The 144179-nt window shown below is 40.8% G+C and overlaps 2 pseudogenes; both read right to left on the bottom strand.

Annotated features, from left to right (window-relative positions):
* Window positions 1-68681: 68681 nt before the first annotated feature.
* On the bottom strand, window positions 68682-130812 carry LOC136313669 (mpv17-like protein 2; annotated as a pseudogene).
* LOC136313717 (U2 spliceosomal RNA) lies at window positions 108813-108983 on the bottom strand (annotated as a pseudogene).
* Window positions 130813-144179: the final 13367 nt, after the last annotated feature.

Raw genomic sequence — 144179 nt, 5'->3', positions numbered from 1 at the left:
AGGCTTACCTGCAAGTCAAGTAGGAAGCACCTCACACACCTTGTTGATGTCACGTGATCCATTCGGTTTGATAAAGCCTAGGAAACTGGAAAGGAGTGCGTGGGGTATGCGGACCTGGAGCAGAGCTTTGAGGAGTGAATAAGAGTTTGTCAGGGTAAGAAAGAGACACCCTCTTGTCAGACTGTTGGCAGCCAGGTGTCTTTGAAACTAAGTCTCCCATCCATTGGGTGGGACTAAGCCCTCTTGTGACCCCAGATGGTCCCAGAGAGAAAATGGCAGTCACCAACACCAAATGCTATGCAATCTACGGTCAGGGGCATTTGGGTGTTTGTGTGGCAAGCTCCAAGATTGGAACTCTGTGTCCTGCACTCAGCCTGTTCCCCACAAGGAAACATTTCTCATGAATCTGGCCAAACTGGAATTGGTGTTGGAGACACTGAGACCTCCCCAGCCTGGCAGGCCCCTCTGCCCAAGCAGAACGCTCCCCAAGTGAAGCCCATCAATGACTCCTGCCTTCATCTGCTTTTCATCACCCATTCTCCAAGGTACAGCCCCTCATGTTCACAAAACATCCTTGTAATCGCCAGCTGCTCGCTGCTGGGTCAGGGAGATCACCTTCACGCGGGAGGTTTGACGGGTGAAGCACTTTGAGTGGGCACTTCAGTAAATCATGGTTTATCTAGGTCTGGGGGTGCCGTCTGGGGCTGGCGCCCTGTGCCATGTCTCAGGTTCCCTGAGCAATCTGGTCTGTGTCAGCCAAGCGTTCCCCAGGCCACAGCTGGCTGCAGGATGCTCTCTGGCAGAGGTCTGAGTTCTAACGAGGCTGTTTGTCTACAGATCGCATTTTGGAACCCACTAGGGAGATTGCTAACAGAATCAAGGAGCATCCGGGATCCTTTATCCTACAGTTTCTTAAGTTGCTGTCAATAGGCTTTGGCTAAACCTGTTCCTCATCTCTCCAAATCAGTTACAGCAAGAGCAGTTTTCTGTGCCATCACACATGTCAGCAATCACTGACGGCCCCGGGAGGCCCCACATCCCTGGCTGAGGATGTTGCTGGGGAGTTGGTGTTGTTTGAAGCCAGGATCTCAAAAGCATTAAGATGTGTTGGAAGGAGAAATTCTGACACCATATCTCCATTGCGGAGTTAGTATAACCTAAGGGGCTTTCCAATAAAGGGGGACGTAGGCAGGAAAACATTGCCCTGGGTGGCTGATGCTGATTCCCTTCCCTCCCCCCATAGAGATAATGGCAAGGATGCTCAGGCACCTGGGAGAGCACTTGGAAATGTGCCCATTTTTGTTCTGAACTTCCCTACTGTTTGTGTGTTGTAGGAATTTGTATGATGATTCCCATAAGAACATGCTGAGGTGTGTTCTTTTACATGCACTGTGGCTACCAAGGACCAGCTGAAGGTGCCTACCACAGGTACAGGTTCAAAAGCGACATCACTTTCTTGAAACACCTGAGAGAAAGCTGCAGCTAGATCCCACAGAGGCTGAGCTGATTCCTGTGGTCTTCAGGCTTAAGGTCCAAGACTGTGCCTCATAGGGACATGAGCATGGGGGGTGGGGTGGAGTGGGCCCATGTTGTTGAAGCTTTACAACACCCAATTCTGCATCCATAGAAGGGCTCGCTAAAAACCAGCGGAAACACCTCTGTGACTGGAGGTGTAGGAGGGCAGGGAGACAGTTTCATGAATGGTGCTCAATCCTTATAAAGCTAGTATTTGATTGTGCCCTTTCACACAGTGTCTCTGGCTGTTCAACCTTCCTTCAAGCCATTGTGCAGTGAAGAGAGCAGAAGCAGCCTGGAGAAAGCACCCCCAACCTCCCCCCGCTGCCCATGCAGGTGCCCCGGCACCTGGGGAAGACAGGAACCCTTGCAAAGGGAAAGCCCTCTAATCAATAAAGGAGCATAAATAGCTGACAGGCAGATGTGACCCTGAGTCAGTTGAAAAATAATAAATACTGAGTGGCTGAAAGAGACACTCGGGCAAGCAAGGGGCAGAGGAGTCTAGACAACCAGTACAGGTGCAGTCAAATGAGTTTTTGAGTCATAGGTGTTCTCATTAAGCTCACTTCCTGTGGCAGGTTACCACATGGCCACAATGCTCACAGCTCTTCTCATCCAGCGCTGGAGTCTTCCCTAAACCCCTTGAATCTGGGCTGGCCTTGCAATTTGCTTTAGCCAATGGAATTGTAACACACGTGACACAAGGAGGGACTTGCTTGTTCATTAGGGCTTCCCCTCTTGCTGCTCTTGGAACCCTAATGCCATGCGATTAAGTCTTGGGAAGTTGTGAATAATGAGAGACATGGAGCCAATCATTCCTCTCTCCTTCTGCTCCTTCTTCCTCACCTTTAAAATGTACGTTAAATATCCCTTTCTCCAAGAAACCTTTTATAGCCCACCAGATGAATAAAAAACCCTCCTTTGGGTTTTGGTAAAGGGAAAATTACCATCCCATGTGGTAATTTGGGATATATCTATTACCCATACTAGAATATATATTAGCATCTCAAAGTGTTGGATGTGCTCATTGGGCTTTGAAGTTCATGCCTCTAGCATGAAGCTGATACATACACAGTAAGCTTTACTACACATTTGTGGAAGGAAGGAAGGGAGGGAGGCCACTGGGTTAGTAATTGAAATAGTGTGGACAGGACTTCTTTGATTTAATATAAAATCATAGAATCTCAACCTCAGAATTCTTGACATTATTAGCTACTGTTTCTTAATTACATTTTCTTTCTAATTCTCATAACAATATTGTGAAGCAGGCATAAAAGACAATTTCTATCTTAAGATATTCTTTGTTCTATTTATATCTCTTAAATTTCACTCCTATCTCAAACAGAGAAGTTAAATGGCTTGCTCAGCATTATAATGCTAGTAAGTGTTAATGGCAGGACTCAAGCCAGGGCTACCGACTTCAAATAGCCAATGTCATCCTATCCAGAGGTCATCTAAGCCAATGCATCCCATACTTCAGCTATACAATTGATGCTTTCAAAACTTTTGCCATATCCACGTACCATTTGTCATCAATATTTTAATTACTTTTTTCTTCAAATGGACTCATTTTAACTTTAGTACAGTATCTTTTCTTCTGATAAGTGTATATGACATAAAATTGTGATTTTAATTTGTATTTTCCTAATGGATAATGATGTGAATGAACATCTCTTCACGTTCCAGTTTTACATCTATAAATTCTCCTTGGTGAACTGTCACTTTATGTCTTTTGTCCATTTACTAATTGGATATTTTGATGTTTTATTGTTGAGTTTTGAAAGTTCTTTATATGTCTTAGATACTAGTTCTTTGTTAGGTATGTGGTTTGTAAATATTTTCTCCCAGTCTAGAACTTATTTTTTTATCCTCTTAACAGGCCTTTTGTGGAGCAAAAGTTTTTATATTTAGTAAGTCTAATGATTAATTTCAGTTTTTCCATTTATGTGTTGTGCTTTTGGTACTAAGTCTAAGGACTATTTATCTAGCTCTAGCTGCTGGAGATTATTCTGTATTATTTTTAAATTTTGTACTTTTCTGTTTTACATTTAAGTTAATGGTCTATTTTGAGTTAATTTTAACAATGGATATAATAGATTGAGATTTTTTTCACCATTCGTTGAAAAGTACATCTTTCCTCCACTGAATGGCTTATACACTTCTGTCAAAAATCAGATGGGCATATTTGTGTGGTGCTCTTTCTTAGTTCTTTACCTTATTTCACTGATCAATATATGTACCTGTCCCTCTATCAATACCACACACTTTCATTCCTGTAGTTACATAATAATTCATGAAATTTGGTAGAGACTCCCATTTCATTATTTATTTTAAAAGTTGTTTTAGCTATTCAAGTTCCTTGTCTTTTCATATAAATTTTAGAGCCATTTTACCTACATCTTCAAAACAAAACAAAACAACAAAAACAAAAGAACCCAACTTGCTGGGCTTTTGATAAAATTACATTAAGCCTGTATGTCAACTTGAGGATGACTGACATCTTAACTAGGCTGAGTCTCCAATCTGGTATGTATCTTCATTTATTTAGATATTCTTTGATTTTTTCATCAACATTTTAGAGTTTTCAGCATACAAATTCTGCACATATTTTGTTAGATTCACACCTAAAGATTTCATTTTTTTTGAGCAATCATTAATGGTATTATATTTAGTTTATTTATTTTAAGATAAAACCTTGTTGCTTCATAAATAAAAAAAAGTATCACTTGCCATAAATAGAGAATAACCACAAAAATACATAAATTTAGCTAAAGCAAAACACAAAATTTTTAAAAAAATTTGTGTGCTTTGTAAAATCAGTTCATGTTCCACCAATCATGCATGTACCACACTTTGGAATGTAAACTAATCTTCAATGATTCATGACTAACCAACAAGGCATTTGTAAAATATGGCCATCAAGACTTTGCATAGAAACCCTTAGGGTTGGGAAACTCACCACCTCCTGAGGGAGCTAATTCTATAGTCAATTCCAATCGTTGAAAACTCTTTGAGCTGAAATCTCTAGTCCTCTCACATACCAATTTCTACTTCTGGAGTCCAGGGATAGATGCTACTAAGAAATTCAAGGAGCCTCAAAGTATGACTTGTGTAGTATGTTCTCCCAGGCCAGCAACATGCCATTCTCTGGAATTGGGTGGGACACTCTAGTATCTCATGACCTAAGCGCTAGACATTTTGTCTATCCTCAGCATTCCTTCAGCCCTTCAGCTGGCTAGGAAGTGACCAAGGACATCTACCTCAATTACTCCTCTGTCTCACCATTGTCATAAAGACCTGGCTGACCTTGGCATATCCATCTTTGCAGCCCATGTATCCACTCAGGGCATGACAGATGAGATACATCACTTTATTATTCATTTCACCCACCCTTAAGTGAGCAGGGAACTCTTTCAGAGTTTGGGAACAGACAGAAGAATAAAATAAAACCCTTCTCCTCGAGAAGCTCAGAAACATGTGTAAAGTAACAAATCTGTAATCCTGAATCAATAGGGTTGTGATGGATATCTGTGTAAAAAGCTGCAGGATTCCAGTGTCCAGGCTTCCTTGGGGAACAGAGAATATCAAGTAGTGTTTTGTCTGCAGGAGGACCCAATAGGGGAGAGATATTTATCCCCATTCTACAGTTGAGAAAACTGAGACTTTTACATAGTTCCTGCAAGCTTGCAAAGTCAATACACGACAGAACTGGTTTGGTCTTTAGGGCAAAGCCCTAGGTTTGTTTTTCCTTGAGCAAATGGAAGGCCATCAGTACTTATTGAATGAATGGGAAAAGGTAGAAGTGAATTCTGTATGGTCTGCTGAGAATTTTCCCCAGAGGCATGAGAGAGCTTGGTCCTTACTGGAAAGAGATCCCCAGGCTTCCATCGGTATAGTCTGCCCAGGCAGCAGTAAGCCAGCACCAACCACAGTCTAGGGAGGAATCCCTCTGCCCCTACTTCCCCAGAGGCCTCCTCTTCATACTGCAGGCTGTTTGCTTAGCCCCACTCACCTGGTGAATGACTTTGAGTAAATAGCCGTATCTGAACCTGGCCAGGGAGGTAAGGGGGTCATAGTGAGGGGTGTGGAGAGTGTGGAGCAGGGGAAAGAGCAGCCCTGAGGTCACAGTGTAGGATCTGGTGCTCAAGGGGGCTAAGAAATTTGTCTAAGGATACATTTCCATCATCTGAGAGTCAGGATTCAGACTCCAGATTCTCCTGGGCTTGTCGCATGTGCCTCCTGGCTTCTGTGGAGATTCAGAGAAAAAGGCTGGGGCAGCCAGCAATGCTGAGCATGCAGTTGATCCAAGAGGAGGGGCCACTGTGGATCCCCCAGGCCAACGAGGATACAGAATATGCAGTGACCCTGACAGTGTCCTGCCAGAGCTTGACTTGCCCATGTCCTCAGAGCTCTAGATGGAGCCCAATCCTAACTTCCTTCCAGCAGGGGCCAAGCACACTGCAACATCTTAGTGTGGCTCCCAGTGAACCCGATGAACCCTTGGGGGCTTTATTTTCATTTCTTCTTGGCAGGACGTAACTTCCTGCTTCTAAGGAAAACATCTTTAAATACAGCCATGGGCCAGTTCCCGGGTGTCCCACACATCCCCCAACTCCAACAGAACAACACAATGAGCTAAATGGAGCCCAATTGGAAGCACATGGAGCCTGTTTCCTTTCGAAGTCCCCAAGGGTCTTGGGCCTGAAGGAGAGGGGTTTTTGATAAATCGTGTTGGAGCTTTTATCAGGTCCATTGTGTGTGAGGAAAGGCCAAGAGAGGAAGGAAACGCCAACAGAGCCCCAGAACTTATACCGGCAGGATTACAGAGAAAGAGCTGCTAGGCCATCTCCAGGACTGAGCAGTAGAAACAAACCAGTTTATTGAGCACCTTCTACATGCCAGGTTCTGGGCTCATCTAGGGGCCAGAGAGAAAAATAAGGCAACTCTCTGCCCTGACTCTGGCAGAGAAAATGTCACAGAATATGGTTACAAGGCAGAGAGACAAAGGTGTGGGGATTGTGACCATGAGCAAACGTCACTTGCACACATGGTGCTGCAATACAATAAAATGAGTGCAGTGTTCTGAGTCCTCTCCCTCTGTCCTCTGTCTGAACAGGCAGATCTGTGCTTGGCCCAGAATCTCAGGGAGAACACAGAGGCCTGGGGAAGGACAGAGAGGAGCAGTGGGGAGCTGGAGGGAGGAAGCAGCCAAAGGCCTATAGGGTCTACCAGTGTTACATTGTCTGGAAGAAGCCCAGGCCCCAGTCTCTGGGTAACTGGGCAGGCTTCATATCTGGCTTCATGTCTGGCCCATGGGAACCCTCACTAGGAAGAGCAGCCCAGCCTGGTCAAGCTGTGGCACAAGCAGCTAGCCTTGCCAACTATCATGGCCTGGATAGGTCACACATCATAGTTGCTTGGTTTGTAACTTTGCCTTAGTGCTTTATAGACAAATATTCTCTACAATATAATGTTCACTTCATTAGAAATGTCCTTGGAAATAGAACTTTTTCTAAGAGCTTTACAAAAACTCTTTCTTATATGAGAGGAAAGGGTGCTACGAGCAATGGACTCTAACCAGACAGCAATGGTTCCAGTTGCACCTTCTTGGCTGACTCAGTCTCCAGGCATCAATTTTCTTATCTGTGAAACAAGAATAAGGACACTTGCCTTGGATTTGGTGTGAGCGTTATTTTAGTCATTCATGTATCTTTTTTTTGGTGTTGTTGTTACAAAAAAAAAGTAGAGTGACATAAGGATAAAGTAGATTAAAATAGTATAAACATAAACCTAGAAGAAGAAAGAAAAGCAAAAGAGAGGACAGAAAATGAATCCTGAAATAAGGCTAAAAATCCATATACTGCTACCATAATGTTATTTCATTTTCTAAGGGCAAAGAACAGTTTTATCTCTAAGAATGTTTGCCATGTGAGAATGGCACCAGGTGTGACTCATAAGTCACACGTCGATGCGGAACAATTTCCCCCAAGAATCTGAATAATTTTTTGTACCACGATAAGGCAGGTCCTGGCCAGTTGGCTCAGTGAATAGAGCATTGGCCCTGCATGCAGACGTCCCAGGTTAGATTCCCGGTCAGGGCACATATGAGAAGCGACCATCTGCTTCTCTTTCTCTCCCTCTCCCCCTTCTTTTTCTCTTCCCCTCCCTCACTAGTGGCTGGATTAGTATAAGCATCAGCCCTGGGTGCTGAGGACAGCTTGGTTGGTCTGAGCATCAGCCCCAGATGGGAATTGCTGGGTTGATCCCAGTCAGGAAGCATGTGGGAGTCTGTCTCACTATCTCCCCTCCTCTCACTTAGAAAAAGAAGGATAAAAAAAGAAAAGAAAAGAAAAAAGAAAAGACAAGGCAGGAGTTAAGGCTGGAAGTCTTTTTAAAGAGACTGTGGTGGTATGGGATAGTGAATGATGTCCTGGGGAAATTTTATCATTTTCTACAAAGAGCAAACTCTCAGGCTGGGTAAATAGTGTCACACAACAAAGCAATTTACTAGAAGGGACTGTCTGCAGTCCAAATGCCCGAGTCTTTACTAAGCTGACTTGATGTAGTTGTAGATTTCACAATGTGGGGGAAAATGACATAGCTAATATCTTTTAAAAAGTCATCCCTGTTACATGCCTACAAATTTAAAACTGTGCTCTCCAACAAGTACAGGATGAGCAGCTGCTCTTAATTGCTTGATTAAATGCAACCTTTGGCAAGACATTGAGCAGAGGAAGTGTTGGCCTCCTCCTGGGAAAACTGAAATGCCCAACAATGACTCAGGCTTGAGTTCTTGCTTAGGGTGTGGGGGTGTGTGTGTGTGTGTGTGTGTGTGTGTGTGTGTGTGTGTTTCATAATTCTCCAGAACAAATTATTTTGAATCCACTAGAAAATACAGACTTTAATGGAGGAACAAGAGGCCCTCATATATACACACTTTACTAAATGGACACAATCATTTTAGTCTTGAAAATGTTCACAGACATGAAATCAGCTAAACACCCTAATCAAATAAGCATCTCTGCAGAGTGTTCCAAACTTGGGTTTGAACAATGCTTCCTCCCAGGCATACTAAGCAAATTTTTAGTGAAGCAAATGATTTATTAAAGAGATACTTACTTATAAATCCCTTAGGTTGAAAACTGACAACAAAACTATGACTTAAACTTGGAGTAGTTTGTCCTGCATTCAAGCAATGTGTAGCTATAATGCACAGTTGTTTGGGCTACAGATAGCCTAAGACCCCCCACCTCTTCTCAGCAATATTGAGGAGGGTGCATGTGTATGTACCATGTCTATGCTCTGCCTGTCTACCTTGCTGGAAGTAGGGTAAGATAATGAACAAACACATTGAAAGGCATATTTCTCAGTGCTAGGAATATATTTTCATGGTGCTCTACTTTTATAACAGTGATGCACTTAATAGTAAAAATCTCTACAGTGCTGCAGGTATAGAGTACAACCTTCCCTCCCTTTCCCTTCCCACTCTACTCTCCAAGGGTAATCTCTTTTCAAAGTGTCTGGGTTTGCTTTTCCTGGTTGTGATCTCCATGCTCTCAACAATATATTCAGAGTTCTATTTCTTGACTTGCCAACTCTCCACAGTGCCTCTTAGCTCTCCCTATTTAAAAAAAAAATTAAATTACTTACATTAGATTTTACTCAACACAAACTCATACACATATATATGCATATATATAATTTTTAAACATCCTTGAAGTGATTTTTTCTTTTTTAAAATTTTATTTTTCAATTACAGTTTACATATTATTTTGTATTAGTTATGGTTAGGCGGTTGTCTCCTTTATGAAGTGACTCCTCGATTTTTTCAGTACATACCTGGCACCATACATAGTTACTACAATATTATTAATTGTATTCCCTATGTTGTACTTCATATCCTTGTGACTATTTTATAACTACCAATTTGTACTTTTTTAAATTGAATTTATTGGGGTGATACTGGTTAAGATGGAGGAGGGTATGAGGGGATAAAATTGTATTTCTTAATCTTTTCACCTTTCCAGCCCCCAACCCCTCATCTCTCAAGTAGCTATCAGTCTGTTCTCTGTATCTATGGTTTGTTTCTATTTTGCTTGGCCATTTATTTTGTTCTTTAGATTCTACATGTAAGTGAAATTATATGGTGTTTGTCTTTCTTGGTCTGACCTATTTCACTTAACATGATATCCTTTAGGTTCATTCATGTTGTAGCAAATGGTAAGATTTCATTCTTTTTTCTAACCAAGTAATATTCCATTGTACATATGTACCAGTATTTTTTATGCACTCCTCTTTTGATGGACTCTTGGGTTGCTTCCATATCTTGGCTATTGTAAATAAAACTCCAATGAACATAGGGGTGCATATATTCTTTAAAATTAGTGTTTTGTGTTTCTTTGGATATATACCCAGAAGTGGAACCACTGGGTCATGCAGCAGTTTTATTTTTAATTTTCTAAAACCCCTTCTTTCTGTTTTCCAAAATGGCTGCGAGAATTTGCATTCCCACCAACAGTGCACAAAGGTTCCCTTTTCTCCACATCCTCACCAATACTTGTTTGCTGATTTATTGATAATAACTATTCTGACAAGTATGAGGTGGTATGTAATTGTGATCTTAATTTGCATTTCTCTAATCATTAGTGACATTGAGTATCTTTTCATATGTCTTATTGGCCATCTGTATGTCCTCTTTGCAGAATTGTCTAATCAGGTCCTCTGCCCATTTTTCAATTGGACTGTTTGCTTTTTTTGGGTGTTGAGTTGTACCAGTTATTTATAAATTTTATATTATTAACCCCTTATTGGATGTATTATTCACAAATATTGTCTCCCAATGGGTAAGTTGTCATTTTGTTTTGTTGATGACTTCTTTTACTATACAAAAACTTCCTTGTTTGATATAGTCTTATTTGTTTATTTTTGCTTGCTTGTTTCCTTTGCCCAAAGATACATGTCAGAAAAAATATTGCTAAGAGAAACATCAGAGATTTTACTGTCTATGTTTTCTTCAAAAAGTTTATGGTTTTGAGTGTAACATTTAAGTATTTAACCCATTTTGAGTATATCCTTATAATTGGTGTAAGAATGAGAGTTCTTTAATCTCTGCTTCAATTTTGTTGGTTGTAATTTTTCTATTTGGATTTTCTGTTTCTTCTTGATTCAGTCTTGGAAAATTGTGTGTTACCAGAAATTTATCCCTTTCTTCCAGGTTGTCTGATATGATGACATATAATTGTGCATAATATTTTCTTGTAATTATTTGTATTTCTGTGGTGTGAGTTGTTAATTCTCTTTCATTTCTGATTTTATTTGGGTCCTCTCTCTCTGTTTCTCTCTCTCTCTTTAATTAATCTTGTTAAAGGTTTATCAATTTTGTTTACCTTTTCAAAAAAACAGCTCTTGATTTCATTGATCATTTGTATTTTTTTAGACTCTCTGCCTTTATATATATTCTGATCTTTATTATTTCTTTCATTCTATACATTTGGGCTGTTATTTTTCTAATTCCTTTAGGTGTAGGATTAGTTTGATTGTTTTAGTTTTTTTATAATTTGAGGTAGGCCTGTATTGCTATAATTTCCTTATAGGACTGTTTTTTCTATGTCGTATAAATTTTAAATTGTGTTTTCATTTTGATTTTTCTTGAGGTATCTTTCGATTTCTTCCATGATCTCATTTTTTACCCATTTATTGTTTAGTAACATATTATTCAGCCTTCATGTGTTCATGTGTTTTTCAGTTTATTTTTTGTGAGAACACTTTAAAGCATCATGGTCAGCAAAGATGCTTGATGTGATTTTAATCTTCTTAAATTCATTGAGACCTGTTTTGTGACCTAACATGTGGTCTACATGGGAAAATATTTTATGTATGCTTGAAAAGAATGTATATTCTGCTTCTTGGGATTAAAATGCTCTGAAGGTATCAATTAAACCTATCTAGTATAATGTGTCATTTAAAGCCATTGTTTTCTTGTTGATTTTCTGTCTGGAAGATCTACCCATTAATGTCAATGTTATGTTAAAGTCCCCTGCTATGACAACTGCATTACTGTCGATCTCTCCTTTTATGTCCATCAAGATTTGCTTTATAGATTTCAGTAATCCTATGTTGGGTGCATAAATGTTTACAAGGGTTTTATCCTCTTTTGGATTTCTCCTTTTATCATTATGTAATGTCCTTCTTTGTCTCTTACAATAGCCTTTGTTTTAAAGCTTATTTTGCCTGATATAAGTATTGCTATCCCAGCTTAATTTTTGTTTCCATTGGCATGAAACATTTTTTTTCCATCCCTTTACTTTTTGTCTGTGTGTGTCTTACGATTTGAGATATGTCTCTTGTAGACAGCATATATAGGGATCTTGTTTTCTTATCCACTTGTCTTGTTTTCTTAAACACTTATCCTATGTGTTTTGACTGAAACATTTAAGCCATTTACAATTAAAGTGATTATTGATATGTACATATGTATTGATATTTCATTCTTTATAACTAGATCCCCCCTCCTTTTTATTTCTTTTTCTTAAAGAAGACCCTTTAACACTTCTGGTAATACTGTTCTGTTGATAATAAAAGGACTCCTTTTGCTTTTTCTTCTCTGAGAAGCTCTTTATTTCTCCTTCAATTATAAATGATAGCCTTGCTGGTCAGAGTAGTCTTAGTTGTAGGTCCTTGCTTTTCATCACTTTGAATATTTTGTGCAAATCTCTTCTGGTCTGGAGTGTTTCTGTTGAGAAATTAGCTGGCAGTCTTATGGGGGCTTTTTTTCTAGATAACTAATTGTCTTTCCCCTATTGCTTTTAAGATTCTCTCTTCATATTTAAACTTTGCCATTTTAATTATGACTGCCAACACTGTGAGCAACACTTGACCTCGGTAATTCTGTTTTGTTCTGCAGTTGGTCCCTAGTCCTGAGAAGGGTAGCCAAAAAAAAAAAAAAAAAAAAAAAAGAACAAGCATTCAACAGGTATCAGTGGAATGAAGGAGCCACACAAGGTCCTTAAAAGTATTCATCAGGTAGACCCATGAAACTCAGTTGAACAGAGTGAGATGCGGTCTTATCAAGGCACACACTTTGAAAAACATGCTATGTAACTGTTGGTCAAATAAGTTTGTAAATGTGATATATATGTTTGCTCGCTTATAGTTTGCATTGGGTGTGGGGGACAGGCTGTAAGCAGGCAGGGTCCTTATAGCCTAAGGCTTAGTTTTAAGACTAAGCCTTTCCCACCCTAAGTGACTTTGTATCAGAGACTTCCTTGTTTGTATATTGGATTAAAGGTTTTGATTTCTACACTATAAAATGGGGCAGAGGAGCCCATGCTGGAGGAAAGTAGAGAAAGGTGACGTGGAGGAGAGGAGAAGCAGCTAAAATGGCAGAGTTCTGAAGGAGAAGCCAGTTTGTGCAGAGTTTGTGTAGAGAAAAGGAGATGGGGAACAGAGGTGAATAAGGCTGGTGAGGTAGAAACTTTGATTCTAGGAAACTTGGATAAGTCAGTGGCTTTGGGAGCCCTGAATGGAAAGGGAAGTGTTTTCCCACTGTGTGTATTTCTTGCCCACCAGATGCAAGCTAGGATTAAAGCTAATGGCCCACCAGTTCTTGGCTCTGTTGTTTCATTATTGTCTGTCCAAATCACATGTGAACCTGCATGGGCCAGGTGGCTGTGATGGTGGCCGTGGCTACTGGCTTTACACACAGCAGTCTTGAACCTTTGATCCTTTATTTCTAGTTACTGAGCTCCATGTTTCTATAAAATAGAAAGTACAGAGACATGGGAGTTTAAGAATTGTCATGGCAACAAAGAGAACAGGATGACAGAGTAGGCAGATGTTCCAACTGCCATGTCCCAGGACCAAACTGGATTACAACTTTTGGGCAGATAAAATATATATATTTGTTAAAAATGGTGCTACCTATGTGGAAGCCCGTCACCCAGGTGATATTAATGTGTGTTGGGGGTGGGCTGTGGGCAGGCAGGATCCTTGTAGCCTGGGGCTTGGTTTTGGGACTAAGCCTTTCCCACCTTTTTTGATGTGGGGTGGTGCACTCTCATGAGGAATCCCATTATGCCTCAGATAAGTGACAGAGACTACCTCGTTTGTATAGTGGATTAAAGGTTTTGGTTTCTACACTATAAAGTGGGGCAGACCCGGAGCTTAGGAGTGCAGAGAAGGCCACATGGAGGAGGCCAAGAGAAGCAGCCAAGATGGCACAGTGCTGAGGGAAAAGCCAGTTTGTGCAGAGTTTCTGCAGGGAGAAGGAAGGAGATGGGGAACAGAGGTGAATAAGTCTGGTGAGCTAGGAACCTTTGATTCTAGAAAACTCAGATAAGTCAGTGGCTTTGTGAGCACTGAAGGAGTGGGTTCTGGAACCCAGTGTGTGTTTTTACTTGCCCACCAGGTGCAAGCTAGGATTAAAGATAATGGCCCACCAGTTCTTGGCTCCGTTGTTTCATTACCATCTGTCCGAATCCAATGCGAACCTGCATGGGCCAGGCTGCTGTGATGGTGGCTGCGGATACTGGCTTTATAACAACTTAATTTAAGAGCAGTCATCTTGAAAAACCAACTTTGGACTAAACAAAGAGGAGTCTATAACTAAGGATCACAGAAGAACCCACACCGAGCCTGGTAGGAAGGGTGGAGATGCGGAAAGGTCTGCCTTACTGTAAAGCCAGGAGCCGCCATCGTGGCCATTCACATGCAGGTTCGCATTGGATTCGGACAGTCCTTAAAGAAACAGCGGAGCCAAAAACTGATGGGCCATAGTCTTTAATTCTAGCTTGCACCCGGCAGGCAAGTAAAAATATACACTGGGCTCCAAAACCCAGTCACATTCAGTGCTCACAAAGCTATTGACTTATCCGAGTTTCCTAGAATCAAAGGTTTCTAGCTCACCAGACTTATTCACCTCTGTTCCCCATCTCCTTCCTTATCCCAGATACAAACTCTACACAAACTGGCATCTCACTCAGCACTCCGCCATCTTGGCTGCTTCTCCTGGCTTCCTCCATGTGGCTTTTCTCTGCTCTCCTCTGCTCTCTCTTCTAATGATAATCTCAGGAACCAAGAGAGGGCAAGCCCCCATTCTTCCCCTATTTTATAGTATAGCTTCACAACCTCTAATCCAATATACAAAATAGGGAAGTCTCTAATACAAAGTCACTTCTCTGAGGCATGATTGGATTGTACCGCCCCACATCAAAAAGGGTGGGAAAGGCTTAATCCCAAAACCAAGCCCCAGGCTACAAGGATTCTCAACACACATTAATATCACCTGGGTGACGGCCTCCTCGTGGGCAACGTAATCTTTAACAAAGTGAGCATAATACATTTTATCTGCCCAACACTTACTCCCAGGAGTGAGCAGTAGCTGAGGCGGCTTAGGGTCTAAAAGGACTCTCACTACAGAGCAGGTCACCCTGAGAGGTGTGTGTACTAAGTGCCGGCCCAGAGCCCCAGCCTACAGCCCCACAGCCTAGAAGTAGCACCCACACAGCATTTAGCTGTGAAAAGAGCTGGGTTTCTGTCTTCGAAAAAGAGAAGGTGTGGTAAGGTGCCAGAGAACTGTAAAACTTAGTACTGGCAACTCCATTTTAAAGAGGAAAAGTCAGGCTTTCTTTCCTGTACTTTCTTTGGAAAATGGAGGGAAAAGGATAAAGAAATCTCATGACTTACAAGGACGACTAGGACCATTTGGTTTTAAGTTCTCTTAAAGGATTAAGGTTATCTGAAGAACTTCCTTTCCCTTTCAATAAGAGACAAAATTTACATACCAACCTACACTGATTTTAGCTTTCCCTCCCTTCCTGGAATCCTGAGATTAACATGTACCTCTAGGCAAAGGAGGAGAGATAGACACTAAAAGGTTTATAAATTTCTTTGATTGTATTACTTTGAAAGTTTTAACATTTTTTGTAAATCCCCTAGACAAATGTTATAATCTTGTTAATGATTGTGTCATGCTGTCATGCCCCCTCCCAACCTGTATGTCAGTGGTAGTCAACCTGGTCCCTACCACCCACTAGAGGGCATTCCAGCTTTCATGGTGGGCAGTAGTGGAGCAACCAAAGTATAAATAAAAAGATAGATTTAACTATAGTAAATTGTTTTATAAAGATTTATTCTGCCAAACAGCAAAAATCTGACATAAAGTACTTGGTAAGTAATTATTATTATATGCTTTAACTTGCTGTAATTCTGCTTTATAAATTTTATAAAGTAAAGTACTTCCCTACTTTATAAATCACCATTACTATGGAATCAGTGGGTGGTTAGAAAATTTTACTACTAACAGAGATACAAAAGTGGGTGGTAGGTATGAAAAGGTTGACTACCTCTGCTGTATGTAGTCAAAGAGTATATAACCAGCCTCTGAAATATACTTGGGGCTGCATGATTTGGGTCTGAAGAATCCCCCGTGTATGCCACTGGCTTAATCAATAAAACTCCTCAAAATTTATTTTTGGACTTGGTGTCTCTACGAAAAAACCACTGAAGTGAGGTATGGTACTTTTCAGAATCTGGGTACAGTACTTTACAACAAAAGAACTTTCAGATACACAGGCTCCATCTTAAAGGGCCTACGCAGAAAACTCATTCACTGCTCTCTTCAGCGGGGGAGAGCAGAGAGGACTGGAGTTGCATGAGGAGAGTCTAAAGTTGGAGGCCCAGGGAAAGACACTGTAGGGGACGGCCACTGGAACCCCTGTGCTGAGTCATTCTCTAATACTGCAGTTGCCATCTTCCTTGGTTGGAACAGTCCCCTCTGAGTGGCACCAGACTGGGGAAAAGCAACTGCTCCACCCTTGGGAGTATCTCTTGCTCCAGTCATGGTAACTGGGTCATTCTGAGAAGACAGGAGGCAGAAGCACATCAGTCGCTCAGTTTTCTGGTGTATAAGCCAGAGCTCCTCCCTCTCCCTGCCTCCTGTAAGCTCCTGAGTCTAAGACTGATAATTCCACCTCAAGGGAAACTTAGTGGAAACTGTCCAAAGTGAGGGCAGACCACACCTCTGGGTCTCAGAGGCCATAGTAACCAGACTCCTAGGGCCACACCCTACCGAAGTCTGGGGAAAAAGCCTGGGCAGACTGACATCTGGTGCCAGGGACGGAGCCACACCCACAACCCTACCTAATCCCTAAATTGTCTCTGGGCTCCAGATTCTAGCAGAGGTTTTTACAATAGCCAAGCCCAATAAGCAGTAAGCAGACAAGGGCTGCAGGAGGCGAGACTCAGGACCTTCCCCTAGACCCAGTGTGAGTCAAAGCCAGCCTAGGTGTGCAGTTTGGTATTTCCATGTGCAACTGGGCCCAGCAGAGGCAGCCACAAACCCTGGAATGCTTCTAGCTCCAAGAAGGTTGATGAGGGCCAGTCACAGGCAGTGTCTCCCACTGGTCTGCACCAGGTTCCTTTCAGAGAGGCTCCAGGCTGGCACATCCAGTGGCCAGCTGCAAAAATCATCCATTCAGAATCTAACAACCCTTGCTAGAGTGGTATGCAAAGGAAGGGCTCCTCACAACTGGCCCAGCTGAGGTGAATTGCAGTCTCTGTGATCAGCACCAGCACAGTGGTTCATATGCATTGGATAGGGTGGAGCTTAACAGTCAGCTGGCCCGGGTGCTAGATATCCTGCCCTGCTGGGCTAGATTCTACTGGGGGAAGAAAAAAAGGCTTTGGAGAATGAACATTTAATGTGTGGGTCCCTGAGAGCCTAGTGTTGGATCTGGTTGAGGGGTTTAGCAACTTTCTGCAGGGGCACAGTCAGCCCCAGGAGAGGACTCTCTTAGTCTTTCTCCCTGAGACCAGGGTCTCAACAGATGTAAGACCTTCTGAAGACAAACACAATGGAATACTATGTGGCCATGAAAAATAAGGAAATCTTACCTTTTGTGACAACATGGATGGACCTGGGAACTATCATGTGAAGTGAAATAAGCCAGGAAGAGAAAGAAAAATATCATATGACCTCACTCATATGAGGAATCTAATGAACAATGTGAACTGAGGAACGGAATAGAGGCAGAGGAGGGATCAAAGGGACCAGAGGGAAAGCAGTCAGAGGGAAAGGGAATGAGAGGATGGGATCAGAGAAGAGAAAGTGATTGGTGAAATTATATATACATAACACAGCATTATAGAGAGCAGAAAAGCAAATACTGGTGGGAAGGGGAAGGATGTTGGGGGTAGGGTGATAAGGAGGATGTTGAGGGGAACACGAGGGTGGGGGGATGTATTTGGTGGGACACTTGAATCTATGTAAACACAATAAATTAAAATCAATTAAAAAAAAAAACCTGAGCTTGCCTGGTTGAGGTACATAGGAGAGCTGATGCTTCCTGCTCCCCCCTAAAATAAATAAATAAAATCTTAAAGATGTGTGAACATCTGTGTGTGTGTGTGTGTGTGTGTGTGTGTGTGTGTGTGTGTGTATAAAGGTCTACCGGAAAGTTCTGTTCGTTTCTATCACAACAAGTTTCAACACATAAGTACATGTTTATTTGGCGCATGTGTGCCTCTCTATTTTTATCACTTAATGTATACATACTGACGTAGCAAATTAACTAAAACAAAGTTGATTCACGTTAGTCTTATGTGTGAAGTGATAGTGTACCCATGGCTACTGATAAAATTCATTTACGCCACTGTAATTTTTACAAATTTCAACAAGGAAGAAATGCTACAGAAGCATGTCTGTCACATCCACCATATTCCCTGGACTTAGCACCCTCTGACTATCACTTGTTTTTGTTCTTACAAAATTTTTTGAAGGGCAAAAAATTCAAAAATGAAGAAGATATCAAACAAGCACTGGTTCAATTTTTCGCATCAAAAGATAAAACATTTTTCAAAAATGGGATATACAAATTGCACTCGTGCTGGCAAGAAATTATTAATAATAATTGCAATTATATTATTTAATAAATTTTATTGATGGTAAGAAAAATTTGTATTTTGTTTTATTCTAAAATGGACAGAACTTTCTGGTAGACCATATATATTATATTATATATATAAAAGAATATTATATATATAATATTATATATATAAATTATATATATAATATATATATAAAAGAACTTTTGAAGAGGAGACTGTCGGCCTACTTCAACCTGAACCAGCTGCACACCTTGTTGGTGAAAAATAAAATTTTAGTATCCATCAGTGGCTAAAGGCTTAGGCTCTGGAGTAGGGGACCACATTCCCCATACTGAGCTACTGACCAAGAGACCCCTGAAATAGGGAGTCCCACTAACATTAGATTCCTAACCTCAGCTACCCTAACCCAACAAGCTGGCAACCTGAAGAGGGGTTGGTTGGGTGAGGTAAGTTTGGGCCCACACTAGTCTTTTTTTACAGAAGACTCTGTGGAAAGACCAGGCAGCTGCAAGAGGAGGTAGAGCAGCTGAAGAGTGGAGGCAAATTTTATGAAGCTTGAGGCTTTTAGGAGCTGCTCTCATCAGTATGCAGGAGGAAGCTGCTCTTTATTCACAGGTTGGCCCCTCACACACTACCCAGGCACAGAAAAGGAAGACACAAATAGCAAAAAAAAGCAGTATCTGCAAACAAGTAGCCCACAGTGGATTACAAAAAATAGCTGACATCAACCCAAGAACACCTAGAAACAACACAACTGGTAGTGGGTGGCAGATAGCAACAACCCTAGACTCAGCTAGCTACACAAGCAACACACCTAAAGGAGGAGTCTAGCAGACACCAGACACTGGAGAATAAATATGCCCAACAAGACAGACACTGCACAGTGTGTAATACACATGATGAAGATTAAACCTTAGAGCTAGCCAGCCTAAAGAAATAACTATACCCACAAAAGGTCCAACTGCATCCAATAATCAGAGACAACAGGAGGGAAAATAGTGCCCTCAAGAAACATTCCTAGAGCAAAGAAAATAGGTGTTCTGGAGGTAAGTACCACCAAACACATATTCCTCATAAAGAAAATACAAAAAATTCAAAGTTAGACAGTGCTACCTAATACACAGACAAAATGGGCAGACAAAGAAATGTGACTCAATGAATCAACAAGAGAAATCCCAGACAAAGAACTAAATGAAATGGAAGTAACCAAACTACCAGATGCAGAGTTTAAAATAATGATTTTTAGGATGCTTAAGGATCTTAGAGCAACAATGAAGGTCATAATGAACACCTAAATAAGGAGATAGCAAGCATCAAAAAGGGCATTTAGGCCCTGACCGGTTGGCTCAACAGTAGAGCGTCGGCCTGGTGTGCGGGAGACCCGGGTTTGATTCCTGGCCAGGGCACACAGGAGAAGCACCCATTTGCTTCTCCACCCCCACCCCCTCCTTCCTCTCTGTCTCTCTCTTCCCCTCCCACAGCCAAGGCTCCATTGGAGCAAAGATGGCCCGGGCGCTGGGGATGGCTCCTTGGCCTCTGCCCCAGACGCTAGAGTGGCTCTGGTCACGGCAGAGCGACGCCCTGGAGGGGCAGAACATCGCCCCCTGGTGGGCAGAGCGTCGCCCCTGGTGGGCGTGCCGAGTGGATCCCGGTCGGGCGCATGCGGGAGTCTGTCTGACTGTCTCTCCCCATTTCCAGCTTCAGAAAAATACAAAAAAAAAAAAAAGGGCATTTAAATAATAAAAAAAGAACCAGTCAGAAATGACAAAGACAATATCAGAAATGAAGGTGGCACTAGAAGGAATCAATAATAGGCTGGATTAAGCAGAGGATCAAATCAGCAATTTAGAAGACAAGATAAACATAAGCACAGAAGTAGAGCAGTGAAATGAAAAGAGGCTCAAAAAGACTAAGGAAACTCTAAGAGACCTCTGTGACAACATGAAGAGAAACATCTGCATCATAGGGGTTCCTGAAGGAGAAAAGAACAAACAAAGGATAGAGAACTTTTTTGAAGAAATCATAGCTGAAAATTTCCCTAAAATGATGAAAAAAAAAGTCACACAACTTCAAGAAGCTCAAGGAGTCCCATTAAAATGAACCCAAAGGCCCTGGCCTGTTTGCTCAATGGTAGAGTGTCGGCCCAGCATGTGGAAGCCCCAGGTTCTGTTTCCAGTAAGGGCATACAAGAGAAGCACCCATCTGGTTCTCCACTCTACCCCTCTGATTCCTCTCTGTCTCTCTCTTTTTTTCCCACAGCCAATGCTTCATTGGACAAAGGTTGGTCTGGGTGCTAAAGATGGATCCATGGCCTCTGCCTCATGTGCTAGAATGGCTCTGGCCACAGTGGAGCAATGCCCCAGATGGGCAGAGCATCGCCCCATGGTAGGCAAGCAGAGTGAATCTCAGTCAGGTGCATGCGGGAGTCTGTCAGACTTCCTCCCTGCTTCCAACTTCAGAAACACACACACACACACACACACACACAAAAGAGTAACCTAAGGAGAACTACAACAAAATACATCATAATTAAAGTGCCAAACTTAAGAGACAAAGAAAGAATACTAAAAGCTGCAAGAGAAAAGCAGTTAATAACCTACCAAGGAGCCACCATAAGGATGACATCAAATTTCTCAACAGAAACACTTGAGGCCAGAAAGGATTAGCAAGAAATATTCCTAGTGATGAAAAACAAAAATATACAATCAAGACTACTCTATCCAGCAAGGCTATCCTTTCAATTTGAAGAAGAAATAAAATGCTTCCAGGACAAAAAAAAACAAAAACAAACAAAAAAAACCTGAAGAAATTCCTTATAACCGAACCAGTAGTGCATGAAATGTTAAGGGACATGCTATAAAAACAACAAAGGAAAAAAAAAAGAAATAGAGAAAAAGAGGAAGGTAGATTTAAAGAATAAAATTGCAACAAATAAGTACATGTAAATAATTATCTTAAATATAAATGGATAAAATGCTCCAATAAAAAGACATTGGGTAGCTGCATGCATAATAGAACATGACCCGTACATATGCTGTCTACAAGAGACCCACCTCAGAACAAAAGATACACATAGACTGAAAGTGAACAGATGGAAAAAAGTATTTCACAACAATGGAAATTTAAAAAAAGCTGGGGTAGCAATACCTATATCTGACAAAATAGCCTTTAAAACAAAGGCTATAGTAAGGGATAAAGAAGGTCACTACATAATGATAAAGGGAGCAATTTAGCAGAAGGATATAACCATTGTAAATATTTAGCTGTCTAATATAGGAGCACCTAAATATATAAAGCAGATTTTGATGGACATAAAGGGAGAGATCAACAGCTATACTATATATAATACTAGGGGACTTTAATTCCCTACTAACTTCAATGGATAGATCCTCCAGACAGAAAATTAACAAAGAAACAGCAGCCTTGCCCTGGCCGGTTGGCTCAGCGGTAGAGCGTCGGCCTAGCGTGCGGAGGACCCAGGTTCGATTCCCGGCCAGGGCACACAGGAGAAGCGCCCATTTGCTTCTCCACCCCTCCGCCGCGCTTTCCTCTCTGTCTCTCTCTTCCCCTCCCGCAGCCAAGGCTCCATTGGAGCAGAGATGGCCCGGGCGCTGGGGATGGCTCTGTGGCCTCTGCCTCAGGCGCTAGAGTGGCTCTGGTCGCAATATGGCGACGCCCAGGATGGGCAGAGCATCGCCCCCTGGTGGGCAGAGCGTCGCCCCTGGTGGGCGTGCCGGGTGGATCCCGGTCGGGCGCATGCGGGAGTCTGTCTGACTGTCTCTCCCTGTTTCCAGCTTCAGAAAAAAAAAAATGGAAAAAAAAAAAAAAAAAAGAAACAGCAGCCTTATATGACACACTAGATCAACTGGATTGGATTTAATTGATATCTTCAGAACTTTTACCCCAAAGGAGCAAAATATACATTCTTTTCAAGTGCTCCTGGCACTATCTCTAGAATAGACCATATGTTATGACACAAAATGAGTCTCAATAAATTTAAGAAGATTGAAATCATATCAAGCATATTCTTTAATCACAATAGCATAAAACTACAAATCAACTGCAATAGAAAAACTGAAAATCATTCAAACACTTGGAGACTAAATAACATGTTATTAAATACTGAATGGGTTAACAATGAGAACAAGGAAGAGATAAAAAAATTTCTTGAAAACAAACATACAACAACCCAAAATTTAGAAGACACAGCAAAAGTAGTCCTGAGAGGGAAATTTATAGTATTACAAGCATACCTTAAGAAGCAAGAAGAAGCCCAAATAAAAAACTTAACCCTGTATCTAAAAGAACTATTAAAAGAACAATAAATAAAGCCCAGAGGAAGTAGAAGGAAGGAAATAATAAAGATCAGAATGAAAATAAATGACATAGAGGCTAAAAAAAAAAAAAATTCAAAGATCAATGAAACCAAGATCTGGTCCTTTGAAAAGGTAAACAAGATTGACGAACCTTTAACCAGACTCATCAAAAAAAAAGAGAGAGAGAGGACTCAAATAAAGAAAATTGAAAGTGAAAGTGAAGAAGTAACAACTGACACTGCAGAAATACAAACGATTGTAAAAAAATACTATGAAGATGTATATGCCAAAAAATTGGACAACCTAGGTGAAATAAATAAATTCCTAAAAACATACAATCTTCCAAAACTCAATCTGGAGGAATCAGAAAACCTAAAAAGACCAATTACAACAAATGAAGTTGAAACAGCTATTACAAAACTACCAGCAAACAAAACTACTGAACTGGATTGATTCACAGGCAAATTTTACCAAATATTCAAAGAAGAACTAACATTTATCCTTTTCAAGCTATTTCAAAAAATTCAAGAAGAAGAAAGACTTCCAAGCTTCTTTTATGAGGCAAGTATGTTCCTCATTCCAAAACCAGGTAAAGACACTACAAAGAAAGAAAACTATAGGCCAATATCCCTGATGAACATAGATGCTAAATTCTCAACAAAATATTAGCAAACTGGATCCAGCAATATTTGAAAAAAATCTTACATGATGATCAAGGGAGATTTATTCTGGGGAGGCTAGGCAGGTACAAAATTTGCAAATCAATGAATGTGATTCATCACATAAACAAAATGAAGGATAAAAATCACAGGATAATATCAATAGATGCAGAAAAAGCATTTGATAAAATTAGGCACCTATTTATGATAAAAATTCTCAGCAAAGTGAAAATACAGGGAACATACCTCAACATGATAAAGGCCATCTATGACAAACCCACAGCCAACATCATATTCAATGGAAAAAAATGAAAAGAAATCCCCTTAAGATCAGGAACAAGGCAGGGGTGTCCCCTTTCACCACTCTTATTCAACATAGTTCTGGAAGTCCTAGCCACAGCAATCAGACAAAAAGAAATAGAAGGCATCCAAATTAGAAAAGAATAAGTAAAACTATCATTATTTGCTGATGACATGATACTGTACACATAAAACCCTAAAGTCTCAGTCAAAAAACTACTAGATCTGATAAATGAATTTGTCAATGTGACAGGATGTAAAATTAATATTCAGAAATGAGTGGCATTTTTATACACCAACAATAAACTGTCTGAAAGAGAAATTTAGAAACAATCCCCTTTACTATTGCAACAAAAAATAAATAAATAAAGCCAGAGTAAATTTAACCAAAGGCATAAAAGATTTGTACTTAAAAAATTATAAGACATTGAAAAAAGAAATCAAGGAAGATACAAGCAAGTACAAGCATACACCGTGTTCATGGTTAGGAAGTATAAACATCATTAAAATGTCTATATTACCCAAAGCAATCTATAAATTCAATGCAGTTTCTATTAAAATATCAGAGACATACTTCAAAGATACAGAAGAAATATTCCAAAAATTTATATGGAACCAAAAAAGAACATGAATATCCTCAGCAATCTTGAAAATGAAGAATAAAGTGGTAGGTATCACGCTTCCTGATATCAAGTTTTATTACAAGGCCATTGTACTCAAAACAGCTTGGTACTGGCATAAGAACAGGCATATAGATCAATGGAACAGAACAGAGAACCCAGAAATAAACGCACACCTATATGGACAACTGATATTTGACAAAGGAGGCAAGAGCATACAATGGAGCAAAGACAGTCTCTTTAACAAATGGGTTTGGGAAAATTGGACAGCTACCTGCAAAAAAAATGAAACTAGACCACCAACTTACACCACTGACAAAAATAAACTCAAAATGGATAAAAGACTTAAATGGAAGTCATGAAACCATAATCATCTTAGAAGAAAACAGGCAGTAAACTCTCTGATATCTCTCCTAGCAATATTTTTACTGATTTATCTGCATGGGCAAGTGAAATAAAGGACAGGATGAACAAATGGGACTATATCAAACTAAAAAGCTTTCGCACAGCAAAAGACACCATGAACAAAATAAAAATAATGTAATGGAAAAACATATTTGCAATATTTCTGATAAGGGGTTAATAACCAAATTTTATAAAGTACTTCTAAAACTCAACAGCAAAAGTATAAACAATCCAATTAAAATGGGCAAAAGTACTAAATAGACGCTTCTTCAAAGAGGACATACAGATGGCCAATGGGCATATGAAAAAATCCTCAACATCACTATTCATTAGAGAAATGCAAATTAAACCACAATGAAATATCACCTCACACCAGTCAGAATGGCGCTCATCAACAAAACAACACAGAATAAGTGCTGGTGAGGATGTGGAGAAAAGGGAACCCTCCTGCACTGCTGGTGGGAATGCAGACTGGTGCAGACACTGTGGAGAACTGTATAGAGATTCCTCAACAAATTAAAAATGGAACTGCCTTTTGACCCAGCTATCCCACTTTTAGGAATATATCCTAAGAACACCAAATCACTGATTCTAAAGAAGAAATGCACTCCCATGTTTATTGTAGCATTGTTTACAATAGCCAAGATCTGAAAACAGCCCAACTGTGCATCAGTGAAGGAGTGGATTAAAAAGCACTGGTGCATATACATAATGGAATACTACACAGCCATAAAAAGAAGGAAATCTTACCTTTTGCAACAGCATGGATGGACCTGGAGTTTATTATGCTAAGCGAAATAAGCCAGGCAGAGAAAGGCAAATATCATATGATCTCACTTATATGTAGAATCCAATGAACAATGTAAACTGAGGAATGGAATATAGGCAGAGGTGGGATCACAGGGAGCAGAGGGACAGCAGTCAGAGGGGAAGGGGATGAGATGATGGGATCAGAGAAGGTGAAGGGATTAGTGAAATTATATATACATAACATGGAGATACAGATAACAGGACAGCACATCTCAGAGGGAAAGGGGGGGAGTTATGGAGAGGGGGCAAAAGGGGAATAAAAAGAGACACATGGGTCGGCAGTGAGGGTGTTATATTCAGTGGGACACTTGAATCCATGTAAACACAATAAATCAAAAATTAATAAAAAAATTAAAAAATTGTCTGGGCCTGTGTGTTGCCATCATTCTGTGTTGACAGCGCTCTCTTCCCCCACAATGGTGCTCCTGTAGGAGGAGTGCTGCTCCCCATCTCTCCGGAGCCCAGGCAGTGGTGCAGAGCTAATGAGCAGATGTAAGGACCCCACCCATTCTCAGGGTCACATCCAAGGCCAAAAGCCCTGGTCTCTCAGTCCCAGAGGCTTATGTGTCTTTTTCCTCCAGTCCCACCGTCCTACTGTAAGGCCCAGAGAGAGGGCAATAGAAGATCAATATTAAAACACATCTAGAGCTGGAGCAGCCTTCTTGCTGCAAATGTTTATCTAGGAGAGATAGAACGAGAACTCTGATGTTAAAACCCACAGGCTCAGGGAAAATGTCTAAACACAACCCTTTGGGCTCAAGGGCAGCAAAGCTCTTCCTGAGCTGTGTGCCACAGAGCACAAGGTAGGAACACTATGGGCTATGAATTTTCCCAAAGCTAGAAGACTGAGCTGAGCTGAAATTGCAGTCCATTCTGGTGCCTACACCCGTGTCCTGCCCACTGATCCACACTGCTCCCCACCCAGCAATAAACAAGAATCAGATTATTCTTTTCTTTTCTTTTTCTTTTTTTTTTTTTTTTTTTTTTTTGGTATTTTTCTGAAGCTGGAAACGGGGAGGCAGTCAGACAGACTCCCGCATGCACCTGACCAGGATCCACCCAGCATGCCCACCAGGGGGCTATGCTCTGCCCATCTGGGGCATTGCTCTGTTGCAACCAGAGCCATTCTAGCGCCTGAGGCAGAGGCCATGGAGCCATCCCCAGTGCCCGGGCCATCTTTGCTCCAATGGAGCCTTGGCTGCGGGAGGGGAAGAGAGAGACAGAGAGGAAGAAGAGGGGGAGGGGTGGAGAAGTAGACGGGTGCCTCTCCTGTGTGCCCTGGCCGGGAATCGAATCCGGGACTTCTGCACGCCAGACGTTGCGACGCTCTACCAGTGAGCCAACCGGCCAGGGCCAAGAACCAGATTATTCTTATGTGACTCAGCATCCAGTTCAGAGTTCGACATGTAGACAGACTATTGCTAATCAGGATGACTCATGCAATGGTGGCCCCATGAGAGGTCCTTCAGCTTCTGGGTGGTGTGTCTGCAAGTGCTTTAGATAGTCAGAGCTTCTCTTCAATATGTCTTACATATATCCTTATGGTACTTTTGGACTTTTTTAGACCAGATGGTCCTTAACCCTGAACATAAGTAAGCTCATCTTGGCTGGAAGTCTTAAGCTGACTTGATCTAAAATAGAATTCAGTTAGTCAACACGGCTTTATGTTAAAAATAAACAGGTGGAAAATAACAGATCATGCTCTCAAACATCAGCCAAGTAATAGCACATGACAGAAAGACCTATGTGTTACCGGGCTTCGTGGAAATAGTCGGGATGACTCCAATCACCCTACGTGCTCAAGCACTGCAGAGTGGGAATAGTTTCTAAGCCATACGTGCACACTCATTTGCAAGATGCATGGCAGCTCAGAAGGACCACTGCCTGAATCACTGAGGGAAAAGCCAATAGGACCTGTTTGCACACATAGATTTGAAGAACCTACTTGAGTGTCAACCCAAACTTCTCAAATTGTCTACATGGCTTTATAATTCCTACGTTCATTGTCCATCTTCCTGAGGACCTTCTCCTATCTGCTCACATTACCTCTGATTCCTCGTTTCCTTTTCCCCTTAACAGGTTCCTCTGGGAGGGAACCAAGAGTCAGGGAAAGTCAGCCAAAGACCTTCTGCCTGGGGAAAATTTACTGGTGCTTTAAGTGCTCGGAGATCTGTAACTCCCAAATGGACCGTGCTAAGCTCTTTTCCCTTTAATTTCAGAGGCCCATGGTGTAGTTGAAAGAATATCTACTCCATGTGTTTCTGATCTATCTCCATGCAGCTCATCCAAATATTGGATTTTAAGGTTTGTAGGTACACATGATGCTTTTGGATTTAACTTTACAAGCCTTCTATGCTTTTATTTCTATTGAGAGAGGAAGCCAGCTTTTGCCAAAAGTAAATAAGTTGGGATCTCAGAAGGTTCACATCGGGTCTTTAATATTAAAGCCATGAGACTCGAGTGGAAGCTTAGCTTCAGAGAGTGCTGAAATTCAGAGTTTCAGAGAGGAAACTTCCTTCAGAGGGCTCGAAGCCTTCCCTTTTCAGCCTCTGCATGTTTTACGCTCACTTGCTCATTGCAGCTCCCTGCAGCGCTCAGCAGTGTTAAGAGGGAATCTAACACTCTGCCAAGAGGCTCTTGTCAGTCAGGGGTGATTTTGGGGGGTGGCTGGAATGAACCTTCAGCAGAGAATTGATGCCTTTACCTTCTGGCTTTGAGGTATTAAAAGGAGATGTGCAATGGTGCCCACAGCTAACAAGTTGAATCAGCCCCCAAACTGTCAACACGTAATATTCCTACCTATTGAGGTTCAAGGCAGAAGAACATGACTGTGGATCAATTCAGACCTTTCCAAATGAATATTAGTAGCCAGAAAGAGAGTGGAAAGAAACACGGTCTTTCTGGAGAGCGGTGCACTAGAAAAGGAAAGAGGAGGGAGCAGTTAGGCCCCCAGGGGAAAGCAGGCTGCACATCCTTCAGGTTGAACATTTCAGGAATGGCATGAAGTGTCCTACTTGGAGTTTCTTCAAACCTTCCACTTGACTAGTCACTGACACACGGTGTTTATGTAAAGAAACACATGTAGCAACAAAGCAAAATGCATGTAGCTAGAAACTGCCCTCATTTCCACCCAGGCAACAGGACCTGAGGGGCAGCAGCAGGGCATAGCACAGAGCTGGTGGTCTTGGAGCCAGGTGAATCTGGACTTGCATTCTGAATCTACTACCTAGTAGCTATATCACCTTGGACACATTCTTTTACCTCAGTTTATTCTTCTGTAAAATACGCCTGACAATATCAACCTGTTGGGGTAATTGGGAGAAAATACACAAAGTGCTTAATAAACTGTAATATTACATGAAGATGGTGACAGATCTGACATTGATAGGTGAGTAGGGTTCTAAGGCCCTGTGAGCTGGTTGGCTGAGGTCTCAGGAGCTCTACTCTGCAACCTGCTCATCAGACTTTAACACATTTGAAAGGAGTCAAGACAGAGGTCTTCAGAGCTCACACAGTAGGGCTATGCAGAGCAAGGACAGAGCTAGGATGCAGGAGTCTAACCCCTTCAGACCTAGGCAGAGTCTCTGCTCCCTGTCCTAGGGAAAGTGGCTAAACTCCTCTGAGCCTCAGCTTCTTTATCTAGAGGAAAGAGAGTAATGATACTGCAGCCCATTACTGTCCCAAAGATGAATGAGAACAAGAAGTGGTAAGAGTCTTGGCAGGGGCCACCTAGCCAATGCTCATGGGGGCCAGACAGGTAAAGAAGTAAGGAGCAATCTGTAAGGGAAATAGAGTGATGGGAATGTTTGGGGGTGGGCTGAGCATGCATGCCCTAATTGAAGGCATGTGTTTTAGTGTTACAAATAAGCTCCCTCACCACCAGGAGGAATTGCACTGTGTGAGTCAAACAGCAGGCCAGCCATGGGGAGCTAGGATGGAATGTCTGGACAATTCATACCTATAATTTGACATGCTACCTCATTACAGAGAGTTCCTCAGTCAAGGATGGAAAACTCCAGTAGCTGCCAATAAGTCAGCTGGGTGGAAAACATGAGAATAAACCATTTATCAGGGGTACATGCTTCTTAGTCACACCATGGTATTAGGCAAGTCATTTCTTTAGGTAAGGCTTAGCTTTCTGCCGCAAAGCAGAGTGTTAGAGAAGACAAAGGGAGAACGCCATTACCAGGCGTCTGGCACGTGGTCAGAGCTCAGTTGTTACTTTTGTGTTTTCACTCCCATACATAAAAACAGTCAAACTGGACCAATTTTTTTCTGATAGTTAGTGCAGGCTTTTCTTAATATTGGTGACCAAATATCCAAAAGAAAAGACAATACAGAGGAGACCAGGCTGAAGGCCACCTCCTGAAACAACCCAAGGTGAAATGCAAATTTGGTCTTGGCACAATTTACTGCTCTGTTGGTACCAAACAGAAATGCGCATGACTGTGAGGGCTTCCTTCTCTGTCTTCCTTAGGCAGGGGGCTTGCAGAGAGGAAGGCAGAGAGGAAGGCCCACTTCCTCCTTGGCCCTGCTCACAGTGGACTCCAGGAAGGCTGCTCTCCCACCTCCCCGGTGTATTTGGATTCTGGAGGCCCTGCCAGTAGCAAACACAGCTCCTATTCACCGTCACCTCTGAAGAGCCACAGAGCGCTTCAATATTGCATGGACCAGGCTCACAGAAATTAGGCTTACAAAGAGTTATTTTCTTAAGTACAGATTTTTTTTAAATTCCATTTCCTTCTCTCTTGCTCATGCCCAACCCCATATCCTTGTGATTGGACCAGAAAGCTCCAGGCCAAGCTTTTCTTGGATCGAGTGAATCAAGATCAATAAATATCTGTGCTGGAGCAGGACTTGCCCCGGCACCTCTCCACGTGCTGGAATAAAGGCCCTGGTGTGGCGGCCACGCAGCCTGGCATCACGACTTTGCTGCTGCAATGTCTGTGTTGTGTGTGCTGCAGGCCCACCAGAATGTCAGCACCCAGAGAGGAGTGATCCTTTCCGGGGCACACACACCTGGAGGGCGCTCTCCCTGAAGTGCTGCCAGTCTCAGTGGTGAGGCACTGAGTCTGGATTAATTTGCAGGCCATGAGGTCCCGCTGGGTTTTAGGTGGTTCATGAGGTGTTCCCAGTGCAGCTACACACATGAGCTCTGGGGAACCAGCAAAGCTCTTTTAAAGAGTATAGCCTGGTCTCTCCTCCCTGTCTCCCTGCTCAGGGTCCTGTCTTTAACACACTCCAAGCAGGTGTGTCCCACTGCTCCCCAGAATTGCTACCATGCTGCCGTCTTGTGAAACCTGGTGATGAGTGCTTTGTCTTCACCTGACTCCACCTCTCAGCAACACGTGTCAGTGATCATTCCATCCTTCTCAAACTCCTTCGCTCCTTGTGCTTCCACAGAGCCACAGAGGGCCACGTGGGCTGCTTCCCATTATCACTCTGCCTGGGCATCCTCTCCTTCCTGGGCCAGTAATGTGGGGTGCCAGGGGCTCAGGCATCTATCGACCACTCACTTCCCAGGGAATCACACCCAGGGCTGTAGCTTCAAACAGTATTGATGACATTAACAGTTCCACATTGATCATTTCAGCTCCACCCTCTTCACACTGGCCTAGTTCAAATCACCATTCGTATATTTGTTTGAAATTAATACATCCAAACTCAATGTCTCTAAAGCATATCTTTGATGCATCATTTACCTCTACCCTGTCATAAAACATACCCTTGCTTAGAACATACATTCCACTCTCTAGTCTCTTTCTTCGCTTTCTTTTCTTTCTATAATTAGATTTTTTCCCCATTTATTCCCTTGTTCCTTGTTTGTGCTATAATGTCTACAAAAATAAAAAAAGACACTTCATTTATCTTATATTTAATGCTGTATTCTGAGACCCATGGATCATCCACTCAGGCACTCTATAAATATTTAATAAATGAGTGAATAAAATAACAATGAATTTTGTAATGTGAATGTTATTCTCTTTCCACTTCTTTCTCAATCCATAAAATAATGTCTGTAATGCTGTTCTAACACATGATAGTTTCCCTTCTTAACAAAGAGAGAATAGTTGCAGTCTGAGAAACTTGGCAAAGCAGCATCCTGCTAGGATTTAATGAACTTATTTTATTTTTATTATATTCTAAATAAGGTTCTCTTTCACTTATGGCTGGTATATAATTCTATATTTATACTTGTGATATGAAGTTCCATTTTTATTTTATGTACTAGGCAATATGGGCAAATCAATTTAAAGGAAATATGAAAAACTAATAGAAGATGGTACACTGGCACTGGCTGGCAAAGGGAGATATCTGTCAGCACCTCAGCCACAGCACCAGTGGGCCCCAGAGTCACAGGAAGAGAAGTGAGGCAGGTGTCTCTTCATCACAGGATGGTGGGAGGAGGCACGCGGGCACTTCATAGGGAAGCTGGGAGGGACTAGCCTCACCGCAGTTTTTCCCTCACATAGAGATTCTGGGTAATGACCGCCTCCTATCAACTTCTGCTGGTGCATCTGGGACCCCATGTCCTAATCAGTGTAGCAGAGAGAGAGGAGTGTTCATAGGGCTGGAGCCAAATGGCCTCAAGAACCTTCAGGGATGATTCTGGGGAGGAGAGAAGTGAAGGGGAAGAGGAAGAAGTGTGGGGGGAAGAAGAAAGGACTCTGTTAAGCATTCATTATTTACCACACCTTGCAAATTTTCTCAACTGATTTACTCTCTTTGGTAGCTTATAGACACAAAGGTACACTTGTCTAATTGCTTCATTTTCTGCTCTGAGACCAAGTGTTTGGCAGTGAGGTCAGTTATGAACCCTGCTGCAGAGGGCGGGACCTCAGTTCACCTTGAGCCTCATGGTGGCTTCCCCAGAACCTCATGAATGTTCAGCAGCTGAAAAGTCCTCAATGAGTCAATGGATTAGAACTAAAAGTGAGAGGGGGAGAAAAAAATCTCTAAAGATACCAAGTCCTCATCAATAATTTAAAACAAGGTGATACAGGAACACCTCAATAAACATGTGGCACGAGTGAATGAATTGACTTAAAGGAAATGTTGTAAGATAAAGGGGGAAGGAGGAAGTAGTTTTGAGTGCAGCACTGTGCAAAGTCACTTAGATCAGTGTTTTTCAACTGCCGGTCTGTGTACCAGTCTGCCAGAAATTTCATGCCAGTCCATGAACAAGCTAACTGCCCTGACATTGTATGAAGATTATAGACTCAATGATCATAGACTCTATAATCTTCATACAACATCAGGGTGATTAACTCTTTCATGGACTGGCATGAAATCTCTGGGGAACCACTCAAAACCACTGACTTAAATGCCTCTTAGATCCCCTTAGGAATATCAGTGAGGTCTATGGGTTAAAGGAGAAGCCTGGAAGGGTTTGTAGGGAAATGCCAAGCCCTGAGGACCCTGGTCTATGGCCCAGCCAAGATGTTTTACATGAGTAGCTAGAGAGTGTCTCTCCCAAATTTTAGCCCGAGAGACCCCAGTGAGCTGCCATCTGGAGAGAGAAGCAGTGTCTAGAAGCAGGAGTCTAGAAAGGAGATATTGGCTCCAGAACTGCCGAAGGCATGGAATCTACAAGGTAGAAGACACGGGCTGTGGTGGACCCTCAGAAGACATCCTGGGGGTCCATGGATGAATGAAGATGTTTAGAGGGGATGAGGGTGGGCTTTCAGGAATTTTTTAATGAGCTAGAATCAGAGAATACTGAGCTGAGTTTGTTGGGAGTCCATTCCAGGGTCAGATCCCCCAGGCTGGCTTGGTCATGTGGGACTTGGTCCACATTAATGTGATCCTAGAGACTGATAACCAACAGGCAGGATGCTGGCCAAGGCCTGACTCTATTTTCATCAATACTGAACGAGTATATTACTTTAATGGGAATGGCCATCCTGTGGCATCAGGGTTGGTGAATGCTTTATTTTTTAAATGAATGTTTGAAAAAGGTAAGATTTCATGACATTTCTACCCCAGTGTTTCACTTCTAGAAATCTAGTCAAAGAAAATAATATTAAACAGAAAACAAGCTTTATGCATGAAGATGTTTATAGCAGTGATACTTATGCTAATAAAAAAATGCAAAAAAATAAATCTAAATTTTCCACCACAAGGGGATGTAATTAAGTAAGTTCTTTCATAATCCACTCTGAAATATTTATTCTGCCATTGAAAATAATGGTTTCAAGTTTTATGCTAACATAAAGAAATGTTTAAAATCAGTGAAAATTGGGAAATAGAATTCACACAAGGTATGTTTACATCTGTAGACAAATAAGGAAAAGTAAAATTCTATGCTTTCTAAATTCTAATAAGCTTTTATATTCCTCTAGTAACCAGAAAACCTAGCAGTCCCAGAGATCCTTACCCCAGAGAATCCTATATAAGCTTGTACTTTGACACAGAGCAGGTCATGCCAACATGTCAGCCAGACATCTGGGCAATAAACATGTATTTGTGCACTAAATGGCTCTGACAGACTCCATTAGTCAGTATGAGTGAGGATGTGCTTCAGTGACAACTAAGATTACAGGTCCATAAATGTCAACTGGGGACTCTGTCCCTTACTGTCCTCACTCCAAGTGCAGGCTGACAGTTTCCACCCCCAACAGTGCAGAGTGTAGAGAGGGGGAACTGCATGTGTTGCTCTCCACAATTCAGTGCCTCACCCCAGAAGTAGCCACATCACTCCATTCACACCCCGGTACAGAACCAACCCTGTGATTCTCTCCCCTGCAGAAGCCTTCTTTGTGCTGAAGAAGAGAGGAGGCCAGCTGCTTCTGAGCAGCACCATTGGCCACCACAAGGGCCTTCCCTGAGCCTGAGTGCTGCCATGGAAGGTTTTTTAGAGCTGCTGGCTCTGCATCATCCCTCCTCCTTTGACCACCCGAGAAAGGCAAGACTAGACCTTTGGCCCCAGAAACCATAGCAAATGATTTCTTTCTCCCTTCTTCTTTGTTCCAGGTACAAAATGGAGATATTTCCCTTCTACACAATTATTCTTTCGGGCACTTCACAGAGTGAACAGCACTTCTATCTGCACACAGCCTGAGGCACAAATGATGGACGAAAGCTGCACGGTCCAGCCTGATGGGTTCTTTGCTGGAGTGGGCACTCCCTCTAGTACTCACCTCCAGCTGCAGGAATGTGCCACACCCAGAACAGAAGCTTCTTACCTGAGGCAGTGAAGATGCACTTACTGAGTGTGTCTCACAGTCGGCACTATCAGGATGGAAGGGTTTAAAACTGAATAAGTAAATCAGAAGCAACATGACAGTGTTTGCTGTAACAAAAGCACACTTTTGTGAGGAAGCTACAGGAACCTCTACTTTGTGCTGTAAGTATGATGGTTAATTTTTTTTAATCAAACTTGCTTAAACCAAGATAGGTCCCTGTCCACTGAGGCTTATCTCAAACCTTTCTTCCCAGGCTCTGAGACAGCGAGCAACAGGAAAAGACTGGACAAGGATATGTCAGTTTCTGACTGCTGCATAAAAAACTGCTACCAGCTTTGTGGCTTAAAACAATATTTGTGTCTCATCTCATCTCACAGTTTCCCGCGTCAAGACCAGGCCCAGGTGGCTGGAGTCCCTTGCCCAGGGTCTCACCAGACTGAAGTCACGGTGTCAGCCAGCTGTATTCTCATACGGGGTTCACTCAAGAACTGGCAGAAGTCAGGGCCTTGTGTTTGTGACACTGAGGTTCCCATTTCCTGCAGAACTGGGGGCCAGAAGCCACTCTCACTCCTGAGACTGTAGAGCTCCTGGCCATGGTCCCCAGCATGGGCGCCAAGGTTTGCTTTCCATCAGGCCAGTGAGAGGGCTGCTGCCTCTTGTCTCCCTAAATGCTCCCCTGGCACTTTCCGGCCTATTCAAGGTAATATTTTTATTACATCAAAGTCAACCTATTAGGGACCTTAGTCACAGATGCACAATAAATATGGCATTATATTCATGGGTACTACCCACACTCAATGGGGGAAGGAAATTATAAAGAAACCATGCATACCAGGGGCAGAAGTCTCCAGAGTCTGCTCACCACAAGCTCTGCTCCTCTGGTCATGAGATTCAGTGCACAGCTAGAGGGACCCTCCCAGGGGCACACGGAGCTGTCTTGGACATAGCAAAGAGCCGCATTTTACTCTGAGTGTTCCTGGTTCCCACGTGCCAGGCCCATGATAAGAAGGGAGCCTGCAGTCCTGAGCAGAGAACAGAAGCCATAAGAGACCCACTTCTTATTTGCAGGCATCGCACTCCTCTCTGTGTGGCTCCCCTGAGGAAGGACAGGGCCAATGGAGTAGGGCGATGCCACACACAGAGGCAGCAGGCCTCACAGCCCGGCGGCAGCCACACCACTCTGTTCTTCTCACCAGTCAGGGGAAGCAGAGGAGAGTGGGGCTGGGGAAGGTAGCAGATGTGTATGGGGCCTTGCGACAGTTGACGACATGAGGAGCGCCAGAGAACTCCCCTTCTCTTTGAAAACGGGCTCTTTGGCCTCTGTCCAGAAGGCTGCATGGGCCATCACTCAGATCAGCCCCCACCCAAAGTCACTTCTCTGGCAGCTGGAAACCTTGTGGGAACTTGAAAGGCAGCTCAGAGTCCCAGGGATGGTACTGGAGTTGAAACTGAGGGCCTTGGGTACCAGGACTGCTATTTTACTGGCTGTTGGTCTGGGCAAGTCGCTGAACTTTTCTGAGCTTGTTTCAAGACCCATACATCAGGGTAAGTTGGGATGGAGTGAGCTCCCCCTAGGGAAAGTGGCTGTTCATCCACCTTGTACTGTGATTCACTCCCTTTCCAGCCGGCCACACAGCTGTGCCAAACCCAGAGTCTGAGCTACTGGTCAGGTCTGATAAGTTGGGATGTACTCAGGGCCTTAGTTTCCCCATCTTAAATTGAGGAAGTTGGGTTGGTCTTAAAATATCCACTCTGCCATCTGAGATCTAAGGCTGGGCCCCTGTGATTCTGGGGTAACCTACTGTAATTTTAACCATCTCTTCCTCCCCCCATGATGCCAGTCATCTCTTTATTCAAATAACCATCTTGTTTTTCTTTTTTAACTAAATGATCTAGCACCCAGTAATTAGTAGGCCCCAAAGGTTTACTTAGTGAAACCAAGTTAAACATGATAATCTCTGAGAAGACCTTCAAGCTGGATAAATCTGTAGGTCTAGACAGGGCAGAGTGTGTATTGGAAGAGTCCATCACTGAAGACAACACCCAACCCAAGTGGGGGCCTAAGCTTGACCCTCCAGTGATGCAGCACTCACTGCCCAGAGCCCTCATTTCACTCCTTGTTGGGAGGTCTGCCTTAAGCTAAAGCTGGCCTCTGGGTCACTCCGCATGGTGGCCTTAGCCTTCAGAGAGTGGAAGGAGCTGTGTGGTGCCTGGCCTGTGCTTGCCTGGGGATAGGGGCAGACAGCTATGCTGGGAGAGCTGCCTCTGAGTTTCCAGACCCTGGGCTTTGCACCCTGAAAAATGGAGCCAACAAACCCATTTCTCCTAGGTAGAATGAGAATGAACCAATACAGAAGAAACAATTTTCCTGAGTGTCATGGTAACAGTTGTGGCCCCCCAAATCTGTATGTTGAAGCCCTAACACCCAGGACCTCAGAATGTGGCTGGATTTCCAGATAGGGCTTTTAAAGAGGTAATTAAGGTAAAATGAGGTCATTGGGACGGACCTTAATATCCATTATGTCTAGTGTCCTCATAAGAAGAAGAGAGGGGGTCAAAGACGCACACAAACCATCTGTGAGACAAGAGGAGAGAACTCAGAAGAAACTGGCCTGACACACTGACCCTGGGCTTACAGCCTTCAGAGCTGTGAGGCAGTAATTCTGTTGTTTCAGTGACACAGGCTGTCATATTCAGTTATCAGTCCCAGCTCAACAACCCTCAGGAAAGGTTCATTTAGCATCAGGCAGAGAGGGGACAGCCCCAGGAGCCGGAGCTCCACCTCTGCAGGGCCTCCCAAGGCCAATTCCTGGCCCCCTCCCGACACCCTCCACCCCTCACCCCCACCCCATGGCTCACAGCTCAGTGTGCTCAGCAGGCCTGCAGCCTGCCACAGCCTGTGACCAGCACAGGACAGCCATTGGGGCCTCAGGCAACATCGCTGACTGCGCCCACACCAAACTTGTTTTGATTTCAGGAGGCTCTGAGGAGAGGCTGCACAGTTCGCCAACTTGTCTAATGTGATTCCGTGAGAAATGTTGACTCTAAATTACAAGGACTTAATTTTTCCAACCACAGGTAGGAAGTAAATGACTCTCTGAGATGACAGATGGAAAGTTCAGTTAATATGTTTATCTTCAGGCTCTAAGCAGGGTCTGCCTTCCCCAGCAGTCCTCGGGCTGTCTGGCTGCTGGGCCTGGACCCTCACACCCACCCTGGACATGTGTGGCTGCTGTGTGCAGGACAGGAAGGCCACCTGCAGGCCCTGGCTCCAGGCGCCTCTGTGTAGTCAGCTAGGTCATCTCTGTCTCAGAAAGTCAAGTGTGCTATCTCAACAGACAATGACCTGGCTTTGTTCCAAGGTGACAAATCACATGACTTCTTCAGCTTGAGTCACCTACAGAATGGTAATTCAAAACTCTCCCCACCAGCCTCTAGGCAGATGTTAGGAACAGAATTATAACTATAACAGCTAAGATCTTTTTTTTTATAAATAAATTTTTATTTTAATGGGGTGACATCAATAAATCAGGGTACATATATTCAAAGAAAACATTTCCAGGTTCTCTTGTCATTTAGTTCTGTTGCATACCCATCACCCAAAGAGAGATCGTCCTCTGTCACCCTTTATTCAGTTTTCTTTGTACCCTTCCCCTCCCCCTCCCACTCACCCTCCTCCCTTCCCCCCACCCCCCATAACCACCCCACACCTGTCCATGTCCTTTGTCTCGTTTTTATGTCCCACCAATGTATGGAATCCTGCAGTTCTTGTTTTTTTCAGATTCACTTATTTCACTTCACATAATGTTATCAAGGTTCCACCATTCTGCTGTAAGTGATCCGATGTCATCATTTCTTCTAGCTGAATAGTATACCATGGTATATATGTGCCCCATCTTCTTTATCCAGTCTTCTATATTTTTTACAGTGATTAAAAGCCTTTAAGCAAACTCTTGACCAATATAGCAAGAATCCATAAAAGAGTAGTGTCCTTAACATGTTACCAAGTCCAAGTTGGCACCATCACCATGCCAAATCCCTGAAAAATGCAACCCAACCACAGTTCAGTCTGTTAGGAGCTGTCACAGGGAGCAGGAGTCCAGGAAAAGTCCATATCCAGGAAAAGTCCTCATGGCACTGGAATTGTTGTCACCATTCTATACTTTGCAGCTCATGTCCAAGTCCCAATGACCGCTGCTTCTAGCTGATAATGATTCAGGTAGACTGGAAAAAGCCATTTGCAGCATGCGTGGATATGGAGCTTCTGTTCTCCTCTGCCTGGAGAGATGAGACCAGGTTGCTTTTCCCTGGAGCTCTGCGACTGTGGTGTGGTAAAGAGAACCTTGGGATACACTTAGCTGGGTGGCAAAGGTAAATTCATAATAGAAGTTGGCAAAAGGGGGAAAGAGAGCTCTAAATTAGGAGTAGGTCCCAGCCTGAAATATGAGTGGGGCATTGAGGTAGGAGGGATAAAGGAAACACTATATATTAAACAAAGCAGCAGAAAATAGGACTATCAACACCCACAACAGAGATCTTCGAGGGAAGAATAAAAAACCTGACTATTCAGACAAGACATAGTTAAGTGGCCCTTGTGCAAATGAGATCAGTTTACCTGCTTCTTGGAAGAAATACCCTAGGCTCGTCCACAGTGTCGTAGATGGGGCCGACGGCCCTGGGCACCTTCAGCCATCAGTGGCTAAACCCCAGCATTCTGGGCAAGGTTAGGTCATAGGTGGCTGGAGCAGGGCTGGAAGAGACTGAACCCTCCCTTAGAGGAGTGAGAGGGAAGCCTACCTTCCAGTGTCCCTGTTTCCTCACAGCAGAGGCATGTAAGTCTGGCAGGCTCAATGACCTTCCTTTCCACTATTGAAGCAGGACCCAGATGGCATCCTATGAGACCCCTTTGGGGCATTGGAGCCTTTAAGGGTGTATCCTAAAAGCTGGTAGTTCCCCTGATCTCTATTGGGCTTTTTCTGCCTCTAGGTATCTTAAAAGCCATGCTCAGAAGATCTCGCTGAGGGGTTTGAGGATCCCCATTCGCCTATATAAATCTTTTCCATATATCTGGAGCTATTTGGAAAAAGACAAAACAGTGTTATTAGCTGGATCTAATAACAAAGGTAGTAGTTTGCAGGTGAAAAAGATTTGGTGTCTCCTATTGATCAGCATTCAAAAGAAATGTAAAATTATTTTTTAAGTAAGAAGCATGATATGGTAGACCCGTAGGAGTTCCAGGATATGACTACCCCCTTTTATTTTTTTTTAATTGACCTTAAAATGTTTGCTGGGTACACTTTAATAATACCTTAACTTTAAAGATTGTAAGCATGACAAAATACAGTAAATGCTTTTGCTCCATATGCAGGAGCATTTTCAGTTTAGCCAGTTTAGGAAATCCAATAATAGAACAATGCATACAGACAATGAGCTAAAACATGCTTAGCAGCCTCTCCTGTTCTGACAGAGGTTACTATAAATCCAGAATAGGTATCCACTGTAATGTGGACATACGACTGTTTGCCAAATGAAGGTATATGAGTAACATTCATCTGCCAAATTTGTCCTGTAGGGGTCCTTGAGGGTTAACTCCAAATGAAGGGGCAGTATATGAGCTAAGATCTAAGTGGTGTTTTCTATGGGTCTGAAACTAGGATATAGATATTATTTTGATTTTTGTGTTGATGAAGTTGAGGCACAGAGAGGGTAAGCAGCCGCTCAAGGTCACACAACTAGTGAGAGGTAGAACTGGAATTCCAACTGGGCTGGTAGGCTCCTAATTCATATTCTGACCATATCTGCACTGTCTCTAAAGAGAAGGTGTAGGATGATGGTGAGGTAAAGACCCTCTGTGGCCCTTGGCAAGACAGTCACCACTCACCCTGGATCCCCTCCCTCCCTGTAAACAGCAGTGTGCTGGGCTTGGGGCCACCTGAGGACGGTGTCAGATCACACCGCAGCTGCTCACCCCTACAGGGGAAGAGTGGAACCCCTTCCTCCAGAGCTCCTACATCTGGCCTGCCCATGCTCCTCTGTCTTGGCAGCCTGCCCACAAGCCCCCACGTGATGTCACTGTTCAGACAAAGTAACCATCAGTGCCAGAGTAGGCCCATCCCCTCTGAATCCACTGTTTCCAGGGAAGGACCCCAGGCCATCACCCCAGCCCATTCATCTGCTGGCTGCCACTCAGGTAGCTTCCTCGCTTAACCTGTTGGACATCAGGCCAACAGCTAGTCCAAACAGCTGGAGCCACCGAGAGGATCTGGGGACAGTTCCACCTTAGTGAGTAGAAAGAAAAGACATGAGCGTACAATTCTTAGCAGGGTGGGCCCTAAACACATCAGAGCCCAGAGTGTGGGCAGGGCCTTGAGGCCCAGTGAAGAAAGGCTTCCTTGCCAAGGTTCTGCCTAGACTAGGCCCTCTGGGAGAAGCTTGGTAAGTGATGGTTAACAAGGGTCCCAGGCAAAGGAACGGAGTTAGCAAAAGCAGGAGAAGCAGTGCGGTAGAGTGTGTGAAGAAGCCTCAGAAAGCAGAATGCTAAGGTGTGGCAGGAAGGCAAGCAGTACTGACAGACAGACAGACAGACATGGATGGCCACGCTGGGAGGGGCAGCAGAGCCCACCTATGTGACCTCTGTAAAGGCTGGACATGCCAAGTGAAGGAGTTTGGGTATCTTCCTTTAAGGAATGCATACTTTCTTTGTGGTAAAATATGCATAATATAAAATTTACCATTTTAACCATTTCTGAATATGCAGTTCAATGGCATTAAGTGCATGCATATCATCGAGTGACTGTCTCCATCATCCATCTCCAGAACTTCTCCAGCACCCCAAACTGAAATTCCACATGCATTAAACAAAAACTCTCTGCCTCTGGCCACCATCATTCTCCATTCTCTCTGGCTATGATGGCTCTAGGTAAGTGGATGTGATCCCAAGCTGTAAAGTCTGACATGCAGAGACAGCTAGTCTCTGTAGCTGTAGAACAGGGTCAGTTGAAGAAAGATCTCCTCAATGGCTGCTGCAGAAGGCCAAGGAAAACACAAGGGCTGCTTGCAAGGAGGCAGTGGGCACCAGCAAATGCCCAGCCTTGAGGTCAGGAGACATGGGTTTGAATGCCAGCTTAAACATTCAGAGCTTTGTGGCCTCAGGCAAGTTCTCAGCTTCTGCAGGCTAAGGTATGAAACGGAGATGGCAGTGCCTTGTGAAATTGACTTTGGATAATGTGGATAACAAAAACAATGACTATTTATTGTTCTCTGCCCAGGGCCAGGTAGGTACCAAATGTCTTACATGATGCATCTCAGATCTGTCGCATGCTCTGTAGGGTGAGCAACTCTAGAGAACCGAGGTTTATTGAGGTTCAGGAATTATAGCTCAGGATTTGTAGCTGAGAAGACCTTAGCCTAGGACCCAGCACAGAGAGGTTGCTCATAAACATGAGTGTACTTACAATCCCTCCATAAATGCAAATGAACCATTATGCTGAATTTCTCACATTAGTGCATGGATTAGTCATTAAGGCAAATGGCACTTCCAACTCTTGGAGTTGCCCTAGAACTGAAAGCACAGTGGTCCCTACACAGACTGGGTCCAGTGCAGCCACATTCCCTACAGGAGGACATGGCTTCTGTTGAGAGTCAGGGAGGACCCCAGGGCCCTGACAGCTCCTCAGAGAGGCTATGCGTAGCTTCAGCCTGAGGCTGGCCCATGCTTCCTGCTTAAGATGTGGGGGGCAGCAGCGCTCTGCAGGTTCCTGGGCATAGGAATGTTGGGGAGGATCTAGTTGAGCAGCCCCTGGTGCCAGCCCCAAGTTACCTTGGGGAAGTAAGACAACTGGGAAGGCCCATGTGAGAGGAGAAGGTGCTTGTGCTGCAGGGAAGGCAATGGTGCCATGCTTTGGTACCCCAGAGCCACAGCAGCTGACCCCATGAGGTTGGTGAGTCTAGGCTGCAGCATTTTCTCTGAGAGCCTGGGAAGAGATTCCCAGCATGTCATAGCCATTAAAAGGCAGAATATGGGTTGTAGGATAGGCTGTATTTCTCAATACTTTGATTCCCATGGAAAAATGTAAGGCACACTCTCCTCCTTCTCTGTCATCTTCTGCGATACCCCACTTCTGAGTCTCACCTCCCCAGTCTGGTACCCAGACCTCTGGTAATCTGGCCATGTATAATGCTGCGGCATCCTGGTACATTCACCTCTCCTCAGATACACTCCAAGACTCCTGTGATTGGGTACTCTATGAGTAGACTGTGCCACCTGCCTAAAACTGTTTTATTTTCTTCTGCTGACCAAATTCTACTCAACACCAACTCAACATCATCTTCTTTCAATGCCTTCTGAGATTTTCCCCATTGGATGGTCTCCTACCAGCTTCCCCCTCCAGCTCTCAAGCCCTGTGTTCTCACGGTACTGGGTTCTACCTCTAATGTTGCTCTTTTATATTTTTCCATGTGTCTGGTCCTCGCTACATCAGCAGTTCTGTTCCATAGTGTCTGTAGCCACAGTATCTAGCATGGCCCCTGACACGGGGTGGTGCTCAGGGCATACTGCATGTCTGAGTTAAGCAAGGTGCCCCAGTCATCTCTGCTGGGTAACAGGCTATCACAAATGTGGCAGCACATAACAATTGTTCTATTAGACCCATGGATGCTGAGGGTCTGGAACTCAGTCACAGTGCTATAGGACTGTTTGTCTCTTCTCCATGAGGTCTGTGACCTCTGTGCAAAACCTAGGACAGCTAGGTGGTGACTTGATGGCAGGAGGCTGTAATCATGTAAAGACCCCTTCACTAAGAAACCCCATGTGGCCTCTCCATGTCACTTGTCTCCTCACAAGATGACGTCCTCAGGAGAGTCAGACCTCCCATATGACAGCCCAGGCCCCAGCTCTGGTGTACCAGTGGGTAAGGAGGCAGCTGAATTGCTCTATACCCCTTTTTTGTGTGTGTTTTCATAAGCCCACCAGAGTCAAGAAGAGGAGATGGGGACTTTACACGTCCATGTGAGAGGGTTGACAAAATCACGTGGTAGTAGAGCATGCAGGACTGATGACATTGTTGCACCCTTCTTTGGAAAATACTATCAGAGTATTAGATAGTAGAGAAATTGAAATATAAATACTTAACTGAAATTTTTTTTACCTTCTCTCTGCAGAATATGCCCTATCCTCCTTAACAAAATCAAATTTTCGGGCACAGGGAGTGAGGCGATGCCAAAAGGCTTATGCAGGTGAGCTCATTCATGGCTTCAGAAATACGCCGACAGAAACTCCTCTGCCAGAACATAACCTCGCGCATATTTAAAACATGACATCCCAGGCCCCGTGACAAAAAAAGTTATTTTTTTCTCCATCTTTCTACAGCAGTGTTTCCCAACCTTTTCTGTGCCATGCCCCACCATAACCTTTCTAAAATTTTTATGTCCCCCCTATGTAATATACATAATTTTTAACATTAAAAAATTGATTTGTTCACTTAATAAACATAAATGATAGGTTCTAGGAAGAAATCACTATGAAATTGTTAACAAAACACAGTAAGTAAAATTTCAAAACATATAATGAAAAACAGAAATTTAAATTCCAAATAATTTTAATACAGATTTTTCTATATTAATTTATTATTTTAATTTAGTGTGATCCTTGCGCTTGATGCTTCCTGCACAGAGACTTTATATTAGGTTCCAATTTGGTTAGCTTTAGTCTCAAGTCTCCACGTTGTGTTATATCCAGCTGATTTCTTTTTTTTTTACCAGTAAATCATTTACAGCACTAAATCCACATTCAGCTAAAAATGAAGATGGAAACGGTAGCAATAGTTTTCTTGCACATTTGGTTGAATTTGGGTATTTGATTTCTGTTTCCTCACAAAGCCATGCCATCGCTCCTTTGATATTAAATAAAGCTTTAACTGACTCATCATTTTGCAATTCTGCGAGTTCTTCTTGATACTGCATATTTGATATATCAGACAAATCCACTAACATTGGCTGCATCATCCATGTTGGGAAATCAATTTGTTTTAAATCAGAAATCTTTCTTTTATATCAGCCGATAGAATATTCAAATGATTGACAATAACAAGTAAAGCGGTATCAGTTACTTCACATTTGTGGAGCCAATGAACTGTTTAAAGTTTTTGTTGTTAATATGTTTCTGACATAACTCAATATTGGTAATGAAATCAAATATCTTTGCTTTTGCATCGACAAGAGTTTTATTTGTTCCTTGAAAGTTGCTTATTTAATATATTTAGTTTTTCAAAGATATTGGCTAAATAACTCACAAATACTTTGCCATCTATTGTTAACAGATACTTCATTTCAGGTTTGTCGCTTAAAAAATCACTAAGAGTATCAAACAGTTCCATAAATCTTTTCAAACAGTTTCCTTTAGATAGCCATCTTACTTCAGTATGAAGTAAAAGTCTCACATGGTCTTCATTTTGTTCTTCACAAAATAGCTTGAAAAGACTCTCACATTTGGCACTAGCTTTAATAGCATTAACACACTTTATTACTGTATGTAATACTTCATTCAGAACAGGCGAGATGTTTTTAGCTACCAAGTTTTCCCTATGAATAACGCAATGCACAAGAATCATTTCTGGATTCGCATCTTTCATCAATTTTAAGCAGCCATTTTTCTTGCCCATCATATTGGGAGCACCATCTGCAGCACAAGATGTTGTATTTTTCATTGGTATATCATTGACATCTAAGTAGTTTTTTAGCTTATTATATATATCTTTGGAGGTAGTGGTGCTTTCTAATCTTTTACAGAACAACATTTCTTCAGCAAAATGTCCTTTATCAATATATCTTACGTAAATTATCAATACTGCCTCACTGTCTCTCAAAGTTGATTCATCCATTTGCAAGGAGAATTTTCTTGTTTTCAGCTTTTCAATAAGTTGTTTTTCAATATCCTCACTCATTTCGTCTATTCTTCTGCTAACAGTATTGTCACTGAGTGGCATAGCTTTTACATCTTTGTCATCTTTTTCAAGAACCGTTTTAAGAAATGCTGATATTGACGGTTTTATTAAATTCTCTCCTATAGTGTGATTTTCTCCAGTTTTAGCGATGAATAAAGAAATTTGATAACTAGCCTCAAGAACACGATTATTAGTTGAAGTATGAGCAGTAAATAGAGACTTTAATGTTGTTCTTTTTTCAAATTTTTCTTTAAAGTTTTAAAGTAACTCAAATCTGAATTAATATGAGCACTATGTTTTGCCTTCAAATGCGCCTCAAGACAACCTCGTTTCATTGATTCGTTGGTCAAGCATTGCTGGCATAAAAGACAAAAAGGAATCCGCTCATCATGAACAGCGGGTATGAACCCAAATTTTAAATATTCCTCCGAATATTGACGAGTTTTTTTCTTGCTTGCACCACTCATTTTACTATGGGCTATAAGAAATAAAAATAAGATCAATTAAAAACTAATAATAAAATATGTGTTAAAATATATTCAATGTGACATAGAGTAAACGTATACTAAAAATTCATATTTATTTAAATGTATATAACACATTTACTACACTACCACCACAAATCAAAAGGTATCTATATTTTTTCCACTTGACAAAATTTTCTGGAAAGTTATGCTTCTAAAATTAAAATTGTCGTGCATGCACTATTATAGCCCCAATAATATTTATAAAATATTAGTGCTTTCTAGCCCCTATGCAAGAAGTACTTAATAAAGAGTTAATATTGATAAAAATAAAATCAAATACTTACCAATTTTATCTATACAATATATATATGTATATTTATTAAATCAACGAGCTTTTACAACAGTTTTGAGTGACACTTATTTCAAATTAACACCAACTGAATGATGTGAAACACTACACAAGTTGTGATGGGCCAATTAGGTGAGAATAACTGCGTTGTTTAGCGAGTTTTTAAAATGTCCAGGGTTCCCCGCGGCAGACGGCACGCTCCGCGGTGAACCCAGGACGAAGTTTACTTGACGACGCCAATCACCCAGTTGATATTTTGGTCTCGTCAAACGAAATTATACTTAATAATTATTTACCGCAATTATTTAAGAATTGCATTTTTTGTTAAATTTGGCACCGATATCTAGCATTGCATTTAAATGGCCCGGGGCAAAAGAGTTAAAGTCGTGTCGAGTCCATTTTTAAATTGCCCCCCTTAACTATCGAATTGCCCCCCTGTGGGGTGTGGGCCCCATGTTGGGAAACACCGCTCTACAGGGTAGTTTCCAGAATCAGACTGTTTCTTGATCTAAGTTTGAAAACTGGAAGAAGAACATTAGGTCGTGATCTACATCAGCAAATTCCTTTCAGCCAAGAACTCCCAGGTTCTTCTTTGTTCATTTCTGTAGTAATTTGAACAAGCTAAAAGAGACACCAGTTTTCAACTCAGGATCTCCATCCCATTCAATTAGAATGACTGTCAGATTTTAAAAGTGGAGGTGGAAATAAATTTCTTTAAAAGCATGTAATATGAAGGAAGAAATGAAGACTATCTCAGAATTAATAGAATGCTGGATGTTGAAATGTGCATTTGCTTATGGAACAATTTTAAAGAAATTAAAAATGCAATTGTTTCTATCTCTCTAATTGGACATAAAATCAGCAGGTTGGGGTGTCCAGGTTAGCTGAAAAAAAAGGCTGCACCAACCGCAGTCTAAACAGAGAGAATTAATGTGAGCACCAAAAACAAAAACAAAAAAAAAAGTTGGTTATTTTTATTTAAATGTAAATAATATTTTTGGCCAGTAGAGAGCTGAGGAAAGGTTAAAACTGCCTTTCCTGCTTTTAGCAAATAAAATCCTATTCAAGACACAGTGTAGACTAGCCACCAATTTACTCTCTTTTCAAAGATCATATGACTTATTTGAGCCTTCAATGTCGCATAACTGGTCTGGGACCTTGGGGTAACAATTGGAAGGAATGTATATAAACAAATGCCAGAAATAACTTTTAAATATCAATCCTTTAGAATAAGTTGTGGGACAGGGGGCATTTTGCAGAAACGATGGAAGGAACAAACATGCTATTGGTTTGGAGAGCAGCCTAGCCTCTACTGCACCCTGCGATGCTGAGGTAATGTGATCAAGAGGTACATTTCTCTACCTTCCTCATGCTCTGATCCATCACTGTAACAAACTAGCCTGCAGAAAACACAAGGGTAGCTCTCATTTATGAATGTGTCCATGGTAATCAGGAGGGTCCTTGGCTTTTCTGAGTTTTCTCAAGGGGCAACGCTGCCATTTAACTTAGCCAATAGAGCCAAAGAGGGAGTCCAGAGAAACTTGGTGCCAGGAAGTTGACTGAACATCCAGCCTGACCTGTTCTCAGCAGCCCTGGTAACCCATCTTTCAACTTGTACTTGCATACCTGCAGAGATAGAGAACTCACTACCTCCTAAAATCTTCCATTACACCAAGAGTCTTCATTGGGCAGCTCTTCCTACTACTAAGCTAAAATATCAGTCCTCTCCAGTAAATTCTAGGACAAAATTAAAAAAGAAGTAAGTACCAAGCCAAGCTCATTCTTACTCATACCCTTGATCAGGCTGTGCTCCCTAGGCCTTTATAGAAGGAGTCCAAGGCAGAAAGTCGAAGAACGAGGGGAAAGGAGAGGAAGATGAATGGGGAGGGCTTGTTTACAGAAGATAGTCAGCTAGAATACCCTGAGGAAAGGGCATCTCAGAGTTCCTTCAGAGGGAGCAACTTAGGTGCCAAAGTGTGTGGCAAGAAGTGCTGGGTTGTCAAGGACCAGCAGCAAAGACACCAGTTGTTCTGGCAGAGGGTGAGCAAGAGGAAAGATGGCGGGCGACAGGGTAGGACTGGTAGTGAAGCTCTGAGCATGTGTCTCTGACTTTTTATAAGATGGAGGCCATTGAGGAGTTTTGGCAAAAGAGCCGTACGAACTGGCTTGCATTGTGAGAGAATTACTCTGTATGTTCTGAGAAAAAGTGAGGTTAGGGGAGCAGGAAGGAAATAGAGGTCTTCTACTGTAGTCCAGGCAAGAGATGATAGGGACCCAGACCAGACCAGGCCAGGCTGTCTTCAGCTTCAAGTGTCCATGATACGTCTAGCTGAGCATGTCGTTGCCCGAATGCCATCAAAGTTCTCCTAGGGAAGAAGATGAGGAAAGGTATAGGCTAGATGGCAGCAGGGCCCTTGGGTACAGAGTTGGGACTTCAATACTGTACTCCAGCAAAAGGCATAAGGACACTTGTTCTCAAATCTTGGGGTAGGAAAAGTATTAATGAGTATGGAAGATATTGTTAATGATGATAAATAAGGGTGCTTTCAGAAAATTAAAGTGATGTTACTGTTGAAGGACAAAGGCGCCAGTTTTAAAAGATGCCATCAACCAAACTGACCTAGGAGAAGAAAATAATAGTGAAGTTTACCTGAAACAGTTGACTTTGCAGAAGACCCTGAGTTCATAACAATAATTTTTTTTTTTTTATTTTCTCTTTGGGATTTATTTCTTTTTTTTTTTTTTAATAAATTTTTATTAATGGTAATGGGATGACATTAATAAATCAGGGTACATATATTCAAAGAAAACATGTCTAGGTTATTTTGTCATTAAATTATGTTGCGTACCCCTCGCCCAAAGTCAGATTGTCCTCCGCCACCCTCTATCTAGTTCTCTGTGCCCCTCCCCCTCCCCCTAACTCTCTCCCTCCCTCCCTCCCATGTCCTCCCTCCCCCCACCCCTGGTAACCACCACACTCTTGTCCATGTCTCTTATTCTCATTTTTATGTTCCACCAATGTATGGAATCATGTAGTTCTTGTTTTTTTCTGATTTACTTATTTCACTCCTTATAATGTTATCAAGATCCCACCATTTTGCTGTAAATGATCTGATGTCATCATTTCTTATGGCTGAGTAGTATTCCATAGTGTATATGTGCCACATCTTCTTTATCCAGTCTTCTATTGAAGGGCTTTTTGGTTGTTTCCATGTCTTGGCCACTGTGAACAGTGCTGCAATGAACATGGGGCTACATGTGTCTTCACGTATCAATGTTTCTGAGGTTTTGGGTTATATACCCAGTAGAGGGATTGCTGGGTCATAAGGTAGTTCTATTTTCAGTTTTTTGAGGAACCACCATACTTTCCTCCATAATGGTTGTACTACTTTACAGTCCCACCAACAGTGAATGAGGGTTCCTTTTTCTCCACAGCCTCTCCAACATTTGCTATTACCCGTCTTGTTGATAATAGCTAATCTAACAGGAGTGAGGTGGTATCTCATTGTAGTTTTGATTTGCATTTCTCTAATAACTAATGAAGCTGAGCATCTTTTCATATATCTGTTGGCCATTTGTATCTCTTCCTGGGAGAAGTGTCTGTTCATGTCCTCTTCCCATTTTTTTATTGGATTGTTTGTTTGTTTGTTGTTGAGTTTTATGAGTTCTTTGTAAATTTTGGATATTAGGCCCTTATCTGAGCTGTTGTTTGTAAATATCATTTCCCATTTAGTTGGCTGTCTGTTTATTTTTATATCAGTTTCTCTTGCTGAGCAAAAACTTTTTATTCTGATGTAGTCCCATTTATTTATCTTTGCCTTCACTTCTCTTGCCATTGGAGTCAAGTTCATAAAATGTTCTTTAAAACCCAGGTCCATGATTTTAGTACCTATGTTTTCTTCTATGTACTTTACTGTTTCAGGTCTTATATTTAGGTCTTTGATCCATTTTGAATTAATTTTAGTACACGGGGACAGGCTATAGTCGAGTTTCATTCTTTTGCATGTGGCTTTCCAGTTTTCCCAACACCATTTGTTGAAGAGGCTTTCTTTTCTCCATTGTATGTTGTTGGCCCCTTTATCAAAGATTATTTGACCATATATATGTGGTTTTATTTCTGGGCTTTCTATTCTGTTCCATTGGTCTGAGTGTCTATTTTTCTGCCAATACCATACTGTTTTGATTATCGTGGCCCTATAATATAAAGTCAGGTATTGTAATGCCCCCAGCTTCATTCTTTTTCCTTAGGATTGTTTTGGCTATTTGGGGTTTTTTATAGTTCCATATAAATCTGATGATTTTTTGTTCCATTTCTTTAAAAAATCTCATAGGGATTTTGATGGGAATTGCATTAAATGTGTATATTGCTTTGGGTAATATGGCCATTTTGATTATATTTATTCTTCCTATCCAAGAACAAGGAATATTTTTCCATCTCATTGTATCTTTTTCGATTTCCCTTAACAATGCTTTGTAATTTTCATTATATAGGTCCTTTACGTTCTTTGTTATGTTTATTCCTAGGTATTTTATTTTTTTTGTTGCAATCGTGAAGGGGATTATTTTTTTGAGTTCGTTTTCTAATATTTCATTGTTGGCATATAGAAAGGCTATGGACTTTTGTATGTTAATTTTGTATCCTGCGACCTTACTGTATTGGTTTATTGTTTCTAATAATCTTTTTGTGGAGTCCTTCGGGTTTTCGATGTATAGGATCATATCATCAGCAAAAAGTGATAGCTTTACTTCTTCTTTTCCGATATAGATGCCTTTATTTCTTTGTCTTGTCTGATTGCTCTGGCCAGAACTTCTAGCACCACGTTAAATAAGAGTGGAGAGAGTGGACAACCCTGTCTTGTTCCTGATTTAAGGTAGAAAGTCCTCAGTTTTATGCCGTTTAATAGGATGTTGGCTGATGGTTTATCATATATGGCCTTTATCATGTTGAGATATTTTCCTTCTATACCCATTTTGTTGAGAGTCTTAAACATAAAATTGTGTTGTATTTTATCAAAAGCCTTTTCTGCATCTATTGATAAGATCATGTGGTTTTTGTTCTTTGTTTTATTGATATGGTGTATTACGTTAACCGTTTTGCGTATGTTGAACCATCCTTGAGATTCTGGGATGAATCCCACTTGATCATGATGTATTATTTTTTTAATATGTTGTAGTATTCGGTTTGCCAGTATTTCGTTTAGTATTTTAGCATCTGTATTCATTAGAGATATTGGTCTGTAGTTTTCTTTCTTTGTGCCATCCTTGCCAGGTTTTGGTATGAGGGTTATGTTGGCCTCATAAAATGTGTTTGGAAGTATTGCTTCTTCTTCAATTTTTTGGAAGACTTTGAGTAGAATAGGAACCAAGTCTTCTTTGAATGTTTGATAGAATTCACTAGTATAACCGTCTGGGCCTGGACTTTTATTTTTGGGGAGGTTTTTAATAGTTTTTTCTATTTCCTCCCTGCTGATTGGTCTGTTTAGGCTTTCTGCTTCTTCATGACTCAGTTAGGAAGGTTGTATTGTTCTAGGAATTTATCCATTTCTTCTAGATTGTTGTATTTGGTGGCATATAATTTTTCATAGTATTCTACAATAATTCTTTGTATATCTATGATGTCTGTGGTGATCTCTCCTCTTTCATTTTGGATTTTATTTATTTGAGTCCTGTGCCTTTTTTCCTTGGTGAGTCTTGCCAAGGGTTTGTCAATTTTGTTGATCTTTTCAAAGAACCAGCTCCTTGTTTTATTGATTTTTTCTATAGTTTTTCTGTTCTCTATTTCATTTATTTCTGCTCTGATTTTTATTATCTCCTTTCTTCGGCTGGTTTTGGGTTGTCTTTGTTCTTCTTTTTCTAGTTCCTTAAGGTGTGAAGTTAAGTGGTTTACTTCGGCTCTCTCTTGTTTGTTCATATAGGCCTGAAGTGATATGAACTTTCCTCTTAGTACTGCTTTTGCTGCATCCCAGAGATTCTGATATGTCGTATTTTCATTTTCATTTGTCTGTATATATCTTTTGATCTCTGCGCTTATTTCTTCTTTGACCCATTCATTTTTTAGAAGTATGTTGTTTAGTTTCCACATTTTTGTGGGTTTTCCCCCCTCTTTTTTGCAGTTGAATTCTAGTTTCAAGGCTTTATGATCAGAAAATATGCTTGGTACAATTTCAATTTTTCTAAATTTGCTGATATTGTCTTTGTGGCCCAACATATGGTCAATTCTTGAGAATGTTCCATGTTCACTAGAGAAAAATGTATACTCTGTTGCTTTGGGATGAAGTGTCCTGTAGATGTCTATCATATCCAGGTGTTCTAGTATTTCATTTAAGGCCACTATATCTTTATTGATTCTCTGTTTGGATGACCGATCTAGAGCCGTCAGCGGTGTATTGAGGTCTCCAAGTATGATTGTATTTTTGTTAGTTTTTGTTTTAAGGTCAATAAGTAGCTGTCTTATATATTTTGGTGCTCCTTGGTTCGGTGCATATATATTAAGGATTGTTATGTCTTCTTGATTCAACTTCCCCTTAATCATTATGAAATGACCATTTTTGTCTCTGAGTACTTTTTCTGTCTTGTAGTCAGCATTATTAGATGTGAGTATTGCTACACCTGCTTTTTTTTGGGTGTTGTTTGCTTGGAGTATTGTTTTCCAGCCTTTCACTTTGAATTTGTTTTTATCCTTGTTGCTTAGATGTGTTTCTTGTAGGCAGCATATAGTTGGATTTTCTTTTTTAATCCATTCTGCTACTCTGTGTCTTTTTATTGGTAAGTTTAATCCATTTACATTTAGTGTAATTATTGACACTTGTGGGTTCCCTACTGCCATTTTATAAATTGCTTTCTGTTAGTTTTGTATCTAGTTTGATTCTTCTCTTTTGTTTTTCTATCATTTGTTTTTGTTTGTTTGTGTTCCATACTTCTTTCCTCTGTTGCTACCTTTTTTAAGTCAAGTGTTTTTGTGGTGGTTTTTTTAAGGGTGGTTACCATTAAGTAATGAAAAGGGTACCTACCATATTCATTGTAGTACCCTATCTTATAAGTATTTCTGCACTTCATCATCCTTTGCTACTGTTAATCTCCATCCTCTCCCCCCTTTTTTTCCTTTGTTGTCACAGTTTAAGTTTGGTTTTATTGTGTTCTTGGTGGAGCTGTTACTTGTGGTGTTGTTTTCTTTTGTTCTTTGAATCTGGTTGGAAAACCCCCCTTAGTATTTCCTGGAGTGGGGGCTTTCTGTTGATAAATTCTCTCATCTTTTCTGTATTTGTGAATGTTTTTATATCTCCTTCATACTTGAAGGATAGCTTTGATGGGTATAGTATTCTTGGCTGAAAGTTCCTCTCTTTCAGGGCTTTAAATATTGGGGTCCACTCTCTTCTAGCTTGTAGAGTTTCTGCTGAGAAATCTGATGATAATCTAATAGTCCTTCCTTTATATGTTGTACTCTTCTTTTCCCTGGCTGCCTTGAGAATTTTTTCTTTGTCATTGGTTTGTGTCATCTTTATTATGATGTGCCTTGGAGTGGGTTTGTTGGGGTTAAGAAAACTTGGTGTTCTGTTTGCTTCTTGAATTTGAGGCTTTAGTTCCTTCCACAGGCTTGGGAAGTTCTCGTCTATTATTTGTTTGAGTATATTCTCCATTCCATTTTCTTTCTCTTCTCCCTCTGATATACCTATTATTCTTATGTTATTCTTTCTGATGGAGTCAGACAATTCCTGTAGGGCTTTCTCGTTTTTTATTATTTTTGAGTCTCTTTCTTCTTCTCTCTGTTGTGCCTCAAGTTGTTTGTCTTCTATTTCACTAATCCTATCTTCAATCTGGGCTGTTCTGTTAGCTAAGCTTGTTACCTCGTTTTTCAGCTCGTGAATTGAGTTTTTCATTTCTGTTTGATTTGTTTTAATAGTTTCAATTTCCTTGGACATATATTCTTTGTGTTCACTGAGTTGTTTTCTGATCTCCCTATATTGCCTTTCTGTGTTTTCTTGTATATCTCTGAGTATTTTTAAGATTTCTATTTTAAATTCTCTGTCATTTAGCTCCAAGGCTTCCAATATGTTAAGTCTTTTCTCCATAGATTTTTCCACATCTATTTGTGTTACCTCTCTTTCTTTTGTATCCATAATATTCGATTTCCTCTTTCTTATTGGCATCTGAGGGTGGTCTTGTTGATAGCACCCAGGCGCACTCCCTCCGGGGCTTGAATGAACGTCGCTGCGGTAGCTTCCTCCACACCTTCGTCTCTCAGATTCAAGTGATAACAGTCCTTTCGCTTTCAGTTTGTGTGGAACTCCGGAATGCTCCGAGGATAAATTTTTCTGTTTCTAGTTGATAAATTTGTTGTGATTTAGGGGAGATCTGTCAGACGCGCTGCTCACGGCGCCATTTCCGCGACGTCACTTCCCATAACAATAATTAAAAGAGAAACGTTAATATAGTGTGTGCAAAAGAAGAACGCATTTTTTATGTATTAATTTTTTTTGAGAGCTAAAGAGGAAAAAAAGGGGTGGAGAAGGAGCAGGAAGCATCACCTTGTAGTAGTTGTTTCTCGTATGTGCCTTGACCAGGCAAGCCCAGGGTTTCAAACCTATGACCTCAGCAGATCGACACTTTATCCACTGTGCTACTATAGGTCAGGCTAGAGTGCATTTTTCCAATGAAGCATATGTCTATCTACAAAGAATAGAGTCATATTTCTTGCGCTATCTGTAGGTAAGGAAGAATAAACAGAGGGAGCTCTAAGTAAACTAAAGAAATCCCTCAAACACAGGCACTCTCTCATGTAATAAGTGGGTGGAGAGGAAGTCAAGCAGTCAATTGCCCTAGTGGTCCTGAACAGCAACCAATTACACAACGAAATCCTGCAGCACTTCAGGGTGATTAATTAGCCCAACACTGCGTACACTCCATCTCTCATCTCCTAGTAGATGGAACCTCAAGACGACCCTACTAATTATAATGCAATATTGATAAGTCATGCATGAGTTTCCAATTAATATTTATAGATGAGGCCAATTTATCATAATGACAGGACAATAGTTTAGGTATTGCCAGCCATAAGGAAATTTTAGAAATACATCATTCCTGGGAAAGACACCAAGTTTTGAAAAATAAAATCTTTGAATTAGAAGTTTGAAAGGCAGGGGCTTAAAAAAAGTCCGGATATAACAACTAGATCTCCATTATCTAAAGGAACTCAGCCAAGGATTTGGTTAGACTATATAAATGTGTCCTAGATCAGAACCTGTGACCTCTTTGCTTCCAAAATGATGTGCATGCATGTTGTTTGGTGCCTGCTGAGGTTATTAGTGTCCATTAGAATTTCTGAAGCCTATATGTGTGTGAAAAATAAAACCTTGGGCCATGGCTGGAGAGCTCAGTTGGTTATAACATTGGCCTGAAGCACAGAGGTTGCAGTTCGATCCTTGGTCAGGGCACTTACAAGAACAGCTCGATGCTCCTCTCTCTCTCTCTCTCTCTCTCTTTCTCTCTCTCCCTTCCTCTCTGGCTAAAATCAATAAAAATAAATAAATTTTAGAAAATAAAATAAAAGAAACTTTGGGAATATTATAAATGCTGATTAAAATTTCTTTGAAATGTAAGTAATTCATAATTTCACCTACTGGCAGTTTTTAAAATGTGTCTACAAATTCTATGATACTTTCCCTTCAAAAAGTAGAAACTAATTTTCTTCCCTTTACATGCAGTCTCTCTTTAGTAATTTGCTTCCGATGAGTGGAATGTTACTGTAGTAATGATGTGTAATACGTGAGATCAGACCATACAAGGCATTATAATATTTGCCTTAATCTATCTTTAATGATTGATTATAGGGAGGCCAGTTGCCATGTTATGAAGACACTCAAGCAGTTCTATAAGCAGGTCCACACAGTTGGGAACTTAGACTTCTTTTTAACAGTCAATGAAGAATTAAGGACTCAGGTCAACAATTCTGTAAGTGAGCCATCACACAAGCTAACCCTTTAGCCTCAGTCAAGCCCTCAGAGGATTGCAGCTCCAACTACCGTTGTGACTATAACCTCAGGAGAGGTCCTAAGCCAGTACCATCAACCTAAGCTTTTCTGAATTCCTGACCCAGAGAAACTGTGATATGATAAATATTTGTTGTTTTAAGTCACTAAGTTTAGGAGATGAAGGGTAATTTGGTTTTTTTTTAGTTTGTTTTTAAATAATTTTTATTAATTTTAATGGGGTGACACCAATAAATCAGGGTACATATATTCAAAGAAAACATGTCCAGGTTATCTTTTTTTTTTTTTTAATTTAAATTTAAATTTTATTTATTCATTTTAGAGAGGAGAGAGAGAGACAGAGAGAGGAGAGAGAGATGGGGGAGGAGCTGGAAGCATCAACTCCCATATGTGCCTTGACCGGGCAAGCTCAGGGTTTCGAACCGGTGACCTCAGCATTTCCAGGTTGATGCTGTATCCACTGCGCCACCACAGGTCAGGCTGTCCAGGTTATCTTGTCATTCAATTATGTAGCATAACCATCACCCAAAGTCAAATTGTCCCCCGTTACCTTCTATCTAGTTTTCTTTGTGCCCCTCCCCCTCTCTCTCTTTCCCTCTCCCCCAATAACCACCGCACTCTCGTCCATGTCTCTTAGTCTCATTTTTATGTCCCACCAATGTATGGAATTCTGCAGTTCTTGTTTTTTTCTGATTTACTTATTTCACTCTGTATAATGTTATCAAGATCCCACCATTTTGTTGTAAATGATTCAATGTCATCATTTCTTATGGCTGAATAGTATACCATGGTGTATATGTACCACATCTTCTTTCTCCAGTCTTCTATTTTTTTTACAGTGATTAAAGCCTATAAGCAAACTCTTGGTCAATACAGCAAGAATCCATAAAAGAGTAGTGTCCTTAACATGTTCACCAAGTCCAAGTTGGCACCATCACCATGCCAAATTCCTGAAAAATGCAACTCAACCCCAGTTCAGTCTGTTAGGGGCTGTCACAAGGAGCAGGAGTCCAGGAAAAGTCCACATCCAGGAAAAGTTCGCATGGCACTGAAATTGTTGTCATAATTCTATACTTTGCAGCTCACATCCAAGTCCCAAGGACCACTGCTTCTAGCTGGTAATGATTCAGGTAGACTAGAAAAGCCATCTGCAGCATGTGTGGAGATGGAGCTTCTGTTCTCCTCTGCCTGGAGAGATGAGACCAGGTTGCTTTTCCCTGGAGCTCTGTAACTGTGGCATGGTAAAGAGAACCTTGGGATACACTTAGCTGGGTGGCAAAGGTAAATTCATAATAGAAGTTGGCAAAAGGGGGAAAGAGAGCTCTAAATTAGGAGTAGGTCCCAGCCTGAGATATGAGTGAGACATTAAGGTAGGAGGAATAAAAGAAACACTATATATTAAACAAAGCAGCAGAAAATAGGACTATCAACACCCACAACAGAGATCTTCAAGGAAAGAATTAAAAACCTGACTATTCAGACAAGACATAGTTAAGTGGCCCTTGTGCAAATGAGATCAGTTTACCTGCTTCTTGGAAGAAATACCCTAGGCTCGTCCACAGTGTCGTAGATGGGGTCAACAGCCCTGGGCACCTTCAGCCGTCAGTGGCAAACCCCAGCGTTCTTGGCAAGGTTAGGTCATAGGTGGCTGGAGCAGGGTTGGAAGAGACTGAACCCTCCCTTAGAGGAGTGAGGGGGAAGCCTACCTTCCATTGTCCCTGTTTCCTCACAGCAGAGGCATGTAAGTCTGGCAGGCTTCAGCTCAATGACCTTCCTTTCCACTATTGAAGCAGGACCCAGATGGCATCCTATGAGACCCCTTTGGGGCATTGGAGCCTTTAAGCGTGTATCCTAAAAGCTGGTAGTTCCCCTGATCTCTATTGGGCTTTTTCTGCCTCTAGGTATCTTAAAAGCCATGCTCAGAAGATCTCGCTGAGGGGTTTGAGGATCCCCATCCGCCTATATAAATCTTTTCCATGTATCTGGAGCTATTTGGAAAAAGACAAAACAGTGTTATTAGCTGGATCAAATAAAAGAAGGTAGAAGTTTGCAGGAGAAAAAGATTTGGTGTCTTCTGTTCATCAGCATTCAAAAGAAATTAAAATTTTTTAAGTAAGAAGCATGATATGGTAGACCAATAGGAGTTCCAGAATATGACTCCCCCCTTTTAAATTTTTTTAAATTGACCTTAAAATATTTGCTGGGTACACTTTAATAATACCTTGATTTTAAAGATTGTAAGAAATACACATAATTCGAAAGGTTTGACAAAATACAGTAAATGCTTTTGCTCCATATGCAGGAGCATTGTCAGTTTAGCCAGTTTAGGAAATCCAATAATAAAACAATGCATACAGACAATGAGCTACAACATGCTTAGCAGCCTCTCCTGTTCTGGCAGAGGTTCCTATAAATCTAGAATATGTGTCCACTGTAACATGGACATAGGACTGTTTGCCAAATGAAGGTATATGAGTAACATCCATTTGCCAAAGTTGTCCCGGTAGGGATCCTTAAGGGTTAACTCCAAATGAAGGGAGAGATGGTAGTATAGGACCCCTTGGACAAGATTTCCCAATCTGCTGTGCTGCTTCCCAAGAAAGTTGAAAAGTTTACACAGGGCTGCAGCTTTCTGGTGATGAATAGTATAAGACTGAATTTCTCGATCTGTTATGGTTGCTCCAAATAATTTTCTTTTGGGTAGCTTGATCAACAAGGGCATTCCCTTGTGCTAAAGCTCCAGGGAGCATGGAGTGAGCTTGAGTATGTCCTATAAAACATGGAGCTTTATGTTGACATACAAATCTTTGAAGAAGGAGGAACTTCTGAAATAGTTCATCAGCATTTGTCCCTGAGACAACAGTCTTTATAGTGGAAATATCATACGTAAATATTTGCTGTCTATGTATAGATTAAAGGGGGAATATGGAAAATGCTGAAAAGCCATGATAATGGCATATAATTCTAGTCTTTGAGCTGATTTTAAGTTGACAGTTTCAATATAAAGTTGTCCATTGATTTGCAAGAGTGATTTGCCATTTAGTGGAAGTTTCCCAGAGCCATTGTTGTTGATCCTTTGAAAAAAAGAACAACAATAATTTTGAGGCTCAAAACCTATAAGCTGTAAGGGTCACCTATGCCTCTTGATAATCCAGGAGGCAACAAGATCAAAATAGGAAAGTGTATTCCATGGGCTATTAGATGGTTCAATGTGCCCAAGCTGTAGCTGCTCTTGTACCAACTGAGCAGCTGCCCTAAGTTTCTCCTGAGAAAGAGGCCATTGGTCTACCCATACAGGATTATCTAATTTCCAAGTAATTGAGTCTGCACAATGCATTATTGAGGTAGCAGGAGCTACCAAGGCAACTATGCTAAATTTTGATATCCTAATCCACACCTTCTGGTATTGGGTGCCACTTCTATGGGGGTGAGAATTCCTCACTGTTCTTTCCCTAGTCCCTTGGTGGGAAAAAATCCCCGATCAAGCATCTGAGCACTGACTAAACCATTAGGACTGACAAGCAATGCTCCCATATTTTTCAAAACATCTCTACCCCACAAATTAACTGGCCATCCAGGGAGCACATAAGGCTTAAAGAATCCAGAATGACCTTCTTAATCTTCTCAATGTAGAAAACTAGAACTTTGTTGAGGATATTTACTCTGCCCTATACCTTGTAATTCTGTGGCTGCTGCATGAGTGAGCCAGGAAGGAGGCCAATGTAACTTAGCAATAACAGATACATCAGCTCCAGTATCTAAAAGTCCTTTAAATTTATGCTCATGTATTGTTAGTTTCAATTCAGGGCGTTCCTGACCTAATTTTAAATTCAATTGGTAAAATCAGAGGAGCCGAATCACCAATTTTCTTGGGGCCTCTTTTGCAGGATGTGGTCTGAGAAGCAAAATTAGCATCCTTATACTGTTCTTCTAACTGCCTAAATTAGCCGTGAGACAAATTCTTTTTTATTTTTTGAATAATTTTAATGGGGTAACATTGATAAAATTGTCTTCCATCACCTTCTAACTAGTTTTCTTTGTGCTCATCCCCTCCCCAACTCCCTCCCCCTCCTTCCCCCCACCCTGTAACCCCAAAACTGTTGTCCATGTCTCTGAGTCTCATTTTTATGTCTCACCTATGTATGGAATCATATAGTTCTTAGTTTTTTCTGATTTACTTATTTCACTCAGTATAATGTTATCAAGGTCCATCCATGTTGTTGTAAAAGCTCTGATGTCATCATTGCTTATGGCTGAGTAGTATTCCATAGTATATATATACCAAAGCTTTTTAATCCACTCGTCCTCTGACGGACACTTGGGCTGTTTCCAGATCTTTGCTATTGTGAACAATACTGCAATAAACATGGGGGTGCATTTCTACTTTTCAAACGGTGCTATGGTGTTCTTGGGGTATATTCCTAACAGTGGGATAGCTGGGTCAAAAGGCAGTTCGATTTTTAATTTCTTGAGGAATCTTCATACTGTTTTCCACAGTGGCTGCACCAGTCTACATTCCCACCAGCAGTGCAGGAGGGTTCCCTTTTCTCCACATCCTCACCAGCACTTATTCTGTGTTGTTTTATTGATGAGTGCCATTCTGACTGGTGTGAGGTGATATCTCATTGTGGTTTTAATTTGCATTGATGAAGGGTAATTTGTTATACCACTGTAGATCACAAATACATCGAGATAGGACAAAGGGGCATTAGAGGGTTTTATTCTGATAATTTAGTGTTTGGGCCCAGAAAAATCACACTTCACCTCTACTCTCAGCCTATTAGACAGATTGGCCAAAGGATTATGCCAAATTCAATGACCTGAGACTCTTCCCACATGTGCAAGCAGGGAAGGGACTCAGATATGGGAAACTATGGTAAGCCTCCACTACAAAGCATTTAAAACATAAAAAAAAATCTTATACAGAGGGTGTGACATATGTAGACTTACAGTTGTTCATATGAAAAAAAAACACAATAATTAATACATGAACAAATTCTGTGTTTTGCATAAACATCAGTTTTCCCAACCCTGTATGTCACCTTTGTTTTTAATTAAATGTATAGAAAGTTTGATTAAATGGATCTGTAAAAATGTATAAATATGAGAATATCTTAAGTTTATCTTATTCATAATTGTGAAAGATTATATGAGAAATAGTTATTAGAGGAAATATTAATTGCTAATACAGTGATACCTTGAGAAACAAATTTAATTCGTTCTGTAACCGAGCTCGTAAGTCAATTACTATATCAAACTGCCAGTACTGCACCCATGCACCAATGCACCAACTAACAGCAGTTTCCTGGATCACAACTAATATCTCGGAAATTCGCTCGGATCTCAAACAGAAATATAGACTGAGTCACAACTCATATCTTGAAAGATTCAGATGTTGGTCTGTTCATATCTCAAGGTACCACTGTATATTAAAATATTTGTTTGTTAAAATACTAAGATTAATAAGCTTTTCATTAAATCCAAGATGAACAAGTGCAATTACTCTTCTCACACTTGAAAGAACTGATCAACCAAGGGAAGAAGTGGATGGCTCATATAGCATTACCTAAAACACAGACAAAATGGGCACACAGAGAAATGTGACCCAAGTAAATCAACAAGAGAAATCCACAGAGAAAGAACTAAATGAAATGGAAGTAACCAAACTATTGGATGTAGAATTCAAAGTAATGTTTTTTAGGGATGCTTAAGGATCTTAGAGCAACAATGGATGGACATAATGAGCACCTAAATAAAGAGATAGCAAGCATGAAAAAGGACATTGAAATCCTAAAAAAGAACCAGTCATAAATGACAAATACAATACAATATCAGAAAGGAAGACTGAACTAGAAAGAATCAACAGCTTCTGAATGAAGCAGAGGATGAAATCAATGATTAAGAAGACAAGATAAATAAAAGCACAGAAGCAGAGCAGCAAAACAAAAAGAGACTCCAAAAGAATAAGGAAACTCTGATACCTCTGTGACAACATGAAGAGAAACAACATCTGCATCATAGGGCTTTCTGAAGGAGAACAGAACAAACGAGACAGAAAACCTGTTTGAAGAAATGATAGCTGAAAATTTCCCTAAACTGATGAAGGAAAAAGTCACACAAGTTCAAGGACAGAGAATCCCATTAAAGAGAAACCCAAGGTGGCCTACATCAAAACAAAACATAATTAAAGTGCCAAAGTTAAGAGAAGAAGAAAGAATACTAAAAGCTGCAAGAGAAAAGCAGCTAATTACCTACCAAAGAGCCCCATAAGGATGACATTCGACTTCTCAACAGAAACATTTGAGGCCAGAAGGGATTGGCAAGAAATATTCAAAGTGATGCAAAACAAGAATCTACAACCAAGACTTCTTTATTCAACAAGGTTATCCTTTAAAATTGAAGGAGAAATAAAAAGGTTCCCAGCCAAAAAACTAAACCTCAAGAAATTTATTACAACCAAACCAATACTGCAAGAAATGTAAAGGGGCCTGCTATAAAAAAAAATAAAGAAAAAAGAAATTCAAAAAAAGAAGACTGTAGATTTAAGGAATAAAATGGCAATAAATAACTATATATCAATATTAACCTTAAATGTAAATGGATTAAATGCTCCAATAAAAGGATATAGGATACCTGCATGAATAAGATAACAGGACCCATACATATGCTGTCTATAAGAGACCCACCTCAGAACAAAAGATACACATAGACTGAAAGTGAAGGGATAGAAAAAAGTATTTCATGCAAATGGAAATGATAAAAAGCTGGGGCATCAATACTTATGGCTGACAAATAGCCTTTAAAACAAAGCCTATAGGAAGGGATAAAGAAGGTCACTACATAATGATAAGGGAGCAATCTAACAGGAGAATATACCATTGTAAATATTTATGCGCCTAATATAGGAGCAAATAAATATGTAAAGCAGATTTTGATGGAAATAAAAGGCAAGATAGACAGCAATACTATAATAGTAGGAGTTTTAATACCCCACTAATATCAATGGATAGATATTCCAGACACAAAATTAACAAAGAAACAACAGCCTTAAATGACACCATAGACCAACTGGATTTCATTGATATCTTCAGAACCTTTCACCCCAAAGCAGCAGATTATACATTCTTTTCAAGTGCTCATGGTACATTCTCTAGGATAGACCACATATTAGAACACAAAATGATTATCAATAAATTTAAAAAGATTGAAATCATATCAAGCATCTTCTCTGATCACAATGGCATGAAACTAGAAACCAACTACAATAGAAAAACTAAAAAACATTCAAACACTTAGAGAAGGGGTCCCCAAACTATGGCCCATGGGCCGCATGTGGCCACCTGAGACTATTTATCTGGCCCCTGCCGCACTTCCGGAAAGGGAACCTCTTTCATTGGTGGTGAGAGTACTGTATGTGGCAGTGCCGCAAAGCGCGGTGTTGCTCAGGTACAGTACTACTTCTGCTGACACCGGCGGCACGCGTCAAGGCTCCGGAAGTGCATCATATCATTTGTTATGGCTAGCAGTGACAAATATGGAACCGGACATTGACCATCTCATTAGCCAAAAGCAGGCCCATAGTTCCCATTGAAATACTGGTCAGTTTGTTGATTTAAATTTACTAGTTCTTTATTTTAAATATTGTATTTGTTCCCGTTTTGTTTTTTTACTTTAAAATAAGATATGTGCATATGAATTTGTTCATAGTTTTTTTTTATAGTCCGGCCCTCCAACAGTCTGAGGGACAGTGAACTGACCCCCTGTGCAAAAAGTTTGGGGACCCCTGACTTAGAGACTAAATAGCATGTTATTAAATAATGAATGGGTTAACAATGAGATTATGGAAGAAATAAAAAATTTTATTGAAACAAATGAAAATTAACATACAACAACTCAAAATTTATGAGACACAGCTAAAGCAGTCCTGAGAGGGAAGTTCATAGCATTACAGGCATGCCTTAAGAAGCAAGAAAATTGGTCCTGGTTATTGGCTCAGCAGTAGAGCATTGGCCTGACGTGTGGAAGTCCCAGGTTTGATTCCCAGCCAGGGCACACAGGAGAAGCAGCCAACTGCTTTTCCACCCTTCCTCCTCTTCTTTCTCTCTGTCTATCTCTTCCCCTCCTGCAGCTAAGGCTCCATTGGAGCAAAATAGGCCCAGCACTGAGGATGGCTCCATGGCCTTCACCTCAGGTGCTAGAATGGTTGCAATTTCAATGGAGCAACACCCCAAATGGGGAGAGCATCACCCCATAGTGGGCTTGCCAAGCGGATCCTGGTCAAAAAAAAAAAAAGAAAAAAGGGAAGAAAAAACTAAAATAAACCACTTAACCCTGTATCTAAAAGAACTATTAAAAGAACAACAAATAAAGCCCATAGACAATAGAAGGAAAGAAATAATAAAGATCAGAGAGGGAATAAATAACATGGAGGCTAAAAAACAATACAAAAGATCAATGAAACCAAGAACTGCTTCTTTGAAAAGGTAAACAAGATTGACGAACCTTTAACCAGACTCAAAAAGAAAAGAAGAGAGAGGACTCAAATAAAAAAATAAAATAAAATTAGAGAAAAATTGACACCACAAAAATACAAAGGATTGGAAGAAAATACTAGGAAGAACTGTATGCCAAAAAACTGGACAACCTAGGTGAAATGGAAAAATTCCTAGAAATATACAATCTTCCAAAACTCAATCTGGAAGAATCAGAAAACATAAACAGAACAATTGCAACAAATGAAATTGAAACAGTTATCACAAAGCTACAAGCAAACAAAGGTTCTGGACTGGATGGATTCACAGGTGAATTTTAGCAAATATTCAAAGAAAAACTAACATCTATTCTTCTCAAGTTATTTCAAAAAATTCCAGAGGAGTGAAGACGTCCAAGCTCCTTTTATGAGGCAACAATTACCCTCATTCCAAAACCAAATAATGACACTACAAAGAAAGAAAACTATAGGCCAATATCCGTGATGAACATAGATGCTAAAATTCTCAACAAAATATTAGCAAACCAGATATAACAATACATTGAAAAGTCATACATCATGACCAAGTGGAATAAATTCAGGGGACACAAGGCTGGTACAAAATTTGCAAATCAATAAATGGGGTTCATCACATAAACAAAAGGAAGAATAAAAATCACATGATTATATCAATAGATGGCAGAAAAAAGCATTTGATAAAATCCAACACCCATTTATGATCAAAATTCTCAACAAAGTGGGCATACAGGGAATATACCTCAAAATAATAAAGACCATCTATGACAAACCTACAGCCATTATCATAGTCAACAGGTAAAAATTAAAAACAATTCCCTTAAGATCAGGAACAAGGCAGGGATGCCCCCTTTCTCCACTCTTATTCAACATAGTTGGAAGTCCTAGCCACAGTAATCAGACAAAAAGAAATAAAAAGCATCCAAATTGGAAAAGAAGAAGTAAAACTATCATTATTTGCTGATGACATGATAATGTACATAGAAAACCCTAATGTCTGAGTCAAAAAACTACTGGACCTGATAAATGAATTCAGCAAGGTGGCAGGATATAAAATTAATATTCAGAAAATCAGTAGCATTTCTATACACCAACAGTAAACTGTCTGAAAGAGAAATTAAGGAAACAATCTCCTTCATTACTGCAACAACAAAAAATAATGTACCTAGGAGTATATTTAACCAAAGAGGTAAAAGATTTGTACTCAGAAAATTATAAGACATTGAAAAAAGAAATCAAGGAAGATACAAACACTTGGAAGCATATACCATGTTCATGAATAGGAAGAATAAGCATCATTAAAATGTCTATATTACCTAAAGCAATCTATAAATTCAATGCAATTCCTATTAAAGTACCAATGGCATACTTCAAAGATATAGAACAAAATTCCAAAAATGTATATGGAACCAAAAAAGAACATGAATAGCTTCAGCAATCTTGAAAATGAAGAATAAAGTTGGAGGTAACACACTTCCTATATCGAGTTATATTACAAGGTCATTGTAATCAAAACAGCTTGGTACTGGCATAAGAACAGGCATACAGATCTATGGAACAAAACAGAGTACTCAGAATTAAACCCATGCCTTTATGTTCAATTGATATTTGAGAAAAGAGGTAAGAGCATATAATGGAGTAACAACCGTCTCTTTAATAAATGGGTTTGAGAAAATTGGACAGGTATATGTGAAAAAATGAAACTAGGCCAACAACTTACACTATTCACAAAAATAAACTCAAAATAGATAAAAGACTTAAATGTAAGTTATGAAACCATAAACATTTTTGGAAGAAAATATAGGCAGTAAATTCTTTGCCAATATTTTTGCCAATTTATCTCCACAAGCAAATGAAATAAAGGACAGAATGAAGAAAAGCTTTTACCCAGCAAAAGACACCATGAGCAAAATAAAAAGATAACCCACACAATGGAAGAACATATTTCCCGACACATCTGATATGGGATTAATAACCAAAATTTATAAAGAACTAAAACTCAACACCGGGAAGACAAACAATCCAATTATAAATGGCAAAAGAACTGAATAGACACTTCTCCAAAGAGGACATACAGATGGCTAATAGGCATATGAAAAAATGTTCAATGTTACTAATCATCAGAGAAATGCAAATTAAAACCACAATGAGATATCACCTCACACCTGTCAGAATGGCGCTCATTAACAAATCAACACACAATAAGTGCTGGCAAAGGTGTGGAGCGAAGGGAACCCTCCTGCACTGCTGGTGGGAATGCAGACTGGTACAGTCACTGTGGAAAACAGTATGACATTTTCTCAAAAAATTAAAAATGACTGTCTTTTGACCCAGCTATCCCATTTTTAGAAATATATCATAACAATACCAAATCATTGATTCAAAAGAAGAAATGCTCCCCCATGTTTATTGCAGCATTGTTTACAATAGCTAAGATCTGGAAACAGCCCAAATGTCCGTCAGTGGACGAGTGGATTAAAAAGCAGTGGTACATATACACAATGGAATACTATGTGGCTGTGAAAAAGAAGAAAATCTTACCTTTTGCGATGGCATGGATAGACCTGGATATTATTATGCTAAGTGAAATTAGACAGGCAGAGAAGACAAATATCATATGATCTCACTTATATGTGGAATCCAATGAACAAAGTAAACTGAGGAATGGAATAGAGGCAGAGGCAAAGTCACAGGGAGCAGAGGGACAGCTGTCAGAGGGAATGGGGATGAGGGGATGAGATCAGAGAAGGTGAAGGGATTAGTAAAATTATATATACATAGCATGTAGATACATATAAGAGAACAGCAAATTGCAGAGGAAAGGGGGGATGTAGGGGGCAGGGGCAATGGAGGTGTAATGGGGGACACGGGGGTGGGGGTGAGGGTGTTACATTGATTGGGACACTTGAATCCATGTTAATACAATAAATTAAAATTAATAAAAAAATTTTAAAAAGTGGTTGGCTAAATGTTGTCCTGGTGTTCATAAAGAAGAATATGGTCAGCTCTGGAGGACAAATCTCTGTTTCTTAAAAAGTGGTTAAGTTGTCTCATTAACTAAGAGAGTGCACACCTGGGAAGGAAGGGGGCAATGTGGCTCACCGAAAGTGAACCATGACAAGCCAACATCATTTCCTCAAAGGGTGGGCTTCACTATTAATTAAGTTTTGCAGAACCTATGCAAAGACTATATATTTTTTAATTCCAAAGATAATTTAATGAAGTTTCCACAGTTATGACCAGAACATAGAACCCGTGCTGCCTGGCCCCACCTAAGGCTCCAGATCCTGGGGGCCAGTCCCAGGCTCAGCTCTGCTCAGAGCAAATAGGCAATGTCCACGCCTGTGTTCCAGGGCTCAGAGCCCAGCTCACAGCCGTGTGGAGGGGTTGAGGCTCAGGACTTGTGGGTGGCTTGGGCCTAGTGTTGAGGATGGGACAGCCTGGTCCCAGAGGTTCCGAGTGAGGAGACCTGGGGGATGACTGTCAGTCTTCTTGGTCTGTTGCAATGGGGAAACTAAGGCCTGGTATTGGCCTTGGAAGTAGCAGCTCAGCCAGATGCCCAGGAGTGGTGGTGGGACTAGAACTTGGCCCAGGCCCCTGGCCTGCTGCCCACTCTCCCTCCCTCCAGGGTGGGTTGTTAGCTGGAAGTCATCTTGTCCTGTCTGCCATCTACTGAGGGAATGGGACAGCTCAGGCTGCATAGGACCACTCACGTGAGGGTTGTCAGGGGGTCTGGAATTCAGTACTGGAGGTAGGACAGGTATGTGCCCCAGCCCAGTGTCAGACTATTGATGTAAGTGACTTGGAACTGGGGGGTGGGGTTACAAAGGGGAAGGTCATCAGCTGTGCAGCAGGCCACACCAATCACCTTTGTTGAATTCCTGGAATTTGTCCCTCAGCTAGTGGTAGCTCTTTTCCAGGCTCTAGGCTGCCATGACTCAAGAAGTACCAGACACCAGCACTGAAGAGGCCACCAGTTGTCAATGAGGACTTTCCTGAGAACGTTTGGATGCAGGGAGCAGGCAGTCCAGCCAGAGGTAGCAGTAGTGTAGGAAGGGGCCCATGCTGCCGTCCATTAGCAAACATACTCACTGAGCGCAGTGGGTCAAACTTCTGGCCCAGCCAGACTCACATCTCCCAGGACTGACACACCAGTCCCAATTGCCATGAGAATACCACAACCCAACATGTTAGTAATGAGCAGCGCACGGCCTTGGACCATGGGCTGGCCTACTGCCCATAGGCTATCATGTGTGGGAAAAAGACTATTTTTTTAACCCTTGCCTTAAATGACATATTAATTCACAGCTAAAATGACACTCGAGGACTATCAACCTGATTAGAAATATTGCAATATTCATCTCTTGTTTCTGTAGCTGTCCCTCTTCTGCTAAATAACTTTAAAAAAAAAACACAGAAGCAAATAACATAAAACCTGGGTGTTAGTCTGTTTGATCATAAAATCATGATTCTAAATGGTCCTGTTAGGTTGGAAAATTGTCTGAAGCCAAGATGAAATAGAATATATTCACTGAGAACCTTTCACTAGTTGACAGGGACACTTTATCTTTCACCATTTTTTTCACAATCTGCTTTATGGCCAGGACAGTAGAGGTTCCTAAAATCTGAAATCTTCTGTTTTCCTTTCTCTTCTATCTGACTATAGATGATCAGGGCCCAGAATTTGTGTACTGTAGCCACACTGGCCATCTGGCTGTGTGTGTGTGTGTGTGTGTGTGTGTGTGTACACCTGTGTGTTCTAGCTTCTTTACTTTTAAATTATGAGTGAGATAAGTCAGGCTTATACTATTTCCTGGTATCTTCCATACATGAGGGGGAAAGCTGAGGTCACCCTTCAGCATGGGAGAACCAAAATGAGTTCTCTACTCTGGTTTAGATCAAAGACGTCTGTGTTTTGTCAATCTTGGGACACATGCCCAACATTAATAAAGTATTTTCATTTTTGTATTCATCTCTTTTTGTCTACAAACCATTGGACAGAACCTTGGAAAGGAAAAGGGGTAAGTCTTAGGCCTCGATTCCCAGTAGGTCCAGATGGAACACAAGCCCAGAGTGTGACGTAGTTGCTGGGAAAACTGATGTTATTTTAGGTGGCATTGCTAGAATTGTGCAGAGTCCAGAAAAAAGCAGTGATAACCTTTCATTTGGCAATGATCAGATGATAGAAAAATAATGCTTGCTTTGGAGCTCCACACTAAAAGAGGTGATACAAAGAGTGTTGATTGAGATAATAAGCAGTTAGAGGTCACATAAGGTCTAGTAAGGAGAACTGAGGCTATGTAACCTAGACTGGAAAGGAACATATTGATGGCCTTGGGCATTTGAAGGGTCATGTGAGAGTGGGTGTGGACAAAGCCAGCTCCACTTATGGGTAGAGAGCTAGACCTGAGAACCGGCTGTGGCAGGAAGATAGTTTTAGAGCAAAGAAGAGTTTTCCGACTGAGCTGTTTTAGCTAAAGCATGGTGTTCTCTGGCTCACGAGGTAGTGACACTATCATTGGAAGTGACCAGAAAGAGGCTTAACAGTCATTTTTCAAGGTTGAAACTAAGAATCCTAACTCAGAATAAACTGAACTAGTAGCCTCCAGATGCCTTTCTTACCAGGATTCTGTACTCTCAGGAGATAGAAGCTCATAGGTTAGCCAGATGGACTTGATCTAACAAAGAGAGCTTTGATCTGTATGGTCAATGTATGTAATTAGTATCCACCAATATTTAGTTCTCCTCTACTTTTGGTTACACAGAAGATTATAAATTCTATCCCTTGGCGTTAGGTATGGCCATGTAAACATGTCACTTCTGAGCCAAAGTGATTAGCCGCAGAGGCTTGACTTTCTTGATTTTTCATCTGCAACAGTGAGAAGTGTTGAGATGGTGAGGCCAAAAAATGAAAACCATTTGAATGGCTAAATATAAAGATGAGCTGTCCTGAAGCGTCACTTAGATCTACAGCAGGCTTCTTGAGAGCAAGAGATTGACTTTTTGTGGTAAGCCACCGAGAAACGGAAGTTGTCATGGCAGCAATATTTCACCTATATATTTTGGAACAGAGGGTGTGTGAGTTTTGGATAGGAAAGAAACTGGAGAACCTGGTGAGATAAGTAAAGGGAGAGCTATGAATCAGATCTCCTGGAGCTGTAAATATTCACAGAACATGGAAGTGTTAAGCGCATTTCTAAAGTTCCCTCTGGGGCCCTGAATAGGTGCCCTTCACTGTTAAATGAGAAATATCTAACATGAACTATTTAAAACCAATAAGGCTCTGGATCATGAAAGGAAGTTGGGTGAGGCTTCTGGAGTTCCCACCTTTGTGGGGAAGATACTCCTTTTGTGGGGAAAAAGCAACACCACTGTGTCAGCAGACAAATCCCATCTGGGTCTCTGCAGAATCTGCTGATAATGATAAACTGGTTCCTTCTAAAGACTGCTTCTTTTATACATGTAGAAACTGAGGTCTCCCAGGTTTGAGTGAGCTTGTAACTGCGTCTCTTGGTCTTCTGTCTCCTCACCAAGCTAGGCCAAGGCGATTGCACAATGGACTCATTTTTTCAAAGGAGAATCAAACAACACTCCCAGACACCTTGTCAACAGCCCTGGGCTGGAGAGGAAAGGCTGCACTCCTCACAGAAGCTCGATTTACAGCAGGGCTCACCCTTTGCCCCAAGGCAGCTTTGATCACCGTGAAGTTTCCACAAACACAGAATGAATGAGGAAGAAGATGGCTGTGTTTTTAACTTGATCTACACTGATGAAAACTAAGGAATACGCAGTCTTCAGCACAAATATTTTCCCAAATGACTGTCAGCTTTTCCTTTAAAGTAGAGGCTTAAAATAGTTATATATTTTGTTTGCTTTTTATCATTTCTGATATCATATTAAGATTTAATGAGGACAGTCACTTTGACCGACTTAGTTCAGCAGAGAACAAGTCCAGAAAGCAGGCTGCCTGCCTTCAAAACTCAGTTATCTGCTTTCAACTTTTTTGGCTGTGTGGCTTTGGGCAAATTACTTAACCAATATGTGCTTCAGTTTTCTCATCAGTTCAGTGGGTTTTGTAATAGTATCTACCTTGTAAAGTTATTGTGGGATAAAATGTGTTAATATATGTAAAGCGATTGGAAAAGTGCTTGGCATGTGGTGAGTATTCAAGAAGTAGTATTTATGTTTTGCTAAGTTCTTGACTGGCAGCCAACCAAATTCCAAAAACTGTGAACAGTCTCTGTGTGCTCAAGTCTAGGGGGCTTTTAAAATAAGGTAATTCATAGCTTCCCCCTAACAGCCCTGAAAGTTATTCAGAAAGAAAAAATTAAACTAAGCAACAATCCAAAGATTATGAGTAAGAATAAGTTAGGAATGAGCAAGAGATCTCACTTAAAACTAAAGAATAATGAGAAATAGACAGGAAACTAACAGCATATACTACAACCGTGGTATCACATGATCACCTCTAATTATAGGGATGCTGGGAAAAAATTGTTTTCAATGGCTACTGAGATGAAAGCAAACATTTGCAAGGTTTTCTGGAAAGTTATGCTTTCCTGCTCAAGAGCTGTACCTTCTTCTTCATTTCATCTTCCTCCTCTTTCTCAGAAAACAAGATTATCTGTTTCCAACTAAGAAAGATGACAAGAACTTCAGACTCCTCATTCCTGACAGTCTTAAGCCTCTGAACCACAACAGGTGAGTGAGAAAAACACAAAACAAAACTGTAATATTTTATGCTACTATTGAGTGGGCTTTCCTATTTGTGAAAAAAAAGCAAACTTTAATACCGTAACTGTGACTTCTGTGCAAATGGACAAATGTATCAAAAATGAAAAAAAAAGGGAGAGAGAGAAAAGAGGCTCATGAGAACTATAGCGTAGTCAATGATCTACCAATTTCTTACTTCCACCTATTTTTAATTTTAATTTTTTAATTTATTGATTTTAAACAGAAAGGAAAGGAGTGAGAGAGAGAGAGAAACATTGATTTGTTGTTACACCTACTCATGCATTCATTGGTGGATTCTTGTAGGTGCCCTGACTGGGGATCAAAACCACAACCATAACCCTGGCCGGTTGGCTCAGTGGTAGAGCATCGGCCTGGCATGCAGGAGTCCTGGGTTCTATTCCTGGCCAGGGCATACAGGAGAAGCACCCATCTGCTTCTCCATCCCTCCTCCTCTCTTTCCTCTCTGTCTCTCTCTTCCCCTCCCGCAGCCAAGGCTCCACTGGAGCAAAGTTGGCCCAGGTGCTGAGGATGGCTCTATGGCCTCTGCCTCAGGCGCTAGAATGGCTCTGGTTGCAACAGAGTGGTGCCCCAGATGGGCAGAGCATCACCCCCTGGTGGGCATGCCGGGTGGATCCCGGTCAAGTGCATGCAGGAGTCTGTCTGACTGCCTCCCCGTTTCCAACTTCAGAAAAATACAAAAAAAAAGAAATTGAATACCCCCCCACACACACACAACCATAGAGTATCAGGATGATGCTCTAATCATCTGGGATACCTGACCAGGGCCCACCATCTTATTAAAAAATATTTTCATGGCATGGAACCTGAAAATAGTGTAGAATTTAGGCATGGACAAGCCAATATTAAATGATAGTGTTGATACCTCTATCTGTTCCCTCAGAAGCCAAAAAATAAAGGATTTAAAGATAGATGGATAATTAAAAGCTAATTAAGAAGCAACAAAAACTGAAAAAAATATATATATACTTAAAGCAAAAAGAAGGTACCATGAAAAGAGAAAGCAAAAGACTTAGAGATTACAGATATCATCGCCAGGTTAACAGATTTGTTAGGCTTCCTAGAAAATAAGGAGGGAAAATATCACAGAATATAAAGTAAAAGAAAAAGATATATATATCTTCTCAAAAATTTGAAAAACAGAAATTTCAGAAAGGGATGATGGAGAAGATTAAGGAAAGAAAATTACCAAAGTAATAATATACAAGAATGTATTTCAAGAGGAAACAATGAACAAGAACAGAGACTAACAGCAGTTCTTTTTCTTGTACCTTCATGTCTAAAGCTAAAAAGAAAGTGATAGAGCTAATATACTCATAATTAGTCTGAAACATAAACTTACATAACCCCTTTGAAGATCATTTGACATTAAGGACCACAATAAAAGTAATTTTTATTAACTCAGATATCCCATGTGTAGAAATTTGTCTGAAAAAAATACTTCCAAAATCAGAAAATCTGCATATGCAAAAATGCTCTTTATAATACTAATATAATAATTAAAAGTTGAAAATAATTTTGAAATGTTTATTAATTAAGAAATGGGAAAGGAACTCAAAAGAAAATAATGCAAGTAGTCAATAAACAAATTATGTTATAAAAGAAAGTACAGTAACAACTTAACTGTTTTGTCCAGCAAATTGACAAAATTTTAAAAAAGTAATGTCCAATGTTGTCTAAGATGTGGGTAAACACAACTTCATTCTCTAATGGTAAGAGTGAGGACTGATACAACATTTCTAAAGGCTATTTTATTTTTAAAAATTTAGATTAAAATACATTCTTTTTGACTTGGCAATTCTACTTCTGAATATTTTACATTAGGAAATAATTCATTGATTGATCATATAAATGTGTACACATGAAGAATTTTATTAAATGACATTTATAATGTGAAAATGCTACAAATGATGCATGTCCTTCAGCAAAGAACTGAAGCACTAGGGAGAGACATGGTCTACCATGGCAGCATGTGGGCACCATGCAGGTCTAAATAGATGAGTGCAAGGTCAAACTTTATGAAGTTCAGAATTCAAGTGATGAATGGTATGCCTTGTATGATCCTACTTTGGTGAGTATATCTCCTATTGAAAATGTAAATATAAATATTGAAAATGTTTGGAATTCTATGTACCTTAATTGGAAGGAATGCTATCACAAACTTCTTACATTTTGAGGAATTCTTTTTCTTTTTAACTTTCAGAATTGCTAAACATCTTCTTTACAACTCATTACCATTTTAATCATTTAAAAATACACACAGCCATTTTTCTGGGGGTAGAGAAAGAAAATAAAGAATGCCTGCCCTCTGCTCCCAGCCTCAGTGGCACAGAGAGCAGAGAACAAAGTCTTCCCTTCAGGTGGGTGCGCATGTTTTAAAGCCGTGAGACTGGATGCCAACCAAGCACCTTATTAATGCCAAATCAAAATGGGTCATCTGGAGCCCATGTCGTCACTTTTGAAAGGTTTCCTCTTGTGTACATTTAGGTAATAGCCTTGTGTAGGTTCAACTATTCATTTACTTAGAGGCACTTCTCACAACTAGTTTATCTTGGAGTGTTCATCAGGAAGTCACATAATTTAAAGTGATACATCCTTTGCTAAACTTTGCTGAGGCTTTTATTACTAACATGAATATTTGGCCACACCTAGTTTAGGTTTTCCATCCTATAACATAAAAACCTTGGGCCTTGAATATACTCCATTGATAAAGTAAACTTCAATTTGTCTTCATTTCTTTTTCTTTTTTTAAAATTCATTTCAGAGGAAGGGTGAGAGAAAGAGAAAGAGAGAGACAGAAACATCAATCTGTCTCTGTATGTTCACTGACTGGGGATGGAATCAGCAACCTCTGTGCTTTGGGATGATCCTCTAACCCAGTGGTCACCAACCCCTGGGCCACAGACCGGTAACGGTTCGTGGGCCATTTGGTACCGGTCAACAGAGAAAGAATAAATAACTTACATTATTTCCATTTTATTTATATTTAAGTCTGAACGATGTTTTATTTTTTAAAAATGACCAGATTCCCTCTGTTATATCTGTCTAAGACTCACTCTTGACGCTTGTCTCATAAGTTCGACAATTATATTTAAAAACACCACAGTTTTTATGCTGGTCGCATAATTTTATTTTGTGCATTTATCCGTCCCACCCTAAAGGCCGGTCCATGAAAATATTTTCAGACATTAACCCGGTTTGTGGCCCAAAAAAGGTTGAGAACCACTGCTCTAACCAGCTGAGCTATCCAGCCAGGGGCTGTCTTCATTTCTTAACTCTCCAAATATTCTTTTACTTTGCTTTGTGCCTGACCCTGTTAGTAAATGAAGATATCATGGCATTTTGGGTTGAATTATGTTCCCCCATCATTTGCATACTGAAGTCCTAACCTTCAGTGCTTTGGAATGTGACTTTATTTGGAAATAGGGGTTTTATAGGGGTAATTAACATAAGGAGAGGCCATTAGAATGGGTCATTAATCCAATGTGACTCATGTCCTAATCAAGGGGACATTTGGAGACAAAGACATGCATAGAAGTAAAATGCCTTGTGAGCATGAAGATGGCCATCTAAAATCTGAGAAGAGACCTGGAACACATCCCACCAACACCTTGACTTCTGACTTTTCTCCTCCAGACTGTGCAAGAATACATTTCTGTTCAAGCCACTCAGTTTGTGGTGCTTTGTTAAGGCTGCCCCAGCAAGCCAAGACACCAGGGGTCAGGTTTGGGCCTTACCCTCAGGAAGCTTCATGTGTAGGGAGGGAGAATAGCAACCAAATCTACACATGAAGAAACATGGCATGAAGTAGGACAGGCAGGATGACCCACTCCACAGGCAGTTATCATGGTCAAACATCTGTGTGTCTCTCCAGAGGACTGAATCCGGGTTTCAAAAAAGTGTTTCTATGCGCCACTTTTTAACTAAAAGGCAAAAAAGACCAGCTTCACTGTAGGTGTCAGAGAGTAAAACCTTAAAAGCATCATCACTTCTCACTTAAAAATTAAGTTGAGGAAAATATTATTCCTTGAGGACTGGGTGAAGGGTAAGCCAGAGCAGCATGGAGCTGCTGGAGCAGGCAGTTAGTAGGCATGAACAGAGCAGGAACAGTAGGCCAGGTACAGAGTCTCTAGGGCAGAAAGAAAGTTCAGGGTGCCTAGCAATAGGCAAAACTAGAGAAAACAACTAATTACAGGTTAAGACCTCGCCCCCAGGGTGACATTTTTTTTTCCAATAGCCTGTGGTTAGTCATGAAGATTAGATATCTTTAGAGGAGGAACAAGGGACCAGAGAATCACCTAATATGACCCCCATACAAGGACAGGGGATGACAGGACAGGCCCTGATAGGTCAGTTTAAAGAAGGAGGTAGTTAGTCCCTCCTGGGGCTAAAAGGAGTTGTTGTCAACACCCCAGGGGCAGCTCTTTGCTTCATTTGCTGGATTCTTTCTTTCAAGTGTACTTTCACTTTGCTTGCTGAATAAATTTTTTCTTGCACTAGAGTCCTTGGCTCTGAATTCTTTCTCAGCTGAACTCAAGACTCGAGGTCCTGCATCACCACCAACAGCACAAGTCTGTTGTGTTCCCTTCCCAGACGTTCCTTTCACACACCTGTGCTTCATGGTTAAAGCCCAGTGTTGGGCGGATAAAATGTATTATGCTCACTTTGTTAAAGATGCCGTCGCCCAGGTGATATTAATGTGTGTTGGGGGCAGGCAGGATCATTGTAGCCTAGGGCTTGGTTGTGGGATTAAGCCTCTCCCACCCGTTTTGATGTGGGGTGGTACAATCCAATCATGCCTCAGAGAAGTGACTTCGTATTAGAGACTTCCCTATTTTGTATATTGGATTAAGGGTTTGGATTTCTACACTATAAAATGGGGACGGAGCGGGAGCTTGCGCTCTTGGTTCCTGAGATTATCTTCAGAGGAGAGAGCAGAGCAGAGAGCAGAAGGAGGCCGCGTGGAGTAGGCCAGGAGAAGCAGCCAAGATGGCGAGTGTTGAGTGAGAGGCCAGTTTGTGTAGAGTTTGTATCTGGGATAAGGAAGGAGATGGGGAACTGAGGAGAATAAGGCTGGTGAGCTAGAAACCTTTGATTCTAGGAAACTCGGATAAATCAGTAGCTTTGTGAGCACTGAATGTGATTGGGTTTTGGAGCCCAGTGTGTGTTTTTACTTGCCCGCCGGGTGCAAGCTAGGATTAAAGATAAAGGCCCATCAGTTCTTGGCTCCGTTGTTTCTTTACCGACTGTCCGAATCCAATGTGAACCTGCATGGGCCAGGCTGCTTTGATAGTGGCCCTGGCCCTGGCCATGGCTCCTGGCTTTACACTCAGTAAAGCAAACCCAAAGGTGGCCTGGATGTTGCCCACTTGCTCACCCTCTGAGGGTGCTGGTAAAGTATGCTGCCCCATCCCATGCACAGGGAGTGCCAGGTTAGAGGCCACTGGCACATGAGTTTCAAATCTCAGGAGCAGAAATGAAAGCATTCTTCTTGGGTAGCTGTCATGGTTTGTCTTTATTAAGGACAATGTAAATAATGGCATGTGATCATGTTCTCCCCTTCCTATGGGCCATTTAGAATGCCAGAAACCCTTTTTAGACCACTCAAAAATGTGTGGGACCTTGAAGTGCATTTCCATGCTTCATTTTATTATTTCTACAATTTTTATCCTATACCGACTTCTATTTCAACCCACATCAATAAGTGTTTATGTGAATGTAAAGCCAGTAGCCAGGGCCAGGGCCACCACAGCTGCCCGGCCCATGCAGGTTCGCATTGGATTCAGACAGTCAGTAAAGAAACAACGGAGCCAAGAACTGGTGGGCCATTAGCTTTAATCCTAGCTTGCACCCGGCGGGCAAGCAAAAACACACACTGGGCTCCAAAACCCATTCACATTCAGTGCTCACAAAGCTACTGACTTATCTGAGTTTCCTAGAATCAAAGGTTCCTAGCTCACCAGACTTATTCACCTCTGTTCCCCATCTCCTTCCTTCTCCCTGCACAAACTCTGTACAAACTGACTTCTCACTCAATGCTCCGCCATCTTGGCTGCTTCTCCTGGCCTCCTCCACGTGGCCTTTCTCTGCTCTCTCCTCTAATGCTAATCTCAGGAACCAAGAGAGCAAGATCCCGTTCTGCCCCTATTTTATAATGCAGAAATCAAAAACTTTAATCCAATATACAAAATAGGGAAGTCTCTAATACAAACTCACTTCTCTAAGTCATGATGGGATTGTACCACCCCACATCAAAAAGGGTTGGAAAGGCTTAGTCCCAAAACCAAGCCCCAGGCTACAAAGATCCTCCCTGCCCACAGCCCACAGAGACACACATTAATATCACCTGGGCAACGGCTTTCACGTGGGCAGCGCCATCTTTAACAAAATGAGCATAACACATTTTATCTGCCCAACAGTGAAGAAGGGCATGGATGTGTCTTCATGTGAAAGGGGTCATGGATGTTTATTTTTCAAGTTAAGAGAAACGTGATTCGCAACCACTCAAAGATATTTGTTTAGTTATTTAAAATGATACAACACCATGGATAAATATTTACACTTCTTTATATTTAATATTTTGTTCATTTTATTTGATGTTAAGGAAAGCCCAGGGTGTGCTTCTCTTCCCAGCTATGTTCTTTAGCTTCTGATGTGAAACAAACCAGGGACAGCTCCAGGACCGACCCCCTTCCCCTGAGATCGACTCTAGAGCCACCGCAGGAAGCAGAACCAGGCTGCAAGGTCAGAGCAGCAGTATCCAGCACAATGTAGTCACCGTTCTCCTACAAACCTCATCTCATTATAAAAGCAGATGCTTCACAGCTCAGGATCGCAGCATCTAAGTCAGGTCCAGGGACTTGCAAACTAAAAGGTACAACAATGTGAAAGAGGGGCAGGATAACTGCAGTAGACACTTCCACGAAACAGGGGATGAAAACAAGGCACCTGGTAACCACTGGTGTCCTGCTGGGCTCCTGCAGACTCCTGCTGTGAGGCCAGCACAGTCCCCAGAAGTGCCTCCCAGTCCACTGTTCCAACAAGCTCTCATATTCACTCTCTTGGACACCCTTCCTTTTGTGTTCACAGCTGAGTAGCTTTCTCAGCCTGAATCTTGTCCATACATATTTGGGAACCCTTTTGGGTGGTCAAGTTTTACTATCTCAGTCTCTGTTATAACTGTGTGGTTATTTAGATCCCTTGAATGAAGCTCCTCACTAAACAAACAAAACAACAGCTGTAAGAAACGGTTTCTCAAATGGAAGGCTGAGCTAACACAGAAGTTAGAAATTCACAGAATAATTTGGAAGTACTAGGGGCTAATCCAGGTTTTGTAAAATATTAAACTTATAAAACTTGGAGGACCTCTTTAAGAAAAAGAATACTAAACTTAAAAAAAATGAGATTTAGCTTTTAGGAAAGAACTCATGCAAATGAAGAGTTTTAAGTGTATCCTTTGAGATGGCAGTGAAGATATTGAGAAACTGTAGATATTCTTAAATATGCATATTGGAATAGCTAAGATAACTATTAATAGAACAGACATAAAGTGTATATTTGTAAGAGAAATAGAGGGAAAATAATGGAATTGGATTTTAAGGCACTTTGTCCAAATTAAGGCATAAAAGAAGATAACAAAGAAAGAATGAAATAGTAAAAATTGCATAGTAATATTGTGGCCAAAAATCTTAATCACACTACAGTTGACCTTTAAATGACACAAATTTTGAGCAATATTAATCAAGAAGAAGAGGAAAAGCACAAAAAGTGGGAATTGAAAGGAATATAAATATAAATAAATATAATAATAATATTGTAGAACTTAAATTAATAACAAAGAAATACATAAATACAACAAATGATATAGGTACATATGTATAAAAGTATAATTTATTAAAATTGTTTCAAGAAGAAATAGAAAACATTCCCAGTTGCTAATATTTTCACAAAGGAAATACCAGACCTATGTGCTATTGAAGTTGATTTCTATCAAATATTAAAGAACAAATAATTCTATCTCATACATATTCTTCCAAGGAATAAAAGAAGCAAAGCACATATTAACCCATTTTATGAGGTCATCTTATGCCTGGCACTAAGACTAAACAAGAAACCTCAAGAAAATAAAACTATACTTCAATTTCCTTTGAAAATTGGAATATAAAATCCTAAACAAAATACTATAAAAAAGTCAAAATACTTTAAAGTAAATGTGCAAAGAACATGAGTCATGTCTACTTTGAGATCTTCCCAGGAATACAAAAGCAAAAGGAAAAGAAAACATCACAGACATGAACAACAGTGTGGAGATCACTGGAGTGGGGCTAGAGGAGGAAAATGGTATAGGGAGCATAAATGGTGATGGATGAAAACTTGACTTGGGGGTGGTGGACACACAATATGGTGTACAGAGATGGGTTGTAGAATTGGTCACCTGAAACCTGTATAATTATGTTAACTACTGTCACACTAATAAACAAAAAATAAATAAATAAGATCAATTAATACACTGTCAGCAACTTAAGAAAGCAAGACCAAATATTTGTGTTTATAGATACAAAAATCTGTCTGATAAATTTTAATATTTATGCATGACTTAAAAACAAGACAAAACTATACACAAGAGTAAAACAGCAAAGGCTGAGAGGAACATCCTTAACTTGACAAAGGGCCTCAACAAAGCCTACAGCAAATTATACATCAAGATGTTTAAGGTTGACCTTAAAATCAGAGAAATTACAAGAATGCCTGATTTCACCTTTTCTGTTCAATAATGTATTAAAGAGCTTAGCCAGTGCAATAACAGGGGGAAAAGTAAATAAAAATGGAAGAGATTGAAAAGCCACAATCAACACTGTCATTATTTGTGGAAGTTAAGACTTTCCACATAGAACACCCAAAAAAACCTAGAACTATATTATTAAATTTAATAGAAAAATATACTACCACGTTTGTTGGAATAAAAAAAATCAATATACAAGCCAATTGCATTTCTAAACACCAGCAATATGAAATTGTAAAATATAGTTTAAAAAAGACTACACTAAAAAGTATACAAAAGATGGTAAAGACAATATTTAGGGTGCCCACTTGCTTGAAGGATTAGTTGAAGTGCAATTGAGGAGAGGCACACAGGGCCTTTCTAATTCATGGGTAAGGGTTTGCTTCTTAAACTGGATGGTAGATTTTATTTATTTTTTGTTTCAACTGTACAGATACTCTTTTATGCATGACTTACTTTTGCAATTAATTATTTTTATTATTAAAATAAAGCAGAGGCATACAACTATATGGCAGTCATTGTCAAGATTGTACATGGAAAATGATGAAACTGGGGAAATTTAAGTTGGAAAAAGATATTGAGGCTCCCTGGATCTCAAATGCCAAGTTAAAGAATTTCTATTTTGTTCCAAAGAAATAGCTGTATAGTCTGTCAAGACACAATAAATGTATATACAAGCCAATAGTTGACTAAATTATACCAATGTTTTAGGAAGCTAAGTGACAAAATACTGGGATAGTCATTCTGGAATTTTAGGAATGGCTTTCTATGCCTCTTGATGTACTTTGGTTATTTTCTAGAAGTTAAAGCCTATTCTCCTCAGCTTCCCTGAGCTTTTCAGTGAGAAGGGTCAGGGTGATACTCAGTTACAAGATGTTCTGTCACAGTCACCTTAGCCAGAACTCCTCTTTGTCCAGTTGCAAAAGGCTCGTAAGATGAGGTGCCTTGCAGGGTCATACATGCACTACCAGCCTCTAGCCTGCAGGGACTGACCTCCATGCCAGCCCCAAATACAAATAAGGTTTGACTTCTTCTGGATTCATTCTCCGCTTGTCTCTCTGTCTTTGCTTCTGCCCAGAGTTTGATCTCCTTGGGGGCTCATTCTCTCTGTCCTGCACTTGCTTTCTGAATGGGGACAGATTTGGTCCCCCTATTTTGATCCTCATCACTATTATTATGCACTGACCTTGTCACTCTCGTTTCCAGAAAAATTCCAGATTCCCAGGTTCCCAGCTCTGGGCCACAGACATAACCAACCTTCTCTGGCCAGACCCACCCATGGTTTCCGCTTCCCAGGTCATTGAAATAAAAAGGCTTAGGCCCTGATTAGCTTATGTCCTTAGATCAGTGTTGGAATAGATCCTTACAGTATTTGGTCTTGATCATAGTTTGAAAACCTGTAGGTTACAGCCATTAGTGGGTTGTGAAATCATTTTTATGGGTCATATTTACCATTAATTTTTTTCACAAAGTAGAATTAAATAAAAACAGAACAGTAAATATCAAATTGCCTTTCACATGGTAAAGGCATGTACTCTTTTTTATATAACTTATATTTTACTTATCTGTAAGCACTGAGTTTTGGACAAAATTGGGTCTCCCTCAAAATTCCTATGTTGAAATCCATAAAGCTGGTGCTTCAGAATATGACTACATTTTGGAGATAAGATCTTTAAAGGAATGATTAAGTTAAACAAGGCCGTGAGGGTGAGTGTTGGCTGGTCTCTTTATAAGAAGAGGAAACTTGGATGCAAGAAGAGACCCTAAGGACGTGCATAGAGGAAAGACCATGTGAGGACATGGAGAAAGGCAGCCATCTACAAGCCAAGGAGAGAGGCCTCCAGATAAACTAACCCTGCTGACAGTTTGATCTTGGACTTCTAGCCTCTAGAGCAATAAGAAATAGATTTTTGAAGTTAAATCCCCCAGTATCGCATTTTGTTATGGCAGGAGACATAGAATATAATTCATATGGTGGATTCACACAAAAAACGTTAGTCACTGGGCTTAGATTGTCTCAAAGAGCCCTTTAAACTATAAGATTAATGGAAGTTGACAAGAGTAAAAACCTGTTCTCTAGTTTTTAAGGAAGCTTTCTGGAGGTTTTCACTTCCCATCATCATCCCCAAGAATGTGCCTCAACACCATGTTTATAGTCACAGAATATGTCTCTGAGAACTTTGGAATCCTATACCTATGGCTCCCATCATGAAGACAAAAACACTTGAGTATGCAGGAATTAGCTGCAAGAGTCCAGGGAACAGACAGCTGCTTTGCAGCAAAGGGTTAAAAAAAAGAAACGGGACTTTTGAAATGTTCCTTCAGGACCAGGTATGCAGTCTCCTTAACACTGGGTCTCTTGTGTGATGAGATAACTTTAGTGAGGTATAGAGGTTTCTGGATCCTGTTCCATTTCCACCCATGAATTCACTCCTGAGCACCATCCCAATGTCAATGAGGGTGTGTCCTTTTCTAGCAAAGCAGGCCCCATCCTGGCTGGAGCAATAACAGGCTTACCACAACATAGTCCAAAGGTGTCTGTAAACATGGTCCCCAGAGTGCCATTTGATGACAACCTCCTCTTGGCAGGTCTGCATGGAGTATCCAAGTCTTATTCTCATAGTGGTTGTACAGCCTCCCAGGCCTGCTGCTAAAAAGATTTCTGTCTCCAAAAATAATCTCTAAATGATGATTAACACGACCCTGCCATAATTCATCCTCTCCAAAGAAGTGAAAGGAGGCTAATGCCCAGCTTCTGGCATGACCATAGAGTGAGTCTTGGAAGAGGAGGTGGCCGTGACTTCAGCCTTTGGCAGGAGGCTGTGGACTGGAGGGGAAGCCAGGCCAGCAGCAGGAGCCCTGGGCACAGGATGCCTGGCATGAGCATTGCCTTCTGGCCAGGGCCAAGGAACAGTGTGAAGTTCCTCCACCATTATTCCCAGAGCTTTGGGAGTCTGTCACCTGACCTGACCATACCACCATGCCTGGGTGTAACTGAGATTTCACTTTTCCAAAAGTTCTTGATAGAAATTTGAGCATCAGGCAACAGTGGTCTGGTTGTTGGACTTGATCCCTAATTATGAGAACATTTCTCCATGTACCATTGGGCCTCCTGTTGACCTGAGGTAGAGACCAAAGATCCCTGCAAATCATTCCATTCTAGATATGGTTTTATTCAAAGCTGATTTATAAGACCAGAGACTCATCACTTGCATCAAGGGAGGGATTCCTTGGGCCTCTGCATGCAAACTTTCTTTACATACTCCCCACCACCACCACCACCTCCACCCCCACCACCACTCATCAGGGCTCTGGTTAATCTGGAACATTTTCAGGCTGAGAAGAGAAGAAGGATGGAGTCTCCAATGAAACAGGAGGAGCTTATTTAGCATGACCAATTGTGTGACTCATCTTCACAACAGCCCTGTGAGTGACAATCATAGTACTTGCTTTGCATATGAAGAGACTAAGTCCTATAAGTTTAATAACTTGCCATAGATCACCAAGCTCAGGAAGGGAATTCAAACACAGTTGACTTGCTGGTTGGGATCTATGGTCTTCATACTTTCCTCCACACCAAAGCAGGAAAACATATTATATGTGGTCTCAAGAGATACAAGTAGGAATGAAGAGGACACCCAAGGATGACAGAATTTGATGGAAAGTCTTCAGAGGCTTCCCCAAAGCATTGAGGGTGACACTAAAGGGCAGGCCCTGGAGATGGTTCATGGCCAACCCCAGGTTGTGTGGTCAGTTCTGCCCTTTGAAGTTGCTTTTATTTATTAGTTTTGGAGACGCTGGCCCTCCAGGGAGACACAGTCATGTGGCAAAAAGCTCAGGGGCTGGGGTCAGGCTTAACCTCACAGTTTACTGGCCAGGGAGACTCTTGGGCAAGTCACTGGCCCTCTCAGTACCGGTGTCCTCATTTGGAAAATGAAAATGACACCATCTCTCACCATTCCTGAGAAGATTCAGCCCTGTGCTGGGCACCTCTCCTCCCTTACACCACATGAGAGTAGCCGGCATGTGTGCACATACTTCTCACTTATGGTTTGTTATGTGTGGAGGTGCTGAAGTCAAATGGAAAATGTATACTTCTTCCACAGAACTCTCCTTGTTTGAATGAACTGAATCTTTATTTTCCTTTTACAAGCAAAGTGGTTTTCATTAATTTGTGCCAGACCATTTAATATATTCTTAGGTTTCTACAGCGTTCTTGTTTCACTTAATTTTCTGGATTTCCAAGAAAGTTTAAAATTTGGTTTGGTGAAAGACTGTGAAGGGCCTGAGAGAAATAAAAAAAAGTGGAAAGCAATTTCTTTGCAATAAGACTTTAGTTTAAAAAGTGTCACAATCATATGCTGAGGTTTTTGTTAAATATCTAGATCTTGTTTCTTGCTGAACAAAGTAAGATTGGTAAGATCAAGCCAACAACATAAGGCATACTGTTCTGTTTGTTTTAATGCAGATCATTAATCAGTCATTAAATCCCTGGTCAGTGAGTCAAAGATGTTTTGAAGAAATATTCAGCCCTGGCCGGTTGTCTCAGTGGTAGAGCATCAACTCAGCATGTAGATGTACTGGGTTCAATTCCTGGTCAGGGCACACAGGAGAAGAGCCCATCTGCTTCTTCCCCCTTCCTCCTCTCACTTCTCTCTCTCCTCTCTCTCACTCTCCCTTTCTCTCTCTCTCTCTCTCCCTCTCTTCCCCTCCTGCAGACATGGCTCAATTGGAGCAAGTTGGCCCCTGGTGCTGAGGATAGCTCCATGGCCTTTGCCTCAAGCACTAAAAAGAGCCTGGTTGCTGAGTAACAGAGCCAAGTTGGCCCCAGATGGTCAGAACATTGCTCCCTATTGGGCTTGCCAGGTGCATCCTGGTCAGGGTACATGTGGGAATCTGTCTATCTGTCTCCCCTCCTCTCACTAAATTAAGGGATGAAAAAAGAAATATTCACTGTAAGCAGCCTAAAAGCTACCTGGGAATGCTGCAAGATCTCCATAGAGAACCAAGCCCACTCAGCTGGATTGTTCCTCCTGTCTTACAGCTGGAAACATGGAAGCATAGCAATTTGCCTGAGTTCCCAGAGCAAGTGAGAAGAATCTGATTGACCTAGAAGATTCCAAAAGCTTTCATTGAAGTTGTGGGTGTGAGGGGATAAAAAGGGGAAGAGAAAGCAAGAGGAAAAAAATGAGAAAGGGGAAGAAAGTAAGAGAAATAGAAGGATAGAAGGGGAAGGGAAGGAGAAAGGAAGAGTGAGAGATGGGGAGAAAAAGAGAGAAAGAAAGAATTTGAAGAAGAAAAATAAGAAGAGACCTATGGGGGACCTGAAGATGGCAGGGGAGCAAGCAGATGCACAAACTCCCAAATCTCACCACCAAACTGAAATACAAGTCAATTTAGGAACAATTAGCATGAAAAAACAACTCTGAACTACAAGAACAGCTCTCAAAAACAAAGGAGCAAAGAAGAAGCCACAACAAACCTGGTAGGAAGGGCCTGAATCTCCCCTGTTTACAGGAACGGAGTGAGGGGTGAAGCACTTCAGGGAAAAGAGCAGGAAATACTGCTCACAGCCACTTGCCTGGTGACCAGGGAGTGAGGTGTGTTGAAAGGACAAGCTTATCTTCCAAGTGAAAAGGGAAGAGAGAGGAACAGACCGTGAGGGGCAGAGGAATGCAAGGAACGACCTAAAAATCTGACTCATCTTGTGCTGGAGCCAGCCATAGCTGGGGAAGGACTGATTCTTCCACAAAACAAAAGACTAAATTACTTCTGGATCACAGATCTGCAGACATCTCCCCAGTTCCAATCAGCACAACAAGATACAGCTGAAAACAAGAAGTGGGGAGGAGGGGCAGTAACTCAGGTCTCCATGGAGATCTGAGATACACCTCCCCCTACTGAAGCTGAGAAAATACCCTTGTCCAGAAAGTGTAATTGGTAGAAGAGGCCTTTAGAGTCTCAGGTTATACCCACCTCATTCCTGGATACAGTTTCAAGGAAGCCCCCTGCTGAGATCAGTAAACAAGACTATCACCTGTTAAGAAAACAAACAAATCAAGACTTCAAAGTGGCCCAAATCCTAAAACGGATTACAATAATAGCTGATGCCAACCTAAGAAGACCTAGAAATAACACAATTGAAAACTGGAGGCAGACAACACCAAGCCTAAATTCAATCAGCTCTACAAACAAAACAGCCAAACACACAGACATAATGAGAAGACAGAAAAGTGCAATCCAATGAAACCACAAGAGAAACCTCCAGAAAATGAACTGAGTGATATGGAAATAACCAAACTTCCGGATGTGGAGTTCAAAATAATGATTGTAAGGATGCTTAGGGATCTCAGAACAACAATGGATGGTCATTATGGACACCTAAATAAAGAAATAGCAAGTATAAAAAAGGATATTGAAATATTAAAAAAGAATTAGTCGGAGATAACAAATACAATATCAGAAATGAAGACCACAATGGAAGGAATTAAAAACAGGATGGAAAGAGCTGAGGATCGAATCAGTGAGTTGGAGGACAACTGAAATGAAGGCATGTAAAGCAGAGAGGAAAAAAGAAAAGAGACTCAAAAAGTATGAGGAAACTCTTAGAGATCTCTGTGACAACATGAAGAGAAATAACATCCGCATCATAGGGGTTCCTGAAGAGGAAGAGAAAGAACAAAGGATAGAGACCTTGTTCAATCATATCATAACTGAAAACTTCCCTAAATTAATGCAGCAGAAACTCTCACAAGATCAAGAAGCACAGAGAACTCCATTAAAGAGAAACCCAAAGAAACCTACACCAGCGGTACTCAACCTGTAGGTCACGATCCTGGCAGGGGTCAAATGACCAAAACACAAGTGTCACCTAAAGCCATCAGAAATACATATTTTATTTTAAAATGTATTGTATAATAAATATGTATTTCCCAATGGCTTTAGGCGACACCTGAGTTTTGGTTGTTCGAATCCCGCCTGGGTCGCGATGCACAGGTTGAGAACAGCTGACCTACAGGAAGACACATCATAATTAAAATACCAAAGCTAAGTGATAAAGAGAAAATATTAAAAGCTGCAAGAGAAAAACAAGCTATCACCTACAAAGGAGCCCCCAATAGGATGACATTTGACTCCTCAACAGAAACACTTGAGGCCAGAAGGGAATAGCAAGAAATATTCAAAGTAATGCAGAACAAGAACCTACAACCAAGACTACTCTATCCAGCAAGGCTATCATTTAAAATCGAAGGAGAACTAAAAAGCTTCTCAGACAAAAAAAATAAAACAAACAAACAAAAAAAAACCTCAATAAATTCATTACAACCAAACCAATGCTGCAGGGAATGTTAAGCGGCCTGTTGTAAACAGATCAAAGTTGGAAAAGAATATAGCAAAACAGGAATACAACTTAAAAGAATAAAATGGCAATAAACAACTACATATCAATAATAACCTTAAATGTAAATGGATTAAATAACCCAATCAAAAGACATAGGGTGGCTGCATGGATAAGAAAACAGAACCTGTATATATGCTATCTACAAGAGACACACCTGAAAAAAAAAGATGCACATAGACTGAAGGTAAAAGGATGGAAAAAAACATTTCATGCAAATGAAAATTAAAAAAAAGCTGGGGAAGCAATACTTGTATCAGACAAAATGGACTCTTAAACAAAGGTATAGTAAGAGATAAAGAAGGCCACTACATAATGATAAAGGGAGTAATCCAACAGGAAGATATAACTATTATAAATATCTATGCACCTAATATAGGAGCACCCAAATATATAAAGCAGACTTTGATGGATTTAAAGGGCAGAATCAACAGCAATACTATAATAGTAGGGGATTTCAATACCCCACTAACATCACTAGATAGATCCTCAAGAAAGAAAATTAACAAAGAAACAGCAGACTTATTGAAAACACTACATCAACTCGATTTAATAGATATCTTCAGAACCTTTTACACTAAAGCAGCAGAATATGCATTATTTTCAAGTGCTCATGGTACATTCTCTAGGATAGACCACATGTTAGGGCACAAAAGTGGTCTCAACAAATTTAAGAAGATTGAAATCATATCAAGCACTTTCTCTGATCACAATGGCATGAAACTAGAAATCAACCAAAACAGAGAAGCTCAAAAATTCTCAAACACATGGAAACTAAATGGATGGGTGTTAAATAATGAATGGATTAAGAATGAGATCAAAAAAGAAATAAAAAATTTCCTAGAAACAAATGGCAATAAGCATACAACAATTCAAAATTTATGGGACACAGCAAAAGCAGTACTGAGAGCGAAGTTCATAGCACTAAAGGCACACTTTAAGAAACTTGAGAAAGCTCAAATAAACAACTTGGCCCTGCATCTAAAAAAACTAGAAAAAAAACAGCAAGTAAAGCCCAAATGTAGTAGAAGGAAGAAAATCATAAAGATCAGAGCAGAAATAAATGACATAGAGGCTAAAGAAACAATAAAGAGGATCAATGAAACTAGGAGCTGGTTCTTTGAAAAGGTAAACAAGATCGATAAACCTTTAATTAGACTCACCAAGAAAAAAAGAGAGAGGACTCAAATGAATAAAATTAGAAATGAGAGTGAAGAAATAACAACTGACACAACAGAAATACAAAATATTGTAAAAAAATACTATGAAGAACTTTATGCCAAAGAACTAGACAACCTAGATGAAATGGACAAATTCCTTGAAACATACAATCTTCCAAAAATCATTCTGGAAGAATAAGAAAAACTAAACAGATTAATTACACCAAATGAGATCAAAACAGTTATCAAAAACCTCCCAACAAAGAAAAGTCCAGGGCCTGATGGCTTCACAAGTGAATTCTACCAAATATTCAAAGAAGAACTAACTCCTATCCTTCTTAAGCTATTTCAAAAAATTCAAGAGGAAGGAAGACTTCCAAACTCCTTTTATGAGACGAGTATAATCCTGATTCCAAAACCCAGGCAAAGACATCACAAAGAAAGAAAATGATAGGCCAATATCCCAGATGAATATAGATGCTAAAATCCTCAACAAAATATTAGCAAACCGTATCCAACAATACATGAAATAAATCATACACCATGATGAAGTGGAAATTATTCTGGGGAGGCAAAGCTGGTACAATATTCGCAAATCAATCAATGTGATTCATCACATAAACAAAAGGAAGGAGAAAAACCACATGATAATTTCAATAGATGCAGAAAAAGCATTTGATAAAATCCAGCACCCGTTCATGATCAAAACTCTCAGCAAATTGGGAATATAGGCTTAACATGATAAAAGCCATCTATGACAAACCCACAGCCAACATCATAATCAATGGGCAAAAATTAAAAGCAATCCCCTTAAGATTAGGAACAAGGCAGGGAAGCCCCCCTTTCACCACTCTTATTCAACAGAGACCTGGAAGTCCTAGCCAAAGCAATCAGACAAGAAGAAGAAATAAAAGGCATTCAAGTTGGAAAAGAAGCAGTAAAACTATCATTATTTGCAGATGATATGATATTGTATAGAGAAAACCCTAAAATCTCAGTCAAAAAACTACTGGACCTGATAAATGAATTCAGCAAAGTGGCAGGATATAAAATTAATACTCAGAAATCAGAGGCATTTTTATATACCAACAATGAACAGTTAGAAAAAGAAATTAAGGAAACAATCTCCTTCACTATTACAACCAAAAAAATATAGTACCTGGGAGTAAATTTAACCAAGGAGACTAAAACTTGTACTCGGAAAATAATAAAACATTGATAAAAGAAATCAAGGAAGATACAAGCAAGTGGAAGCATATACCATGCTCATGGTTAGGAAGAATAAACATCCTTAAAATGTCTACATTACCCAAAGCAATTTATAAATTCAATGCAATACCAATTTAAATACCAATGACATACTTCAAAGATATAGATCACATATTCCAAAAATTTATATGGAACCAAAAAAGAACTCGAATAGCCTCAGCAATCTTAAAAAAAAAAAGTAAAGTTGGAAGTATCACACTTCCTGATATCAAGTTATACTACAAGGCCATTGTACTCAAAACAGCCTGGTACTGGCATAAGAACAGGCATATAGATCAATGGAACAGAACAGAGAACCCAGAAATAAACCCACAGCTTTATGGACAACTGATACTCGACAAAGAAGTTAAGAAAATACAATGGAATAAAGACAGCCTCTTTAATAAATGGTGCTGAGGTAATTGGACAGGCATATGCAAAAAAATGAAACTAGACCACTAACTTACACCATTTACAAAAATACACTCAAAATAGATAAAAGATTTAAATGTAAGCCGTGAAACCATAAGCATCTTAGAAGTAAACATAGGCAGTAAGCTCTCCAACATCTCTTGCAGCAATATTTTTGCTGATTTATCTCCATGGGCAAGTGAAATAAAAAAGACAAGATTAACAAATGGGACTATGTCAAACTAAAAAGCTTTTGCACAGCTAAAGACAATAAGAATAGAATAAAAAGACAAACCACACAATGGGAGAACATATTTGACAGTATGTCTGATAAGAGATTAATAACCAAAATTATAAAGAACTTGTAAATCTCAACACCAGAAAGACAAACAATCCAATCAAAAAATGGGCAAAAGAAATGAATAGACTCTTCTCCAAAGAGGACATACAGATGGCCAATAGGCATATGAAAAAATGCTCAACATCACTAATCATTAGAGAAATGCAAATTAAAACCACTATGAGATATCATCTCACACCAGCCAGAATGGCACTCATCAACAAAACAACACAGAATAAGTGCTGTCGAGGATGTGGAGAAAAGGGAACCCTCCTGCACTGCTGGTGGGAGTGCAGACTGGTGCAGCCTCTATGGAAAACAATATGGAGATTCCTCAAAAAATTGAAAATCAAATTGCCTTTTGACCCAGCATCCCACTTTTAGGAATATACCCCAAGAACACCATAGAACAGTTCCAGAAGGAGAAATGCATCCCCATGTTTATGGCAGCATTGTTCACAATAGCGAAGATCTGGAAACAGCCCAAGTGTCCGTCAGAGGACGAGTGGATTAAAAAGCTTTGGTACATATATACTCTGGAATACTACTCAGCCATAGGAAATGATGACATCGGATCATTTGCAATAACATGGAATGGCCTTGATGACATTATATGGTGTGAAACAAGTAAATCAGAAAAAGCTAAGAACTATATGAATCCATACATAGGTGGGACATAAAAATGAGACTCAGAGACATGGACAAGAATGTGATGGTGCGGGTGGGGGGGGAGTTTGTAGGGGGGAATAGGGAGAGGAAGGATAGAGAAGAGGTGGGAGGAGGGGAGGGGCACAAAAAAACCAGATTGAAGGTGACAGAAGACAATTTGACTTTGGGTGAGGGGTATACAGCATAATCAAATGTCAAAATAATCTGGAGATATTTTCTCTCAACATATGTACCCTGATTTATCAATATCACTGCATTAAATTTAATTTTAAAAAAAAGAGACCAATGGAATTCTGCTGAGATGGGGGTAAAAACTCAGGGGACTTTAGCTTTCCTATCCCAATATTTGCTTCAGAGGTTAAAGTGACAAAATGACTAGTTAATGGCACTTGATGCTGAGAAATGTTTCCTGGTGGCAGACCTGAGGGAGGGCCATGTACTTTGCCGCCCTCCTGCTGTGGGACCCTGAGCAAGTTCTTGCCCTTTTCTCTGAGCAGCTTTCTCACTCAGAGAATGGGGTTAAGAATAGTCCCTAACTTAGGGGTATGTTACAAAGCTCATACTCCCTGGGTGACCCCTCAGGGATACAAATCCATAGTTTGATTATGAATATGACAACCCATTGAGAATTTTGACACACAACACATTATTGTTATCATTTGCATGAAATAGATGTGGACACAAAAGCAGCTGTATTTTAGTTCAGGAAATAAGATGATTGCTCAGAGCACTGGGGAGAGACGGTTCCTGGTGTATGTCCAACACCTCGGGCAGAGGGGCCAGCTTGACCCTGCCCTGGGTGCCCTGGGGGCCTTGGTGGGAACCCCTCACTCGGCCTGTCACTGCTCAGCTTCTCCTCCAAGCCTGACAGCCAGATAAATTAAAAGGGTGCTAGTCAAACTTTATTTTAGATGTGTAATGAGTACTTTTTTTAGTATTACTATTTATACTAATGCAATATTTAGGATCTATTTGTACTAGAAGTCTGCCATTTATCTGGAACTCAAATGCAATTATTCTGCCTTTTTATTTGTTAAATGTGAGAACCCTGTCCCCAGGGAGAAAGGCAACATGCAAATCAGCAAACATTTCTGTTAGAATTTCTATAGAAAATCTAGGATTTACTAAAAAACAAACAAACAAATAAATAAATAAAACTAGGAAATAACTGCAATTTATACATAATGCCTTCTATAATGCATGGAAGACTCCAATACTTAAAAGTACTTAACAACTATGGCCTATTTTCTTGAATTTCATATAACCACAATGACGTTTTATGTGTGGATTTTATATTTCATTGGCTTACCATGACACCTAGTCTCCCTGTCACCAAATCTCCTCTCCCTTGAGTCCTGTCACCTAATATTACCTTCCTCACTTCTTGCTGAAGAAATCAGGGGTTTCCAATGCAATAGCCATGCATAGTACTCTGTCCACACGTCTTCATGTTAATTCTCAAGTGGCTTTTAAATTATTCCAAGTTATATGTACATAAACATGGCAATTTGAAAGTGATGACATTTAATATCTCATAGTGACCTTTCTGCAATCCTCTCACGGTTGCAGTCAGAGCTTCCTCCCCAAGCCAATGAGCAGGCCTGTGGACACTTCTTCCATCCCCCTCCAGTGAAGAGTCTTAGAAGAGAAGAAAAACCAGGGCTTGTATTCCTCTTCAAGCCCTTAAGCACTCAGTTCCCCAAAGATCATTGGTCTAAAAAATATAAAAGTAAAATCTACACGATGGTGCTTTGTTTTCTGAGGTAGAAAGAATGGAATTTGGAATAAAGTCTTTCATCTAGTGGCTGGGACATAGAGAAAGAGATCCCATTTCTTCAGACTCCGGTTCTCAGTCTCAGCTGCCACTCAAATCACCGCACTGGAGGAGGTTTAAATCTGCTCACTCTCTCTACCCCACCACAGCCTCGTCAATACTTATCCTTAGGAAAGGGTTGGTAATTTTTTTCCCCTCAAGTTCCCTATGTGACTTTAATGGCTGCCAGCATCAAGGACAGGTTCTCTGGGCAATTTAGAAACTATTACTCACAGTGAGTCAAACAAGAGAAGACTGAAGAAGACAGAGGAATGTTAGAGACCTACCTATTTTGTCCAAGTTTCTTCTGACTCCCTGTCCAACCCCGACTGACAGCCACACCCTCACTCCTGCCATCCCAGGTCATGGTGAATATGGTTTTTGGCTCTGTCTGCCTATAAGGCATGACCTCCTTGAAGTTGCTCCCCCTGTCCCGACACTCAGGTCAAATCCTGCTCACAGTGCAAACTCAGCAAATGCAGGGTTAGTGAGGGAGCCAGAATGCAGTTGCTTTTCTCTCACTGTCCGTGGACCTGGCTCCTCTCCATCTGAAGGGGCGGCTTGCAGGACCAGGATCTGCAGCTGCCCCTGAGAAGGGAGAGATCTACACACTTGTCACTCCAGAACTAACTTTTACCATGTGGAAAACAGAGCCACTCCTCTGGCCATTTAGTGTCCTTTCCAGGAAGGGACACTGTCATAATCAGTCAGGGACACCAACTCCCTTAGGTGCCACACAGGTAGGACAGAGAGGGAACTTTATGAGCAGTGCCAACATTCAGGCTCAGGAAGCTGTTGGAGGCTGAAGGGGACTGTCTTAGTCCATTCAGGCTGCTTTAACAAAATACCAAGGACTTGGGGTAAATTCCTAAAAGTGGGATAGCTTGGTCAAAAGGCAGTTCAATTTTCAGTTTTTTGAGGAATCTCCATACTGTTTTCCACAGAGGCTGCACCAGTCTGCATTCCCACCAGCAGTGCAGGAGGGTTCCCTTTTCTCCACATCCTTGCCAGCACTTCTTCTGTGTTGTTTTGTTGATGAGCGCCATTCTGACTGGTGTGAGGTGATATCTCATTGTGGTTTTAATTTGCATTTCTCTAATGATTAGTGATGTTGAGCATTTTTTCATATGCCTGTTGGCCATCTGTATGTCCTCTTTGGAGAAGTGTCTATTCATTTCTTTTGCCCATTTTTGGATTGGATTGTTTGTCTTCCTGGTGTTGAGATTTACAAGTTCTTTATAAATTTTGGTTATTAACCCCTTATCAGACGTATTGTCAAATATGTTCTCCCATTGTGTAATTTGTCTTTTTATTCTGTTCTTGTTGTCTTTAGCTGTGCAAAAGCTTTTTAGTTTGATATAGTCCCATTTGTTTATCCTGTCTTTTATTTCACTTCCCCGTGGAGATAAATATATTGCTCCGAGAGATGTCCGAGAGCTTACTGCCTATGTTTTCTTTTAAGATGCTTATGGTTTCAAGGACACCATAGAACGGCTCCAAAAGGAGAAATGCACACCCATGTTTGTGGCAGCATTGTTCACAATAGCGAAGATCTGGAAACAGCCCAAATGTCCGTCAGAGGACTAGCGGATTAAAAAGCTTTGGTACATATATACTATGGAATACTACTCAGCCATAAGAAATGATGACATCAGATCATTTACAATAATATGGATGGACCTTGATAACATTATACGGAGTGAAATAAGTAAATCAGAAAATAAACTAAGAACTATATGAATCCATACATAGAAGGGACATAAAAATGAGACTCAGAGACATGAACAAAAATGTGATGGCAACAGGGGTGGGGGTTGGGGGGAGGGGGGATGGGGTGAAGAAGGAGAGGGGGGTTGGAGGAGGGGAGGGGCACAAAGAAAACCAGATAGAAGGCAACAGAAGACAATTTAACTTTGGAGAAGGGGTATACAGCACAATCAAATGTCAAAATAATCTAGAGATGTTTTCTCTCAACATATGTACCCTGATTTATCAATGTCACTGCATTAAATTTAATAAATAAATTTAAAAAATAAATAAATAAAAGGAAACAGTTTATAAGCTGTGGGACCTCTTACCAATCCATCTTTTTCACTGGGGGAAAAAATCCCTTTTGTAGAGGTGATGAAAACCTGTATTAAAAAGTGACACAGCGGAAAAAATGGGGGCTAAGCCAGTTGGTATTTCAAAACAGAGGAGAAAAAAAAGTCAACATGGTTTAAAAAGAGTTTAAATGGGGAGGGGAGAGAGGGAGAAAAATTATGTTATATTATATTCTATGATTAACAGTTCCAGGGCAAATGATATTGGAAAAAGAACATTTAGAAAACTTAAGAATTTTGTTACATTTAAGTAAATTGCTTTTTTATAGCCAAAAACAAAACAAACAAAAAAAAAAACCAAGGACTGAACAGCTTAAACAACGTTGATGTCTCACAGTACTGGCAGCTGGGAAGTCAAACTCAGCGTGCCAGCATGGTAGAGTGCCGGTGAGAGTGCTCTTCCTGGTAAACAGTCAGCTGTCACCCTGCTGTGTCTTCACTCAGTGCAGAGAGAGCAGCTCAGGCTCCATCCTCCTGACCTTATCATAACCTAATTACCCCAAAGATAAAAATGAGACTCAGAAACATGGACAAGAATGTGATGGTAACAGGGAGTGGGGTGGAGGGGTGGGGAGGGGGTGAGGAAAGAGAGGGAGGGTAGCGGCACAAAGAAAACCAGATGGAAGGTGACAGAGGACGATTTGACTTTGAGTGAGGGGTATGCAGCATAATCAAAGGTCAAAATAATCTGGAGATGTTTTCTCGGAACATATGTACCCCGATTTATCAATGTCACTGCATTACAATTGATAAAAATAAATAAATAAATGCCATCACAAGGGAGGTTGGGGCTTCAACATATGGATTTGGAGGGCCGAAACATTCAGTAGGGAACATAAGGGAAGTTAGGACAAGAGAAGTAAGGAAGCAAAAGGGAAAAACACAAGATCTCAGGGGAGAAGTTGCATGCACGGGGAAACATAAAGCCAGGTTGGTGGTTCCTCACCATGCAGTGGTGTTGGGATTAGCACGCTGTGACCCTTGAAGTTGGAGACAAAGCAGTGTTTGTCCCTTGGTCGTCCCTCTCATCTGAGACCTTCAGATTTATAGGAAGAGATGAGAGGACAGAAGTGCAGCCTCTTCTTTGGGAAGTGAGAGGCTGTGGGTCACTTACTAGGTTTGTTAATGATGCTTTTCCCAGGGTGACCCAAACCCACCCATTTCTGTAGCACCAGCTGGTCAGTTAGCAGATGTGTGGTGATCTCCAGGTATCCCCAGGTGCTGCACAGGGAGCAAGATGTGCAAGTTCCCATCCCCAAGGGACCCACAACCTGTGTGTGTGTGTGTGTGTGCGGGGGTACTAAAGAATCACACAGGCACACCGAGGCCAGAGGCCCAAGTGTGGGTGGTGTCTGTCTGAGTTCATCTGATGGGGGCACCAAGGAAAACCAACTGGGGAGAGTAGACACTGGTTCCCTTGGGTCCCTGCTGGCTGCAGGCCGGGGCTGGCCAAGTCTTCTACTGAAGGCTCTCATTCTGTCCACCCTAGCCTGTGTCCGGGTCCTGAGAACCCTTCTGCCCCACCTCCAGAGGCAGAGAGTAGCAGAGAGCCCAGTCCTCTTGTGACATCCCTTTACCTGGGCCGACACCTTACAGGCAGTCTCTTCACTGAACCCTCATCAAATTAGCCAATGTAATTGCATCACCTGATTCCTGCTGGGACCCTGACCAGCCTAACCCAGTGACCTTGTCTGGGAGGTCAGGGAAGGTTACAAAGAAAAAGATGTTTGAACTGAGTTCTGAAGGATGTTTCCAATGGCTTCTAATGGGCGTGTCCAACATGCATGTTTGGTCTGTGCAAGGGATTTTGTGAGCTTAAAACAACAGCAAGGGGAACTGTAGAAGGCAGAGGGAGACCCTAGTAAGCCCTGCTGCTCCTAGCTATGCTTGGCCAGATGCCCCTGGGCCTGGACTCAGCTATAAGGAAGAACAGGGGGCAACTCCCATCCCTTCAACAACACTGCCAATGCCACACACCTTCTGCACGTGCGGACCTCAGGTCGTCTGTGTGCTCCCTGAGAGACCTAGGAAACAACAGGAGGGCTAGAATTCAACTTTGGGGCTGCTGTGTGAAACTGTAAACCTCATGAACCCCCTTGAACTTTATCTTTTTGGGCTGGTACCCCAGGAAAATGTGGGTTAGAAGTAGTCACATAGACACATATTCCAAATTCTATATTATAATCCTAAAGTTTTATTATTCGGGTTTACTGTTGGCATAACAAATTTCCATGAACTTGGTGGTTTGAACCAGTAGACAATTATTTGCTCACAGTCTGGAAGCTGGGAGTCTGGAATCAAAGTGTCTCTGGGCCTTGCTTCTTCCGGGGATTGAAGGGCAATATTTGTCCTTGCCTCTCCCAGCTCTGAAGGCTGTCGCAGTCCTCAGCTGTGCTATATCATGCCAGTTCTCAAGACCAACCTGATCAAACCTCCCTCTGCTCCATCTTTGCGTCACCTCCTCCTCTGTGTGTGTAAGACTCTCCCCCGCCTCACCTTCTCAGGCACTTGTGTTTGCATTTGGGGATCCTGTCTCAGGCTACCACATCAGGCAATGAGGCTTCATGTTTCTGTGTGACACACAGAGCAGAAGCTGGATTGCAGAGGAGCCACTGACTGACAGCAGAATGCAAGATCCCTAATATGCCACTGCCATCTAGTCCCATTCCGTCACTGGGCTACTCTAGGCATTGGCTCTCTGTTTTATAAATGGGCTAGTAAAAGTTAATTAAGTACCATGGCCCACTAGGCGGTCTCTAGACTGGCTTTAAGACCCCTTGCAAAATGGGTGCTCTTATATATGCAAATATTTTTGGAGCCCTTTCTAGTTCCTCTGAAGTTCTGGTGACAAAAAAGACCCATAAAGGGCCAACTGGCTGTCTTCTGTCCTAAATATTAACCTTCAGCCTCCAGAAGAGAGCTGGGAGCTTTCAAAGGGTAGCCAGGCCCCAGACCAGTTCAGTCAGAACCCATGGGGGTAGTGCTGGACATGGACAACCTGTTATATCTTTCTAGGAGATCCTAAAATTCAGACAGGGTGGGAAACAAGAACTCATCAATTCCTTTCCTTTAATGTCCTTTCCAGGTGAGGCACTTGATAAATCACAGAGACAGACCATGGGTCTGGAATCTGGTTTCACATGAGCACCATTTAAAAAACACAGACTTCTGGCTTCCCTACCCCTGTGTGTGATTCAATTAATATATGTGTGACATGCCATCAGGACCTAAGGCTTCCTGGGTGATTTCAGGGTCCTTCCCATGCTGAGGGCCCTGTAGCAGGAAAACAGGTGGCCTTCCATTATAGCTACTGTTCCAAAGAGGGACTCTTAGACCTAGGGAGGCCATTCTGACAAGGAGAGTTTCTAGACCATAGAAGGGTCTAGAAAGGTAGATTATGGAAATGATTTATCTGGAAATCAGTGAGGTTTTTAGTGGTCAGAGGATTTAGCCATGGCTTTGCTGCCAGAGGGTTGAGGCATGGATTAGATGACCTTTTGAAATTCCTGACAATTCCTTGAGTGTATGAATGCTGCTATCAAGCCTGCCCTTCATAGATTCTGCTGCCATTTATACAAGGGATGTAAAATGACAAAAATAACCTGCTGAATTCGGGATTGTGGAAAATCTCATTACTGGTAATGAAAATTACAGGAAGCCTTGCCGACTTCTGCTCCCTCCCCAAGACTAACATGAGAGCATGTTTTTTCTTCTGATGCAATAATTAAGTTTGCCCAAGAAAACGTCTCCGTGAATGCCTGAAGGCAAGGGCTAAATGTAGCCTTTAACTGACTGATACATGAGACCCTCTCGGTTACTAAACTCTTCAGGACAGAAAGACTTCCCGAGTGGTGGTGGTGGCAGCAGTGGTGGGCTGTCTGTAAACACTGGCTTTGTTAGGAAATGGAAGAGGGTTGGGGTGACTGCTGAAGTTAGCAGTGGCCCCAACTTAAAAACCAGAGCCTGAAGTCAGGATGCCAAGATGAAAATAGCATCTCAAAGAAAGTCTCATCAGTACCATGGGGGCAGAGACACATTCCCACAACAATGAGCACAGAAGCGTGGGCACTGCATTGGCATTGCAGGTGCGCAGGGAGCAAAACACAGCCCTGTCTCCTTTCAGGGAAATCTCATTTAGTGAGAATGATCTTAATCTAGGCATCTCACCAGAACACACAGAAAACTGACTAAGACTGAGTGTGTGGTGAATGATGCCTGCTATGGAAGATGAAAGTCTGAGCAGAATTAAATTGGGCTGAAGGCTAAGAACAATGTACCCATAGGCCACAGAAGAGACAGATAATTGCTTCATTGCAAAATGTGCAAATGAATATGGCATAAGGGGTTAGCCTCCAGCTATCAGTGACACAAAATGTGAAAACCCAGTGATCTCTCTCCTCTGGAGGGACATTCAAAGGATGGGCAGTGTGCCATGAATGGGGTCCTCACTGCTCTTTGGATGGAAGTGCAAATGGGCTCGACCCATTGGCAAAAATAAGTTGTGTCTCAGGCACAGATATATGTTTCAACTCATTATTTTCACTCGTGGAAATTTTAGAAACAATCTCACACCAAAGGCTCTAGGCTCAAAGGTATATATTCTGTGGTGTTATAGTCATAAGCAGAAGCCAAACTCTCCTACAACCACACAGAAAGGACCTTTAAGCCCCAAATGGGCATATATACATTGAAATACTATTAGACCAACAAAACAAATTTATAAAGGAATCAAAGATTCTAATGATAAAGGAACAATAACTGAAATATGCAAGAAAAAATATTATAATTATTTTGGCAACAACTATATAAAAATAAAAGGCTGTATAAAAAAATTAAAGATTTTTTTTTTTTCATTTTTTCATTTTTCTGAAGCTGGAAACGGGGAGAGACAGTCAGACAGACTCCCGCATGCGCCCGACCGGGATCCACCCGGCACGCCCACCAGGGGCGACGCTCTGCCCACCAGGGGGCGATGCTCTGCCCATCCTGGGCGTCGCCATGTTGCGACCAGAGCCACTCTAGCGCCTGAGGCAGAGGCCACAGAGCCATCCCCAGCGCCCGGGCCATCTCTGCTCCAATGGAGCCTTGGCTGCGGGAGGGGAAGAGAGAGACAGAGAGGAAAGCGCAGCGGAGGGGTGGAGAAGCAAATGGGCGCTTCTCCTGTGTGCCCTGGCCGGGAATCGAACCCGGGTCCTCCGCACGCTAGGCCGACGCTCTACCGCTGAGCCAACCGGCCAGGGCTAAAGATTTTTTTTAATGTTAGAGTTGTGGTATGACCAAAAGCTATTTTTATTTTATTTAATTGTCTAGAATAAATATTATTTTATAATAAAAGGAGTTTTTTGTTTGTTTCTTGTTTTTTTTAAAAAAATATTAATTCTCTTTCAGTTGCTCAATGGAAGAACACTTAATTATTGTAATCACTATCTTTGTCACTGTTGGCCCAGTGACATGCTCTTTCCCCCATTCACACACAAATACACAAAGGGTCTCTCAGCAGAAAATGAAGGTAGAGTTGCTCTGACTGTGGTGGGAAGCCAGCAGCTCTGATCAGTGGTTTCACAGTCTCTCCCTGAAACAAACACACACAGCACATAGTCTAACAGGATTATCTCTGGACTAGGTAAATCTGAAGAATTTTTATGTTACTGGGACTAGATATATGATGCTTAAAACTTGTATTAGTTATTGACTTCTGTGTAACAAATTACCCCCAAACTTAGTGACTTGAAACAGCAAACACTTATTATCACACCATATGTGTGACCCTGGAATTCAGGTATAGCTTTTCTGCTCCTGAGTCAAGGTGTCTTACAAGGGTGCACCCAAGGTGTTGGCCTTGGCTGTGGTTATCTCAACACTCAACAGGGAAGGATTTACTCATGTGGTTGTTGGCAGGATTTGTTCTTCACTGGCTGTCAGCATGTGGGTCTCTCCATTGGGGCAGCTCATAACATGGCTTTCCTCAGAGGAGAGGCTTGTAAGACAGAAAGCACTAGAAGGTGATCAAGCCATAACCACAATATTTTTGTAACCTAATCTTGGAAATGACATCCCATTTCATTTGCTGTTTTCTATTCATTGCAAGAAAGTTCAAGGTCCAGTCCATACAAAAGGGACTCCCATGAGGGAATTAGTACCAGGACACAGGGTTTGTTGAACTACCTCGGAGTATGCCAGCCATGCACCTCATTAAATAAACTTTCTTTTCACATCTAAGCTGCGCCTACTCTAAACTAAAGTGGGTCCAATGCTCACCAATGCTCCTTTTAAGTACATCTTTCCCATTCAGTTTCTGTATGACAGACATTTGTCTTCTAGTAGAGCTTCAAGGGCTTATGTCCCTGAGTTCTTATAACTTCAAAAATAGAATAATACTGTACAAGGGGCAAGATAGAAATGAAGTAGGCAGACACACAGACTCTCAGCTCACACCACCAAACTGGATTACAAGCTAATTTATGAACAATCAGCATGAAAAACCAACTCTAGACTACAAGAACAGCTCTCAAAAACCAAGGAGCAAAGAAGAAGCCACAACAAACCAGGTAGGGAACACCGGAATTTCCCCTGCTTACAGGAATGGGGGGGAGGGGTGAAGCTGAGAGCCCAGAGGGGCTCTCACTCCAAAAAAAAGAGCAGAAAATACTGCTCACAGCCACTTGCCTGGTGACCAGGGAATGAGGTGTGTTGAAAGTGATGGCTTGACTTCCAAAAAAAAAAGGGGGGGGGAGAGAGAGAGAGAGACAGATGGTGAGGAGAAGAGGAATGCAGGGAACAACCTGAGAAGCTGACTCCTCCAGTGCTGGAGGCAGCCATAGTTGAAGGAGGGGTTGATCCTTCCACAAAACAAAAGACTTAAGTGCTTTTGGGTCACAGATCTCCATATATCACTCTAGCTACAATCAGTGCAACAGGACACAGCTGAAAATAAGAACTGGAGAGGAGGGACAGTAACTCAGGTCCCCATGGAGATCTGAGATACACCTCCCCCTACTGAAGTTGAGAAACACCCTGCCCCCAGAAAGTATAATTGGTAGAAGGGGCCTTCAGAGTCTCAGGTTACACCCACCGCATTCCTGGATACAGTTTCAAATAAGCTCCCTGCAGAGATCAGTAAACAAGACTATCACCTGTTAAGAAAACAAACAAATCAAGACTTCAAAGTGGCCCAAATCCTAAAGTGGATTACAATAATAGCTAATGCCAACCCAAGAAGACCTAGAAATAACACAATTGAAAACTGGAGGCAGACAACACCAAGCCTAAATTCAATCAGCTCTACAAACAAAACAACCAAACACACAGACATAATGAGAAGACAGAAAAGTGCAATCCAATGAAACCACAAGAGAAACCTCCAGAAAATGAACTGAGTGATATGGAAATAACCAAACTTCCGGATGTGGAGTTCAAAATAATGATTGTAAGGATGAGTAGGGATCTCAGGACAACAATGGATGGTCATTATGGACACCTAAATAAAGAAATAGCAAGTATAAAAAAGGATATTGAAATATTAAAAAAGAATTAGTCGGAGATGACAAATACAATATCAGAAATGAAGACCACAATGGAAGGATTAAAAACAGGATGGAAAGAGCTGAGGATCAAATCAGTGAGTTGGAGGACAACTGAAATGAAGGCATGTAAAGCAGAGAGGAAAAAAGAAGAGACGCAAAAAGTCAGAGGAAACTCTTAGAGAGCTCTGTGACAACATGAAGAGAAATAACATCCACATCATAGGGGTTCCTGAAGAATAAGAGAAAGAACAAAGGATAGAGACCTTGTTCAATCATATCATAGCTGAAAACTTTCTTAAATTAATGCAGCAGAAACTCTCACAAGATCAAGAAGCACAGAGAACTCCATTAGAGAGAAATCCAAAGAAACCTACACCAAGACATATCATAATTAAAATACCAAAGCTAAGTGATAAAAAGAAAATATTAAAAGCTGCTAGAGAAAAAAAAGTTATCACCTACAAAGGAGCCCCCATAAAGATGAATTCTGACTTCTCAACAGAAACACTTGAGGCCAGAAGAGAATGGCAAGACATATTCAAAATAATGCAGAACAAGAACCTACAACCAAGACTACTTTATCCAGCAAGGCTATCATTTAAAATAGAAAAAGAAATAAAAAGCTTCCCAGACAAAAAAAATACTCAAGGAATTCATTAAAACCAAACCAATGCTGCAGGAAATGTTAAGGGGCCTGTTGTAAACAGATCAAAGTGGGAAAAGAATATAGCAAAAAAGGAATACAGCTTTAAAGAATAAAATGGCAATAAACAACAACATATAAATAATAACCTTAAATGAAAATGGATTAAATAATCCAATCAAAGGCATAGGGTAGCTGCATGGATAAGAAAAAAGGACCCATATATATGCTATCTACAAGAGACACACCTGAAAAAAAAAAAAAGATGCACATAGACTGAACGTAAAAGGATGGGGGGAAAAAAAACATTTCAGGCAAATGAAAATTAAAAAAAAGCTGGGGTAGCAATACTTATATCAGACAATTTGACTTTAAAACAAAGGCTATCATAAGGGCTAAAGAAAGTCACTACATAACGATAAAGGGACTATTCAACAGGAAGATATAACTATTACAAATATTTACGCATCTAATATAGGAGCACATAAATATATAAAGCAGACTTTGATGGATATAAAGGATGAGATGAACAGCAATACTATAATAGTAGGGGATTTCAATACCCCACTAACAACACTAGATAGATCCTCAAGAAAGAAAATTAAGAAAGAAACAGCAGACTTATTGGAAACACTAGATCAACTCGATTTAATAGATATCTTCAGAACCTTTTACCCTAAAGCAACAGAATATATATTCTTTTCAAGTGCTCATGGTACATTCCCTAGGATAGGCCACATGTTAGGGCACGAAAGTGGTCTCAACAAATGTAAGAAGATTGAAATCATATCACGCACTTTCTCTGATCACAATGGCATGAAACTAGAAATCAACCACAACAGAGAAGCTCAAAAATTCTCAAACACATGAAAATTAAATAGCAGGTTGTTAAATAACAAATGGATTAAGAATGAGATCAAAAAGGGGCCAAGAACATACAATGGAGAAAAGAAAGCCTCTTCAATAAATGGTGGTGGGAAAACTGGAAAGCTACATGCAAAAGAATGAAACTGGACTACAGTTTGTCCCCTTGTACTAAAATTAATTCAAAATGGATCAAAGATCTAAACATAAGACCTGAAACAATTAAGTACATAGAAGAAGACATAGGTACTCAACTCATGGACCTGGGTTTTAAAGAGCATTTTATGAATTTGACTCCAATGGCAAGAGAAGTGAAGGCAAAAATTAATGAATGGGACTACATCAGACTAAGAAGTTTTTGCTCAACAAGAGAAACTGATAACAAAATAAACAGGAAGCCAACTAAACGGGAAATGATATTTTCAAACAACAGCTCAGATAAGGGCTTAATATCCAAAATATACAAAGAACTCATAAAACTCAACAACAAATAAACAAACAATCCAATAAAAAAATGGGAAGAGGACATGAACAGACACTTCTCCCAGGAGGAAGTAAAAATGGCCAAAAGATATATGAAAAGATGCTCATCTTCTTTAGTTATTAAAGAAATGCAAATCAAAACTGCAATGAGATACCACCTCACACCTGTTAGATTAGCTATTATTAACAAGACAGGTAATAGCAAATGTTGGAGAGGCTGTGGAGAAAAAGGAACCCTCATACACTGTTGGTGGGAATGTAAAGTAGTACAACCATTATGGAAGAAAGTATGGTGGTTCCTCAAAAAACTGAAAATAGAACTACCTTATGACCCAGCAATCCCTCTACTGGGTATATACCCCAAAAACTCAGAAACATTGATACGTAAAGACACATGCAGCCCCATGTTCATTGCAGCATTGTTCACAGTGGCCAGGACATGGAAACAACCAAAAAGTCCATCAATAGACGACTGGATAAAGAAGATGTGGCACATATACATTATGAAATACTACTCAGCCATAAGAAATGATGACATCGGAACATTTACAGCAAAACGGTGGGATCTTGATAACAATATACGAAGTGAAATAAGTAAATCAGAAAAAACCAGGAACTGCATTATTCCATACGTAGGTGGGACATAAAAGTGAAACTAAGAGACATTGATAAGAGTGTGGTGGTTATGGGTGGAGAGGGGAAAGGGAGAGGAAAAGGGTGAGGGGGAGGGGCACAAAGAAAACTAGATAGAAGGTGACAGAGGACAATCTGACTTTGGGTGATGGGTATGCAACATAATTGAAAGACAAGATAACCTGGACTTGTTCATCTTTGAATATATGTAACCTGATTTATTGATGTTGCCCCATTAAACAAATAAAATTATAATTTAAAAAAAAGAATGGGATCAAAGAAGAAATAAAAAAAAATTCCTAGAAGTGAATCATAATAAGCATACAACAACTCAAAATTTATTGGACACAGCAAAGGCAGTACGGAGAGGGAAGTTTATAGCACTACAGGCACACTTTAAGAAACTAGAAATCGCTCAAATAAACAACAACCCTGCATCTAAAAGAACTAAAAAAAAAAACCCAGCAAGTAAAACACAAATGTAGTAGACGGAAGAAAATAAAGATCAGAGTGGAAATAAATGACATAGAGTATAAAAAAACAATACAGAGGATCCATAAAATGAGGAGCTGGTTCTTTGAAAAGGTAAACAAGATCTATGTACCTTTAACTAGACTCACCAAGAGAAAAAAAGGACTCGAATAAATACAATTAGAAATGAGAGTGAAGAAATAAAAACTGACACAACAGAAATACAAAATATTGTAAGAAAATACTATGAAGAACTTTATGCCAAAAAACTAGACAACCTAGATGAAATGAACAAATTCCTTGAAACATACAATCTTCCAAAATCAGAAATCAGAAAACCTAAACATACCAATTACAACAAAGGAGATCAAAACAGTTATCAAAAAACTTCCAACAAAGAAAAGTCCTGGGCCTGATGGCTTCACAAGTGAATTCTACCAAATATTCAAAGAAAAACTAACTCCTATCTTTCTCAAGCTATTTCAAAAAATCCAAGAGGAAGGAAGACTTTCAAACTCCTTTTATGAGGCGAGCATAATCCTGATTCCAAAACAAGGCAAAGACAACACAAAGAAAAAAAAATTATAGGCCAATATCCCAGATGAATATAAATGCTAAAATTCTCAACAAAATATTAGCAAACTGGATCCAACAATATATGAAAAAAATCATACACCATGATCAAGTGGGATTTATTCTGTGGAGGCAAGACTGGTACAATATTTGCAAATCAATCAATGTGATTCATCACATAAACAAAAGGAAGGAGAAATACCACATGATAATTTCAATAGATGGAGAAAAAGCATTTGATGAAATCCAGCACTCGTTCATGATTAAAACTCTCAGCAGAGTGGGAATACAGGTAACATACCTCAACATGATAAAAGCCATCTATGACAAACCCACAGCCAACATCATACTCAATGGGGAAAATTTAAAAGCAATCCCACAGGGGTGCCTCCTTTCACCACTCTTATTCAACATAGTCCTGGAAGTCCTAGCCACAGCAATTAAACAAGAAAAAGAAATAAAAGGCATTCAAGTTGAAAAAAAAGAAGTAAAACTATCATTATTTGCAGATGATAGGATATTGTATAGAGAAAATCCTAAAGTCTCAATCAAAAAAATACTGGGTTGATAAATGAGTTCAGCAAAGTGGCAGGATATAAAATCAATACTCAGAAATCAGAGGCATTTTTATACACCCACAATGAACAGTCAGAAAGAGAAATTAAGGAAACAATCCCCTTCACTATTACAACCAAAAAAATATAGTACGTAGGAGTAAATTTAACCAAGTGAACTAAAGACTTGTACTTGGAAAACTATAAAACATTGATAAAAGTAATCAAGGAAGATACAAGCAAGTAGAAGCATATACCATGCTCATGGTTAGGAAGAATAAACATCCTTAAAATGTCTACATTACCCAAAGCAATTTATAAATTCAATGTAATACCAATTTAAATACCAATGACATACTTCAAAGATATAGATCACATATAACAAAAATTTATATGGAACCAAAAAGAACATGAATAGCTGAAGCAATCTTAAAAAAAAAAGAATAAAGTTGGAGGTATCACACTTCCTGATATCTAGTTATACTACAAGGCCATTGTACTCAAAACAGCCTCGTACTGGCATAAGAACAAGCATATAGATCAATGGAACAGAACAGAGAACCCAGAAATAAACCCACAGCTTTACTACACTTGATCTTAGCCAAAAGGCCGAGAAGCGATGAAAACCCACAGCTTTATAGACAACTGATATTCGACAAAGAAGGTAATGCTATACAATGCAATAAAGACAGCGTCTTTAATAAATGGTGTTGGAAAAATTGGACAGCTACCTGAAAAAAAATGAAACTAGACCACTAACTTACACCATTCACAAAAATACACTCAAAATGGCTAACAGACTTAAATGTAAGCCGTGAAACCATAAGCATCTTAGAAATAAACATAGGCAGTATGCTCTCCGACATCTCTCGCAGCAATATATTTGCTGATTTGTCTCCACGGGCAAGTGAAATAAAAGAAAGGATAAGCAAATGGGGCTATATCAAACTAAAAAGATTTGTGCAGCGAAAAACGATAAGAACAGAATAAAAAGACAGACTACACAATGGGAGAACATATTTGACAATACGTCTGATAAAGTGTTAGTAACCAAAATTTATAAAGAACTTGTAAATCTCAACACCAGGAAGACAAACAATCTAATCAAAAATGGACAAAAGAAATTAATAGACACTTCTCCAAAGAGGACATACAGATGGCCAATAGGCATATAAAAAAATGCTCAACATCACTAATCATTGGAGACATGCAAATTAAAACCACAATGAGATATCACCTCACACTGGTCAGAATGGCTCTCATCAACAAAATAACAAAGAATAAGTGCTGGTGAGGATGTGGAGAAAAGGGAACCCTCCTGCACTGCTGGTGGGAATGCAGACTGGTGCAACCACTGTGAAAAACAGTATGGAGATTCCTATAAAAATTAAAAATCAAACTGCCTTTTGACCCAGCTATTCCACTTTTAGGAACGTACCCTAAAAACACCATAGAGGGATGACATCAGAGTAATGGCGGGGTAGGAAGTGATACCGATAAATCTCCCCCAAAACTCAACAAGATCTTCAACCAGAAACAGAAAAACCTATCCTTGGAGCCTCCAGATGTTTCGCAATACACCCGAAGGTATGATCAAGCGAAAAATTGGCTAAATATATAACCAAACCCCGAAGGAAATAGGGAGTAAGAAATGCTCCGCCTTCCTCACTAACCTAAACAGGACAGCTTTCACTGGAAACTGAGAATATAGAAACTAAGGTGGGGAAAGGGGGTGAATAGATCCAGCCCGCGGCACAAACAGCCAAACCAGGCTGTGGCACGGAGATCCAAGCCGAGGAAAAACTGTTCCTTTGACAACCCGGGCAATACAGCTAACACTGGTACCAAACCCAGACAAAGAAGACAAGCGGGGCAACCATTTTACCTGATCTCCTGGTCGGAGCGCACAGATAGTGGGCGATAGATTCCTTCCAAAGCCCAGGAGTGTGTGCCCGTGTTGTCCCACAGAGAGGCAGAGTGAGAGGCATTTGTGTGGGCCGAAAGTGGAATCTCCGGGCCGCCCCAGCGCCCTGGGGGAGCCGCGCACAGGGAGCGAGAACTAATTCCAACGCTGGAACTTTTCCGTATGGGAGGGGTTTCACTCAGAGGGTGAGGCTGCTGGTCTGATATCCTGGTCTGTGTGTGCAGATAGTGACCCAGAGATTCCTCCGAGTGCCTCGGCAGTGCCTGCCCATGTTATCCCACAGAAGGACATAGTCAGGGGCCTTTGTGTGGGCCAAAAAGTGGAATCTCAGACCGCCCCAGCGCCCTGAGGGAGCCGTGCACGGGAAGGGAGCGAGAACTAATTCCAACACTGGAACTTGTTTGTGCGGGAGGGGTTTCACTCAGAGGGTAAGGTGGCTGGCCTGATATCCTGGTCAGCGTGCACGGAGAGTGGGCAAGAGACTCCTCCCAGCACCTCAGGAGTGGGAGCCCATGTTATTCTATAGAGGGGCAGAGTCAGGGGCCTTTGTGTGGGCCAAAAGCAGAATCTCAGGCCGCCTCAGTGCCGCACACGGGGACGGAGCGAGAGCCAATTCCAATGCTGAAACTTTTCAGTGCGGGAGGGGGGTTTCACTCAGAGGACGAGACTTTCGGCCTGACATCCTGGTCTGCGCGCGCAGATAGTGAGCAAGAGTTTCCTCCAAGTGCCCCGGGAGTGGGTGCCCGCCTGTGTTACCGGACAGAGTGGCAGAGCCAGAGGTCTTTGAGTGGGCAGAAGCCCCACCTGATTATGCTAGCAGCTCTGACTGACTGAGCCTGACACAGAGCCCTGTGCTGAGTGGGAATAGAGTGGGGAGTGGCCAGCTCTTTGAGCCTCTTACTATCCAGGCAGAGGCAGCAGCAACCCCATAGCTGGATTATCAGGCTACTAATTGAGGAAGGAAAGACTACGAGAGAGGCTCCAGGAACCCGCCTCTCTCACTGTCGGAGCTTATAAATACTAATGAGCCTCTACTGCCAATGAGACTAAAGCACAATACATGACATTGCCATAGAGACTTATCAACTGCAAACCTCTACCTGAGCGTGCCAAAGGGGCAGAACCCAGGGTACAGAGTCACCGACCAGGAAGAGGGAGAGAAAAAAAAAAGCAAGAAGATAACCTCTCAAAATCAAGAATAATCCGCAGACTTTATAACCTATCCTATTTTATTATATTTGTTCGTTTGTTTCTCTTATCTTCATCCTTGATTTTTTTTTTTCCTCCTCCAATTTGGTCATTTAACTCTCTACCGGTCTTACTCTCTCCTCTCCTTGAACTACACTACCCATAAGTGTTACATCTCCCATTATCTTTTCTTTCCTCTTTCTTTCTCTCTATGAGGGTTGCACTCCAAAACCCTTAATTCTCTCTCTCTCTCTTTCCTCTTTTTTCTTTTTTCTACTTTTAGTGGTTCCCTCTTTTTTTCTCTCTCTCTCTCTTTCTTTTCTCCCTCTATATTAGTTTCTTCCTTTCTCCTTTACGTCTCCTCTCATTCAAACCTCAATAACGAACAAATTATCTTATCTGGGACTCAAACTTATGTTTGTGTCATTTTGGGGGGTTTTTACTTCACCTTTTTAACTCACTAGAAGTGCTCCCATCCCTGGCTCTCCATTTTATCAAGCTCTTGTTCCACTAAATACAATAGTAATTTTTTAATTTGTCCCCCCATTTTCCTGTTTCCCTCTTATTCCTCTCATTATAACTCTTAGTCAACCAACACCTAAAGGCAAATCATTTTATTCTTGATCCAAATTGTTTCATTATTTGCTTTTTGTGGGTAAATACCCCCCTTTTTTATTTATTTATTTATTTTTTATTTTTTTTTTTGCCCCTTTATTACTTTTCCCCAATTCAGGCCCTCCATTACAGGCATTGTTTGTTCTATAAATATAATATAATTCACAGTTCACCAGAAGATTTTCTCAAGAAAGAGGGGAGAGGATAGGAGAGAAAAAAAGGAGGGGGGAATAATTTCCTCTTTTTTTAATTTTTATTTTATTTTTCTTTATTTGATTATTAATTTAAAAAAAACAACTTTTTTCAATTTTTTATTTTTTTAACATTTTATTCTTTATTAAATCTCATTAATACTATCAACAAAACCACCCTCAGATACCATTAAGGAAGAGAAAATCAAATATCATGAATACAAAAGAAAGAGAGGTAACACAGATAGATGAGGAAAAATTTATGGAGAAAAAATTTAATATATTAAAAACCTAGGAGCTAAATGACAGAGAATTCAGAATAGAAATCCTAAAAATACTCAGAGATATACAGGAAAATACAGAAAGGCAATTTAGGGAGCTCAGAAAACAACTCAATGAACACAAAGAATATATGTCCAAGGAAATTGAAACTATATAAACAAATCAAACAGAGATGAAAAACTCAATTCACGAGCTGAAAAACAAGGGAACAAGCTTAGCTAATAGAATAGGCCAGATAGAAGAGAGGATTAGTGAAATAGAAGACAAGCAACTTGAGGCACAACAGAGAGAAAAAGAAAGACTCAAAAATTTTAAAAAATGAGATAGCCCTACAAGAATTACCTGACTCAATCAGAAAGAATAACATAAGAATAATAGGTATATCAGAGGGAGAAGAGACAGAAAATGGAATGGAGAACATACTCAAACAAATAATAGATGAGAACTTCCCAAGCCTGTGGAAAGAACTAAAGCCTCAAGTTCATGAAGCAAACAGAACTCCGAGTTTTCTTAACCCCAACAAACCTACTCCAAGGAACATCATAATGAAATTGGCACAAACCAATGGCAAAGAAAAAATTCTCAAGGCAGCCAGGGAAAAGAAGAATACAACATATAAAGGAAGACCCATTAGACGATCATCAGATTTCTCAGCAGAAACTCTACAAGCTAGAAGAGAGTGGACCCCAATATTTAAAGTCCTGAAAGAGAGGATACTTTCAGCCACAAATACTATACGCATCAAAGCTATCCTTCAAATATGAAGGAGAAATAAAAACATTCACAGATACACAAAAGATGAGGTAATTTATCATCAGAAAACCCCCACTCCAGGAATTACTAAAGGGGGTTCTCCAATCAGATACAAAGCACAAAAAAAAATAAAGCCACAAGTAAAAGCTCCAAGAAGAACACAATAAAACCAAATTTAAACTGTGACAACAACAAAAATAAAGGGGGGAGAGGATAGAGATTAACAGTAGCAAAGGATGATGGAGTGCAAAAGTACTCACAAAATAGTGCGCTACAATGAACAGGGTAGGAACCCTTTTCATTACTTAAAGGTAATCACCATTGAAAAAAACCACCACACAAGCACATGAGATAAAAAAGATAGCAATAGAGGAAAGATGTATGGAATACAACCAAATAAAAACAAAAGATAGAAAAACGAAAGAGAAGGATCAAACAAGACACAAAACTAACAGAAAGCAATCTATAAAATGGCAATAGGGAACTCACAAGTGTCAATAATTACACTGAATGTAAACAGATTAAACTCACCAATAAAAAGACACAGAGTAGCAGAATGGATTAAAAAAGAAAATCCAACTGTATGCTGCCTACAGGAAACTCATCTAAGTAACAAGGATAAAAACAAATTCAAAGTGAAAGGCTGGAAAACAATACTCCAAGCAAATAACATCCAAAAAAAAGCAGGCGTAGCAATACTCATATCTGATAATGCTGACTACAAGACAACAAAAGTACTCAGAGACAAAAATGGCCATTACATAATGGCTAAGGGGACACTGAATCAAGAAGACATAACAATTCTTAATATATATGCACCAAACCAAGGAGCACCAAAATATATAAGACAGCTACTTATTGACTTTAAAACAAAAACTGACAAAAATACAATCATACTTGGAGACCTCAATACACCGCTGATGGCTCTAGATCAGTCATCCAAACAGAGAATCAACAAAGATATAGTGGCCTTAAACAAAACACTAGAGCACCTGGATATGATAGACATCTACATGACATTTCATCCCAAAGTGACTGAGTATACATTTTTCTCCAGTGTACATGGATCATTCTCAAGAATTAACCATATGTTGGGCCACAAAAACAACATCAACAAATTCAGAAAAATCGAAGTTGTACCAAGCATATTTTCTGATCATAAAGCCTTGAAACTAGAATTCAACTGCAAAAAAAGAGGAAAAAAATCCCACAAAAATGTGGAAACTAAACAACATACTTTTAAAAAATGAATGGGTCATAGAAGAAATAAGTGCAGAGATCGAAAGATATATACAGACTAATGAAAATGACAATACGACATATCAGAATCTATGGGATGCAGCAAAAGCAGTGATAAGAGGGAAGTTCATATCACTTCAGGCATATATGAACAAACAAGAGAGAGCCCAAGTGAACCACTTAACTTCCCACCTTAAGGAACTAGAAAAAGAAGATCAAAGACAACCCAAAACCAGCCGAAGAAAGGAGATAATAAAAATCAGAGCAGAAATAAATGAAATAGCGAACAGTAAAACAATAGAAAAAATTAATAGAACAAAGAGCTGATTCTTTGAAAAGATTAACAAAATTGACAAACCCTTGGCAAGACTTACCAAGGAAAGAAGAGAAAGAACTCATATAAACAAAATCCAAAATGAAAGAGGAGAAATCACCACAGACACCATAGATATACAAAGAATTATTGTAGAATACTATGAAAAACTTTATGCCACTAAATTCAACAATCTAGAAGAAATGGATAAATTCCTAGAACAATACAACCTTCCTTGACTGAGTCAAGAAGAAGTGAAAGTCTAAACAGATCTATTAGTAGAGAAGAAATAGAAAAAAACATTAAAAACTTCCCCCAAAATAAAAGTCCAGGCCCTGACGGCTATACCAGCGAATTTTATCAAACATTCATAGAAGACTTGGTTCCTATTCTACTGAAAGTCTTCCAAAAAAATTGAAGAAGAAGCAATACTTCCAAACACATTTTATGAGGCCAACATAACCCTCACACCAAAACCAGGCAAGGATGGCACAAAAAAAGTAAACTACAAACCAATATCTCTAATGAATACAGATGCTAAAATACTAAACAAAATACTAGCAAATCGAATACAACAACATATTAAAAAAATAATAAATCATGATCAAGTGGGATTCATCCCAGAATCTCAAGGATGGTTCAACATATGTAAAACGGTTAACATAATACACTATATCAACAAAACAAAGAACAAAAACCACATGATCTTATCAATAGACGCAGAAAAGGCTTTCGATAAAATACAACACAATTTTATGTTTAAGACACTGAACAAAATGGGTATAGAAGGAAAATATCTCAACATGATAAAGGCCATATATGATAAACCATCAGCTAACATCATATTAAATGGCACTAAACAGAAGGCTTTCCCCCTTAAATCAGGAACAAGACAGGGTTGTCCACTCTCTCCACTCTTATTTAATGTGGTACTAGAGGTTCTAGCCAGAGCAATCAGACAAGACAAAGAAATAAAAGGCATCCATATTGGAAAAGAAGAAGTAAAGGTATCACTTTTTGCAGATGATATGATCCTATACATGGAAAACCCCAAAGAATCCACAAAAAGACTACTAGAAACAATAAGCCAATCCAGTAAGGTCGCAGGATACAAAATTAACATACAGAAGTCAATAGCCTTTCTATATGCCAACAATGAAACAATTGAGAATGAACTCAAAAGAATAATCCCCTTCACAATTGCAACAACAAAAAAAATAAAATACTTAGGAATAAACATAACAAAGAATGTAAAGGACTTATATAATGAAAACTATAAACCATTGTTAAGAGAAATTGAAAAAGATATAATGAGATGGAAGAATATTCCTTGTTCTTGGTTAGGAAGAATAAATATAATCAAGATAGCCATATTACCCAAAGCAATATACAAATTTAATGCAATTCCCATCAAAATTCCAATGACATTTTTTAAAGAAATAGAGCAAAAAATCATCAGATTTATATGGAACTATAAAAAACTCCAAATAGCCAAAGCAATCCTAAAGAAAAAGAATGAAGCTGGGGGCATTACAATACCTGACTTCAAACTCTATTATAGGGCCACAACAATCAAAACAGCATGGTATTGGCAGAAAAGTAGACACTCAGACCAATGGAACAGAATACAAAGTCCAGAAATAAAACCACATATATATAGTCAAATAATTTTTGATAAAGGGGCCAAGAACACACAATGGAGAAAAGAAAGCCTCTTCAATAAATGGTGCTGAAAAAACTGGAAAGCCACTTGCAAAAGAATGAAACTGGACTACAATTTGTCCCCCTGTACTAAAATTAACTCAAAATGGATCAAAGATCTAAACATAAGACCTGAAACAATAAAGTACATAGAAGAAGACATAGGTACTCAACTCATGGACCTGGGTTTTAAAGAGCATTTTATGAATTTGACTCCAATGGCAAGAGAAATGAAGGCAAAAATTAATGAATGGGACTACATCAGACTAAGAAGTTTTTGCTCAGCAAGAGAAACTGATAACAAAATAAACAGAAAGCCAACTAAATGGGAAATGATATTTTCAAACAACAGCTCAGATAAGGGCCTAATATCCAAAATATACAAAGAACTCATAAAACTCAACTACAAACAAACAAACAACCCAATAAAAAAATGGGAAGAGGACATGAACAGACACTTCTCCCAGGAGGAAGTACAAAAGGCCAACAGATATATGAAAAGATGCTCATCTTCTTTAGTTATTAGAGAAATGCAAATCAAAACTGCAATGAGATACCACCTCACACCTGTTAGATTAGCTATTATTAACAAGACAGGTAATAGCAAATGTTGGAGAGGCTGTAGAGAAAAAGGAACCCTCATACACTGTTGGTGGGAATGTAAAGTAGTACAACCATTATGGAAGAAAGTATGGTGGTTCCTCAAAAAACTGAAAATAGAACTACCTTATGACCCAGCAATCCCTCTACTGAGTATATACCCCCAAAACTCAGAAACATTGATACATAAAGACACATGCAGCCCCATGTTCATTGCAGCATTTTTTCACAGTGGCCAGGACATGGAAACAGCCAAAAAGCCCTGGATAAAGAAGATGTCGCACATATACACTATAGAATACTACTCAGCCATAAGAAATGATGACATCGGATCATTTACAGCAAAATGGTGGGATCTTGATAACATTATAAGAAGTGAAATAAGTAAATCAGAAAAAACCAGGAACTGCATTATTCCATACGTAGGTGGGACATAAAAGTGAAACTAAGAGACATTGATAAGAGTGTGGTGGTTATGAGGGGAGGGGGGAAAGGGAGAGGGAAAGGGGGAGGGGGAGGGGCACAAAGAAAACTAGATAGAAGATGACAGAGGACAATCTGACTTTGGGTGATGGGTATGCAACATAATTGAAAGACAAGATAACCTGGACTTGTTATCTTTGAATATATGTATCCTGATTTACTGATGTCGCCCCATTAAAAAAAATAAAATTTAAAAAAAAAAAACACCAGAGAACTGTTTCAGAAGGAGAAATTCACCCTCATGTTTATGGCAGCATTGTTCACAATAGCGAAGATCTGGAAACAGCCCAAGTATCCGTCAGTGGACAAGTGGATTAAAAAGCTTTGGTACATATATACTATGGGATACTACTCAGCCATAAGAAATGATGACATCGGATCATTTACAACAACATGAATGGACCTTGATAACATTATACTGAGTGAAATAAGTAAATCAGAAAAAACTAAGAACTATATGAATCCATACATAGGTGGGACATAAAAATGAGACTCAGAAACATGGACAAGAGTGTGGGGCTTACAGGGGGAGTGGAAGGGGAGGGGGTGAGGAAGGAAAGAGGGGGTGGGGGGAGAGGAGGGGCACAAAGAAAACCAGATAGAAGGTGATGGAAGACAATTTGACATTGGGTGAGGAGTATGCAACATAATCAAATGTCAAAATAATCTGGAGATGTTTTCTCTGAACATATGTACCCTGATTTATCAATGTCACTGCATTAAAATTAATAAAAATAAGATAAAAAAATTTAGTGAAATACCAAACATAAAAGGATTAAAAAGTTTAAAAAAGTAGAATAATACTTAGGAAAGCAGGGTCTGGCATCAGACAACCGTGTTCAAATCCTGTTTCTACCATATCAGATTATATTATTTTGGGAATGGTATTTATTCTCTCTAGGTCTCAGAAATTTTGTTTTTTAAATGTGGTTAATAATGATACTCACCTCATGCTGTTATTGAGATAATAAGATGAGATATCATACCCAAATACTTATATAAGGTCTGAAATTTAGTAAAATTGGCTACTATCATTAGCATCCCTCCTTTGTAGCACTTTTGATTCATCTTTAGTTGTTATTATTAACTCTTAAATGACATATTAACTTGGTTTGATTTATAAGTATTGTTTTATACTCTGAAGATCACTACTGTATTTTTCTATGTATAAGATGCTCCCATGTATAAGATGTTTCCATGTATAAGATATACCTTAATTTGGGGGCCTGAAATTTGAAAGAAAAAATGTATTACATAAAGTTATTGAACTCAAGTTTTATTCATCATAAAATTCATAAAACTTTTCATCACTGTCAAAATTCCCATCCATTAACTTCTCCTCATCTGTGTCTGATGACAAATTACTGTCTTCATCTATTGCCTCATCCTCAGTTCCATCTACAGCATTTGAAATGCCATACTTCTTAAATGACTGGACAGCTATCTCAATCTGAATTTTATTTCAGAATCTTTTTACCCAGGTACAAACTTCTCCTATAGTTGGTTTCTTCACTCTTCCTGTTGATGTCAAATTGTCCCCAGAAGACTTCATCCATTTGTCCATTCATCTCTCATGGCATATTAGAAGGGTTTGTTAATGCTGACAACAAGTGGTTGGAGCTGGGATGTTAAGCCTCCAGGTATAATGGCAAGTTTTGTTTTTTGCTCTGTAACAATCTTCTTTGTTTTTGTTTTTTTGTTATGTGTGCCCTGAACTAATTAAGAACCCACTTGGTCTTCTTTGCCAAACTTTCTCAAACCAGAACTTCATCTGATCCTGATCTATCCAACCCTTGTTGTGAATATGGACAATCATTCCTCAAGGAATGCCTTCTTTTGGCATTGTTTTGCATTTGAAAATCAGCATAACAAGCTAGAACAACTGTGTAATGGTTCTTTTCATGTCCACTTGTCTTCACAGTTACAGTTTTCACCTCCTTCTTATCAACAGTTGTATTACTTGGGACATCAAATTGAAGGGGGACATCATATTTGCAATCTGTCCCAATTCAAACTGATGTGTCTTCCGACACTGAATGACAAAATGATGAAATTCAAGGAATTTCTGCTCATAGCTTTCAGGTATCTTTTGGGAAAGTCTGGTGCTTGTATACATGCTTAGTTCATTTCATTTCATGAACCTGAAACACCAATTTTGTCCTCTTTTGAAGTCAGTAACTTCTTTTTCATCAGCAGTTCTTTTTGCCTCATGCTGAACCATCTTTGTGGATACAGGAATTCAAATTGTCCTTTGCTCTTCAATCCATATCTTCAGTTCCCTCTCTAAATCAGGCCATTTTGCTGACTTGCTTCTCATGGCCTTCTTCTGCTGTGGCGTTTTCAGTAGGGTTTCTTCTTTCTGTAACCAGTCTCAAATTGATTTCTCAAGTTGAAGGAAGACCAAACTTATGTTTAGCAGCACTATTTCCATTCACTTTTGCAAACTGGATCACTTTTAACTTGAATTCAGCACTGTACAAAAGTCTTTCCTGAGCTATTTCTGGACAAAACATGGCAAAACATAACCTACCATAATATACTGGTACCAAGACTGGTAACAAGTGCAAAACAATGAGTGTAAAGACAGTAAGCATGAAAAAAACAGGAAATGCAAGTAAAAAAACTACAACCACTGTATGAGATGCACCTAGTTTTTAGACTCCAAATTTTTTAAAAACAGGTACGCCTTATACATGGGGAATATGGTATGTTGTCTTCTAACTTTGAGTGATTCTGTTATGAAAACTGCCAGCCATTATAATGGAAATTTCTCTCCTTGCAATTGAGTCAATATTTTAAAAACCTTGGATGGCCTAGAGTTCTTTCTTTATATTTGAATTTTGGTGTCTCTGTAGAAAAGTCTTTTGTTTTTTATTCTTCTACAACAATTTTTCTGAGTCATGTAATTTATGTAAATTTAGATTTTTCAGTTTCTTCAACTATATCTTTAAGATTCTTCTGTTATTGTCTTCAAGAAAATAAATTATTTTTATATTAGACATTTGTCTGTCTGTCAAATCGCACTTTCTTTTAATCCAGTCTAACTCTCCATTGTTTTATTCCATTTTGCTTCATTTTCTCAATTCTGTTCTTTTTGATGACTTTTATGTAACTTTTCTTTCTATAAAGTTTTTAATCTTATTGTTGCAGGTTCACATTTTTAAATCTCCCTTAAAAATTGTTTTATCGTCTCATCTCCAAACTCTCATATCTCTTCTTTGAGCTATTCAGAGAGGTGATATTTTCTTTAATTTTATTGATTTCATGAGGTATTTTTGGGTCTAAATTTATTTGCTTGGATGGTACAGTGCTTCAGGTGAGTATTTTTTTTGCTTACTCATTACCTTAGTCTTTTCCTTCTTTTTTAAAATTCCCATATTATTGTTGACAAATAAAGGGGCCACATATTAAACCTGACAAGTTCAGGAGAGGCAGATCCCACAAACTCAGAGACAAAAACCACATAGGATGGTATAAAAATAAGAATTTCAAACTAAAAGTGAGTCCTGGTGGGTAGTCACATCCTAGGTCTATAGCTTTCTTGACAAGGTCAATCTTTACCTAAAATGAGCCTGTCTATTGTCTCTAACATACTATAGAATTGTCAGAGTAATATTCTTTTCAAACCCATCAGAGTATAATCATCCATTAGAGCAGCAGTTCTCAACCTGTGAGCCACTGCATTAGAGTATGAGACTTTATTGTACTCTGCCCACAAAATACCATCTCTATGTGCTATAAACCCTAATTGTTAACTCCCCTGTACCTACAGATGTAAAGGGAGTATGCATATCTCAGTTTCTCTTTAATCCCTCAGATTTCTCCACTTTGCTTTCTCCCACTTCCTTAATCTATCACCAATGGATTTCGTGTAACCCTTCCATCTCCTTCTTTGATTCTGATATATAAAATAAACTGCAAAACTGCCATTCTCTGGAGAATTTTTCAGTCAGTTGAGATTTTTGTTTCCTGAAAATTGTCATCATTTTGGCTCAAATAAACTCTTAAAAATTCTTTACAGGTTTGGACATTTCTTACATTGATGTCATGCATTGATACCATGCTGCTTTCTTTCTGATCATTTCTTATCTTAGAAGGGAGTTCTTTCTTCTTGTTCCAGCTGGTTGTTGAAGAAAAGCAGGCAAGTGGGCTTGGTTTTGGCCTGTTTGTGAATATTCTTCCCTGAATATATGACTATACTAGGTCAAAAAATCTCCCAGGCTTAGAGAGAAGCTCTTAACATCATAATGTGTTTATAAATTTCATGTCAGTCTATCTATCTATCTATCTATCTATCTATTATCTATCTATCTATCTATCTATCTATCTATCATCTATCATCTTCTTATAGTTATCTAGATAGCTAGTTATCCACCTATCTCCATGTCTATATCCATATTGATATCTATATCCTTTTATATTTATTTTTCTTCTAGTGACCAAGATTAGTATTGGAAGTCTGTTAGCCCTCCTTACTTTGGTCTCCATATTGACATCACATTTTTGAAAAATGCATGTCCACACGTTTCCATGGGTTTTCTCACTGCATCTGGACTCCCTGCCCTCTTCACACCATGTTGCTCCCAAGAACCCTCTTTGACCATTGCCATTGCAAACAAGCTGCTATTTGTTGACATTTCAGGCTGTACAACTTGTCTTTGGAAGGCTGCAGGCTTTTCCACCAATGTGGCTCAAAGGTGTGCTTGTTTTCTGGTCCCATCACATGTAAGGTTTTTTTATTTATTTTATTTCCCTATACTGTTTCTAAATGATTTAAGATATGAAGGCAAAGGCTCATTGCTCTATTATCTTAGCCCTTCTGAGTAATTACACATCTACTCATGATTTGGGTTTTAAAGAAAAGACATACCTTGCCATCAAGGAATGAGGAGCACTTTTCAATGAGAGGAACCAGAGGTGTCCCCAGGCAGGCAAGGGTGCTGCTGAACCATCAGGTAGTCTATGGGAAGTAAAGTGAGACTGGGTATTTCCCTAAACCAGGGACTTGGATGACATGAAAAAGAATGAAGGAACAAACTCCACAGGAGGACTTAATGTAACATCACTTTTCAGGTAAAGAAATAATAATTCTAGAATAGAGTCTTCCAAGAGGCTTCCTTTAAGAGTCTTAAAGGAAAGGCTGAGTATTTCTACCCTTTGCAATTACTTAAACACACTAGATCTCAGCACCTAGTTCCAAGATTGACAGCAAAGAATAATAGAGCCATGCCATCCCATCATTCAGATCCCTTTTCAAGTAGAAATGATGAGCTAAGTCTCACCGGGGCAGAATGGCTGGTGCCAGGCTACCATTTCCCCAACTTTATGAAAACCTGCTTTCTCCTTTGTCTTGGGCACTGGAAGGCCCCATGCACAGCTCTGGCCAGGCCAGTGCACAGTACATTTTAGTCTCACTTTACTCCAGACAGCAGGGAGTTAGCATTCATCATTTGCATTTCATTTGCTGTGTTCTGACTTGTCAGCCTCTCCCAGATATTTAAAGTATTTCTCTATGCAAATGGCTCTCAAACTTTAGTGTGCATTCAAATCACCCAGAGGACTCACTGGCACACAAAATACTGAGCCCAACTCAGAGTTCCCACTTCAGTAGATCTGGGATAGAGACTGGGCATACATTACAAACAAGTTCCAAGAGGATGCCGAAGTTGCCAGTCCAGGGAAAATCATAGAACCACATGCATACGTTTCCATAGGCAACTTTGCATTTTTGAACATGTTGAAGAGCCAGAATCAGTGCATGGAGAAAGGATTTTACACTTTCTAGAAATTAAAGATAGTAAGAGACTTTCCAAAGACTGCTCAAGTTGCTAAATTTCAAATAAAGAATGATCTGACTTAGCATTAAGTGTAATGTGGTAAATATGTCTATAGCTTTCTCTATTAGGGTTATAAGAAAGGTACCACCGTGATGGGGGAATAGGGAATAAAAGATATAATTGTGATGGACCCAAGAAGCAATGTAGAGAGTAAGGTAAAAGAAATTGTTCTCCAAAACAATTTGTTGAAGTTCTAATCTCTGACTTTGTGAATATGACCTCATTTGAAAGTAGGGTTATTTGCCAATGTAATTAAGGCATAAGTTAAAATGAGGTCCTGCTGGAATGAGATGAGCCCTTATTCCAATATGACCAGTGTCCTTGTAAGAGTAGAAGTACACAGAGACAGACAGACACACACACACAGAAGAAAGTACCATGTGAAGACACAGACACAAAAAGAAATAAGCCATCCCATGTGACAACAGTGGTAGAGACTGAGGTTGTGAAGCTGCAAGACAAGAAACACCAAGGTTTGCTGGAAACTAAAAGCTAAGAGAGAGACCATGGCCCTGCTAACTCCTTAATGTTGGACTTCTGGTCTTCAGAATTGTGAAAGAATAAATTTCTGTGTCCTAAGCCACTCAGTTTGTGCTATTTTGGTACAGTAGCACTAGAAAAGTCAAAGACTGTTGACTTTTCTTTCAATACAGTAGAATAGAGAGATCATCCACACTCCTGTATTCTCAATTACTATGAACAAATGTGAAAGTCAGACAATGGAGAAAACTGAAAGGGAAAAAAAATGATTCATTTGAAAAAGGTGCCAAAGGAGAGCTCTATAGATACCACAGACTACCAGAAAGACAAAGAAGGTGGTCCTAGAGCAAACGAAGCCTGAAACACTGATAGAAGCAAAAATGACAAAAAGGAAGCTGTCCTGTTTCTGGTACATCATGAAAATATATGGTTCTTTGGAAAAGACATTGATGCTGGGGAAATTAGAAGTCAGCAGGAAAAGAGGAAGACCAGATATGAGATGAATAGAGACAATAAGAGACGTTATAAACATGAATCTACAGGAGCCGAACAGGGCTGTTGAGGACACAACATTCTGAACATCACTCATTTGCTGGGTTGCCTGGAGTCAGAGCTGACTCTATGGTGGTGTTTCCCAACGTGGGGCCCACGCCCCACAGGGGGGCAATTCAATAGTTAAGGGGGGCAATTTGAAAATGGACTCAACACGACTTTAACTCTTTTGCCCCGGGCCATTTAAATGCAATGCTAGATATCGGTGCCAAATTTAACAAAAAATGCAATTCTTAAATAATTGCGGTAAATAATTATTAAGTATAATTTCGTTTGATGAGACCAAAATATCAACTGGGTGATTGGCGTCGTCAAGTAAACTTCGTCCTGGGTTCACCGCGGAGCGTGCCGTCTGCCGCGGGGAACCCTGGACATTTTAAAAACTCGCTAAACAACGCAGTTATTCTCACCTAATTGGCCCATCACAACTTGTGTAGTGTTTCACATCATTCAGTTGGTGTTAATTTGAAATAAGTGTCACTCAAAACTGTTGTAAAAGCTCGTTGATTTAATAAATATACATATATATATTGTATAGATAAAATTGGTAAGTATTTGATTTTATTTTTATCAATATTAACTCTTTATTAAGTACTTCTTGCATAGGGGCTAGAAAGCACTAATATTTTATAAATATTATTGGGGCTATAATAGTGCATGCACGACAATTTTAATTTTAGAAGCATAACTTTCCAGAAAATTTTGTCAAGTGGAAAAAATATAGATACCTTTTGATTTGTGGTGGTAGTGTAGTAAATGTGTTATATACATTTAAATAAATATGAATTTTTAGTATACGTTTACTCTATGTCACATTGAATATATTTTAACACATATTTTATTATTAGTTTTTAATTGATCTTATTTTTATTTCTTATAGCCCATAGTAAAATGAGTGGTGCAAGCAAGAAAAAAACTCGTCAATATTCGGAGGAATATTTAAAATTTGGGTTCATACCCGCTGTTCATGATGAGCGGATTCCTTTTTGTCTTTTATGCCAGCAATGCTTGACCAACGAATCAATGAAACGAGGTTGTCTTGAGGCGCATTTGAAGGCAAAACATAGTGCTCATATTAATTCAGATTTGAGTTACTTTAAAACTTTAAAGAAAAATTTGAAAAAAGAACAACATTAAAGTCTCTATTTACTGCTCATACTTCAACTAATAATCGTGTTCTTGAGGCTAGTTATCAAATTTCTTTATTCATCGCTAAAACTGGAGAAAATCACACTATAGGAGAGAATTTAATAAAACCGTCAATATCAGCATTTCTTAAAACGGTTCTTGAAAAAGATGACAAAGATGTAAAAGCTATGCCACTCAGTGACAATACTGTTAGCAGAAGAATAGACGAAATGAGTGAGGATATTGAAAAACAACTTATTGAAAAGCTGAAAACAAGAAAATTCTCCTTGCAAATGGATGAATCAACTTTGAGAGACAGTGAGGCAGTATTGATAATTTACGTAAGATATATTGATAAAGGACATTTTGCTGAAGAAATGTTGTTCTGTAAAAGATTAGAAAGCACCACTACCTCCAAAGATATATATAATAAGCTAAAAAACTACTTAGATGTCAATGATATACCAATGAAAAATACAACATCTTGTGCTGCAGATGGTGCTCCCAATATGATGGGCAAGAAAAATGGCTGCTTAAAATTGATGAAAGATGCGAATCCAGAAATGATTCTTGTGCATTGCGTTATTCATAGGGAAAACTTGGTAGCTAAAAACATCTCGCCTGTTCTGAATGAAGTATTACATACAGTAATAAAGTGTGTTAATGCTATTAAAGCTAGTGCCAAATGTGAGAGTCTTTTCAAGCTATTTTGTGAAGAACAAAATGAAGACCATGTGAGACTTTTACTTCATACTGAAGTAAGATGGCTATCTAAAGGAAACTGTTTGAAAAGATTTATGGAACTGTTTGATACTCTTAGTGATTTTTTAAGCGACAAACCTGAAATGAAGTATCTGTTAACAATAGATGGCAAAGTATTTGTGAGTTATTTAGCCAATATCTTTGAAAAACTAAATATATTAAATAAGCAACTTTCAAGGAACAAATAAAACTCTTGTCGATGCAAAAGCAAAGATATTTGATTTCATTACCAATATTGAGTTATGTCAGAAACATATTAACAACAAAAACTTTAAACAGTTCATTGGCTCCACAAATGTGAAGTAACTGATACCGCTTTACTTGTTATTGTCAATCATTTGAATATTCTATCGGCTGATATAAAAGAAAGATTTCTGATTTAAAACAAATTGATTTCCCAACATGGATGATGCAGCCAATGTTAGTGGATTTGTCTGATATATCAAATATGCAGTATCAAGAAGAACTCGCAGAATTGCAAAATGATGAGTCAGTTAAAGCTTTATTTAATATCAAAGGAGCGATGGCATGGCTTTGTGAGGAAACAGAAATCAAATACCCAAATTCAACCAAATGTGCAAGAAAACTATTGCTACCGTTTCCATCTTCATTTTTAGCTGAATGTGGATTTAGTGCTGTAAATGATTTACTGGTAAAAAAAAAAGAAATCAGCTGGATATAACACAATGTGGAGACTTGAGACTAAAGCTAACCGAATTAGAACCTGATATAAAATCTCTGTGCAGCAAGCATCAAGCGCAAGGATCACACTAAATTAAAATAATAAATTAATATAGAAAAATCTGTATTAAAATTATTTGGAATTTAAATTTCTGTTTTTCATTATATGTTTTGAAATTTTACTTACTGTGTTTTGTTAACAATTTCATAGTGATTTCTTCCTAGAACCTATCATTTATGTTTATTAAGTGAACAAATCAATTTTTTAATGTTAAAAATTATGTATGTTACATAGGGGGGGACATAAAAATTTTAAAAAGGTTAAGGTGGGGCATGGCACAAAAAAGGTTGGGAAACACTGCTCTATGCCATGTAATACACACAAAATGTAGGAAGAGAGCTAAAGGTCAACAATTCATCTGCTCAATTTTGAGATGAGTCAGCTGAACTTGAGGGGAGCCTAAGTGAACCGAAAGCATTTGTCTCAAGGTGAATGCTCCTATTTTGCCAGTTCTTCCACATCTGCCAATTCACATAGCATCCTGTTTTGGTTTGTTGGGCTCAACTGCATGGGTGAAGCCCTCACCCTTATATAATGTCAAGTTCTTGATCATGGCTAGGTCCTGTCCATGATGATGAGAACAGTAGTGAGTTGGCTGTGTTAAAAGGGACTGGAATTTTAAATTTCTTGAAGGAAGTCAATGCTATAAATATTGGAAAGGAATCTGTGAGGCTTGGTTCTGAGGCTTCATAATTAGCTTTGTGCCATCAAAGTGTCTTTAGACCTTATGATGAGGAAGGGACAAAGCATCCTCTCCATTGAGCATTTTAATCACAACTCAATCTTCCTAATTTCAAGTTTGCTTATTATTGCACCAACTGGTACTTATATCTTCTCATCCTTACTTAAATGCAATAATGCTCACATACCAATAGAATGTCTAAAATAAAATAAAAAAACAGATAATAATAAGTGTTGATAAATATGTGGACAATTTTGATTCTCATGTTGCTGGTGGGAATGTAAAACAATTTAGCTATTTTGAAAAGCAGTTTGGAAGTTCTTCAAAAAGTTAAACATGCCCTGGTCGGTTGGCTCAGCGGTAGAGCATTGGCCTGGCATGCAGGAGTCCCGGGTTCGATTCCCGGCCAGGGCACACAAGAGAGGCGCCCATCTGCTTCTCCACCCCTCCCCCTCTCCTTCCTCTCTGTCTCTCTCTTCCCCTCCTGCAGTGAGGCTCCATTGGAGCAAAGATGGCCCAGGTGCTGGGGATGGCTCCTTGGCCTCTGCCCCAGGCGCTAGAGTGGCTCTGGTTGTGACAGAACAACACCCGGGAGGGGCAGAGCATTGCCCCCTGGTGGGCAGAGCGTCACCCCTGGTGGGCGTGCCGGGTGGATCCCGGTCAGGCGCATGCGGGAGTCTGTCTGACTGTCTCTCCCCATTTCCAGCTTCGGAAAAATACAAAAAAAATTTTTTTTAAAAAGTTAAACATAGAGTTACCATGTGAGCCAGAAATTCTACTTCTAGATATACACTCAAGAGAAATGAAAACATATTTTTACACAAAACTTGTATATGATATTTATAACATTATTCATGATAGCCAAAAAATAGGAATAACCCAAGTGTCCATTAACAAATGAATAGATAAGCAAAATGTGATATATCTATACAATAGAATAGTGAGTAACCATAAAAAATAATGAACTATTGATATATAAGATGGATGGACTTTGAAAACATTATACAAAGTGAAAGAAGTTAGACACAAAAAAGCTGTATGTTGATCCCACTTATAAGAAATGTTTAGAATAGGCAAATCCATACAGATAGAAAGTGCATTAGCTATTGCCAGTGGCTAGGGAAAAGGGGAACAGCAAATGAGTGCTAATGGGTATGGGTTTTACACAGGAGCATGATGAAATGTTTTAAAAATTAGATAGGAGTAATGGTTGCACAATTTTGTGAATATACAAAGAACCATCAAATTATATATATGTAATATATATATTACTAAGTGAGAAGCAGGGAGGTAGAGACAGACTCCCGCATGCGTCTTGACCACCCCAGCAACCTCCATCTGGAGCCGATGCTCTGGCCATCTGGGGCCATGCTCAGAACCGAGCTATTTTAGCGCCTGAGGTGAGGCCATGGAGCCATCCTCAGTGACCGGGAACAATTTTGCTCAAACCACTTGAGCCTTGTTTTGGGAGGGGAAGACAGAGAAAGAAAGTTAGAGAGAGAGGAGAGGATAGGGGAGGGGTGAAGAAGCAGACGGTCGCTTCTCCTGTGACCAGGAATCAAACCTGGGACTTCTGCATGCTGGGTCAATGACCTACCACTGAGCCAGGGTCAAATTATAAAATTTTAAAGGGTAATTTTTATGATTATGTGAATTGAGTCAGAAAACGTAATAAAGTCCTCAGAGTCCTCTATAGTGCTAATGAATCAAACAGGAATATAGACTTATAGACTTGATACATTTTTCTTCTTCCATAGACTCTCATGTGGATGTTGTATCATTTATAACTTCTGCAGTTTCCTCCTATAGGAGAATATAAAAGTAAGAGCAGCATCTGATGATAATTATCTTGGCAACCATGTGTTGCATGGATTGGAGCAATGAGAAACTAGAAACAGTCAAAGCAATTAAAGAGAAAATTCCTACAAGAGATGAAGAGTCAAGGATCCATACTGAAGAGTTGCTATGGAAACAGAACAGTGGGACACATGGAAATAAAGAAGAGTTTCCTGAAGAGCATTTTAGAACACAGCAATCGTGGGCTGACCCAAGGACCAGGGAGCCTGCCCAGATATGGCCCTGAAACCCTCAGGGTTTCAGAAGTTCACCTGTCAGTCAGAGGTAGTGCATCAGATGACACCCATTGTCCATTTTGCATCCACAGTGAGTATAAGAAGGAATGGAAGTTTTCTAAACCTATCCAATCTTAAACTCTCTCTTTATACCTGTAATCACTGGTCTCTAATCACACCTCCCAATATTTATGTCCTTGTCTAATCCACTCTGTCTTTGAATCTGGCTCAATAAAAACCAATGAAATATAGCAGAAGTTATGCAGCGTGACTTCTCACACTAGGTGATGAGAAGCCATGCAACTTCTACCCTGGTTTCTTAGAACACTTGCTCTGGAGGAAACCTGACATGATGTGAGAAGTCCAACTATCCCCAAACCATCACACTACAAGAAAGCCTGAGCCAGCCACATGAAAAGCCATGTGTAGAGGAAGAGTCTCAACCAGCCCCAAGATGTCCTAACCATCCCAGCTCACGTGCCAGGTATGAGAGTGAAAAAGGCATCTTGGATATCCAGCCTACATTAGGCTTCAGATAACTCTAACCTTGTGACTTTGGCCACAAGCAAGGAATGATGGGGAATGGGACTCACTCCAGAAACCAGTGGCCACACATCTGGAAATCACTGCTCTACAGATCAGTCCTCGTTTTCTATACATGAATGCCAGTTCCATGCTCTTCCTCGACATCTCATTGTAGTAATAGTTAATACGTCTAGGGCTTTTTAAAGTGTATATCATGCCCCATATCCTCTCAACCACCCTATAAGGGGCATTATTTGTCCTGGTTTACAGAGGTGGAGGCAGAGATTCAGGGAGGCCAAGTGACAAGTCCAGGTCAGCAGGCTTCAGCCAGCTCTTGCACGTGTAGATGAGGCTGTCTATAGAAGAACCTGTGCACTGCATCGACTCTCAGCCTCTCAGTCCACAGTCCCTGTGCTGCTTCCTGCTGCTCCTCTAACTTCCAGGCTGAATGACAGAGCTCCCTCTGCCCTCCCTCACCCCCAGCTGCTTGATGATGAGTTTGGGGGGGAAATGCCCAGAACAAAAGTGACATGTGAGCTCAGGTTCACCTTAATGGAGCCGGGAGCCAGAGAACAGCACCTCCTACAGGTCAGGTTTGGGGTTCTTTGGATGACTGTCCACCTGTCACTCATTTTCTCATCCAGGTGAGAATGGTTTAGGTGAATGCTCGACCCCTGAGTGACTTGCTGTTGAACCTCAGAGACATGGGATGCACATGTCTCTTCGTGTGTTGGGTCCAAATCCCAGCTGCTTGCCCTCTGGGGGCCTTTGGAAGGTCACTGGATTTCAGTGTACATTTCCTCACGTGGAGAGGATGATTGCAGAGATGCTGTAGGAATCCATGGAATGTGAGGGTTGACAGCACCGCACATATGCTGGACACAGACTCCAGCTGATGCCTATGCCTGTTTCCTCCATGGACAGGCCTTAGCAGCTTGAGCACAAGGGTGGGACCAGCACTGTAGTTAGCTGGGATTGCTGGGCACTGAGGCCCGGTCTGAAACATACTCCCAGCCCCAGCAACCTTGGGAGAACCAGGCAGATGGGGCCTCCAAGGCATGTTCAGCGGGCAACACTTTGAAGCCAGCACTTTGTCAGAAGTGGGGCCTGGCTGCCTTCTAAGCAGTGTGACCATACACTTGGAAGCAGATCCACAGACCAAGGTATTCTTTCTCATCTGTGCCAAGATCCCTAGGCTTCTGTGCCATCATCCAGGTCAGAGGGGCAAGGGCACAGACAGCTCTTGAGGTTCAGGTGGAGCCACACAGGCCACCAGCCTCACCTGCAGAGAGCCCCACCTTGCTCCACTATGTCCTGACCGCCAGACTGTGTGACCCCAAGCAAGTTTCTTAACTGTTCTGTGTCTCAGTCCTCTCTCCAGAGATGGAGACAATAGCGAGATGGCAGCTAGTCACAGTGAAGGACTTGAGCAATGGCCTCTGGGCTGCTCTGAAGCCCAGACCCTGGCCCTGTCCGGGAGGAACTTTCTTGTTCAGAGCTTTCTGTTCTATCCAAAACCATAAGAGCCTGACTGCCCTATCTAACTTCCTTTCTACCCCATCCTCTCTATTTGGAGTGTCAGATCAGAACACACAGGCCCCACAGCAAGGCTCTTGTTTCTTACAAACAGCCCCGTCCTTGTCTGCCCGGGTGGGGGTGCTGGTTTTGGAGGCCAGGCTGGCCACAGGGCAAGTTACCAGCTAAACCCAAACCTTCCATTAATGCTCACCAGGAGGAGCTGTTGCTTTTGGCCTAAGGAGCTGGCTTAAAAGCTAAGGTTGATTTCAGCCATATTTAGCCATCAAATACCCATGTGCTGAAAGAATATTAGTGTCAACCCTGAGGACCAGGGTGAAGAAGGCTGGAAAGGATGCAGTGCCTGGAGTTCTCTGCCGTTGGCTGAAACTCAGAGGTGCACTCAGCCCTTCCAAGGAAACCCTCCTTGTCTCCCTTGCCCAGAGAGTCACCAGGCCCAGGCCCGGTCCAGATCGTACATGGGAACAGCCCGACCCTGAAACCCTGCGCTGCTGAAACAGCCAGGCCTCCACCCAGCTGCTGCTTTCCCTGTAATTCATTCCCTCGGGTAGCCCACAGAGCTGGGGCAAGAGCTATTTTTTAATAAGAATCACTTTTGTTTGCTGAACATAAGGTTCCATCCTATTTAAAATACACACACACACACATATGTTAGCCTCTTTCCATCAAATTTCTCTTGGAAACTGGGCTTCTATTTGGAGGCAAAAGCATCTTAAGAAATCAAGTTCCCCACCTCTCCCCTGCTCTGCTTGAACTGGGGCCCCAGTAGCCCCACACACCCTGCTGTGCTATGTGCACATTCCCCAGGGGCCTTGTCCATGCACCCAGTCATTTCACAACCAGAGGTGGGCTGGAGACCCTGTGTGTCTGACAAACTCCCAGGTAATGTTTACGCTGCTGCTCCTCAGAGGCATAGGAGCCAGGGTAGATCTCACCTGATCCTTGCTGTCCAGAAGGTCTTCTGCTTAAACCCCAAAAGGCTAAGTCTCCATGGCATCCTGGTCCAGCTACCAAACCCTCTCAGCCTGGTCATCGAGCAGAGAACATTGGCAGGCTGTGACCCACCCACTATGTCCTAGAAGGGGGACACCCACCTCCAGGTCTCTCAGATGACTGGAGACCTCAGAATGACCAAGTCACTCAGGACAGGAGAGATGGGCAGGAGAGAAGATAAACAAGGACTTCCTGGCAGAGAAAGGAGAAAGAATGTCCCAGGAGGGTGTGGGGACCCATGAGTGAAGTGTCCCAGTGGAAGCCAAGGAGTAAATGGTCCACAACTACAGTGTTGCCAAGAATCACGGAAGCTGACATACAAAGGGTGCCCTTCAGGGTAGGTTCACAATAAGACACTTGCTCAACTGTGGGGTTGCAGCCCCCACCCCACACAGCAGCTCACCATATGAATGGGGTAAAGGTCAGTGAGCAGAGGAAATGCCTGGACACGAGGCTGGAAAACAACAAGAAACACAGTCAGAAAAGAGACAGAAAGAGTTGAAGCAGTAATTGCAGGGCTGTGGAGAAAGTTAGGGCTTTTTTCTTTTTAAGAAGGAAAAGTGAAGCAGAAGCCAGTAAGGAAAGGGTAACAGAGTGGAAGACAGGAGCAAAGCTGGGCCATACAAGGGCAAAGCCACAGAGGGCAGGGACAGGGAGAAACAGGGGACAGCAGGCCTGCTTCCAGTATAGCTGTAAGGTAGGAAGCGAGGCCACCTGCTGAGGGGAAAGGGAAGCCTGTAAGCAGCCATGTTGAAGAATGGGGTTCCATTGGCTCCGGTGGGCACACAGTGGTGATCTGACTTTCACCAGTAGCAAAAAACATTTCAATATCAGCTCTGAGAGGGGGTACCTGGGTCAACCCCTGGCTGGAGAGTTGCCAGGGGAGCTAACTCAAGGAGAGTAAAGCAGGCAATGTGAAGACATACCTGTTAGGGAGCAGCTGTAGGGGTGCATCATTGCTTAGAAACAGGAGAGGGACCCCAGGGGTACGGAGCAAAAGTCTAGGACATGACTCTATGTTTCCAGAATGATTCACTGAGATAGTTATAAGGAAGAAAGTTATAAGAACAGTAAGAATATTTAGGAAAATGATTTTTGAAGCCCCATCTCAGTGGAGACTCCTTCAATGCCATGTTCCTGGGAAGTGGACCCACAGAAAACCACATTCTCAGAGTAGCACTCTGTTCTTACTGAGGAACAGCCAGATGTGTGCTATTGACATCTGAGACCCAGTCCTCCACTAATGGGGTGAGATCCAGGACTGGGCCCTTGCTCAGACACAAGGCACTGTGGTCTTAGGGTGCCAGCCTTGCCTTCCCAGGTCAAGAGCTGTGTTTGAGGGCTGGTCTTGTCCACCCAAATGAGTAACAAGAGAGATGTCACCAACACACACAGAGTGAATGTGAGCTGAGATATGACAGAGGGCTTCGGAGCAGCCGTTGGTTCAGAAAGAAACAAAATTAATACAGCACAGGCAAGTGAAGTTCCCTGGAAGGGAGGGATTCCTCCCTTCTAATTTTAATATTTTCCTGCTAAGGTGTCTGATAATTTTGTCCCCTAAACTGCCTGAAAGTGCCACCATTAGATCCCTCTCAACTCTGTGGGACATAAGTGTTACATACATTATCTCATTTATTCTTCATAACAACCTTGAACTTGAAAAAATGTGAACTGGCTTACATGTGTGGCTTACATATTTGGACACCTTTGTCTACCCAAACAAAAAAAGACATAATGCTCTGGTAAAGTAAAACTCCCATTTCTCATCCAAACACTGCTTCGAGTAGGACATCTCCATATCTACATACAAAAGAATGAGTTTCCAGGGGTTCCCAAACTTTTTACATGGGGGCCAGTTCACTGTCCCTCAGACTGTTGGAGGGCCGCCACATACAGTGCTCCTCTCACTGACCACCAATGAAAGAGGTGCCCCTTCCAGAAGTGCGGTGGGGGCCCGATAAATCACCTCAGGGGGCCGCATGCATCCCATGAGCCATAGTTTGGGGATGCCTGGTTTAGACCAATCTACACTATATAGAAAAATCAGCTCAAAATCAATCAGTGACCTAAATATTAAGAATTAAAACTATTTTAAGTTCCTAAAAGAAAACCTAGAGATAAGGCTTCATGATCTTGCATCTGGCAAAGAATTTTCAGATCCGACATGAAAAGCACAAAGAACAACAACAACAAAAATTAGATGAATTAGACATTCAATAAAAATTTAAAACTTTTGTGTATCAAGAACATTATCAAGACCATGAAAAGACAGCCTAAGGAATGAGGGAAAATATTACTTCATACCCAGGAAGACGGTAATAATCAAACAGTCAGATAGATGAAAACGAGTGTTGGAGGGAACATAGAGGAGTTAAAACCCTTATGAACTACTGGAAGGACTGCAGTGTGGGCAGCTTTCCTGGAGAGGGCGCTGACATCTCCTCCAATATTAAATAGTCTCCATATGATCCAGCTGGTCCTCTCTTAGGCATATACCCAAAAGAAATGAAAGCATCTGTCCACAAAAAATATTCTACCTGAACATTTGTAGTAGCATGATTTATAAGAGCCAACAGATAGAAACAACCTAACTGACCCTAAATAGATGAATGAATAAATAAATTGTGATTTATTTATACCATAAAATAGTATTTAGCCATAAAAAAAGAGAAATGATCCATGGGTACAGCTCAAATAAATCTCATAAACCTTATTCTATGTGAAAGTAACCAGACACATAAGGTCACAAATGGTGTGTTTCTGTTTATATGATTGATCCACAATAGACAAATACAAAGAGACAGAAAGCAGATTCGAGGGTACTAGGGGCTGAGAGGAGCAGAGAATAAAAAGGGATTCTTAGTAAGTATGGGGTGTTTTATAAGGTAACAAAAAAGTTTGAAGCTAGAGAGAGCTGATGGTAGGAAGGATAGCATAGTGAATACACAAAACACCACTTACTTGTACACTTTGAAATGGCTAATTGTGTACGATGAGACGTTCACTTGTCAGTGGTGCAGAGAGGACAGCATGGAGATAAGAGGACGAGGTGAGTCCAAAAGGGACATCGCGGCTCTCATCTCACCCCAGCCCCCTTCTTGGCAGGAGGACTCAGGCTGCAAACGAGAAAGATCAAGGCAGGCCCTGGTCTCTGCTCTGGGGTATAGTAGTGAGTGACACTTGAAATCAGTGTCCTGGCACCCTCTACCCATCAGTGACCACCCAGTCACCAAGGTGACCCATCTGAGCTCGGACTATGCTATAACCCCCAGTCAGGGGCTGTAGGGGAGAGGATATAGGAAGAGAACAAGGGAACACACAGCAAGAGGAGCAAGATGCACTCCTTATTGTTCCTTCAAATCAACCCTTTGTCCCTCCTCCCCCAAGATCAAACATATTCTCTTAAGTGATGCTGTTCATTCACTAAAGATCATCTTCTAGACCCCTGACATGGTAGAACTGAGAGTCTCTCTGCGAGTGTCATCATCATCTTGTTCTTCATTCCAACAAGGAGGAGAGTGAGGCCCAGAAAGGAGGGATAAGTTAGGAACAAAAACAAGAGTAGAACTGTGTGTTTTGTCATCCAGGCCATTTTATACTTATTGGCACACAGGCTGTTGCTTCAAAGCCAGGAGAAATAAAGAGTACTGGAGGAAGGAGGAAGCTTCCAGGATGGTGCAATAATAGAAAGGGATAATGTCAGGAAATTTTTTTAGACTCGTAAGAGAGGGAAACCATGACATATGTAAGCACTTCCGCGTATTCCTTTCGTGCAGTGAATGAGGCCTCCGAGGGTGCAGGGAGGGTGAGTGCACAGTGAGGCCATTGGGAACCAAGTCTGTCCGTTACCACTGGCATTATCTCAGAGGAGCCCTTGAATGCTTTTATCCCCTCCACTCCCCTCGTTCACCTGGGACAAGCAGGCCAGCAGCATGGGTCACCTTAGAGAGAGAGGGTGACCAGGAAGGCTTTGCCAGAGAGGCCAGGAGCAGGTTGATAAAATGGAAGGAGAGGCAGAGGATCCATCACTAGGACCATTTCCAGGTCCCTCCCTAATACTCCCAATGATCTCACTGTGTCTGACTCCTCTCCCTCCCGTGGCACAAAGGATGGAATCAGACACACTGCAGACACCCGCACCTTCCAGGTCTGGCTGGGAAGAGTCAGCTGGCCAATGGCATGGCAGGGGCAATGCAGGGTGAAGGGAACAGAAGAGGGGTGGTGGGGAGGGGTCTCTATGGCTGTTCTAGCCCAGTGATGACTCACAACTGGCAGGCCTCTGGCCCCAGTGTTATTTTGAGATCCGGTTCTGTGATGGGCTGATGTGACAACTTTATTCTCTGAGGCCCCTTTGATTTGTGAATCTCCCTTTGTGGCTGGTGGGGGATGCTCAGGCCCTGCTGTTTCTGGGCTCCAGCGCGTTCCCTGGGTGGGGCAGCCCATGCCGACAGCAGCAGGGGGAGGCAGACAGAGGCAGGGGCAGCAGAATCCAGGGCAGAGCAGCCTCTGGCTCGGGGAGCTCAAAGCCCGTTTCCAGGCGGCTTGGGGCTGACTGGGTGGTCGTGGAAGAATGATCAGTGCGTCCTCAGAACCAGTTATAAATGGCCAGATCACAAACCACAGTGCTGGACAAGGGCTGTCCTGCTGTGCTTGGGCCGGGGCCCAGAGCTCTCTGCAGTGTCTGTGAGGCTCAGAGTAAACCCGACAGAAACAGCCTGGGACTCACAGGGCAGCCAGCCCTTGGGAAAGAGTATTTGGGGCCTCGGAGGGCTCCATTAGCCAGAAGAGACTCTAGGCCTGTCAGGCAAGGCCTGTGGTCTGTGGGACCCCCAGTTTGTGGTGCTGAACTTTGAGGAAGGCACTGTCACAGAGAAGAAAGAACTTCAGAACCAAAAACTACTGAGTTCGAAGCTCAGCTTGGATCCTGGTTAATGCTAAGACTCTGGGCTGCTTACTTAGCATTTGTCCTCACATATCTGAGTTGTGAAAGGTTTCAGTGAGCCATAACATACTGATGTGGCCTGCACTGTATTTGCTTAGTAAATGTAGACACACACACACACACACACACACACATACACTATCCATGCCCATGCCCATCTATCTCAGCAGCCTGCTTCTTTCTTTGATCCATGAGTTAGAGATGGCTCATTCCCAGTTGCTACCTGGAAAGGTGTACCCTCCATCCTCACAGTTCCATGAATCCTTCTTGAGGTGATGGCCAGGTCAATGAAGGTCAGTTCCCACTGGGATGGGGGCAGCTGAATTCAGTACACACACTCTCATTACCGACTCCCAACACCAACTCAGCAGACACATCATCAGGGCCTTGTTTAGTTGCTGAAAATTTTATGCTCACCTATGTTCCTTCTAGCTAGAAAATCAGCTCCCACTGTGGGCAAAGTCTCCTACAGCAGAGGGAACATGTGGACCCCAATTCAAAGCTTGACAGAAGGAGATAGGAACCTGAGAAGCTTCACAGACCCAAGGACTCCACCCGCTGATTGAGATGGCAAGAGAATCTTTCCTTATGATGCGAATGTCTGTGTTGGTATGTGTCATCCTACCCAAGCCCCAGGAAGCGATGGACATCCATACTGATGGCTAGAGAGCTGCTCATTTCTCTTTGGGCTGCTGAAAGTAGCAACAAGACCTGTATATTCAATAATTCTGCACGCTGCAGCTTACAGCAAGTCAACCTTATGCTACGGCCTGGAGCCATACGACACAGATCTGCTCCCTGTTCCCCAAGACAAGCTGATGATACTTGACAGCTTCCATTAGCCTTCTCATCCCCAGAATAAACCATAAAGCACAAATACACCTTTCTTTGCAGGGAATGTTTCCAAAAATCCCGTTTCTTTCTGCTATCCCTGGCCAAGAACAAATGCATCAGCTTTGCCCTGGACTATGAGGTCTCCAAGGAGGCCTCTAGAGACGGGTGCTGATGATTATTCCATGATGCTTCTCTACTTGGTGACCTCTTTACAGGCCAGAGCCATCTCCCTTTAGGGTGAGATGTCCTCTTCACTCTAGACAGGGCTGGGGACTGCGTGGGTGTCTGGGAGCCTTATCTTCACCCTAACAGTGGCAGCTTTGATCCACCAGAGTTCAGAGGGCAATCACAGTAACTGCTTGTAAAGCATTTGGAGCTCAGAGGAGAAAAGGTGTCAGGCAAGTGTGAATTGTTATTACTGGCACCAGCGAGAATGGAATGGAAAGTCACCAGCAGCCAGTGAGAACTCAGAGGAAGCCATTTGTCAGCTCCTCTGAACACATAGATACAGGAAAAGGGTCTGCCCCCAGCAGACAGACACACCCCAGGTCCCCAGGTCAGCTTGAGGGGGCTGGAGCTAAGGCAGGTTAACCCAAAGGAAGCATCTCTCCTGCTTTCCGAAACCATCAACACTACTGAATTCATTACGTAGTCATGCAGCAGCCTGAAGACCTGCTCTTCACAGCATCCACCTGGGGAGGCTGCCCCACCAGCCCAGGTGCCCGGAGTCCCTGGCAGGCATTTCAGTTAGAGGAGAAGCCTTTCAGGGCAGAAGCCACCCACATCAACCAGCTGGAGGAATGGCCCAGTGCTCAGACGATCCACACTAGGCGATCGAGCAAGTCATCATGTGTTACATGGATTGAAAGGGCAGGCATTAAGATAGGCTCCTATGCAGAGGCGATTTAACAGGCACACCGGGCACGTGCCCTGGGCCCTGACGTCTGAAGGGCCCTGCAAAACACCAACTTTACACTTTTTTCTAATGACACTAAGTTTGGTTTCATCTGTGCAATTTTAACATTAATAGTACATAATGTTTTTTATTTATTTAAAAATATGGTTAACATGTATTTTTATTTTCCCTGTTTCTCTCTTTTTTTTTAAGGGGCCCAATATTTTCTTCTGCACCTGGGGCCTCAACCAACCTTAATCTGCCTCTGCTTCTATGAATGCATAGATAATTCAATGAACAAAGGAAAACTTTAAATAATTCTAACTAGTACTCTCAGAAATACAAGAAGATTCTACATTCATAAAAAATATTCCAGGAAAAAAAATCTTCTTAGACATTTTAAGTATAATTCACCATTCTGTATCCAAAAATAACTATTAGTTAATAAGCTCAAAGAGGAAGTCAAGGACATCTGCCAGAACATTGGGCAGAAAGGCAAGGAGAAGAAATTCCATATTAAAATGGCCCATATACCCTATTATGATAAATGAAAAAGAAATGTAACATTTAATATATAAAAAATAAAGAGAAAATTATAAACACAGGGAGAATAAAGAATCAGCTATAAAGGAATAGAAATCAGACTGGCATCCAGTAACAAAAATTGTAGGTACTATAGGATATTTTAATACACACCATATTTCAAGATGGGAACCCTTAATATTTAAAGGACATCAATCTTTCCCAAATCAACCCCCACATCAGATTAATCTCCCTGACTCCTGACAGCTAATGCTTGTACATGGACAATTAGAAATTCTCACTGAGGACTTTGAAATTGCAACCAGTACTACAAAGGATGAGATGGCAGTGCGGATTCACTGCTGTGGTGGTGCTGACAGAGATGGCGGGGGGATCTCAGCGGAGGATGGGAGCAGCCAGTGCCTGAGATCTAGTGCACACAATGGTAGAAGGCTCAGGAGAACAGCCCACAGCCTCTTGGCAGCAAGTGTCCAAGGACAAGAGCACCAGGCTGTCCCCATGTGCTCTTGGTTCTCTGGCCTCCCTCTAATCTGATCTTTTTCCCAGAGTTCGTTTCCAAACACCCAGTCTTTTCACGTACATATCCAGTATTCTTCTAATAAATCCCTTTTCTGCCAGAGTTAAGTGAAGATGGTTGTTGCTGCTTGCAACAAAGAACACAGACTGGCACAAAGGGTTTTCTCACTTCAGTAAAGAACAGGCTTTTGTGGGCAACACATGAAACCCAGAAATATTATTTTAAAAATAAAATTTGACTAGTTGAACTGCAAAACTTTAAATAATCCAAAAGAAAAAGAGTAAAGTCCAAGCACATCATGAAGAAGAGGAAAGACTGATAAATATATGGAAAGATGCTCAATTTCCCAGTAAGCCAGGGGTCCCCAAACTACGGCCCCGCGGGCCGCATGCGGCCCCCTGAGGCCATTTATCCGGCCCCCACCACACTTCCAAAAGAGGCACCTCTTTCATTGGTGGTCAGTGAGAGGATCATAGTTCCCATTGAAATACTGGTCAGTTTGTTGATTTAAATTTACTTGTTCTTTATTTTAAATATTGTATTTGTTCCCGTTTTGGTTTTTTACTTTAAAATAAGATATGTGCAGTGTGCATAGGGATTTGTTCATAATTTTTTTTTATAGTCTGGCCCTCCAACGGTCTGAGGGACAGTGAACTGGCCCCCTGTGTAAAAAGTTTGGAGACTCCTACAGTAAGCAAACAATTGCAGGTTAAAACAACAAAATACCTCTTTTGCCCATCAGGTTAGTGAAAAATGTCAATGATATGTTATATTCAAGGTGTGACAGGTAGAAAAATGGACTCTCATGCCAAGAATCAGGGAAAACAAGTATTGTTTTGACTGGAAAGGGTTATCTCCCAATATTTTAAGTGGAAATTTTTGCTACTCAAAAAAAAAAAAAAGTTTTTTTGTATGTTAAAAATATGTGCAGAAAACATAAATATGTTAATATCTGGATTATTTAGAAGAATTGAACATTGAGGACAACCTAAATATCACCAGTAAGGAATGATCAAACAAACTTGGAAATACAGAAGGAATTAAAATGGGTCCAATTTATCTCTAGCAGACTCCTTGGTTAAATGTTTAGCAGGAACAAAAAACATACGTAAAACATTCTATATGGTATAATTCAATTTCTCTTAAAAAGTTTTTAAATTTCTGTAACAAGTAGTATTGCCTTTCTTGGGACAAATAAATATTTCACAGTTTCTACACACACCCACACAGCACATACTGATGGGATATTACTAGGCTGCTGTCTGTATTTTGTAATTTCTAAGCAAAATTAAAAGTAGAATGGAGTCGAAGATGGCAATAATATCCTTTTAGGAACAAATCACTGTTATCATGTGTTACTGTAAACACCCTGGGGGTACAAGACTGAGCATGAGCTGGACCTTGAGCTGTGTTCTTCAGGGGTTAGTGGAGGAGAATTTGGAAGAGACTGCAGGGTGCCTGGTTTTATCCTACAGCCTCAGAAAAATTTCTTCGGAGCCAGGTTGAATCTAGTGGAGCAAACACTGAACAGAGTAATAGTTGCCTTACTTAGAAACTTCCTGGTCACTGAATGTTCTATCAGAGAAATATTAACTGGAAGGAAAGGCCCCATACAATAAACGAAACTGAGGACAAATGAAAGATGTTTACTTGACCCAGTGAGTACAATATACCATGCCCACAGCACATCCTGATGGAATATTGGGGGGTGGGGTGCTGCCTGTATTTTGTAGCCAGACTTCTCTTTGATTTATGAAACCAAAGTCAGTGACAGGCAGGGCCAATAAAAATTATCTAGCAATTCAGCCTTACTTTTCATTCCATTCTGTAGAGAAGGTGAAAAGACATGTATGTTTGTGGTGGGACTGAGTGAAACTCACAAACCACAAATGGGGCATTGTGCGCCTGTGTCGGGGGCATTTCTGCAATCAGGAGAGGACTTCCACATGGGTGGGTCCTGAGGCAGGAGCATAGCTCCACCAGGGATGGCTTGAACATCTAAATTTTTGGAGGAGGACACAATTCAACCCATAACAAGTGTCATATATAAAATTACTAATTTATCATAGTTCTTTAATAAATAGTATTTATTATTGTCCATCATCTGGATTTGAAGAGGCAGTTAAGGTTGACAAAGGACTCTCTTGTCTGAAGCAGTAGCTCCAGGCCTGGAGATGCCCACTCAGTTCTGCTTTTGTCCCCCCTACAAGCCCCTCTGTGTGGCCATCCTGGTGTCCTGACTCCTTAGCAGGTGCAGTGTCTTCCCCGCCTCAGGGACTCCTGGCTGCGGGTCTCTTTCAGCAAACCAATGCCTGGCTGACACACATTCTGATTTAGGAACAGGTCTACCCCTCCCCTCATCTTGTCACTATGCTGTGACTTCTGAGAACCAAGATCTGCTCCTCGATAGCTGTGCATCCCCAACCTAGCCAGAGTCTGGCAGGGAGCAGTCTGTAGTGAGGATTCAAAGGATTCAAGAATGAAGGAGCAGAAGTTTCAATAATGAGGTAAAATCTGTTCCAAGGTCTGCTCCCTTGGTATCCCTCCCTAGAAGCTCCCCCATCATATGCAAAGAGATTTTGCTGTCTGGGCACAGAGGCCCATGGACCAAGCCACCAAGCCCTTGCTACAGATGAAATGATGGTCTGAAACATATTGAAGTTGGTTCTTTTTTGCTCAGAAACACAATGACAAGACCATGCAGAACAGGGCTCATGCTAACCTCAATATCCTGAGAAATAGCGATATAGCATCAGCAACTCTAGAGTATAGGTCAGAGGCCTGGGCTCTGAAGATTAAGAATTAAGCTCTGGCTCCTGCTCTATCTACCTACGGACTAACAACTTGTCACTATCTTGGAGCCTGAGGCTTGAATCACAAAAACTGGGTTAGGATAACTCTTTTTTTTTTCTGTTTTTTCTTACTTTATTTTATTTTTGAATTGCAGTTTATATCCAATATTATTTTGTGTTAGTTTTAAGTGTGCACATAGTGGTTAGACAATCATGTACTTTACAAAGTGATGCTCCCAATATTTTAAGTATTTACCTGACACCATACATAGTGATTACAATATTATTCACAGTATTTCCTATTTACTCTACATCTCCTTAACTGCTTTATAACTACCAACTTGTGCTTATTTTTTTATATATTATTTTTATTAATTTCAATGCAGTGACATTGATAAATCAGGGTACATATGTTCAGAGAAAACATCTCCAAATTATTTTGACATTTGATTATGCTGCATACCACTCACCCAAAGTCAAATTGTCTTCTGTCACCTTCTATTTGGTTTTCTTTGTGCCCCTCCCCCCCACCCCTTCTCTCACCTTCCTCGCCCCTCCTCACCTCCCACCCCACTGCTTGTTACCATCACATTCTTGTCCATGCCTCTGAGTCTCATTTTTATGTTGCATCTATGTATGTGTTCATATAGATCTTAGTTTTTTCTGATTTACTTATTTCACACCGTATAATGTTAT

The sequence above is a fragment of the Saccopteryx bilineata genome, chromosome 9, assembly GCF_036850765.1.
Source record: "Saccopteryx bilineata isolate mSacBil1 chromosome 9, mSacBil1_pri_phased_curated, whole genome shotgun sequence".
Classification (NCBI taxonomy): domain Eukaryota; kingdom Metazoa; phylum Chordata; class Mammalia; order Chiroptera; family Emballonuridae; genus Saccopteryx; species Saccopteryx bilineata.
The sequence above is the reverse complement of the archived record's forward strand: the minus strand, read 5'-3'. Positions and strand labels throughout refer to the sequence as shown.